At 41.7% G+C, this 144,179-nt stretch overlaps 1 long non-coding RNA gene across 3 annotated transcripts; it reads left to right on the top strand.

The window, feature by feature from the left end:
* The first annotated feature begins 39,641 nt into the window (after positions 1-39,641).
* LOC141141588 (uncharacterized) lies at positions 39,642-128,872 on the top strand. Of its 3 annotated transcripts, XR_012244146.1 has the most exons (5): positions 39,642-39,728; positions 44,011-44,148; positions 108,597-108,661; positions 127,156-127,240; positions 128,399-128,872. It is a non-coding gene; the product is annotated as an uncharacterized lncRNA (long non-coding RNA). The 3 variants fall into 3 exon arrangements; XR_012244145.1 differs by lacking the exons at positions 39,642-39,728; positions 44,011-44,148 and adding an exon at positions 49,845-50,323; XR_012244144.1 differs by lacking the exons at positions 127,156-127,240; positions 128,399-128,872 and having other exon boundaries at positions 108,597-109,591.
* The last annotated feature ends 15,307 nt before the right edge of the window (positions 128,873-144,179 follow it).

Genomic DNA, 144,179 nt, shown 5'->3' with positions numbered 1-144,179 from the left:
GCTTAGTGCAGCTACAGGCCATTAGTATGTCTGGAAGGCCAAGAAGGAGAGGCAGACAGTCACAAGCCAATAAGAGAGGGCAAGCAGGCTCTGTGTCTAGTGCTGGTCGTGGAGACGGTGCATCCTCATCAGCACGTGGCCATGGGACACGCTTGGCCTTTTTTTCGGCAGCTGGCCATGTTGAGCCGCAACATGCGGAAGACTTGGTCGAGTGGATGACCAAGCCATCCTCATCCTCCTCATCCTCTCTCACCCATGCCCAGGGTACTTTGTCTGGCAAAGCAGCGGCCTCTTCCCTCGGCTCAATGTCATCAGTGACTCCTTCCCTAGCCCCACCATGTCCTCCTGAGGAGTCCCTCGAACTGTTTGACCACAGTGTTGGGTACATGCTCCAGGAGGATGCCCAGCGTTTGGAAGGCTCTGATGATGATACTGAGCTCGATGAAGGCAGTAACACGAGCACGGACAGAGGGGGTGCCCAAGAAGGACAGCAATCTGGCAGTCATGCTCCCCCTGCTGCAGCATACTGCCAGGTTTGCTCCAGTGATGAGGAGGGAGGGGATGATGAGGTCACTGACTCAACGTGGGTGCCTGATAGGGGAGAGGAGGAGGAGGAGGAGGAGGAGGCGGCACATCACCAACGAGGCAGGATGCCCTCCAGGGGCCAGCCTAAGGGCAGCACATTGACTGCATCACACCCCAAAGCTCCACATGTGCAGGGCGCTGCAGTCTCTGCGCGTTATTCAAAAAGTTCTTTGGTGTGGGCCTTTTTTGAGACGAGTGCATCAGATCGCACCGCTGCTATTTGCAACATATGTCTCAAGCGTATCTCGCGTGGCCAAAACATCTCCCGCTTGGGTACCACATGCTTGACCAGACATATGTTGACCTGCCATGCAGTTCGTTGGCAAGCGTATCTAAAAGACCCACACCAAAGAACAAAGAGGACCTCTGCTTACTCCTCATCAGCTGAGATTTCCAACCCCACTAGACCTTCAGTCCTCTCTGAGACCTGCACTGAGAGGAATGAAGGTGTAGAATTAGGTGTGTCACAGCCACGTACTTGTGGGCAATCTGATTTTGGTACACCGACGTCAGATTGTACCAGGCAAATTTCCCTGCCCCAGCTGCTGCACCGTCGAAAGAAGTTTGCTCCCAGCCATCCACATGCCCAACGGTTGAATGCTAGCTTGGCAAAATTGCTAGCTCTTCAACTGCTGCCTTTTCAGTTGGTAGACTCTGCCCCCTTCCGTGAGTTTGTGGAATGTGCGGTTCCTCAGTGGCAGGTACCCAAACGCCACTTTTTCTCACGGAAGGCAATTCCGGCTCTCTACCAGCATGTGGAAGGCAATGTCCATGCCTCGCTGGACAGGGCGGTCAGCGGTAAGGTGCATATTACCGCTGACTTATGGTCCAGCAGGCATGGACAGGGACGTTACCTAAGTTTCACGGCGCATTGGGTGACTCTGCTGGCAGCTGGGAAGGATGCAGGACAAGGTGCAGTAGTGTTGGAGGTTGTTCCGCCACCACGCCTCCAAAATGCTAATGATTGTGACACACCTCTCTCCTCCACCCCCTCCTCTTCTTCTTCCTCCATGGCCTCTTCCTCGGAACCAGCGGTGCTCCGTAGTCGTTCAAGGGGCTACGCAAGTACGCAGGCCAAAAGATGCCATGCGGTGCTTGAGCTGGTGTGCTTGGGGGACAGGAGCCACACTGGGGCAGAGGTTCTGTCAGCTCTGCAGGGGCAGGTTCAGAGGTGGTTGACGCCACGCCAACTTAAGGCAGGAATGGTGGTTTGCGACAATGGCACCAACCTCCTCTCTGCCCTCCGACAGGGACAAATGACCCATGTGCCCTGTTTGGCTCACGTCCTTAACTTGGTGGTGCAGCGGTTCTTGGGCAGGTATCCGGGCTTACAGGATGTTCTAAGGCAGGCCAGGAAAGTCTGTGTGCATTTCCGAAGGTCATATAATGCCAGTGCTCGGCTGACGGACCTCCAAAAGGAGTTTAACCTGCCCAAGAACCGCCTAATCTGTGACATGCCCACCAGGTGGAACTCAACGTTGGCCATGCTGCAGCGGCTGCACACGCAGCAGAGGGCCATCAATGAGTACCTGTGCGACTATGGCACCAGGACAGGGTCAGGGGAGCTTGGTTTTTTTCCCCACGCCAGTGGGCCATGATCAGGGATGCATGCACTGTCCTGTCACCATTTGAGGAGGCCACGAGGATGGTGAGCAGTGACAGTGCATGCATCAGTGACACTGTCCCCCTTGTCCACCTGTTGGAGCACACGCTGCGTGGAATAATGGACAGGGCACTTGAGGCAGAACAGAGGCAGGAAGAGGAGGACTTCCTTAGCTCTCAAGGCCCCCTTTATCCAGACAGTGTTCCTGCGTGCCTGCCGATCACACAGGAAGAGGACGAGGAGGAAGAGGAGGAGGAGGAGGAGGAAGATTGTGTCAGTATGGAGGTGGAGCCTGGCACTCAGCATCAGCAGCAGTCTTTAAGGGATCAGTCCCAAGAAACACATGGACTTGTACGTGGCTGGGAGGAGGTGGCTGCGGACCATGTCGTCCTTAGTGACCCAGAGGACTCCGGACCGAATGCCTCAGCAAACCTACGCTGCATGGCCTCCCTGATCCTGCAAAGCCTGCGTAAGGATCCTCGTATTCGTGGTATCAAGGAGAAGGACCAATACTGGCTGGCAACCCTCCTTGATCCACGTTACAAGGGTAAGGTTGCGGACCTTATCTTGCCATCGCAGAGGGAGCAGAGGATGAAACATCTTCGGGAGGCCTTGCAGAAAGGTCTGTGCAACGCGTTCCCAGAGACTGGGAGGTTACAAACTCCTGTTTCTGGACAACGTGTTGCTGAGGCTTCGGTCAGTCAAAGAAGGAGCGGTGGAGAAGGTGGCCGTCTGACCGATGCGTTCAGACAATTTTTTGGTCCGCAGCCCCAAGGTATGATCGGTTCCAGCAACCATCGCCAGCGTCTGTTTTACATGGTGCAGGAATACCTAGGGGCAAGATCAGACTTGGACACCTTTCCCACCGAAAATCCTCTGAGTTACTGGGTCTTGAGGATGGATCACTGGCCAGAGCTTGCACAGTATACAATTGAGCTACTGGCCTGTCCTGCATCCAGCGTTCTTTCGGAACGCACATTCAGTGCTGCTGGAGGCGTGGTAACCGATCACAGGGTGCGTCTGTCCACTGACTCGGTCGATCGACTGACCTTCATAAAAATGAATGAGTCTTGGATCACCACCAGCTACCAAGCACCTGATGCTGATGTAACCGAATAATTTTTTTTGAAATCTCAGATCCCTTCAAAGACTGCCTATGCTGATGCTGAGTGACTATCCCTGAGTAATTATCCTCTTCCTCCTCAATCATCACGCTGATAGCTTGTAAGAACATTTTTGGTTCTGGGTGCCACCACCAGTGCCTAAGGCACAATTTTTCAGCCCCTGTTTAACAGGGGCGTGTAATTACGATTTTTGATGTAATACTTTGCAGCAGGGCTCGTTCCTGCATTCCAACTAGAGTGTCTGTGAGGGGTTGCAGTGTTGTGGCACCAGTGCCTAAGGCCCAATTTTTCAGCCCTTGTTTAACAGGGGCGTGTAATTACAATTTTTGATGCAATACTTTGCAGCAGGGCTCGTTCCTGCATTCCAACTAGAGTGTCTGTGAGGGGTTGCAGTTTTGTGGCACCAGCACCAGTGCCTAAGGCCTAATTTTTCAGCTCCTGTTCAACAGGGGCATGTAATTACAATTCTTGATCTAATATTTCACAGCAGAGCCCTGTGAGGGCTTACAGTGTTGTGGCCACAGCAACACCTAAGGCCCAAATTTCTGCTGAGTATATAGGGCAGGACCCTACTTTCAAACAACTAACTTACAAACGACTCCTACTTGCAAACGGAAGGAGACAACAGGAAGTGAGAATAAATCTACCCCTAGGAAGGGAAATTCTCTCCTGTAAGAGTTAATATGGGAAAAACATTTCTCCTTTCCACTGATGCTTTCCAATCCATTGGGACAAAAAGTGAGGTGAAATCTTCTGAAAAGGAGGAAAGACAGCAAAACAAATGTCACAGGGGTGATAACCCTTCCCTATGTTTTCCAAAAAGCTTAAAAAAGATTTTTTGGCTGGAGCTAAACACGTTAAAAATGTACCCGTTCAAAATTACAAAGAGATTCTACTTAACAACAAACCTACAGCCTGTATACTGCTGTTCAGAGTATATAGGGCCTGGTGGCCCCACACCTTTCCTTATTTTAATTTGGGTGCGGGGTTCCCCTTAATATCCATACAAGACCCAAAGGGCCTGGTAATGGACTGGGGGGTACCCATGCCGTTTGTCTCACTGATTTTCATCCATATTGCCAGGACCCGACATTACATTAAACCCGCAAGCAGTTTTAAATGAGATTTTTTCCTTTAAAAATGACATTTGGTGCAGGGACTGTTCTAAACACCGGAAACACGCGTCACTTTACAGGCATACTATAGACACCCCTCAGGTACGATATTTAAAGGAATATTTCACTTTTTTTTTTTTTTACTTTAAGCATCATTAAAATCACTGCTCCCGAAAAAACGGCCGTTTTTAAAAGTTTTTTTTGCATTGATACATGTCTCCTGGGGTAGGACCCGGGTCCCCAAACCCTTTTTAGGACAATACCATGCAAATTAGCCTTTAAAATGAGCACTTTTGATTTCGAACGTTCGAGTCCCATAGACGTCAATGGGGTTCTAACGTTCGTGCGAACTTTCGGTCCGTTCGCAGGTTCTGATGCGAACCGAACTGGGGGGTGTTCGGCTCATCCCTAGTAGCCAAGGTTAGACACTGAATTTCAAAAGAGCCAACTTCCCTAAACTACAAACCTTGCTAAAAGGCATAAATTGGGATAAAATATTAGGAACAAATAATACGGAGGAGAGATGGGTTTGCTTTAAGAGCATATTAAATAAGGGCATTAGCCAATGTATCCCATTGGGTAATAAATTTAAAAGAGCGAACAAACATCTTGGATGGCTTAACTCCAATGTAAAAATGCATATAAAAGCAAAGGAGAAGGCCTTCAAAAAATACAAGGTTGAGGGATCATCCACAGCATTCAGAATTTATAAAGAATGCAATAAGAAATGTAAGGGTGCAATTAGGATGGCTAAGATAGAACATGAAAGACACATAGCGGAGGAGAGCAAAAAAAATCCCAAGAAATTCTTTAAGTATGTAAACAGTAAAAAAGGGAGGACAGACCATATTGGCCCCATAAAGAATGAGGAAGGACATCTGGTTACAAAGGATGGGGAGATGGCGAAGGTACTGAATTTATTCTTCTCCTCAGTCTTCACGAGTGAATCGGGGGGCTTCGGTAACCAAAACTGCAGTGTTTATCCTCATGACACAACACAGGAAGCACCTACATGGTTAACAGAGGACGGAATTAAAATTAGACTTGAGAAACTTAACATTAATAAATCACCGGGACCAGATGGCTTGCATCCGAGGGTACTTAGGGAACTCAGTCAGGTGATTGCCAGACCGTTGTTCCTAATTTTTACAGACAGTCTATTGACTGGAATGGTGCCAGCTGATTGGAGAAAAGCCAATGTAGCACCAATATTTAAAAAGGGCCCAAAAAACATCCCTGGGAATTACAGACCAGTTAGCCTAACATCAATAGTATGTAAACTCTTGGAGGGGATGATAAGGGACTATATACAAGATTTTAGTAATAAGAATGATATCATTAGCAGTAATCAGCATGGATTCATGAAGAATCGTTCTTGCCAAACCAATCTATTAACCTTCTATGAGGAGGTGAGTTGCCATCTAGATAAAGGAAGGCCCGTAGACGTGGTGTATCTGGATTTTGCAAAAGCATTTGACACAGTTCCCCATAAACGTTTACTGTACAAAATAAGATGCGTTGGCATGGACCATAGGGTGAGTACATGGATTGAAAACTGGCTACAAGGGCGTGTTCAGAGGGTGGTGATAAATGGGGAGTACTCAGAATGGTCAGGGGTGGGTAGTGGGGTTCCCCAGGGTTCTGTGCTGGGACCAATCCTATTTAATTTGTTCATAAACGACCTTGAGGATGGGATAAACAGTTCAATCTCTGTATTTGCATATGATACTAAGCTAAGCAGGGCAATAACTTCTCCGTAGGATGTGGAAATCTTGCAAAAAGACCTGAACAAATTAATGGGGTGGGCGACTACATGGCAAATGAGGTTCAATGTAGAAAAATGTAAAATAATGCATTTGGGTGGCAAAAATATGAATGCAATCTATACACTGGGGGGAGAACCTCTGGGGGAATCTAGGATGGAAAAGGACTTGGGGGTCCTAGTGGATGATAGGCTCAGCAATGGCATGCAATGCCAAGCTGCTGCTAATAAAGCAAACAGAATATTGGCATGCATTAAAAGGGGGATCAACTGCAGAGATAAAATGATAATTCTCCCGCTCTACAAGACTCTGGTCCGCCCGCACCTGGAGTATGCTGTCCAGTTCTGGGCACCAGTCCTCAGGAGGGACGTACTGGAAATGGAGCGAGTACAAAGAAGGGCAACAAAGCTAATAAAGGGTCTGGAGGATCTTAGTTATGAGGAAAAGTTGCGAGCACTGAACTTATTCTCTCTGGAGAAGAGACACTTGAGAGGGGATATGATTTCAATTTACAAATACTGTACTGGTGACCCCACAATAGGGATAAAACTTTTTTGCAGAAGAGAATTTAATAAGACTCGTGGCCACTCATTACAATTAGAAGAAAAGAGGTTTAACCTTAAACTACGTAGAGGGTTCTTTACTGTAAGAGCGGCAAGGATGTGGAATTCCCTTCCACAGGCGGTGGTCTCAGCGGGGAGCATTGATAGCTTCAAGAAACTATTAGATAATCACCTGAATGACCGCAATATACAGGGATATGTAATGTAATACTGACACATAGTCACACACATAGGTTGGACTTGATGGACTTGTGTCTTTTTTCAACCTCACCTACTATGTAACTATGTAACTATGTAAGGTCCTGTGCACCTTTTCACTCTCCTCCATGCCAGGGGAGTACCGCAATTTTAGCGATGTGATGTCTTTGACAAAGGTCAAGCCAGTAGTTTGCCTCCACACTGGTCATATTATTGTGGAATTGACCTTCAACCTGGTGCCATACCCCTCTTGGCCAGGTTTACCAATTGTCGGTCTTGGAGGATAAGGCCATGGAGGAGTATATTGCAGACGCACTTTCTCAAGGTTTCATCCGCAAATCCTCATCTCTTGCTGGTTTCTTATTTCTGAAGAAAAAGAGTGGTGAACTGAGACCTTGTATTGTTTATACAAGGCCTCAAGGGTGCAACGGTTTTCACAAAGCTTGATTTGAGAGGGGCATACAATCTCGTGAGGATTAAGGAGGGGGGTGACGAGTGGAAAACTGCGTTTAATACCAGAACAGGCCATTATGAGTACCTCGTAATGCCTTTTGGCCTTTGTAATGCCCCGGCAGTTTTCCAGGAATTTATTAACGATGTCCTCCGAGATTTGTTGCAGTTATGTGTGGTGGTTTATCTCAACGATATTCTCATATTTTCCAATTCCCCAGAGAGCCACCACACAGATGTCTGTCATGTGCTTCACAAACTAAGAGAGAACTATCTCTATTGTAAATTGGAGAAGTGCGAATTCCATGGTGAACAGATTAAATTCCTGGGTTATGTCATTTCCACTGCTGATTTTTCGATGGACCCAGAGAAACTTTCAGCAGTCCTACAGTGGCCCTGACCCATGGGTTTACATCCTCTGTAGCATTTTCTTTGCTCTGCCAACTATTATCGGATGTTTATTCATAACTTCTCGTCTCTGGTCAAGCCCCTGACTGATATGACCAGAAAGGATGGTAACCCACAGGATTGGTCTCCGGAGTCCATTAAGGCCTTTGAGAGTCTCAAGGCTGCCTTTGTTTCTGCTCCTGTATTGGCACATCCTGATCTTACGTTACCTTTTATCCTTTAGGTTGATGCTTCTGAGACTTGAGTTGGCGCCCTTCTGTCTCAACGTCCTACCTCTGAAAGCGCTATGCATCCTTGTGGTTACTTTGCCAAGAAATTGTCACCTGCAGAGTCCAATTACGAGATTGGTGGCAGAGAGCTGTTAGGGATCATTTTAGCCCTGAAAGAATGGAGACATCTTCTCGAAGGTACCACTGTGCTGGTTCTCAATCTTACTGACCAAAAGAATCTCACATTCTTGTCTGAGGCTAAATGCCTCTCTCCCAGAAGGGAACAATGGGCTCTTTTCTTGTCTAGTTTCAACTACATTGTCTCCTTCTTACCTGGTACTAAGAATGTAAGGGCTGACGCTTTGTCACAACAATTTTCCTCCACTTCCAAGATCAAGTCAGTTCCAGTCCCTGTGATTCCTGCTGATCGTATTCTGCCTACGGTTCGCACCAGTCTCACATCTCCTTTGGGTGACAAAATTCTTGCTGCTCAGGTCCATGCTCCTCCTGAGAAACCTTGTGACTGCTGCTTTGTCCCAGAGAGTCTCCATACTGCTGTGCTCCAGACTCACCATTCTTCCAAGGCTGCTGGCCACCCTGGGAAGAATAAACTGTTTTGGGCCATTTCCCAACAATTCTAGTGGCCTAGTCTACATGCTGATGTAACCGCCTTTGTAGTTGCCTGTTCTGTATTTGCTCAGAGTAAGACTCAACAACACCTTCCAGTGGGCCTCCTACAACCTATACCCTATGGAGAAAGGTCATGGACCCACCTGCCTATAGATTTAATTGTGGAATTACCCAACTCCCAGGGCAACATAGTTATCCTTATGGTGGTTGCCCAGTTCTCAAAAATGTCCCATTGTATTCCACTTAAGAAGTTGCCCACTTCTAAGGAACTGGCTTCCATTTTTGCTCGGGAGATCTTTCGCTTACATGGGCTACCCAAGATGATTGTCTCGGACAGGGGTAGTCAGTTTGTGTCTCGGTTCTGGTGAGCCTTTTGTGCACAATTGGGAATTCAGCTTGCTTTCTCCTGTGTGTATCATCCGCAGTCTAATGGGGCCATAGAACAAGCCAGTCAGTCCTTGGAGCAGTTCCTATGTTGCTATATTTCTGACCATCATAACAACTGGTCAGACCTCTTACTGTGGGCAGAGTTTGCTCACAATATTGCCTTGAATTCTGCTTCCTGATTGTCCCTGTTTATGGGGAACTATGATTTCCAACCTTCCATGTTGCCTGACTCGTTTGTTCCGCAGAGTATTCCTGCATTAGAGTAGCATCTCCGTGGTCTTCGCTCCACTTGGGCACAAGTCCAGGAGGCTTTGCGACATGCTAATGATAGGTACAGACTCCATGCCTGTGCCTTCCTACCAGGTTTGGGACAGGGTCTGGCTGTTACCTCGCAACCTCCGGCTTCATGTTCCCTCTCTGAAGTTCGCACCTCGGTTTATTGGGCCTTTCCGTATTCTTCATAGGATTAACCCAGTGGCTTATGCATTAGACCTTCCTTCTAATATGCGTATCGTTGAAAGTATTTCATGTCTCCTTATTAAAACCTTTGGTCTGTAACCGCTTTACCATCTCGGTGCCTCGTCCTTACCCTGTACAGGTTGAGAACCATGAGGAGTATGAAGTACAGTCCATTGTTGACTCCCGTAGACGCATACAGTACCTAGTGCATCGGAAAGGGTATGGTCCGGAGGAACGCTCTTGGGTCTCATCCTCAGACGTACATGCCCCTGTAGAGAGTCTACACCCCATTCAAACTTTTAACCATTTTTGCCAAACTGCTCAAATCTCCTATTCACACCCCCAGAACAAATGGTCCACATTCTATACCCTCCCACACCCTTCCTTCAGACACAACTTGCTATCAACCAACCACTTCCTCTTTGAAACTCTCTCATCGGCAAATACCTATGCACAGCCGTGCCAAATCTTTCTACCAGTTCACCAATTCCTTATTACACACATTTCCCCACACATTCTTACTGTGCACATTGTTGACCCCACTCTCACCTTCTTTCCTTCCAACACACCCATCACTTTCTTACTTTCACACCATGCCTCCTTAGTCACATCCTGCAATTCATACCGCCTCATACACCTTTCAATCTTCATGTAAAACCACGTCACACAGAAGAATACAGTTTTAAGCAAATCCACTTCACACAACTTATACTTCCTTAGCACTCTCCTATATTTCAACATACATCCCTCCAAGTTCTCTTACCGATTTTCACGCACATACTTCACCACCAAAAAACATTCACCACACCTTTTCCTCTGTTCCCTCTTCCCTTCATCACATTCTCTCACCTAAGATTCTTCATCCTTGACAACCACAAAATGTAAAACACAATGTTCTTACATAACACTCAATCAGACCCTGTAAACACATAATACGCATACAACATAATAGGCAGAAGCACTTCTTTGATAACAAAGGCCTTCCCCTCCAGAGTCAGAGTCTGCAAGGAACAGAAGAAATTAATCTTTTTTTCAAACCGTCTCACATACCTCCCAACTCTCTCTACCATAGAATGAATTTTTAAATTTTATACCCAATATATTCAAACTCCTTCTACATACCATCCATCCACACTCATCAACATCCCTTCATTCACCAAAAACTTACATTAATTCTTATCCATATTTATCCCAAAACCACTTGCTGAACAAAAAATATCAACCAGCACTTCACCCTCCTTAACCGCTTGCCGACTGGCTCACACCAATATACGTTGGCAGAAGGGCACGTACAGGTAGATTAACGTACCTGTACGTTGCCCTTTAAGAAGCGGTTACGGGCGCGCGCCCGCTGTGACCTCCGTGAGCATGATTGCGAGGAGAAAGAACACGCAGGGTGCAGTTGGCTCTTTAGTACCCTCTCCAAATCCCCTTTAGTCTTGGACGAGGCCCACTTGAAATTCACACCCACAGACAAACTACTTCAAACCAACACGGCATAGGGCAAGATGGATGTCTATATAATTCGCTAGAGGTATCTATATCATTCGCTAGAGGTATCAACAGGGGATGGCTTGTATGTGATCAATCCAACCCCCACCTTTCACCTGAGGAAATGTCACTCCTGGGCTTGGGGCTCAATTACTGCCCTGAAACCAATACGAACCTTTTTGATACGGTCAAGGATTTAAATTTATTTACTCGGAAATTAAACCTCTATAGGCTCCCAATATGCGATGGACCTACCCCAGGATGAGTCATACATTTTCATACCACGCAAATTTACTTATGCTGAATACAGAGCATTAAATACACTTAATGAACTGGCAAAAGAAAGTAGGGAGTATCCAGATACAGTGACCCAATCCATCTCTCTACTCAAGCAATATAAAAATAAATATACTAAGTTACCTACTTCAACCAATCCACGGGTTAACCTTTTCCAGTATACCTCAGGATCTGGGTGTAACCATGATTAGTCAGTTCTTGAATGAGAGAAGTATAGATGACTATGAATACAATGCATTTGTATTAGATCTTCTTCTTTTTATTCTTACCCACAATGTTTTTATTTTCAACGGCTCCCACTACCTCCAGGTGCATGGGTGGCCATGGGGACCACATGCTCCCCCTCATATGCCAACCTGTGCCTGGGGGGTGTGATCTTTGGATCTGAGGACTTATCAATGTACTTCTGCCATGTGTGGTTGTGGCGGAGGTACATCAATGATATCCTCATTTTCTGGACAGGGCCCATGAAACTACTTACCCTCTTTATTCAAAAATTTAATGATAATTCATTCAACCAGTGTTTCACGTTGAACATAGACAGATCCACTATTCCTTTTCTGGATCTCACCATCAACAAATCTGCTGATGGGTCCATTACTACAAATCTTTTCAGAAAACCCACAGCTGTGAACTCTTTACTTCACGCTACAAGCGCCCATCCCAGACATTTAACCTCCCTGGTGGTATTCCCAAGTGTGGCTTGGGGTGAATTTTCATTGCCAAAAGTGGTAACCTCGAGCCACACTCGGGATTACATTGCAGGATCCAGGCAAAGTTACTTACCTTGTCCCCAGGATCCTGCGATGTCCTCCCGCTGTGTGTGCGAGCTGTGTACTCTGCTCAATCTATCACAGTGCCGACACTCACAGGGAACGGAGCCCAGCGCCAAATTCAAAAAATGAAAAACACATAACACATACAGTACACTGTAATCTTACAGATTACATTACTGTATCAAATTATTTCACATTCCTTTTGTACCTAGTGCTTTCTCCAGTGCCCTGCATGCAGTTTTATGTTATATACTGTTCTTTCTGCTTGGAAACTAGAGATTGTCCATGGCAACCAAAAAGTGTCCCTTTATGTCAAAAGCGGTTTTAGACCAGCTAGAAAACAGAATTAGAATCACTTACAGAATTAAGCAATAGTGATTTGTGGGGAAATTCATCATCAAACACTGAAAGTAATGACAGCTACAATTCTGCAACTGAGCAAATTTCAGTGTTTTTGATTTGATTACATTATTGAATAAATGTTATTACTGTTATATTATTATTTGTTATAATTATTTATAGTTGTTTATTATATTATAATTTATGATTTTGGGTTTCAAATTTTATGTCTACTAGACTCTTGTTTGGACAGATTGAAATGAGTTATTCGTAAGAATTACAGGCCTACAATATAAAACGCCAACTTTCCATGCAAAACATTGTACCGCTTTGAGCATAAAAAATCTGACATAATCATACCGCCAGGGAGGTTATTCAAGGCCATACCCGTTGGACAGTATTTGAGAGTCTAATGTAATTGTTCCAATGACCAGGACTTTAAAATACAGGCGGATGCCTTGAGTAATAGGTTTCTACAGAGAGGCTATAGCCACAAGGCTCTTAAACGAGCATACAAAAAGGCTCTTGAAAGTCCACTGGATTTATTACTATTTCAGGATGAGAAAGGACCGGAACGTATTAATACCAGACCCATCCTTAAATTTACTAAGCAAAGTGATGACGTAATGGGGATTTTCCAGCTGCCTGGGCATTCCCCTTGTATTTGAATGGGCGGTAGCTGGGGCTGGAATGCAGTGTCAGCCCCTAGACCCACTTGTGGCAGCATGTCGTCACTTCCGGTATGCAGTTGGGCGTCCGCGTGCATGTGGGCGGGTCTATTATGCCCAAACAATGGAGCTCTGGGCTGTTTTGTTTGGATAAGGTCCACCTCATTAAGATCTGGTGCCCTTTTTGCCCTCTTGCGATATTATTGGTCCTATGGAGAGAGGACCCACCTAGCAGGTAAGCCTGACTTTCTGTTATATAGGATTTGATCTGGCTTTAAACCTTATGTGCATTTTGCATTTTCCATTCCTTTTGGCTTAGTTTGCCCTTGTTTATGTGTGTCCTGTTCATGTTATAGGATTTGAACAAAAAAGAAAAAAGGTGGGTCTTTATATGAGGCCTGCACCCCAGGAGATAACACGATAACAAGGAATATGGCAGGTACCTAAAATAATAATAGAGCTAAAAACGTTGCATGAAAGCATTACATGACATCAATTGGCATTCAATGGTTTGATTGTATATAAAATATGACAGAAGTAAAAATAATAACATAATTAGTTCATACTGTAAATACTGTAAAAAACAAATTCATTTATGACATGTCTCTATAGTAAGTAACTGTATCCCTAATTGATTGGTAAAATCCAATAGATATATAAGGTAAGATAATAATGCAATTATAAAAATAATAAAAACTATTGTCTCATAATCGCATAATATAGCAACATAATTAGTTCATACTGTAAACATTGTAGATGACCAAATTCATTGAAGCGTGTCTCCATGACAAATAGCTGTAGCCGTGATTGGTTGATACAATCCAGTTGGTAAGTAGGGTAGTTAGTGGTAATAATGTAGTATAAGCGCAAGGGCATCTATTGGCTCAACGCATTTCATGGCGATTGCCACTCTTCAGGAGCAGGTATGAGGTAGGTGTCTATGAGTATTAAAACATATATGTTAAAAAAGATTATATAATAAATCTATTTTTTTTCTTTTTTGTTCAAATTATCAGGGATGGAGGCGCTTGGCTCTACATACCTTGCACCTCATACAAAGTCCCACTTTGCTGCTCTGTTTTTATCTTTATTTACATAATAGGCATGGAAGCATGCACCCTTACCCATATAGGTACTCTCCACTGTTAATACATACTTAGGTGTCTATTTTATTTTAACACTAATGCAGCGCACACACGAGCGGACTTTCCGGCCGGACTGGTCCGACGGACCGAATCCGGCGGACAATCCGACCGCGTGTGCGCTGCATCGGACTTCCGACGGACCATTCTGGTCGGAAATCTGACGGACTTTAGATTTGAAACCTGCTTCAAATCTTTACGTCGTAACTCCGCCGGACTCAGTTCCTGACAGAAAGCCCATTTGTCTGTATGCTGGTCTGACGGATCAGATACAACGCAGGGGCAGGGTACTACATCTCGCGCTCGCTGCAATAGGAAAAACTAATTTTCCTATTGCAGCGAGCGTGAGGCGACGATATCCCTTAGGTCTGGTATGGATTTTCAGGGGAACCCCTACGCCAAAAAAATGGCATGGGGTCCAACCCCAAAATCCATACCAGACCCCTATCTGAGCAGGCAGCCCGGCCGATCAGGAAAGGGGTGGGGACGAACGAGTGCCCCCCCTCCTGAACCGTACCAGGCTGCATGCCCTCAACATGGGGGGTGGGTGTTTTGGGGGAGGGGGCTCCCTGCGCCCCCCAAAGCACCTTTGTCCCCATGTTGATGAGGACAAGGGCCTCTTCCTGACAACTCTGGCCGTCGGTTGTCGGGGTCTGCGGGTGGGGGAGCTTATCGGAATCCAGGAGTCCCCTTTAATAAGGGGGGCCCCCAGATCCCGACCCTCCACCCTATGTGAATGAGTATGGGGTACATCGTACCCCAACCCATTCCCATAGGGAAAAAGTGTCAACAAAAAAACACACTACATAATTTTTTTAAGTAATTTATTAGACAGCTCCGAGGGTCTTCTTCCGATTTTGAGGAGTCTTCTTCCGACTTCGGGGGTCTCTCAGGCCTCTTCTCCCGATGTCCGGTTATTCTGCCGGCTCCTCTGCTATCTTCTGCTGCTCTTTTGCTAGCGGTGGCCTGGACCTCTGCGCCGGCTTCTTCCCTCTTCTCTTCTTCCGATGTTGACACAACGCTCTCTCCCACTGTAATGCTGTGTGAGAGCTCCACAGTCACTTATATAGGCAGTGACCCTGCCCCCTTCTGACGTCACAGTCCCTGGGCATGCTGGGACTGTGATGCCAATAGGGGGGCGGGGTCAACATCATCCGTAACCACCAGGAGAAAAGGTTGAATACCGGGAGAAGAGGCTGGAGAGAGTGGAGAAGAACCGGACACCGGGAGAAGAGGCCGGAGAGACCCCTGAAGTCAGAAGAAGACCCCCCGAAGTTGGAAGAAGACCCCCGGAGCTGTCTAATAAATTACTTTAAAAACCTGTGTAGTGTGTTTTTTTATTGACAATTTTTCCCTAGGTGAATGGGTAGGGGTACGATGTACCCCATACTCATTCACATAGGGTGGGGGGCCAGGATCTGGGAGCCCCCCTTATTAAAGGGGGCTCCCGGATTCCGATAAGCCCCCCACTCGCAGACCCCGACAACCAATGGCCAGGGTTGTCAGGAAGAGGCCCTTGTCCTCATCAACATGGGAACAAGGTGCTTTGGTGCCCCCCTCCCCCAAAGCACCCACCCCCCATGTTGAGGGCATGTGGCCTGGTATGGTTCAGCTCGGATCGGGGGCTGATATGGATTTTGGGGGGCTCGGAAGGTGTCAATCTTGCTGATAAAAGCAGTGAGATTGACTTCCTTTTCTAGTCCCGTCGTACCCAAGTCACGTTCAAAATGAACGGACTTGTCCATGTGTCAGCAAGTCCGTACATTTGGAAAGTCCACCGCAACTCCGTCGAAAGTCCGTCGGGAAGACTGGTGGACCTGGTCTGCTGGAAAGTCCGGTCGTGTGTAGGCAAGTCCGTCCATTCAGAAAGTCCGTCAGAAGTCTGCCGGAAGTCCATCAGGCAGACCGTCGGACCTAGTCTGCCGGAAAGTCCGGTCGTGTGTACGCTGCATAACAAACATTTATATTGCCAATCTAGATACTTATGTCAGTTTAGGTTCAGAGGAGCTTGGTTGTACAATAATACTGTTCTACACTTTTACCCACATTGTGTGTGCTTGGCTATGCTGCCTATTTGTACTGGGCTATGCTATGAGTTGGGTTGGTTGTTTCCGGCCATCATGCTCAGTCTCGGGAGCTGCGATGTGCTCCTGGGGTCCTCCCCTTCCCCACCTCCTCTTTCAAGTGACGCGGGGGTTTGGGCACACGTCCAGTTGCGCATCAACGTCATGCTTCCGGCGCCGGACATGCTGCATCACCATCTGTGATGTCAGCGCGCTGACGCTGTTGATTCAATCTGGCATCCTCCACGAGATGACTAGCGTCGGATGGCAAGCAGCTATTGCTGCTCAGCTGTTTTTGGTGCCGTCTCCTCCCATTGGCTGCCTAGCTTGTCGTTGGTGTACACCCATGAATGCATTGGAGTATTTATACTCCCTCCAGCTGATTCCTAGCTCCCACATGGTTGCTACCCTTATGGCCTCTGTGCACTTCTAGACCTCTATTGTCCACACCTTTTTCCAGGTAACCTTGCTGGTTCCCCCCAAACCTTTCTTTTTTCTTTCTTGTGCCACATTGTCATTTCTATACTCTGCACCTACCCTACATTCTGTTTCACCTCCATGTCACTGTTCGGTACCTGCACTAGTACACTTTTCCTACTAGTCACCTACTATCCCCTCCTTTATAGATGGCTACTACTTGGATCATACCAATTTTGAAACTCATGGGGATACATCCCTGGGGACTAGTGTTTCTTACTGGACTTCCATCGCTGTATATCTGGGTTAGTCCACCTCAGCTCCCGGGGACTGATGTCTCTTCGGTCGGCCTCCAGCCCTCCATAACTATGCCTAAACTCATAGGAATATTTGAAAGTGGTTTTGGAAATCGGGTTTATCCCCCTTTTTCCCCTCCCTCCTCTCCCTCCACATAGATTTATTATATAATCTTTTTTAATATATATGTTTTAATATTCACAGACACCTACCTCATACCTACTCCTGAAGAGTGGCAATCGCCATGAAATGCGTCGAGCCAATAGATGCCCCTGCACTTATACTACATTATTACCACTAACTACCCTACATACCAACTGGATTGTCCCAACCAATCATGGCTACAGCTATTAATCACGGAGACATGCTTCAATGAATTTGGTCATCTACTATGTTTACAGTATGAACTAATTATGTTGCTATATTATGGGATTATGAGCCAATAGTTGCCCCTTTATTTTTATAATTGCATTATTATCTTACCTTATATATCAATTGGATTTTACCAATCAATTAGGGATCCAGTTACTTACTATAGAGACATGTCATAAATGAATTTGTTTTTTTACAGTATTTACAGTATGAACTAATTATGTTATTATTTTTACTTCTGTCATATTTTATATACAATTAAACAACCATTGAATGCCAATTGATGTCATGTAATGCTTTCATGCAACGTTTTTAGTTCTATTACTATTTTAGGTAGCTGTTATATTCCTTGTTATCGTGTTATCTCCTGGGGTGCATGCCTCATATAAAGACCCACCTTTTTTTTTTTTTTCTTTTTGTTCAAATTTTCTGGGGTGGAAGCACTTGGCTCTACATACCCTGCGCCTCATACAAAGTCCCACCTTGCTGCTCTGTTTTTATCTTTATTCATGTTATAGGATTCACCTCTGTTTGGTGGCTGTTGGATCCTTGTGAATATTCTGTGGCATCACACTTCGTAATTTTTAGTAACGCAATATTGGACAACTACTGTCTTTCAAGTAGAAAAATAAAATGGGCTTTAGGGTAACCAACCCCGGGACTTTAATGGTGTTGGTATTTTTAAATATTTTTGAAATATCAATTCATCAGAGTTTTAGATAGAATAAAAAAACATTTTTATTTATATATACATTAAAAAATCACAAGACATGATTGTAATACAGAAAGAGAGAATTTTTTCCATAAAATTCAGTGACATATCACAAAAGATACCACTTTGCTCAACATGTTTCGCTCATTGGAGCTTCCTCAGGAGTCTTGTCATGTGGCATCAAGTTTAACTGCAAATTACAAAACATAAAGTAAGTACTATAATTAAAATATAAATCCATACTTCCAATATGTGTCAATGATGATAGAAAATATAAAGTAGTAATAAACAGATAAGCAAACAAACATTGTATAATAAATAAAATGAATAGGGCAACATCCATAATGATGAAATAAATACATAGTACAATGAAGATAGCCGTAAAGTTGCACAGATAAATCTTACCCAAACTGATGATCAAATATGTATATGAAGTCAAAATTGAGATCAATAAGATACATTTTTATGGTTGCTTTCCTTCAGAGGTGGGTCTTTAAAAAGTGTTTGCAGAGATATACAAAATGATCAGCAGAGGGAGTCCTTTCTGATAAAGAAAGGACAGATGTATGTAAATAATATTTAAAGAGAGGGAGAATATTTTGAATGACATTTAAATAAAAATATACATGATTTTGATTGTATAGGGAAACCAAATAATTTACCTAAAGGTGTTGGTTTAATGGAATCAATATTGTCCATAAATGACATCCTCCTTGAAGCTGGAGAAATTCACTCAGTGGCAGGATGAATAAAATAGAAAAATTTCAAAAGTGCTTAGTGCATATAAGGCTTGCATCCAAAACGAGACAGATTCTGGGATATATATCAGGTAAAAAACCTGCAACAACAAATAATAATATAACTAGTCTACTGGCTTAGACATTTGGCAGCCCAAAGGTAAAAAATATCCAAAGGGAGGCACTATATGCCACGGCACAGAAGGGAACATACCTGCTGATAAATAAGGAGCAGTGTGAAAAGTTGACGAGGGAGGGAGATGTACCTCCCGTCTAGCTCATTCAATAGCCGACAGCAAATGACGGGGAACGAAGGGTCCGTTCCCCGTATTTGTACATTCTCCGGCGCAGCGGCGTCTGACATCACTGCCGCGCTGTGGACGTAAGAGACGTGTCCTTCGTGCATGTGTCCCCAGCGTCGGTCAGCAACCGCAATGACGCAGCAAGTGCGTGATCGTGGGTGGCCATGGTGGAACATCCTCTGCCCTCAACTGGGTGGAATTAAGGGGCTGAGATGTGGAGGACGGAAGGCAAGAGTGGATGGATAGAAACACCAATCCACAATTGAATATCCCGATGGAAAAAGGAGGCTGGAAAGAAAAACGCTTAGGATTCTGCAGCTATGAAGGACACAGGAGGGCACACAGGGCATGGAACATTGATTAGGTACCAAAATACCGAATGTGCCCTCGGTGTCCGTGCAAACTAAAAGAAGGAAAGACCTAACCTAGAGGAAAAAGTATTGTTAAATAAATTGATATAGATATATATCAATTAGAAACAAAAAAATCAAAATAATCAAATCTTCTTTAATAAATTAAATGGGTAAAGCTATCAACCTCTTAAAGTTACAATGTATATAGATATGTAGATTGGGGGGGTTTTAATCTGCAACTAACGATTTTTGACAATAATATTTATATGCATTCTGTAGAATAGATTAATTTAGAGAAAAAAAAAAAACAAAAAACAAAAAAATATATATTTAAATATAAATTTGAGCTGGTTAATTTAAAGAAATGGCTTAAAGCTAAGAGCCTCATTGAGACCAGGATATTGTAGGGCATTTAAATTGGAGATCCATCTTGCCTCCCGTTGGAGCAGAATTTGATCATAATTGCCCCCTCTTTCATGGGGGGGACATATTCAAGGGCAACAAAATGCATCAATGAATCATTAAACTGATGGAAAAGACCCATATGTCTGCTTATGGGTGTCTCCATTTTCTTTCACCGTACATGGTCCCTGATACGGTGAAAGAAAGGACGCTTGGTTTTGCCCACATAGAAGGCATTACAGCCACATGTCATCAAATATACGACTCCTATGGATTGGCAAGTAACAGAAAATTTGGGAAAATAAATGCGCCCATTTGGGAGAGCGACACTGTGTGAGGCATGAATATATCTGCAAAATCCACACTTATGGCAGGGTCTGCTTCCCTTGTTTACTGGGGTGATTAAAGGGGCCGATGAGTGATGACTGTGTACAATCTGATCCCTGATCGATCGTGATCGTTTGTAGGTGATTTCAGGATGGCTATTTAAATGCTTTGAAACATTGGGGTCACCCATGAGGAGGTACCAGTGCCTCTGCATAAGATTACGTATCTGTTTATGCTGCCTTGAATATCTAGTAATCAACTTTACACCTGGGTTGGATCTGGGGGTGGGGGAACCATGAATCAGATCGAATCTATCCTGTCTCTTGGCCCTTGTATAGGCCTTTTTTAGGCATTTCTTGCTATAGTCATGTGATCTTAGGTGATTGTATAAGGCCCTGGCTTCTTGTTCAAAATGTGTGTTTGCACTACAATTTCTTCTGATGCGAAGGTACTGCCCATAGGGTATGTTTGCTATTAAAAATGTGAGATGAGAACTGCTGGCATGCAGGAGGGAATTGCCCGCCGAGGGTTTATGATATAATGTCGTTCCTATGGTTCTATCTGCATTGATGAAGATTTGAATGTCAAGGAAGGTCAATCTTTCTTGGCTAGCTTCCATAGTGAAGGAAAGGTTGAAACGGTTAAGTTTAAGGCTTTCAAAAAAGAGAGCCAGACTCTCACGGGTTCCAGTCCATATAAGGAAAATATTGTCTATAAATCTTCTCCATAGCGATATATGCTTGAAGAAGTTCTGCATGTCTTCTCTAAAGAGCAAATCACGCTCCCACCCCCCCAGATACAGGTTCATGTAGGAGGGAAAAAATGTGAAAAACACTGCGCTAACTATTAAAAAAGGGAGGGAGCAGCTACATACAGTGTGACAAAAACAATACAGAAAAAAGTAAAAAAATGTAGCGCATGATAAACAAATTAGAAATATTGTGTTAATGATAACAAAATATAATAAGGTCCAAATGGGCAAATCCTTTAGACTTAGTGCAAATAAAATCAATATGTGACCAACATAAAGTCTAATACCCCGTGGCAAAGTAATAAAGTGTCCAACTGTGCATAAACACAGATGCAACCACTCAGGGATGGTGGATATCCAAAGACTGGCAAAAATTATGTTGATCCATAGGTGAGACCAGCATCAGTGGGCAAGTGATGGATAAATGGATACTCTTACCAGATCTGATGGACTCCCCTGTCAGCGACATGGAGTCATGAAGGCAATGTGCCCAACAGGGTGGATAAGGGAATTTCCAGGCAAATGGAACTTCTGAGGTGGGCTCCGCAGGACCTCCAAGGATCATCGAGGTGGGTCGTCACCGTTAGAATCTTAGAGGCAAGATATACCACCTGTGGCAAGGGCTGGATACTCCCATCAAGGCAATATGTGGAGAAAAAAGGGTGCTTCCACATAGTGCAGGTAAAAAAGGTATTTTTATTTCTAAAAAAAACAAACATATAAAAGCGTGATCATGAATAAAATCAAAGGCAACATGAAGAGGTGTAGCAGTCCGACGCGTTTCAACCTAATGGTCTTCTAATGGGGCATAAACAGCCCACTCCACGTTGTCTATATTTATAAATAAAATACACTTGTTGTACAAGTGTTTATTCCTTGTACAAGTATTCTTCTTGTGACCTATTGATGTCACGTGGGTTTAGTTTTGACTTGTGTTTGGATGCACCGCATGGCGATCTTCCTCGCTGGGATCACGAGACTTCTTTCCCCTGCGGTCACGTGGCGCCTCTTCCGCATTCGTCACATGACTTGGGATTGACGTTTGGCTGGCTTTCCGGCGCGATGTCATATCCCTTTGTTTGACACGCGGGCGGACAGCCATGCAGACCGGATTCTCCGGCCTGTCATTTCATTGGCTGTTTGACCCACCTGTCACTCTCAGGTTTCATGCTATTTGCCTATTGGATCATGTGATACGCCTGTTAGTCAGGTGATCGCTTTGATCCAATAATATCCAGTTTTGTTCTTCCTTTCCAATTGGTCCTGTATTTTTTATTTTATTTATAAATATAGGCAACGTGGAGTGGGCTGTTTATGCCCCAGTAGAAGACCATTATTAGGTCGAAATGCGTCGGACTGCTACACCTCTTCATGTTGCCTTTGATTTTATTCGTGATCACGCTTTTATATGTTTGTTTTTTTTAGAAATAAAAATACCTTTTTTACCTGCACTATGTGGAAGCACCCTTTTTTTCTCCACATATTGCCTTGATGGGAGTGAGTATCTAGCCCTTGCCACAGGTGGTATATCTTGCCTCTAAGACTCTAATCCGGAGTTTCAACGGTGACGACCCACCTCGATGATCCCTGAAGGTCCTGCGGAGCCCACCTCGGAAGTTCCATTTGCCTGGATATTCCCTTATCTGCCCTGTTGGGCACATTGCCTTCATGACTCCATGTTGCTGACAGGGGAGTCCATCAGATCTGGTAAGAGTATCCATTTATCACTTGCCCACTGATGCTGTTTACATTTGATGCTGGTCTCACCTACGGATCAACATAATTTTTGCCAGTCTTTGGATATTCACCATCCCTGAGTGGTTGCATCTGTGTTTATGCACAGTTGGACACTTTATTACTTTGCCACAGGGTATTAGACTTTATGTTGGTCACATTTTGATTTTATTTGCACTAAGTCTAAAGGACTTGCCCATTTGGACCTTATTATATTTTGTTATCATTAACACAATATTTCTAGTTTGTTTATCATGCGCTACATTTTTTTACTTTTTTCGTGTAGGAGGGAGCACACTTGGTTCCCATGGTTACACCCTGTATCTGGAGGTAGTGGGAGCATCCAAACAGAAAAATATTATTGTAGAATATGGACTGTAGAAGGTCCAAGATGAATTTATTGTAAGCTGGGGATGTTTCACTATTGCATGAAATAAAATCCTCAACAACTCCAATCCCCAGATGATGGGGAATGGAGTTGTAGAGTGCCTCCACATCCAATGTGACCAACCAGGCTTCTGGAGGTAGTGCTAGGCCATCAAGAGCCTTGAGAAGGTCACTGGTATCTTGTAAATATGAGGCTAAATCCTCAACATAGGGTCTAAGGTGATCATCAACCATTTGACTAGCTTTTTCCGTCAAGCAACCGTTTTCTGATACTATTGGGCGGCCTGGGGGGTTAAGTGAATTCGTGTGAATTTTAGGAAGTGCGTACAATGTGGGAGTACGCGGAAAGGGAACATTAAGAAACTCCCAAGTGCGTTTGTTGATCAACCCCTGATGATAAGCAGATCCAATCAATTTTTGCTAGCGGACAGTGGTGTGCTGAACAACACTGTCTAATACTTTTTTGTACCAATCCCGATTTTATAATAGCTGCATCACCATGGATTCATACTGATGACGATCCATGGTGACAAGGTTTCCTCCCTTGTCTGAGGGTTTCACAATTAATGATTGATTGTTTTGTAGAGAAAGTAATGCCTCTTTTTGTCGAGGTGTTAAATTAGAATCCGATAGTCCCCTCCATTTTGTTTTTTTTATTTCATCAGGGTTGGTATGTAAGGCAGGAAAGGTATTGGTCTTAGGTTTATACTCTTTTGGTAAATGGGTCAGGGGAACAGGGGATGAGGAAGCCCCGGAGGTGGGTCCATCTAAAGAGAGGGACTCAGCCTCCATGATCTCCTCAGGAGAAATGTGGCCCTCGTCCCATAGTTCCATCAAATCTTCTAAGGCCCTGATGTCCTCAAGGCTCATGGTTTGGGAAGGGGGCGCAGGAATGGATTGCAAATTTGAGGATGATTTGGATTTATCAAACAAAATGCGGAGTAGTAATTTTCGTGCAAACAGATTGAGGTCTTTGATCAATTCAAATTGGTCAACTTTCTGTGTTGGACAAAAGGAAAGACCCAGCTCCAAAACAGAAATCTGATCAGGGGTTAAAGAAATAGATGAGAGATTAATCACTTCAAATTTTTGAGAGGTTTCTGTGATATTGGCTCCGTACCTATGATTTTCTTTAGGTCATGCACTGGCTGCGAGAAAATGGGAGCTGGACGAAAATCTGACTGTGTGATGATATCATTGACATTACTTACTTGCAAAGGTGATGGTTGAATTAGAGTTGGAATTACCAGGTTGGTATTAGTGAGGGGTTTGCGATAATTCAATGCGCTTGTGACAGCATTTGCTTTGGCCGTGGTGGCTCTGGTATTAATGGGAGCCCGGCTGGTGCTAGGGAAACGTTTAGATACACCAGAAGGTGTGTTAGAGTTAGCGTTAGTGCATTTATTAAATTCCGATTTCTTCTGATTGACAGTGCGATCAGGTGCCTGTGAAGAAAGAGAGGAAGCAGAGGATGTGTCAGAATCATTAGGTTCGAATTGTGCTTCTTTAAAAGTATGCATTTGAATATTTCATCTTTTGTTTTTAGTTGGAGCCCAGTTGTAAGCTTGGGCATTATCATATGATAATTTGTCTCTCATAAATTTCTTTTCATTAGTTTTTAAGATTTCTGAAACATAAGTCTCAAGATTTGTTCTTAACAAACTTTCACGACTAGAGAATTGATCATTGGAAATGATGGAGTCATTATCCTTATAGAGCTTTTCAATTTCTTTGTCCAGAGATACTAGCTCATGGCTAAAATGACCACATAGTAATTCCATCATTTTCATAGAGCAAAGCTGAAGATTTTCCTCCCATTTACTTTTAAATTCGGATTCTAGTTTGTTTATAGTGGGAAAAATTTGCATCCTCAAGCCCCATGGGGCAATCTTGTCATCTATGTATTTGGAAAAATACCATTTATTCCAATGGATTCTCACTTTGCGCTCCAGCATTCTTTGAAGTCTAAGAAAAAAACGATCCATGGTTAGGCCACCTCCCACCGCATTTTGAGACCTGTGAATCTGGTCCATAAATCCTCCAAAGGCATTGCCAACATAATTAGCCATGTTGAAAAAAAAATTGTTTTAAAGCTTCAAAGTATTAAATATTGTTTTATGTTAAAGAGAGTATATAATTAATTGCATTTAATCACATTGAAATCAATAGATTTGGTAATTCACCATTCCAAAAGGGTGATAGGTGGGTAACACCTCAAAGAGATAAATAAAGCTAGGAATGGAGGGACCAAATAGTAAAACACCACATCCCAAATTTTTAAATAGAAAAAGAAAATGGGCTTTGGGGTAACCAACCCCGGGACTTTAATGGTGTTGGTATTTTTAAATATTTTTGAAATATCAATTCATCAGAGTTTTAGATAGAATAAAAAATCATTTTTATTTAATTATACATTAAAAAATCACAAGACATGATTGTAATACAGAAAGAGAGAATTTTTTCCATAAATCTGTCCTTTCTTTATCAGAGAGGACTCCCTCTGCTGATCATTTTGTATATCTCTGCAAACACTTTTTGAAGACCCACCTCTGAAGGAAAGCAACCATAAAAATGTATCTTATTGATCTCAATTTTGACTTCATATACATGTTTGATCATCAGTTTGGGTAAGGTTTATCTGTGCAACTTTTCGGCTATCTTCATTGTACTATGTATTTATTTCATCATTATGGATGTTGCCCTATTCATTTTATTTATTATACAATGTTTGTTTGCTTATCTATTTATTACTACTATATATTTTCTATCATCATTGACACATATTGGAAGTATGGATTTATATTTTAGTTATAGTACTCACGTTATGTTTTGTAATTTGCAGTTAAACTTGATGCCACATGACAAGACTCCTGAGGAAGCTCCAATGAGCGAAACATGTTGAGCAAAGTGGTATCTTTTGTGATATGTCACTGAATTTTATGGAAAAAAATCTCTCTTTCTGTATTACAATCATGTCTTGTGATTTTTTAATGTATAAATGAATAAAACTGTTTTTTTATTCTATCTGAAACTCTGATGAATTGATATTTCAAAAATATTTAAAAATACCAACACCATTAAAGTCCTGGGGTTGGTTACCCCAAAGACCATTTTCTTTTTCTATTTAAAAATTTGGGATGTGGTGTTTTCCTATTTGGTCCCTCCATTCCTAGCTTTATTTACTGTCTTTCAAGGTTAGCATATTCCATTATTACTGGATACCTGCAATGTATACCTAAGTATTAATACTGTTAGTATCTTATGGCTCTTTGGATTTACCCCTTCAGGGATAACCGCAATAGCCTTATTACTTAGAGGCAGTGTCCACAGAGTGCAGACTCTGAGCGTGGCATGTATTGTGCGTTTTGGTCTCCCCTTAGTCCGGATGCTTCAGATGGCCATTAGGTAGATATTTATGCTTTTATGCTTTTTTGCTTCTCCCCTCTCTTTTCCCCATCCCCCTCACCCCCCTTTTTTTGTTTTGTGTATGGATTCTAATGTATACATATATGCACTTTGTATATCTGATATAGATGTTGACTAAACTATACAGCAATCAAGCCTTGATGAAGTGGCTATAGATTACAATCGCGAAACATGACGGCCATCATTTGCTTTTATGCAATACATACTGTATGTGTATCACTGTCTTGTATTTCTGGGGATTAGATCTCCCTTTTTTTATGTATGTGTATGATATATATCTTTCTTTGTATACCTGTTGTGGTTTATAATAAAATTTCATATTTTCAGATACATTTGTGTCTTTATACATATGTCTGGAGTTGACCATTTAACACCCACTTTACACCGCCCTCTTTTTTTACTACATAACTAGGGTTGGCACTCCAGTACATATCTTTTTGGTTTGATATGGGTGGGTCTTGACTACATGTCTATGATCCCAACTTACTTCACTATATACATTTCCCTTTTTACATACCCCTCAAACATGCCTCAATTTCACCCTATTCCACATCATCATCAAAAGCAATGTTTCTCAACCTTTTTTCAATCAACGCATCCTTTAAAATTCTGCACAATCTCAAGGTACCCCATTCTAAATTTAAAAAACAAATAGGTTTACACATTGCAGCAACATTCACACATGTAGGACCCCAACATTAGACGTGATTTATTCTTCCAAAGCAAACATACCTTAGCAAAATGATACTGACTAGTATGCTGTGCAGACACTCAACTTCGTTATCAACCGATGATGACATTGGTTGTTTGGATGCTGGTAGCTAGAATGCTGTACAAGGAAAACCAGTGGTTTTGTGTACCTAAAAGGCAGGTTTGGCTTTTATACCATTTTTGGGCAATTTTTAGGCATCTGAAGGCATCTTGAAGGGAAACCCGAAAGCATCCCAGGGTGCCTGGGCACCCTGGTTAAAAAAAAGGCTGACCAAATAAACACTTTTTCTCCTCCCTAAACACTTCTCAATCTGCTCCAAAGTTTCACATTCCACACTCTCATCCCTTACTTTCATAGCATACAATTTTGTATAAAATTCCCATACTTCCTCTCTTACCTTTTAATTTCCATGCACTTAATTCCCTTTCTCATTCAACACACTGAACATTTCTACCTTCCCTCCATACTCATTTTAAAGAAAAATTTCGAACACTACTCATCTTTCTCTCTCAATATAGCCCTTGCTTAAGACATAATACAATATCTCTCTCCCTTTCTGATTCAAAAACTCATTCAATCTCTCTCTTGTGTCCTCAGTTTCAGTACCTACACCCTGTTCCAAATTATTATGCCAATGATATTTTTCTCATTTACCTAAATAATTGATGTAAACAACAGTCAGCATAATTCTCATGTTATCAACTATTAAGAGTACAATTCAAATTTTATTGAACAAGCCTCCTAATGATAAAATTTTTTTTTCTAAATAAAAAACTTACAATGCACTGTTCCAAATTATTATGCACAGTAAGTTTCAAAACACTTTATAGGTTGTAAAGAACTGAAAACTGTCATTTGTTGTGTTTGCAGCATATTTACTGAAATCAAAAGCTATTTCAATCAAACTTTGAAGAACATTTTAACAGGTCACATTACATTTTAAGATAAGACCTCTTATTTGATAGCAACTTCACAAGTCTTGTATCCATTGAACTTGTGAGTTTTTGGACAGTTTCTGCTTGAATTTGTTTGCAAGATGTCAGTATAGCCTCCCAGAGCTGCTGTTTGGATGTAAACTGCCTCCCACCCTCATAGATCTTTTGCTTGAGGATGCTCCAAAGGTTCTCAATAGGATTGAGGTCAGGGGAGGATGGAGGCCACACCAAGACTTTCTCTCCTTTTATCCCCATAGTAGCCATTGATGCAGAGGTATTCTTTGCAGCATGAGATGATGCATTGTCATGCATGAAGATGATTTTATTACGGAAAGCATAGTTCTTCCTTCTGTACCAGCAAAGGAAGTGGTCAGTCAGGAACTCCACATACTTTGCAGAGGTCATCTTTACACCTCTGCGGACCCTAAAGGGGCCAACCAGCTCTCTTCCCATGATTCTGGCCCAAAACATGACTCCACCACCGCCTTGCTGACGTCGCAGCCTTGTTGGAACAGGGTGGTCATCCAGTAACCATCCACTACTCCAACAGGACTGTTTGAAAATTAGTATTAATGTATTTTTCTGCCCAATGCAGCCGTTTCTGCTTGTGAGCATTGGTTAGTGATGGCCGAATGGAAGGTTTATGCACAGTTGCAAGACTCTGGAGGACTCTACACCTTGATGTCCGTGGGACTCCAGAGGCACCAGCAGCTTCAAATATCTGTTTGCTGCTGTGTAATGGTGTTTTAGCAGCTGCTCTCTTGATCCGATGCATGGATCTTGCAGAAATCTTCCTCAATGTGGCTTTATCTGCACGAAACCCGTCAAACTCTGAATCAGCCACAAATCATTTAACAGTGCGATAATCACGCTTACGTTTTCGTGAAATATCTAATGTTTTCATACCTCGTCCAAGGCATTGAACTATTTCACTCTTTTTGGCAGCAGAGAGATCCTTTTTCTTCCCCATATTGCTTGAAAATGGTGCTCTGCTTATTAATGTGGAACACCCTCCTTTAGTAGTTTTTGCTTCAATTGGGCTCACCTGGCAATCTATTTATCACAGGTGTCCGAGATTGTTTTCAGTGATCAAAAGAGCCCTGAGACACAATGCTATCCATGAGTTAAACTGAAAACCAAAATATTTAATCTTTGTGACACTGAAATAGAATTTGCATAATAATTTGGAACAGGGTGTATATCCATACCTAGTACTCTCAACTCATTTAAATGCTCAAATCTCATCTACCAATTCCCATACTTTTCTCTCACACTCTTTGGCTTCTCACACCCATTTTTAATAAAGAAAAACTTTGTCCTTACCTTCACCCACTCCCACTATTCAACACTTTTGTTAAAATCATTCACCCTCCTCTTTAACTTATCAAACCAACACACAAATTCATTTTTAATATTTCTTCCTCAAACATACTTACATTTAACTTCCATATACCTTTACCATACAGTCTTCCTTCATTTTTAATTAAGGGACATTTAATCATCCCATGATCCATTAATTGCTCCATCCAGATAGAAAATGACTCCATATCCCAATTCCTAGAACAAAACAAAAATCAATCTGTGAGCACACATTTCCTTCATCACTAAAAAAGGTAAATCCACCATCCCTCACAGCATCCCTAAATGAAAAGTACTAATAAAATCCCCACCGCCCTCCCAGACATATCAATATCGCCTTCACCTCCACCACCACACCTATCACCCTTCTGCAACATACAACTGAAATCCTCAACCACCACCATAGGTTCCCTCCCTCCTAAAAAAAATCCTTAACTTATTATGTGTAAAAAAAAAATGCTGCAAAATACTATTCAATATTGAAACCAATGTGTTCAAAAACATGAACTAAATGTATTCCCATAACATAACACAACATAATATAATATATAAATGAACACCTCCTAAATCCGAGTAAAAAATAACATATGCTAAAATAACAGTAAGTAATAGAAAATTAAATAAAGTCTATTTAACATCAATAGTGACCATTCAACGTGAATAAATGTAAATAAAGGTGCAAATGTGTTCATTCCACCAACATCAATAATGCAGCCTTTGGATAACCTATACAGGAGGCGGCCACTGCTGTCACACATCCCGGGCCCTCCTGTGCCACCAGGGAGCTCAGGACTGATGTGACTGGCTGCATCTGATGCTGTAAACAGAGTGAAAAGAACTTATTTTGCTCCTCCCTCTCTGTGATTTCAGAGACTGGAAGCCATGAGTATTTATTCTTTTCCAGTTCCGGTTTCTTTGTTTACAGGCCGTTACTGGCTTGTAAAGCATCTATTCAAACCAATTGCAATATTACCATATGCTTTGAAGGCAAAAGGAGAGATATGTGGTCTAATAGATCCCTTGTCTCTCCATATAGAGGCCCTTACGGCCTATGCTATCACAAGGGATGGCGTTCAATAATATAAGCAATAAAGTTGATAAAAAAATTACGGTAGTGTCAAAAAATGTAAACAAAATAAATAAAAAATGTAAAAACAATTTAAAGCACCCCTGTCCCCTCATGCACAAAGATGGACGCACACGTAAGTCCCGCATGCATATGAAAAGGGTGATCTCACCAAACATGTGAGGTATCACCACGAATGTCAGATCGAGAGCAATAATTCTAGTACCAGACCTCTTGTGTAATGCTAATCTGGTAACTTGTAAAGGCTTTTAAAGCCTTGCCTAAAGAGATCTTTAGATACTGCACTTTGTTACCCTTCCACGGTCATATGCAATTTTAAAGTGTGACATGTTAGGTATCTATTTCCTCAGTATAACATCATCTTTTATATTTTAGCAAAACATTGGGTATTATATTTGTTTGCTTGCATTAAAATTCATTTAAATGTTTTTTTTTTTCCAAAACATTTGCATTTGATAAATCGCTTTGCAAATATTGTGTGACAAAAAATTGCAACAAACAACTATTTTAATCTCCAGGGCTTCTGCTTAAAAAATATATAATTTTTAGGGGTTCTAAGTAATTTTCTAGCAATAAAAATGCAGATTTTTACATGTATTAGAGAAATATCAGAATTAGCATGATTTAGAAGTAGTTAAAGTTATTATTATTTTCATTTGTTTTGTACATTCCTAGTGTTTTGGAAATGTTTTGCATACTTTCTAATTGTGTTACTTCTTATGCAAATGAAAACCCATCCTAGGTGCAGTGTTGTTAAATTTGAGTAGAAGTAATGTGCATCATTCTACTGTAGGACAAAAAATAAAAGAGGAAGTGGGGCGTGGCCAACCGGAGCTGAAGATGGACGCTTAATTGCATAGCTCAGCAGCCAGGGGACACAATCCAGCGCAATCGGCCCACACCACGACTCCATCCGCACCCATCCTCGCTCCAGGCACTCAGGAGACAAAGATGCAGCCATCCAGGAAAAGATTTACGGAGCACAAGCCCCAAAAACTAACTGAATTCGCTTACAAGCCGGCGGGCTGGGATTCCCAAGATGGCGCCGACCATGCCGCGCCGTCCGAATCATACACGGACCTCCCGGATGACATCCAGGACGCACAACACTCCACAGGTACGATCCCTGACAAGTACCAAGCCCCAGAGAGTGACCCTCTCCCCAGCAGCCCAGCAAAAGCTCGGATGAGGCTAGACACACTGACGCTGCACACACAGCGCCAGCTAACTGAGGCCCAGGCTCCCATCCCCTTCTCCATAGACCAGGCCCTGCACTCCTCCATGGCCTCCTTCCCCACATCAGGGCAGCCAGTCATGGACACAACTCTGAAGGACATGCTTCTGTCCCTCCAATCCTCCCTCATGAATGATCTTTCATCCATGTTTCACAGAGTCACCTCTGACATTCACAAGCTTGATGACAGAATGACTAATGCTGAGAGGGGAATACAGGCCTGTACTTCCACAGTAAATGAAATGATTGATTCTTATGACAATATAAAGGAGGAACAGGCATGGATGCGCGCCAAAATGGCGGATTTAGAAGACAGGTCACGCAGGAACAACATTAAGCTGAGGGGAGTCCCAGAGTCCATACTTCCAGTGGACTTACCACGCTACGCGAAAGAATTGATACATCTAGTGATACCTGAAGCTTCCCCACGAGACGCCATTATTGACAGAATACACAGAATTGCCAAACCGTCCCACCTGGCGGCCTCAGTCCCTAGAGATGTACTGATGAGGGTTCATTTCTATCAAACCAAAGAAAAGCTCCTTCTGGGCCTTAGAGCAAAATCTCCACTACCTGGCCCCTATACTGGGATACAACTTTTCCCTGACCTGTCCAAGTACACCCTCCAACTGCGACGGCAACTGAACCCGATAACCAAAAGTCTGCAGAACCACAAGGTACCATACAAATGGCGCCACCCAGCTACCATCCTTGTCGTCCGCAATGGTCAGACACACGCAATAGGAGACCTAGATAAAGGCCTAAAGCTCCTCCACTCCTGGAGCATAATCCCTGATATGGCTGCCCCTTCCGCACTAACCACCGGTGCCATTCCTCCTCGTAGACAACAAAATCATCCTCTCACCTGAGGATGCTCGCATCTCCTCAACAATGGCCGACAACTCATCCCACAGTTCCCCTGAGCTCTGACAGTCTGACACCTAAACTCTCTTCCTCCGGTGATACTGACTCTGTTACCCCCACGTAGAGGATTTAACGGTGTCAAACACCCCCTCTAATCTTCGCTCTAGCTGAAATATTCAGCAACATCATACCCAGCAACAGCAAACCAAAAATCCAAGTTCGTTTTCCACTAGTTTCCATACTTTATACCAGTGATCTGTCAATGCATTTCTCTATTGGTTACTGACATATTGCTCTATCCGCAGCACTCTAGTCCACTTCTATTTCAGACCCTTGGACTGCCACTGGAACATCTCTGCGCTCTACCTCCAGGACTCACCTACAGACAGAAGCATCAACACCCCTATACCGGTACCTCAACACATCTGCACTCGAACTTCCGCCTCAGGATCAAAGTAGCCGACCACATCTACCATCAGATTCATCCACCAGCAACGAACCGTAAGTGTTACACTCAACACCCCCACGGACACAAAATGCCATTCACTATACTGTCATTAAATACCAACGGCCTCAATCATCCTGCCAAGAGACACTCACTATGGAGATCCGCTACAGATCTCCACAGCGACATCCTTTGTGCCCAGGAAACACATCTGCTCACCACTGATACACCCCTATGCAAGAACAACCGCTTTCCCCAGGTGTTCCACGCCACCCATTCAACTAAAACCAGAGGGGTCATGATCGCAATCAGAGACTCACTGGACTTCCAGCTTTTAGATATTGAAAAAGACCCCGAAGGCCGTTACATCATACTTGCTTGCAAAGTCAACAAAGTGACCTATACCATAATCAACATCTATGCCCCGAATTCTTGCCAAACTAAATTCCTCCACAAAGTCCTGCGTCAAGCCAAACACATTCAAAAAGGTCACCTGATACTATGTGGAGACTTTAATCTCGTCCCTGAAATAGCCATCGACTCAACATCATCGGCAACTAGAAGAGTCTCACCTCTGAAAAGATTCATCTCCTCCCAAGACCTCTACGACGTTTGACGCTGCTACCACGGTTCCGAACGGGACTATACTTTTTTTTCCTCCAGGCATCGCTCATATTCAAGAATAGACCTGTTCTTGACCGATAAGTTTATTCTACAAAATGTATCTGCCTCCACAATCCACACCACGACATGGTCGGACCATGCCCCAATCTCTATCACGATCCAAGACTCTAACTTACAAAAAAATACATTTATATGGCGAGTAAACAACCACATCATTCAACACAATCAATATGCGCCATCTATAGCAGAACAAATAACTGATTTCTTCTCACTAAACAAAGGCTCGGTGCCCGACCCTGCCGTGGTGTGGAGTGCGCACAAAGCACACATGAGAGGAATGTTAATTAAATTAAGTTCCCACCATAAGAAAAAGAGGACGCAACGTATAAACGACCTAACGACCCAAATAGCAGCCCTAGAATCGAAACACAAATCTGACACCCGAGACCAACTGACAAATCACCTATTGTCCCTTAGACAGGAACTTAGAACACTACTCCTTCACTCTTATGAATTCCTCCAGAAAAAATTTAAGGCGACATCGTATTCTACCTCTAACAAAGCAGGGAAGAAACTAGCACAAAGACTAAAAGGTAGACGCACCAAAGCCAAAATCTCTCAACTTATCCACCCTCATACCAAAGCCCCGCTGAGCAACCCCCAAGACATAGCCAATGCCTTCAGTGCCTATTATGAAGACTTATATAATCTAAAACAAGACCCGCTCACACCTCAACCCACCCCAGACGACATTGACAACTTTCTTAGGAAAGTCAAGCTACCTACACTGACAATAGACCAACTGAATACCTTAAATGCCCCCTTCACAGAAATAGAAATAAAAAAGACTATTACCTCACTACCTAGCGGCAAAGCCCCAGGCCCTGACGGCTTAACTGGGGAATACTACAAGCAATTTTCACCCCACTTGACCCCGTACCTAACGGAATTATATAACCACGTTGCCTCCTCTTCTGCTTTCTCTAAAGAATACTTGAATGCGTTGGTGATCACATTGCCGAAACCAGGGAAACAGTCAAATGTACCTCAAAATTTCCGCCCAATCTCTCTACTTAATCTCGACCTTAAAATTTACGCAAAAACCATAGCAACAAGATTGATCAAAATTATGCCCACTCTTATTCACCATGACCAGACGGGGTTCACAAAAGGCAGACAATCGTCTGATGCCACCAGACGGATGATAAACTTAATCCACCATGCTGAATCCACCGGAACGCCTTCTCTGCTCCTATCCTTGGATGCAGAGAAGGCGTTCGACAGGGTACACTGGACCTATCTAGAAAAGGTACTCCAAAAGTTTGGATTCCAGGGTCAGATTCTTGGAGCCATCATGGCACTATACTCCAATCCCGAAGCTCAGGTTTACACAGAAGGCATGCTCTCCTGCCCATTCCCCATAACCAATGGTACCCGCCAAGGCTGCCCTCTATCTCCCCTTATATTTAACATGCTCATGGAGCCCCTAGCAGAAAGTATCCGTTCTCATCCCAACATCTCTGGCTTACACATTGGAACTACGCACCATAAGATCAGCTTATTTGCGGACGACATCATTCTTATCCTATCCAACCCGACTGTTTCCCTGGCTGAGGTACACCATATGCTCCAATGGTTTAGTTCGATTTCCTACTACAAGGTGAACACATCCAAATCCTTCATCCTAGACATAAACATAAACGCCACCATAAAAAATCTTCTACAACTCCAATATCCCTTTGTATGGGCAGACACTGACATTTCTTACCTGGGCATTAAACTCCCAAGAAACACTAAAAACCTCTATTCAAGTAATTTTCCCCCATTACTCCAGACTATACAGCAAACGACACAACAAATAGCAAAACAAGAACTATCTTGGGCAGGAAGGCTTGCGGCCTTTAAAATGATATGCCTACCCCAAATACTCTATTATTTCAGAACCCTACCAATCCCATTACCTGCTACGTTTTTTAGATCCCTACGCACAATGTACAACAAACTCCTGTGGAACGGTAAACGTCCCAGGTGTGCACATCACCAACTGACTAAACACAAGCAAGTGGGGGGCACGAGCTCTATAGATTTTGAAGACTACCATATAGCAGCCATTCTGGCCCAGCTACCCTGCTGGTTCCAACCATCTCCAACTACTCTATGGGGGCAAATTGAATGCTCCTCAATCACAAGATCAGACCTGAAAACCTGGTTACTAAGCACCCCACTGGGCTCATTGATCCCAAAGTCCTTATCTCCAACCATTAAAGCATCAGCGCAAGCCTGGAAAAAATTGTCCACCTCAATGAGTGACACCCCCCATGAACCACAAACACACATCCCTCTAGCCTCCTTGAAACATATATCACCTGAACTGCCAGTAACCTCATGGACACACAAAGGCATAGGGCCCCTACAACATCTACTGCAAGACAACTCCCTCAAACCATTCTCCCAATTGCAATCTGAATATACAATACCCACATCTGAACATTTCACCTACCTCCGTATACAACACTGCCTCAAAACGGTCCCCCTCCCTCTGTACAACATCCACCCCAAGACTTGGGATTATCTCACCAACCCTAACACAAGTCTCAGAGGAATCTCATACTTCTACAACTCCCTACACCAAAAACACACCTTCACCAAACTAAAGCCACACAAGAAATGGGAAAGAGATCTGAAACACGAATTCACAGACAACCAATGGCATCAAGCCTTCAAGTCCATATACAAGGCCACGAAATGCGCGGCCCTTTGGGAACTGGCGCAAAAAATTTCTCTGCGTTGGTATATGACCCCAGCCAGAATCGCGTCCATTAACCCTCAAATCCCCAATATCTGCTGGAGATGTAACTCATCCCCAGGGGATCTTCTCCATGTTTTCTGGTCATGCCACCTTTTTAAAACATACCGGGATAGTATTTTCCAGTTAATCTCAAGCATCACCCACATCAAAACTCCCCCCTCCCCAGCACTTGCGATCCTGAATCTTACTATTGAGGATCTTCCTCGCCCCTTTAGAATAGTGACCACCCACATCCTGATGGCAGCTAAACTTAACATAGCTAGACACTGGAAGTCGGACACATCTTTAACCCTAACCCAAGTCGTAGATTTGGTATCATTACACTACAGCTATGAGCACACATCTGCTTCTGACACAAACCATTATAAAAAAATACAATCCAGCTGGCAACCATGGACCACCTGGACTAGACACTGCGCAATTCACGTCTAGGTTACTGCATTACATTTCCTTCCTCTTGACCGAGCAATACTATGAATAAAGTAAGTTTACATGTATGTTTTCAACTGACAACCTTCCAGAAAACTTCTTTCTTCGCTCTTTGGAATGCATCAAAAATAGATGGTCCACTTCGCTCCTGTGACTCTAGAGATCCCACTTGGGGTGTCACACTAGTGAAGTGGTTCAGCAACGTCTACAATATTACCGATGCTAGCGTTACTGGTTACTATGTACTAAATGCATTAATTCATTGTGTATGGACAAAGTTTTACTCTACCCAATGTGGAGCTATTTTCAATGCATTGTCCACCTATACGTCGTTGCACGACGTACAATGTTCAATTGTACAATGTATAATCTGTAAAAATTAATAAAAATTATTGATTAAAAAAAAATAAAAGAGGAAGAGTGCTTGACCTTCTAAACGCATAGGCCATGACTATGAGGTCTTGCCTGTGGACCTGGAGTGAGTCTCATTTGCATTTTTGGATACCCTTGTGCATGTCATGCTTTTGTGAGTCTATCACTTGTTTATTTATTCAATAAAATTGTGTTATGGTAATTCCCTAGGTCAGTGCAGGCTTTCTTTGTTGTTGTTTTCCATCATTCTACTGTATACATATCAACTACAATATGGTTTGATTTCATAGAGAGGAAAATAGGTGATACAGTGATTTTGATCTATGACCAAGACCTAGGCATCTTTGTTCAATGTGTTTATTCTCCCTAATAAGGAAATAAACTACTATCCCAACCGTATTAGTTTGAAATAGTACTAAAGTGGTTCTTTCAGTCTTGGAACACATTGCTAGGTTAATAATGTTCTAGTGTAATATTTTAGTGCAATAGTGTAATATCTTTTGCAAGAAATAGCAACAAATAGAATTAAAGGTGTTCATTTGTAAAATGCATATGTTTTTTTTTTGGATATTTTTATTTTAAAAATTTACATTTTTTTCCCCTTTTTATTGGTTGAACTAGACTTTTCAACCAGACTAACTAGACTAACTATGTAACTATGTAACCCACCTCGCTTGTTTGTTTCCTTTGGCCAAACTCTACTAGTTTCTCCTCTGGTTTACTGTATGTACAGTGGGGAGACAAAGTATTTGATACACTGCAGATTTTGGCAGTTTTCCTACTTACAAAGTATGTAGAGATCTGTAATTTTTATCATAGGTACTCTTCAACTGTGAGCGATTGAATCTAAAACAAAAATCCAGAAAATCACATTGTATGATTTTTAAGTAATTCATTTGCATTTTGTTGCATGACATAAGTATTTGATACATCAGAAAAGCAGAACTTAATATTTGATACAGAAACCTTTGTTTGCAATTATAGAGATCATATGTTTCCTGTAGTTCTTGAATAGGTTTGCACACACTGCAGCAGAGATTTTGGCACACTCCTCCATAGAGACCTTCTCCAGATCCTTCAGGTTTTGGGGCTGTCGCTGGGCAATACGGACTTTCAGCTCCCTCCAAAGATTCTCTATTGGGTTCAGGTTTGGAGACTGGCTAGGTCACTCCAAGAACTTGAGATGCTTCTTATGGAGCCACTCCTTAGTTCCCCTGGCTGTGTGTTTGGGGTCATTGTCATGCTGGAAGACCCAGCCACAACCCATCTTCAATGCTCTTACTGAGGGAAGGAGATTGTTGGCCAAGATCTAGCGATACATGGCCCCATCCATCCTCCCCTTAATATGGTGCAGTCATTCTGTCCCCTTTGCAGAAAAGCAGCCCCAAAGAATGATGTTTCCACCTCCATGCTTCAAGGTTGGGATGATGTTTTTGGAGTTGTACTTATCCTTCTTCTTCCTCCAAACACTGCGAGTGGAGTTTAGACCAAAAAGCTCTATTTTTGTCTCATCAGACCACATGACCTTGTCCCTTTCCTCCTCTGGATCATCCAGATGGTCATTGGCAAACTTCAGACGGGCCTGGACATACACTGATTTGGTTTATGAAGACAGAATATTTATTTGCAAACAGAAACAAAGAATTTTTTTTTCAAAATTTTTGTCCTTTTTCCATTTATTTAGAAAAAAATAAAAAAAACTCCAGTGGTGATTAAATACCACCAAACGAAAGCTCTATTTGTGTGAAAAAAATGACAAAAATCTCATATGGGTACAGTGTTGCATAACCGCGCAATTGTCATTCGAAGTGTGACTGCACTGAAAGCTGAAAATCAGCCTGGGCAGGAAGGGGGTAAAAGTGCCTGGCATTGAAGTAGTTAAAGAAAGAAGGGAATCACCAAACTGAACTTTAATGAGCTAAAAAAAAAAATTTTTCCTTTTACAAATAATTTTTCAAAAAATACATGAAGGAATTTAAGATAAGTAACAGTGAAACGTGATCTTCAATTTACCAGCTAGAGTAAACAGGAACAATATCTTTTAATTGACTTGCCACCTGCGATCAGAGCAGAGGGAGTTATTTTTGTAGTCAGTTTATATCCAGTTTCTTGCATATTATTAACTGACTTCCCAAAGTTAAGAAGTCATGTTTTTACAACATCTTGGGACATTTTGTTAAACAAATGAAGACAATCAGTGCCAAAATGTTTTTCATCAACCAACAACATGCAGCTGATTTAACTCAAACTTTATTTCACTTATACTGCATGCAATTTGCTTATTTTTCCAAACATTCTTCTGACTAGACTATCATTTCCTATTACTTGATTAGTTGAAACAATATTGGATTTTCTTTCTGGAAACAAGTCTGTAAGTTTTTAGATTATCTATATCATTAGAAAAAATGTTTGCAGTACAAAACATTTAGATTGTATAGACATATAAAATATACTGTAAGCATTTTAATTATTTTGTAGATATACATGTAAAAAAGATAAGCTTGATGTAAATAATGTTATCAATGTTTGTTAATGTTTTAAAAAACATTGTTCTGTGTAAAGTTATATATGTACATGGGAGCAACCATATTTGCTCATTTCAAGTGCAGGCTCTACCTCTTGCTTTGTATTGCTACATGGTAGTGGTGCTGTACTGCTTATATCCTACATAGTTACATACGGTTGAAAAAAAAGGCACAAATCATATATAGCAATGTGTATATCAGTTTGTTTGATTGTCAGTCTGTTTTCTAACAGTATAGATATCCCTGTACGCTGTGCTCATCAAGGAATACATCTAGAAGTTTATTTTTTTTTACATTGGTAATATATTCAGCTGATACTACTACTTAGGGAAGGGAGTTCCACACTTTTGCTACTCTGACTGTAAAGAAATCCTTCTGCAGTATAAGTTTATATCTCCTTTCCTCCAATCCTAAATTGTGGCTATGGGGGTTACTTACTAATACAGCACGGTGCAAAATCTGGTGCAGCTCTGCATAGAAACCAATCAGCTTTCAGTTTTTTTTTTTTGTCAAAGCTTAGTTGAGCAGGCTGAAGTTAGAAACTTGAATAGAAATTAATTGAAAGAACCGGCACTCTGGAATCCATCCATATGCTTTATTCAGATAAAACCAAGTTACCAGGCAACTGCTGACATGTTTCCAGTGGATAGCCTTGCTCTCACAGCATAGTCACCAACTATGGGATGTAGATGTAGATTCTTCAGCCGTCGACCGAAAACCCGGGGAGGGGGGGGTATGTTATCACCTAGTCTGTTTTTATCCAAAGGTTTGGGGAGAACATGGTTAAACACCAATGGATTGTATGCCTGTGGTGTAAATATGTGTCGCTTTTGTAAAAAACATACCAAGAAATCTAAAACAGTACATTTTTGCTTAACAGGGAAAAAGCTTTCTTTGCAGGACTGCATTAATCGTTGTTCTTCCAATGTGGTGTATGCTGTAGAGTGCACTTAGTGCACTCTACAATATGTGGGCTGCACAAGGAGGCCTCTAAGGACAGGAGTAGGGGAATATTTTCATGGAGCATCGTATCAAAGTGATAAGGGACTGTCAAACATGGGGGGGGGGGTAATACCCACCGTAAGCTTATCATCGGGCTGCAGTCTGTGTCTCTTCCACCTATTTCCATCTCTTTGATATTCCTTGCCATGAGATCCTTGGTAGTTTTGAAATCTTAGTCTTGATCCACGCATGTAGAATGGTTTTATTTAATGACTTTTAAACTATAGTATTTGTGGTTATTAAATTGTAACATTTTCTTTCTTTCTTTAATGTATAATATTGTCCATGTATCATTATATATATCTTTATATATTTATGTGTCAAGTCTCCATTCCTAGGGAGACTTTTTTGCAGCTCTGATTCTCATTTACTGCTAATTATACCAATCAACTAATGGGAGTGATTACAGTCACTTTGTTTTATACATGTATGTGTGTTGTTCATGTTGGTCACTATGCTGTGAGCAAGGCTACCCGCTGGAACATGTCAGCAGCTACCTTGTAACTTGGTTTTATCTGAATAAAGCATATGGATGGATTCCAGAGTGACAGTTCTTCCAATTAATTTCTATTCAAGTGTTTGTGACAAGTGGGAGGACGTCTGAACATGAGCACTTGGAGTGGAGATACCAGTGATCAACTATTACAATTGGAGTTTCTCACAGTCAGAGCAGTGCTTTTCGTGTTTATATGACGTTAGAAACTGATTGGCTACTATGCACAGCTTCACCAGATTCTGAGTGCACCAAATTTAGTAAATCTCTCCCTATGTGTTCTCGTCAGGAACCTAAGATTTACCAAGTTTTTACTGCCTTTATAGTCACCATGTAGATAGCAATCATATTTCCTCATAAGCACCTCCTCTTTAAGGTTCAAAAGTTTAATCTACTTAATTGTTCCTCATGGGTGTGGTTTTTTCAGTGCTCTTATTAATCTTGTAGCCATTCGCTGGACGTTTTCTAAGACATCTTTTCTGATTAGTGAGAAAAACTGAATTGTATACTTAAGATGAGGCTGAATCGGTGTTTTGTAAAAGTATAAAAGTATTAGTGTATCCCTTGAATAAATCCATTTCTTAATGCATTAGAATGTTCTGCTTCCTTTTGTTAGCAGCAGCCTGGCATTGCTTGTTATTGCTAAGTCTGTCATTCACTGGGACAAACAAATCTTTTTTAATCACTGATTCTCCCAGTGCAACCCCTCCTAAAGGATATCTTGCTCCAAATTTTTTTTTAGGACCACAAAATATTTTTTCCATTACTAATTCTCCCTCTCCTAATGAGTATCTTTCCTGCAAATGTTTAGCACCCAAATATATAACGCTGCATTTTTCAACATTGAGCCTGATCAGCTAAGTTTCATCCCGCCCCCCCCCCCCCCTTTTTTTTCCATGTCTTCCTGTAATGTTCTTACATCCCCTGCCAAAGTTATTTCTCTGCATAATTTTGTATCATCAGTAAAATCAGAAGCTGAAGTCTTAATTTCAACTTTAAATCATATATAAATAGGGTAAACTTCATTGGCTCCAAGATCTGGGGCACATTACCTGTGACCAGGGATGACGTGAAGGCTCTGAACTTTAGCTACTCAGGGGTTTGGCTGAACTTTTGCCCATTTGGACCCCTGTTCATCGGAAGCTGAGCATCAAATACAGAAGCTGTCACCAGCTGCATTCCTAGAAACCGCCGCTGTCACTGGCACATTGGCTTACAAGACATTGACCAAGTATGTCCATGGCCATATTTGGTCAATGATGTCACTACCATCCCCACCCCTTCACTTATTTAGGTGATGAGAGCTTGGGAAGCTGTCATTTGTCTATGACTACCATTAGGATTGGTCATGTGTGCCAGGATCATTGAAATTTAAATTGCAACGAGTCAGTGGGCAATAGGCATTTTGATTGATAATGGATTTACAACAAGGGACTTTTATTTTTTATAAAGGACTTGTCAAAAGTTTGTGCGTCTTTATTTTTAGGTTACACCTTTTTTGTGAATGAGTAGGGAAACTATGTACCCCTTACTCATTTATGTGGGGAGGCAGTATCTGGGGACCCACTTATTTTTAACAGGGTTTACAGATTTTGATAAACTCCCCTTATGCACACCCCTGCAACTGTGGCCCTTGTTCTCATCAACATGAGAACAATGTGCTTTGCCAGGGGGATTCCCATGTTGAGGGCATGTGACCTATTATGTTTCAGGAAGGGTGGTGCAAGCTTATCCCCATTTCCTGGCCAGCAAGACTGCATGCTCAAATTAAGGGTCTGGTGTGGATTTTTCAGGGGTTACCTCATGCATTTTTCTTGGAAGGGGAACCCCACAAAACTCACTCATCCATGTGAACCTTGCTTTGTTCACTGGTCCAAATCATTTGGTGGAGGGGGGACTATTGTGTGGGGTTGTTTTTCAGGGGTTGGGCTTGGCCCCTTAGTTCCAGTGAAGAGCACTCTTAAGGCATCAGCATACCAAGACATTTTGGACAATTTCATGCTTCCAACTTTGTGGGAACAGTTTGGGGATGGCCCCTTCCTGTTCCAACATGACTGCACAAAGCAAGGTCCAAAAAGACATGGATAAGTGAGTTTGGGGTGAAGGAACTTGACTGGCCTGCACAGAGTCCTGACCTCAACCCGATAGAACACATTTTGGATGAATTAGAGCAGAGAATGTGAGCGAGGCCTTCTTGTCCAACATCAGTGCCTGATCTCACAAATGCGCTTCTGGAAGAATGGTCAAACATTCCCATAGACACCCTCCTAAACCTTGTGGACAGCCTTCCCAGAAGAGTTGAAGCTATTATAGATGCAAAGGGTTGGCCAACTCAATATTGAACCCTATGGACTAATATTGGGATACCATTAAAGTTCATGTGCGTGTAAGGTCAGGTGTCCCAATACTTTTGACAATGAATTGAACTGCAGCCAACCCTTTGCACTGATTACTGGGTACTAGATATGTGTACTAATAAAATGACCTAGTAAAATCAATTACACGCGAGGGATACTTTTGTTATTATTACCTACACTTTTGGACTCTGACTTTCTTCTTAAATCAACCTTCTTCATCACTTTAGCATTAGATCTTGCAAAGTTTTAGTAGTCAATTCAAGTTATTTATTACAGATCGGTGAGACATCACAGAGTGTTTTAACCAGCAGAAACAACAAAATGACATGACATGACATTTGAGGATCCAACATTATTCATGGCATTTGAGGATCCAGCTGACCATGTCCATCTATCTCTTTGCTGAAAAGAAAAGTAAGATTAAAAACCTGAATGCTGAAGAAAAGTATTTTTGTTAACTGAAGTTCAAGAAGTGATTGGGCCCATATATATGCAGTATAGAAAACCTTCTTCATTCAGCAAAATCGCCTTAAAGAGTTCAAACATTTATCTTGGTGCAATCTACACTTTTATTCTAGCATTTGAATGTTCTGAGTATTGATTCTTAAATAAACAAAGGTAATTAACAATGTCTGTCCCTTTAAATGAACTGTCTAAGGAACAGGCATAAGCTACATATCACTGAGTAATGTTTATGCTTGATAGTAAAGAGGATAAAGGCATATATAGTTCTAGTTCTCATTACAGATTAACATATCTGGGAGATGATGCAGAAATGTTTCTTGTTATCACAGCTTTATAGCCTGCTTTTGTACATCTGTTGTGGAATTCATAAAAAAATTATCAGACATTTAAATAATCCATTTTGGCTTGGAATTTTCATATTGTTTTGGTGCATTAAAATCTGGATGAAAAGCTGGTGTATTTTAAATTTACAATATCACAGATAGCATAACATCTGTGTTGTGTTTCTGTTTTTCTTTACTTGTTCCTTTAAATTTAGTTGGAAGTTATGATGTGCATGAAATGCAAAATATCTTGCAAGTGACAGGTGTTAGTCCAAGCTGACAAAATATCTAAGAATATGTTCATATTTATGCCTAAAATAGTTTCCAGGATGCCTTAAAGAAACAGCCCAGCGTTCTGGTGTGACAGATTGCCAGATTCGCATGTTAAAATCATTACACTATTATTTTTGTTCTTATAATGCACGTTCCCCTGCACATATGTATGTTACACATCTAGTTTAAAGGGACTTTCAGAAAAAGTTAAACATCAAATTTGATGTGGCAGCACTGAGTCTTTAACTCCTTGTATGTGATGGCAACACTACTGTCCTAATTTTGTTAACTTTTTTTGGTCAAATTAAACCTTTTCTAACAGCCTCAAAGTGATTTTAAAACATTAATGAAATGATAAACATGGTATACTTACCTGCTCTGTGTAATGGTTTTGCACAGAGTGGCCCTGAACCTCCTCTTCTGGGGTCCCCCACCAGCACTCTCAGCTCCTTCTCCCTTCTGAGTGCCTGCTCGTTCCTGAGCCAGTCTATGCGTGTCCATTGAGACACACAGAGTGCGGCTAAGCCTTGTCCCCCATGCTCTTCTGACCAGATTTGATTGACAGCAGCGGGAGTCAAAAACTCCCGCTGCTGTCTCTGAGCCTGTGAGGAGAGAGAGCAGTGCTGCAGCTCTCAGGCACAGAGCTGGATCCAGATTGGACTATTAATACCTTAAGTCAAACAGTAGATACATGCTATGAATATCCCAAAAGCATTCTACGTATATATATTATATATGCATATATGCTTATATCCAATATGTGCAATAATCCAATGTGTAAAAAGAAACAAAAATGCTAGTGAGGGGTTTCCACCACCCCTGCAATGCTGTAGTGTATAACACACAGTCTATAAACTCAAAACAATACCTTAATTATTGTATCCAGTACATGCAATATTTCATTGTAAATAAAAAATAAAAAACCCTAAATAAATAAAAATAGAACAATTATATTTAATGTGCAAGTGAGAGGGTTCTACCACCACTGCAATGTTGTATATATAACACATAAATTCAAAACCATTCCTTGGCTGTCAATACCTATGTTGCACGTGTATTCCTTGTGAGTCTACAACAACTAATATGACCACTCTTCAGTGAATACCACCACCAATCATTATCAGGCTTGCAAGAGGGCAGAGTTGTAAAGATAAGATCATAATATAATTAAGTGACATTGATGGTGGACCGCTGGCTTGGTTAATTATATACCATTGGAGATAGTTACATAGTTACATAGTAGGTGAGGTTGAAAAAAGACACAAGTCCATCAAGTCCAACCTGTGTGTGTGATTATATGTCAGTATTGCATTGTATATCCCTGTATGTTGTGGTCGTTTAGGTGCTTATATAATAGTTTCCTGAAACTATCAATGCCCCCCACTGAGACCACCGCCTGTGGAAGGGAATTCCAACATCCTTGCCGCTCTTACAGTAAAGAACCCTCTACGTAGTTTAAGGTTAAACCTCTTTTCTTCACATTTTAATGAGTGGCCATGAGTCTTGTTAAACTCCCTTCTGCAAAAAAGTTTTATCCCTATTGTGGGATCACCAGTATGGTATTTGTATATTGAAATAATATCTCCTCTCAAGCGTCTCTTTTCCAGAGAGAATAAGTTCAGTGTTCGCAACCTTTCCTCATAACTAATATCCTCCAGACCCTTTTTTAGCTTTGTTGCCCTTCTTTGTAGTTGAGGAAGAATCCAGAGGAAGTACCTAAATATCTGGAGTGGCCAATAAGATCCTTTAGGTTGAAAGCGTGTGGTTACCTATTTTAGGTCAAAGTATTAAGGTGCGTGCGCAGGGTGATTGCTGGGGGTATTCACTGAAGAGTGGTAACATTGGTTGATGTGGACATAGGACATAAGCCAGAAGGTCATCAATGGCCAGGCAGTGAGGCACAGGCGCAATAGGCATAGGCAGGGTAAGGATACAAGCCTGGATTGGTAAACAGCCGGGCAGCAAGGTACAGGAACACAGGAACGTAAGACAGGAACAGAGTCAGAGTACAAGCAAAGGTCACAAAAGACAGGTAAAGATCCAGAGGCAGATCCAGACCCAGTCGTGCAAGGAAAGGCAAATATAACAGGTCAGGGCATAGGTAAAGCAGGAACTAGCTGAAGACCGCTCAGCAATCTGTTCATTTCATAGCCCAGCTTAAATGCATCGCTTGGCACCAATGTCAGTGTTGGGCCTGCAAGTGGCTATGCGCATGGGAGTGCACGTCCCGTTTTGTGTGCACGTTTATACATTTGCGTGTGCGTGTCAATGCCCATTGTGCAGTGAGCCTTTGATCCAAATCATAAGCTTGCACATTTGCATGAACATGCAATCATATTCTAGTTCCAATACCTACTGAGCTTTTCTTACACCATTTTTACACTGTTGTGTCACCTGCAGTCTCTTTTAAAAGTTTTTTTTTTTTTTTAAATCATACTTTTTTAGTATGTGGCTACTATTTGATGAAAAATTATATATAATTTCTAAAGCTAAAAAGCCTACTAAAGCTGAAATGAATGAGCTGTTTGTGTGCCATATTTATCGTAAAAGACAAAAGTTAATTTCACAGCCATATAGGCACTCTCAGTGTAATTTGTTGCTGAGACTGCCTGTGAAAATCATACTGTTTCATGACACCATGTACAGTTTTAAGGCATTCCCTAAGCATTTCATTTAAAGGATTTGTGTATTCTCAAAGCCACATGAAAAGAACACCTTTATGCTATATTATTAATTTAAAAAAAATGTACATTAGCACATTTTCTCCATGGCAATGCCAGGTTTTCCTTGTATTTTTTTTTACAAGAGTTTGCCTATCAGCCCTAAAAGTTTAACAAGATTTGCGCCCATAGACTGCAATGATATTTACCTCTAAGTTCGGGTTCTCTGAATTTTTTATAAAATTTGCAGAACCAGATTCTTCACCCCTTTCATATAGAGGAGGTTTGGAGCAAGACTGGCTTCTTCTACAGCTTTAAAGATTGATTCCAGCCATTCCTTGGTTTGGATTAAAAAGAGAAGCATTAGAATCTGTGTCAGGTATTTAATGCTGTCTCTGTCACCATCAGCAGAATACTTTCGCTAGTCTGCTAAGAATCATTGCATTGCTATCTCTGTTCCTTTCTTCAGTTAATTTTTTTCACCTTCTGTTTTTTTTTTTTTTGGCACCTCTCAAATAAACAGGAAATCTTCCTTATAAGGACATGTAGAGCCATATAAAAGTAACAGAGCTGCACATCATTGTCCAAAACTAAACTTTTGCTGGCACCCACAGCTTGCTCTTGGAGAAAAATGCAGCATGTTCACTTTAACCACTTCAATACAAGGCCCTTTTACCCCTTCCTGCCCAGGACAATTTTCAGCTTCCAGTGCTGTCGCACTTTTTTTTGACTCTCGGTCTTTTGTTGTTAATGCAAAAACTAAGCAATTTCATGTAATTTACAAATTTGGGACACCAGCAACAGCTCTATTCTAGACGCTTAATATAATACTAAGCTAGCTGCTAATTCTGTTGTTCTCTAATAAGCAAGACTGTTGCTTTATGATTTTTATTCCTGGCCCTAATGCAATCCAAGATGAGAACCTAATATGAAGATTTTATATTAATCTAGAAATATAGAAGGTAAATATAAACCACTGGATAAACTCATATTTGAGTAGAGCTGTTGTTTTGCACATATGGGTAAAGCACATGTTCAATTTAAAGAGTCAGGCTGTGACTTTTAACGTAAATAGGAAAAAAATTTAAAACTGACAGTAAATATAAGGTTTTTAATTAAGGTGGCCGATCTAGTCATTCTTTTCTTCTATAGTAGTGACCTGTCTTAGACCTTAACCGCTAGCCGACCAGCTGCCGCAGTTACACTGTGCACTGTGGCAGGTTGGCACGGCTGCGCAAATCGCCGTAGCTGGACGTCGCTTCTTTGAGCTATGAGTAAGCACTTCATGTAAGTGTGAAATGCATCAGCTGCTGTTCTGTACCACCCACAGTGGTGCCCTATGTACCCCATGATCCTGCTTCACAAATAAAAGACGAATATAATTTATTCCGGTGTGCGGCTATCTAGATTTCTTCATCCATCCATACGTTGCTTCTTTATGACGTCACAGCAGGCATGCACGCACCGTCGGAGGCGTGCACGCACCCGCAGCATGTTCCTGGAGCCGATGTGCGTGCCCGGCGATGAACGCCAGGCACCTGTGATTGCTCGTGACAGAGCGAGAACTGGGATCTGTGTGTGTAAATACACAAATCCCGGTTCTCTCAGGTTCTCTCAGGGAAGAGGAGAGAGATTGCGTGTTCATACTAAGTATGAACACTGATCTCTCTCCTCCCCCAGTCAGTCCCAGCCCCCCTACAGTTAGAACACACCTAGGGAATACAGTTAACCCCTTGATCACCCCCTAGTGTTAACCCCTTCCCTGCCAGTGTCATTTATATAGTAATCAATGGCTATTTTTAGCTCTGATCGCTGTATAAATGTCAATGGTCCCAAAATAGTGTCAAAAGTGTCCGATCTGTCCGCCATGTCACAGTTCTGATAAAAATCGCAGATCACCGCCATTACTAGTAAAGAAAAAATAATAATAAAAATTACATAAATCTATCCCCTATTTTGTAGATGCTATAACTTTTGAGCAAACCAATCAATATACTCTTATTGCGATTTTTTTACCAAAAATATGTAGAAGAATACATCAGCCTAAACTGAAGAAATTATTTTTTTTTAAATTTTGGATATTTATTATAGCAAAAACTACAAAATATTGTGTTTTTTTCAGGTGATCAAATACCACCAAAAGTAAGCTCTATTTGTGGGGAAAAAAGGACATCAATTTTGTTTGGGTACAACGTCGCACGACCATGCAATTGTCAGTTAAAGTGACACAGTGCTGCATCGCAAAAAATGGCCTGTCAGGATGGGGGCAAATCCTTCCGGGGCTGAAGTCATCAAAGTGGTTGTAAAGGCTCAAGTTTTTTTACCTTCATGCATTCTATGCATTTATGCATCATCTTCATGCATTCTATGCATTCTATAAAGGTAAAAAACTTTCTGTGTGCAGCAGCCCCCAGCCCTCCCAAAACTTACCTGAGCCCCACCTTCATCCAGCGATGTGCACAACATCTTGGGCTCTCCCGGGCTCTTCATTTGCTAAGGCTCCATTCACACCAATGCATTTTTTCATGTATTTTGCAGAAAGGCAAGACATTATTTTTAACAAGGGTTCCTATGGAACATGTTCACATCAATGCATTTTTGTGCCCCTGTGTTTTTTGGAAAGGGCCAGGGACCCAGTAGTGTGAGCCATTGGCTCACACTACTGTCAATCACAGCCGGTGAGCCTCTGAGGAAAGAGCAGGGGTGGGGCCCAACCACACTTCGTGTGTGATAGCAGCTGCTCAGGAGTGAGTGCAAACTACTTGCTATGGGGGCACTAGGAAGGAGGGAGGAACCAGGAGCACCAGCAGAGAAACCTGAAAAGAGGAGGATTGGGGCTGCTCTGTGCAAAACCACTGCACAGAGCAGGTAAGCATAACATGTTTGTTACTTTTAAACAAAAAAAATCTGCCTTTAATATAATTTTGTACTTTTGGTAGCCTTTAGCTATTGAACCCTCTTTCAATACATAAAAGAGATTTATTGCTTACCCATGTATAAGTCAGAAAAGAGAGAATGACAATATCAGATTTTAGTATTTTTCAGAGGACCGTGCTCTAAACATCCTCAATACATGTACCGTAGCCTTACCCAGTCATGCATATTGCCAGAAATGCCCCAATTTATTAAGCTTCTATAGCACTGAAATCATGCCAAAATGGTGTCTCAAGCCATAATATAGCTGAAGAGATCACTGTAGTATGTGTAAAGAGTTAGCGCAGCTTGGTGAATTGGGTCAACTGGCTTTACTGTCTGAAAAAAAATGCAAATAGAGAAATAAAAAAAACCTAAAAAACCTAAAAAAAAGAAAGCTTGCCATTTAAAACAAGATTATTTAAGGAACAGTAAAAATGAAAGTGGAGTTAAAGAATTAAAAAATATGGTAAATGGAGACAAAGAAAAATCTTGCTGCTTAAAAAAAAAATACGCAAACAGATTCTTATGGTTTTGGAACAATTTACTGTCAGACTAGATACTACACAACTGGAAAAGAGAATCAGAGCACATTTGTAAAAAAAAAAAATATTTAGCAGCTTTCAACATATTTAGAAGATACAGTTGTAATAAATTAGTCCATGCGCTACACAGTAGGGTATCAGTATTCATTTTTTTGGGGCATCTCCCAACATGTGACATGTTCCATTAAAATTTAGTTTACTTGTTTCCTGTGCCATTTTATACAATATTTATATGTAGTTAGCTGTCTTTTCTGTTTATGAAAGAAATGTTGCTAAAGATAACCCATGTCCTAGAACCTTGTTACACTTTAAACTGCTATACAAGCTAAATCAATTGGAATTTTTGACTTGACCTCATACTAACCCCTAAACTTTCTTATAGTCCTTGAACAGCTGCTAAATCTTTACCTCAAACAGAAAAAATGTATATAATCCAAAAACCTAAAAAAAAGAAAGCTTGCCATTTAAAACAAGATTATTTAAGGAACAGTAAAAATGAAAGTGGAGATAAAGAATTAAAAGATATGGTAAATGGAGACAAAGAAAAATCTTGCTGCTTAAAAAAAAAAATAAAATGTCTTAACTGTAATTACCTAGTCAGTGAAGAAATAAAAGCTTGGAAAATCAATTTCATAAGAAAATCAATGGTTTAAACAATTTAAGGAGCACTCATAATTTTAAATCTTCCTACAAAGGAACAGATGCAGAGTCTGATCACCTTCAGAATGAAGTGCTTTAATAATTTTAAATTGTACTGAAATAAGAAGACTCAAAATCCACATTTTCTTCTAAATGGAAACAATTTTGAATATTTGAAGCTTTCCAATAATCTCTTTTCTTTCAATTTCTGCCAATTTTTCTAATTACCCTGTTATACCTTGCAGTGGATGCCTACTTCGATTTTAATGCTTCCTTTTATTTCAGCTCAAATAATTATTGAGGGAATTTTTGGTGTAAAAATTTGCTTAATAGGTATTACCGTGTAGGTATAATTCAACCCTATGAAAGAAGTAATTTGGAAATCTTAAAAAAATAAAATATGATATAAAAACATTTAAGGACTATAGATGTTATCAATTTCAGAGCAACAGCTGAGCAACAAGATTCCTTCTGAATTGCAATTCTGCCCAGGAACACTGCACAAATTATACAATTAAAATAGCAAGATCCTCTTCAAATTAGAAAAGCAAATTGTTACATATCATAAGTACGTGCTTTTCTCCTTAATGGCAGTCACTAGGATGAATCATGGTGTACATTATTTTATATCAAAGTACAATGAAACACACATTACCAAAGATAATATGCATAATGTCTGAAAAGGGATCTGAGGCCTCAGTGCAACAATGAATGCAGTATTTAAAATGCAAAACCCAAAGACATTATTATGTTTTTGATTTCTTGTGCCACAGCTTCTCCTGATCTGTTTTATGGCTGCCTCTGTACAATAGAATACATTCTGCATGTGTGCTGTGATGATAAAGGAGCAAGGGAGGACATAAAAAGTCCTTTTATACATAAATTGTTAGCAAAGGGACTGTAATATAAAATGTTATGACAGTAAGAAAGATCTAGCAAAAAAAATATTCTTTATTGATAAATGAGTGTTCTTTATAGTGTAACTTACAAACACTATCAATTTTATAAGGGACAATTCGAGATTCTTTTGAAATATATTGATATTAAAAAGCATTATACTGAAACACATTATTCATTATTTAACATATAATGTAGTTTCTGAAAAAAACATTAAGCCTTTGTTACATTTTTTTTAACACATTCAATACCATAGACATTTAGGAGTCGATTTAAATAGACTGTTCAATTTGCAGGGAAATGATGCATGTTCGGATTGCGTTTCAGAGGCTACTGACAGGTAGTGTGGAAGTGATGCCTGTTTTAACCTCATTTTTGAAAAATAAATATGCCGCAATCAAGTGCATTGCATGAGGCTGTGGGGCTTTTGCAGCACTTCCCCGTTTACTAGATTGTGTAGCATTTGGCGGGTTTGCCACCCATCTGCTTACTTTGTAAATACTTTGTGCTTTCTCCATCCAATATCTTGCTCATGTCACTCCTGCTGCCATTTGTATCTTCGCTACCACTCGTTACCAACCTTTAGTTTGTTCTTTGACTACACTTCTGCTTAATCCCAGCCGACGACCACTTATTACAGACACTTGGCTTGTTACTGACTATGCTTCTGCTTGACCTATACTTGCTATATTTGCTCTTGGACCCCATCTTGCTCAGCTTCTAGTGCGGCAATCCTGAGGACTGTGACCTAGTACTAACATGCAGCAAAACCCATCTCCACCAACAGGAGCTTTGGTAAACACCAACTTCTGTAGTTATCCAGCTAAATGGTGGGAGCCTCTCTACTGCTATAGCTACTGGTCTCTGAGCCTGACCCCTGACCATGATATAGTTATAACATGACATTTTTAACCAAATATGGCCACATGGCCATATTTGGGCAATAACATTGACCAAATCAATGCTGTGGAATCCCACACATTTTTGTGCGGGAGGTTTCTTACAAGCAAAAGTAAAATGGCCAAAGCTGTCATTTTCTGGTGATTTAAACAGCATTTTTCTTTGTAAATGTCAGTTTTGCTGTATTATATTGTATACATCATACAGATGCAGCACTGTAGGTTAACAGCAAGTGCCTAAACTTACTTTAGTCATGTTATGCAAACGTGTCTCAAACCAAACCCAGGTACTTTTAGCTCATCCCTAATTACCACCAACTGTCTATGCCTTCCTGTATTACTCTGACATCAACAGCTGTCACCTCTGGTGGGAGTGTAATATTGATCTTGGCAACTTTACTATGCCTGCAATACACAATTTAAATATTAATAATATAAAATATATATTTGTACAAGACTGAAAAAAGAAAACAGAACGTGTCATGCATGAATTAATTAGGTAAAGAAAGAAAAAAAGATGGCCCACATAAAATTGAATATCAACATTTATAGGTAAAGTTGATCCAGGGAATATCTATTTGCCTCTTGGGGGATAAGGAAGAATTTTGTTCCCCTGCTGGAGCTAATTGGATCATGCTTTTGCTTTCCGGATCTAATTTGGGTACAGGATTGTGTAATATAAGATTGTATGATTTTTTTTCCCTGTTATTGGTTGAACTAAACGGACTTGTGTCTTTTTTCAACCAGACTAACTATGTAACTATGTAAATCCAGTATGTTTCAAAATATTATAGTACAAAAAATTATATACTGGATCAGGTGACCATTTCAAATCTAAGACAGCCTTGACTGACACTTCTAAGAAAGATGCAAATAAACCAGGTTTTTAAAACCTTGTCAAATTGCTATTTTTCCCACCAGTTCTGGAGCTATGTGCTTGCACCTTCATCCTTTATTTTGCTTACAAATTGCTTATTCAAAGCAGTATTAACCCCCCCCCCCCCCAGATTTTTTGTAGTGGCTGCTTTAGTTTTCTTTTTTTAGGCCTTTTTTTTTCCTTTACTTTCACCTGATGATCTGGCCAGTAACACATTTCAGAGGAGATTTAGCAAAACTGCAGAGTGCAGAATCTGGTGCAGCTGTGCATGGTAGCCCATCAGCTTCTAACTTCAGCTTGTTTAATTTAGCTTTGACAATAAAACCTTGAAGTTGATTGGTTTTGCTGCAGAACTGCAACAGATTTTGCATTCTCCAGTTTTAGTAAATCAACCTCTTTCTGTCTTAGGGTGGTTCCACTCTGGATGGAAGAGTAACAGTATCACCCTAGGACAGAAGCATTGGCAATCTCGGGAGAGGGCAGTGTTAGCATCTGCACTAGCAGAATTATATCGGCTTGACTAATAAATTAACCACTTCAGCCCCGCAAGGATTTACCCCCTTAATGACCAGGCCATTTTTTGCTAAATGGCACTGCAACTCTTTAACTGACAATTGCTCAAACAAAATGTCCTTTTTTTCCCACAAATGGAGCTTTCTTTTGGTGGTATTTGATCATCTCTGCAGTTTTTATTTTTTTGCCATATAAACAAAAAAGCGATAATTTAAAAAAAAAACAATAGTTTTTACTTTCTGCTATAATATATATCCAAAAAAAGTTTTTTCATCAATTTCGACCAATGTGTATTCTTCTACACATTTAAAAATAGCGTCTACAAAATAGGAAATAAATTTAGGGACTTTTTTTTTCATTGTTTTTACTAGTAATGGCAGCAATCTGCGATTTTTAGTGGGACTGCGACATTGCGGCGGACAAATTTGACCACAAGTGACACTTTTTGGGGACCGGTGACATTATTACAGTGATTAGTGCTAAAAAAATGCACTAATCAATGTATAAATGACACTGGCGGGCAAGGGGTTAACACTGGGGGGGGCGATCAAGGGGTTAACTGTGTTTCCTGGGTGTGTTCTAACTGTGGGGGATGGGCTTGCTGGTACAACACAGAGATCGCTGTTCCTGATCACTAGGAACAGCAGATCTCTGAGTTGTCCCCTTTCAGAACGGGGATCCACCTTGTTTACATAGACAGATCCCCGTTCTGCCCCTCTATACCGTGATCGTGGGTGGCCGGCACCCACAATACCACATGTACAGACCAACGTACAGGTATGTCGGTTTGTGCAGCCAAGTCGCCTTGCCGCAATATATATGCGGAAGGCGGTCGGCAAGTGGTTGAAGCCAGATACCAGCTAACAATTTTTAAGCAGTTACCGCAAGTTTTTTTTATTTAGGGATAAAGGCTTTACATAAAAACTAACTATGATAAGTCAACTGTTAAATGGTTTGCCTCAACTCAACCCTCTAATTGCCTCTTTTGCTTGACAGTAGGGATGAGCTCGATGTTTGGGTAGAACATAAGTTCGACTCGAACATCGGGTGTTTGCCCGTTTGCCGAACAGTGAACATTATGGGGCGTTCGTGAAAAATTTGAGCGCCATGGAATGCCCCATAATGCACTGCAATGTTGCAGTGCATTATGGGGCATTCCATGGCGCTCAAATTTTGCGCTCAAATTTTGCTGTATGATGATTGGCCAAAGCATGCACCTGACCTGCATGCTTTGGCCAATCACAGCGCGCTCTGCTAAGAGAGACATAATTGGCCAAAGGCAGGGTGCCTTTGACCAATCATGGCTCAGAGGGACTAAGTTCACGCTCCACACTATATAAGGCTGCTTACATGGTGGCCGTGTGTAGTGTTGTTGGCGTGGACAGAGAGATAGCTTGATTTAGATTAAGCAGGCAGGTTATTCCATTAGTGGCAGTGTATTTGATATATATATATACAGTCAGTCTAATATATATATATATATATATATATATATATATATATATATATATATACTCTGCATTTAGCATAGACTATATATTCAGTCTTTACTCGATGTCCAGTCAGTGCAGGCAGTGTATTACTATATATATATATATATATATATATATATATATATATATATATATATATATATATATATACAGTCTTATATATATATATATATATATATATATATATATATATATATATATATATATATATATATACTCTGCATCCAGTGTAGCCTATATCTACAGTGCATTCGGAGGTGTACTGTTTCTAATACACTTCAGGCGGTGTACACAGTATCTAATACACTGTGTACAGTTTCTACTACACTTCTGGTGGTGTACACAGTATAAAATACAGTGCAGACATTGTACATTTGCTAATACAGTGCAGGTGGTGTACACAGTATCTAATACAGTGTGTACAGTTTCTACTACACTTCTGTTGGTGTACACAGTACACAATACAGTGCAGCTGTAGTACAGTTTCTAATATAGTGCAGGTGGTGTACACAGTATCTAATACAGTGTGTACAGTTTCTACTACACTTCTGGTGGTGTACACAGTATAAAATACAGTGCAGACATTGTACAGTTTCTAATACAGTGCAGGCGGTGTACACATTATCTAATACAGTGTGTACAGTTTCTACTACACTTCCGGTGGTGTACACAGTACACAATACAGTGCAGCCATAGTACAGTTTCTACTACTTTTCTGGTGGTGTACACAGTATCTAATACAGTGTGTACAGTTTCTACTAAACTTCTGGTGATGTACACAGTACACAATACAATGCAGCTATAGTACAGTTTCTAATACAGTGCAGGTTGTGTACACAGTATCTAATACAGTGTGTACAGTTTCTACTACACTTCTGGTGGTGTGCACAGTATAAAATACAGTACAGCCATTGTACATTTGCTAATACAGTGCAGGCGGTGTACTCAGTATCTAATACAGTGCAGGCGGTGTACACAGTATCTAATACAGTGTGTACAGTTTCTACTACACTGCTGGTGGTGTATACAATACAGCGCGACCGTTATACAGTTGCCAATACAGTGCAGGCGATGTACACAGTATCTAACACAGTCAGGGTGCCTTTAACCAATCATGGCTCAGAGGGACTAAGTTCACACTCCACACTATATAAGGCTGCTTACATGGTGGCCATGTGTAGTGTTGTTGTCGTGGGCAGAGAGATAGCTTGATTTAGATTAAGCAGGCAGGTTATTCCGTTAGTGGCAGTGTATTTGATATATATATATATATATATATATATATATATATATATATATATACAGTCAGAGAGGTTACCTGGTTGGGCGTCGGTGCGTGCCAGGGCGCGTTGGTGCGCGCGTCCCTGTGCATGCTGGGGCGCGTGCTTCTGGGGGCACTGGCGTGTCTAATCCAGCTGGCCATGCTGTGCATGGTGCTGCCCAGGCACGCACGTGCATACGCGTTAGCGCGCGTCCGCCTACGGGCATTGCCGTACGTGTGCCTGGTGGTGCTGGTGTGCGCGCCGGTGTCCAGGGGCGCGCTCGGGTGCGTGCGGGTGCGCGGGCATCTGTGCGTATCGGCGCATGCACGAGTGCAGCGTTTGGTGCCAATCAACCTATTTAGGTCTGCTGCTATCTCTGATCGGTGCTGCCTGATCAACAGCTCTTGTGCCAAGTTCCGTGATCCTCTCTGTGTTCCGAAGTTCTGATCTGTTGTGACCCAGCTTGCCTATTGGACCTCCTTGACTGCTGCCTGAACCTGACCCCGGCTTGTTTGACCCCGCTTTTGCCTGCTCCTCTTGTACTTCTGCTGCCAGCCCATTGCTGACCTCTGCCTGTGTGTGACCAGCCTTACAGCTCCTGCTCAGCATCAGTTCCCAGTGTTCCTGAGTTCTACTTGCTGCTTAGAAGACCACCTCTCTTCCGGATCCTTACACCAGGCCCTCATACCACTCCGCACTCGTGGGCTTCCTGTCTGCTCTATCAGGGGCCCCGAGTCAGATACATAAGGGAGCCTACCCTCTGCCCAAGCGGACTCACCGGTCTAGTAAGTGAGAGACCTGACAGTATCAGGCAGCCATGACCGAGTCCGGGCAGGGGGCCTCCCCCATGGATGAACTCTGTAAGCACCTAGCAGGCCTCACCCAGGCAGTCAAAAGCCTACAAGAAGGCTATACCAGATTAGAGGGACAGGTCCAGGCCCTCTCAGCATCTCCTCAAGGAGCAGCATCTGCCGGCCCTTCTGCAGCACCCTCTGTAGTAATGCTCCCCCCGGAGCCCAGGGTACCCACACCCAAAAAGTTCTCTGAAGAACGTTGCAAGTACCAGGCATTCCGCAAGGCATGTGAGCTTTATTTTGCCTTACAACCCCGCATGTTTTCTCTGGAAGCCACAAAGGTGGGGTTCGTCATATCACTACTGACCGCCGAGCCTCAAACTTGGACTCACCGTTTACTGGAGCAAAAATCCAGATCTCTGGATTCCTTGGATGACCTCTTCCTAGCAATGTCTCAGCTATACGAGGACCCCCAACTAACGGCTACTTCTGAAGCCGCCTTGCACTCCCTGCTCCGAATCAAGTTCCTCCCGCCTCTTCTGCTCCGGCCACAGAAGCTCCAGAGCCCATGCAGCTTGGTCTGCTCCGTCCATCCCTGACCCCAGAAGAAAAGATGCGCAGACGTACGCTCAATTTGTGCCTGTATTGCGGAGAACAAGGACATTTTGTGAGGGCCTGCCCCAACAAGAGACGTAAGTGCCTGCTGTCCTCTTCTTTATGTGCACCTGTCTTACCCAGATCTGGTAACCATTTGACACTTTCTGTTATGTTACAGCTTCCTGGAAGGAACATTCCGGTACCGGGCATTATTGACTGCATGCAGCGGCTTCATTGACCGAACCTTCGTTGATAACCATAGTATTCCTCTCCAACCCAAGGCCCAGGGACTTGCAGTATTCTTAGCAGACGGTTCCACCCTCAGCTCCGGACCAGTTACCCAGGAGACCATTCCCTTACTGGCCACTATTGGCCCGGAACATCAGGAACTCTTACACCTGGATGTCATCTCCTCTCCCCTCTTTCCAATTATCCTAGGAATGCCTTGGCTGCAAGCTCACAATCCCAGCATCGACTGGTCCACAGGAAAGATTCAGTTTCTCTCCAATTACTGCAAACAACACTGTCTACTGGGAACACCCATAACACCATCTCAGTGTCTTTGCTTAGACTCTGATACCAAGCTTTACCAACCCCTTCCCGAGCCCTACCGGGATTTCCTGGATGTGTTCAGCAGAAGGGGGCAGAGACTGTCCCGGTACACAGGCCCTACGACTGCCCAATAGAACTCTTACCCGGAACTGAAGTTCCCTTCGGAAGGATTTTTCCTTTAACTGAGCAGGAGCTGGGCACCCTGAAAACCTATATTGATGAAAACCTAAAGAAGGGATTCATTCGCCCCTCCACATCTCCAGCAGGTGCGGGCATCTTCTTCGTTGAGAAGAAGGATCACTCCCTACGTCCCTGCATCGACTACCGGGAATTAAATAAAATTATCATAAAAAACAGATATCCGCTACCCTTAGTACCTGAACTGTTTCAAAGATTGGGGTCCGCTACAGTTTTCACCAAGTTGGATCTCCGCGGAGCCTACAATTTGATCCGCATAAGAGAGGGGGACGAGTGGAAGACGGCTTTTTGTACTCGATTCAGGCACTTCGAGTACCTCGTCATGCCCTTTGGCCTGTGTAACGCGTCAGCCACCTTCCAACACTTCGTTAATGATGTCTTCCGTGACTTTCTGGACCTGTACGTTATAGTCTATCTGGACGATATTCTGTTTTATTCCACTTCCCTGATCGACCACCGCAGACATGTACGAAACGTACTTACCCGACTCAGGCAACATGAGCTTTATGCCAAACTCGAAAAATGTGAGTTCGAGCTCCAATCTATTCAGTTTCTAGGCCTGGTCATCTCTCCCAAGGGTATCAAGATGGACTCTCAAAAAGTATCCGCTATCCTGGATTGGCCAGCACCTGTAGATAAGAAAGGAGTACGGCGCTTTATTGGCTTCGCCAACTTCTATAGGAAGTTCATCAAAGGATTTTCTTCAATAATAACCCCCATCACTGAACTCATCAGACAAGGGACCCAGTTTTGCTGGACTCCTAAGGCGCAGCTGGCCTTTGAAGAACTCAAGGCTTTGTTTACCTCAGCCACCATTCTTAAACATCCCAATCCAGCCCTACCCTTCGTATTGGAAGTTGATGCATCCGAAATTGCGGTAGGAGCTGTGCTCTCGCAAAGACAAGGCGCCAAAGCCCTCCTGTACCCTGTGGGGTTTTCTCACGTAAACTTTCATCTTCAGAAAGGAATTACGACGTGGGAGATCGGGAACTTCTAGCCATCAAAGCAGCTTTAGAAGAATGGTGATATCTTCTGGAGGGTGCTGCTCACCCCATTTTGGTCTACACAGACCATAAAAATCTAGAATACCTGAGAACGGCTAAGAGACTAAAACCTCGGCAGGCCAGATGGGCACTTTTTTTTCCCAATTCCAATTCCACATTACCTACAGACCCGGACCCAAGAATGTCAAGTCTGATGCACTCTCTCGCTTGTTCCACGACTCAGAAAAAGCCTTACCTCCAGACACCATCTTCCCTTCTGGGAATTTCCTGCTGCTTCAAGAAGATCTTGTCTCTCAAATTAGACGGGCCTCTATGGGAATGACACCACCTGCTGAAGCTCATGCCAAAGATTGGCTGTTTTGGTATGAAAACAAAATTGTGGTCCCTGAGGAGCTAAAAGTACAGGTGTTAGAACTTTGCCATGATCACAAGTTGGCTGGACACTGGCTCACGAAAAACAATCAACCTAGTACAAAGTACCTTCTGGTGGCCTCATCTTGTTAAAGATTGCAAGGAGTATGTTGATTCTTGTAATACCTGTGCCAGAAGCAAGAATAGCCGGACAAGGGCGTGGGGTCTGTTAAAACCTTTACCAGTCACAGAGAGGCCGTGGACCATGATTTCAATGGACTTCATCGTTGAACTCCCCCCATCAGAAGGTTTTTCTTCCATCTTTGTTGTGGTAGATAGGCTGTCCAAGATGGCCCACTTCCTTCCCATGAAGTGTACCTCCTCGGCTATGGAAACAGCTACTATCTTTATCAGAGAAATTATCAGATTACATGGAGTGCCAACGAACATAGTTTCTGACCGTGGTGTCCAGTTCACCTCCAGATTCTGGAATGCCCTCTGCGGCTCCTTGGAAATTGAATTAGCATTCTCCTCAGCCTATCATCCCCAGTCAAATGGGCAAACTGAAAGGACGAATAAAACCTTGGAGCAATATCTCCGCTGTTTTTCTGCATTCTCCCAGGACGATTGGGCCTCCCTGCTCCCTATTGCAGAGTTCTCTTACAATAATTCATTGCACTCAGCTACCAATCAAACACCATTCTATGCTAATTACGGCTTCCATCCGTTCTTTTTGCCTGGGTCAATACCCAAGTGCTCCGTCCCTGCAGTGTCTGAAACTTTGGATTTCTTTTCAACAAACAATAAACTACTACAGGACACCATGGCCAAAGCTCAGGAATACTACAAGAGGATGTTCGACAGGAAGAGGCGTGGAGAGCTTGTCTTGGAACCCGGCAACCCAGTTTGGTTATCCACCGCTAACCTGAAGTTGGCCTGTCCGTCCAGAAAACTAGGCCCTAAGTACTTGGGTCCTTTCTTGGTTAAGAGGAAGATTAACAATGTGGCCTATGAACTTGACCTGCCTAACTCCCTGAAGATACATCGAGTCTTCCACGTGTCTCTTTTGAAACCGGTTACCCCCAATTCCTTTGTTAGCCGTAGTATCGGTCCACCCAAGCCTATCCTAGTTGACGGCGAAGAGGAGTTTGAGGTGGAGGCAATTTTAGATTGCAGAAGAAGACGCAACCAAACCCAATACCTCGTAAAGTGGAAGGGCTATGGGCCTGAAGATAACTCATGGGAGCCAGAAAGCAACTTGCACGCCAGAGAGCTCTTGCAGTCATTCAAAGCTTCTCATGCCTCAAAGTTGGCCCAGCTGGGCATCCAGGGTCTGCCCTTGAGGAGGGGGCACTGTCAGAGAGGTTACCTGGTTGGGCGTCGGAGCGCGCCAGGGCACGTTGGTGCGCGCGTTCCTGTGCATGCTGGGGCGCATGCTTCTGGGGGCACTGGTGTGTCTAATCCGGCTGGCCGTGCTGTGCGTGGTGGTGCCCGGGCGCGCGTCCGCGTTAGAGCGCGTCCGTCTATGGGCGTTGCCGTATGTGTGCCTGGTGGTGCTGGTGTTCGCGCCAGTGTCCGGGTGCGCGGGCATCTGTGCGTATCGTTGCGCACACGAGTGCGGCATTTGGCATCAATCAGCCTATTTAGGTCTGCTGCTATCGCTGATCGGTGCTGCCTGATCAACAGCTCTTGTGCCAAGTTCCGTGATCCTCTCTGTGTTCCTGTGTTTCCTAACTTCTGATCTGTTGTGACCCGGCTTGCCTATTGGACCTCCTTGACTGCTGCCTGAACCTGACCCCGCTTTTGCCTGCTCCTCTTGTACTTCTGCTGCCAGCCCGTTGCCGACCTGTGCCTGTGTGTGACCAGCCTTACAGCTCCTGCTCAGCATCAGTTCCCAGTGTTCCTTAGTTCTACCTGCTGCTTGGAAGACCACCTCTCTTCCGGATCCTTACACCAGGCTGTCATACCACTCCGCAATCATGGGCTTCCTGTCTGTTCTATCAGGGGCCCTGAGTCGGATACGTAAGGGAGCCTACCCTCTGCCCAAGCGGACTCACCGGTCTGGTAAGTGAGGGACCTGACAATATATATATATATATATATATATATATATATATATATATATATATATATATATATATACTCTGCATCCAGTGTAGCCTATATCTACAGTGCATTCGAAGGTGTACTGTTTCTAATACACTTCAGGCGGTGTATACAGTATCTAATACACTGTGTACAGTTTCTACTACACTTCTGGTGGTGTACACAGTATAAAATACAGTGCAGACATTGTACATTTGCTAATACAGTGCAGGTGGTGTACACAGTATCTAATACAGTGTGTACAGTTTCTACTACACTTCTGGTGGTGTACACAGTACACAATACAGTGCAGCCATAGTACAGTTTCTACTACACTTCTGGTGGTATACACAGTATCTAATACAGTGTGTACAGTTTCTACTACACTTCTGGTGGTGTACACAGTATAAAATACAGTACAGCCATTGTACATTTGCTAATACAGTGCAAGCGGTGTACACAGTATCTAATACAGTGTGTACAGTTTCTACTACACTGCTGGTGGTGTATACAATACAGCACAACCGTTATACAGTTGCCAATACAGTACAGGTGATGTACACAGTATCTAACACAGTGTGTACAGTTTCTACTACACTTCTGGTGGTGTACACAGTATACAATACAGTGCAGCCGTTGTACATTTGCTAATACAGTGCAGACGGTGTACACAATATCTAATACAGTGTGTACAGTTTCCACTACACTTCTGGTGGTGTACACAGTACACAATACAGTGCAGCTGTAGTACAGTTTCTAATAAAGTGCAGACGGTGTACACAGTATCTAAGGCAGTGTGTACAGTTTCTACTACACTTCTGGTGGTGTACACAGTATACAATACAGTGCAGCCATTGTACATTTGCTAATACAATGCAGGCGGTGTACACAGTGTCTAATACAGTGTGTACAGTTTCTACTACATTTCTGGTGGTGTACACAGTACACAATACAGTGCAGCTGTAGTACAGTTTCTAATAAAGTGCAGGCGGTGTACACAGTATCTAATACAGTGTGTACAGTTTCTACTACACTTCTGGTGGTGTACACATTATACAATACAGTGCAGCCGTTGTACATTTGCTAATACAGTGCAGGCAGTGTACACAGTATCTAATACAGTGTGTACAGTTTCTACTACACTTCTGGTGGTGTACACAGTACACAATACAGTGCAGCCATAGTACAGTTTCTAATACACTTCAGGTGGTGTACACAGCATCTAACACAGTGTAGTGTGGTGTTGCAAAACAAAAAATACATAATGTTCGGAAGGCCACCAAGGAGAGGCAGATGCGCACAGGCCACTAAAAGAGAGCAAGCAGACTCTGTGTCTACAGTTAACAGTGGTGGTCGTGGACATGGCGCATCCTCTGCAGGTAGCTGTGGGGCATGCTTGTCCTTTTTTCTGATGCTGGCCATGTTATTGAGCTAGAACATGCAGAAGAATTGGTGGAGTGGATAACAAAGCCGTCCTCATCCTCCTCATCCTCTGTCACCCAGGCTCAGAGTAGTTTGCCTTCCAATGCAGCTGCCAAAGCAGCCTATTCCACTGGCTCCTTGTCCACAGTCACTCCTTCCATAGCCCCACCATCATATACGGAGGAGTCCCCAGGATTATTCAACCACAGTGTCTGGTACATACTTCTGGAGGATGCGCAGCGATTTGAAGGCTCTGATGTTGGTTCCCAGGTTGAAGAAGGGAGTAACATGAGCCTAGAGAGAGGGGATGCCACAGAAGGACAAGAAACTGACAGTCATGTTCCCCCAGCTGCAGCATACTGCCAAGTTTGCTCCAGTGACAAGGAGGGAGGGGATGATGAGGTCACTGACTGAACTTGGGTGCCTGAGAGAAGAGAGGAAGAGGCACAACTCCAACGAGGCAGGATGTCCTCTAGGGGGCAGCTTAAGGGCAGTCACCCTATTGCATCACACCACAGAGCTCCACAGGGGCAGGGCACTGCTGACTCCCTACTGACTTTTAAAAGTTGCTTGGTGTGGGTCTTTTTCAACACGTGTGCAGCAGATTGCACCGCTGCTGTTTGCAACCCTGCTCTGAAGCGGATCAAGCATGGCGAGAACAGCAGCCGCTTGGGCACCACATGCTTGACCAGACATATGACGAACTGCCATGCAGTCCATTGGCAACAGCACTTAATAGACCCATATCAAAGAAGAAGGCAGACTTCTCCTTGCTCCTCATCTGGGATCTCCAACACTACTATACCTCCAGTCGTCTCAAAAACCTGCACTGAGAGGAATGAAGGTATAGAAATAGGTGTCCCAAGTACTTGTAGCCAATCTGCTAGCAGTACACCATGATCTGATTTTAGCAGGCAAATTTCCCTACCCCAGTTGCTGAACCATAAAAAAGAAATTTTGTCCCAGCCATTCACATGCTCAGCGTCTAAATTCTAGCTTGGCCAAATTGCTAGCACTTCAACTGTTTCCTTTTCAGCTGGTAGACTCTGCCCCTTTTGTGAATTTGTGTGTGCTGTACCTCAGTGGCAGGTTTCAAAATGCCATTTATTTTCACGGACGGCCATTCTAGCTCTCTACCGGTATGTGGAAGGCAATGTTTTGGCCTCATTGGACAGGGCGGTCAGCAGTAAGGTTCAAATTACCGCTGACACATGGTCCAGCAGGCATGGGCAGGGACATTACCTTTCCTTAACAGGGTTCAGTGTTGTATGGAGCTTGTTCCGTCACCACGCCTCCAAAATGCTAGTGGTGATTCTGCCACAGCTCTCTTCTCCATCCCCTCCTCTTCTTCTTCCTCTATGGCCTCTTCTGCAGATTTGTCCTCTGAACCAGCAGTGCTCCGTAAGTGTTCAAGGGGCTACACAAGCAGTCAGGCAAAAAAATACAGTGCAGTGCTTGAGTTAGTCTGCCTAGGGGACAGGAGCCACACTGGAGAAGAGATTATGTCAGCTCTGCAGGGACAGGCTCAGAGGTGGTTGATGCCACACCAGCTTCAGCCAGGAATGGTTGTATGTGACGATGGCACTAACCTTCTCTCTGCCCTCCGACAGGGACAATTGACCCATTTTCCACGTTTGTCACATGTCCTGAATTTGGTGGGGCAGCGGTTCTTGAGCAGGTACCCAAGCTTACAGGATCTCCTGAGGCAGGCCAGAGACAGTCTGTGGTCATTTCTGCCAGTCATACAATGCCAGTGTTTGGCTGGCTGACATTCATAGGGAATACAACCTGCCCACCAGCTGCCTCATTTGTGACATGCCCACCAGGTGGAACTCAACGTTGTCAATGCTGCAGCGGCTGCACACACAGCAAAGGGCCATCAATGAGTACCTGTGCAAGTATGACACCAGGACAGGGTCATGGGAGCTTGGCTTCTTTTCGCCACTCCAATGGCTGAGTACTGATCAAGGATGCATGCGCTGTCCTGTTACCATTTGAGGAGGCCATAAAGATGGTGAGCAGCGACAATGTATCCATCAGTGACACTGTTTCTTTAGTCTTCCTGTTGGAGCACACGCTTTGTGGAATCATGGACAGGGCACTTGAGGCAGAACAGTGGGAGGAAGAGGAGGACTTCCTTACCACTCAAGGCCCCCTTTATACAGATAGCATTCTTGCAGGCCCTCCAAACACACAGGAAGAAGAGGAGGAGGATTGTGTCAGCATGGATGTAGAGGATAACACTCAGCAGCAGTCTTCAAGGGATGGTTTTCAGTCCCAAGAAACCCAAGGAGTTGTACCTGGCTGGGAGGAGGTAGTTGAGGATCATGTGATCTTTAGTGACCCAATGGACTCAGAATTGAATGCCTCTGCAAACTTACACTGCATGGCCTTCCTGATTCTGCAAAGCCTGCGAAAGGACCCTAGGATTAAAGTATCAAGGAGAGGGATCATTACTGGCTAGCAACCCTTCTTGATCCACATTACAAGGGTACGTTTGCAGAACTCATCCTGCCTTCGCAGAGGGAGCAGAAGATGAAACATCTTCAGGAGGCCTTGAAGAAAGGTTTGTGCAACGCATTTCCAGTCCCTGGGAGGTTACCACTTCCTGGTGCTGGACAACGTGTTGCTGAGGCTTCGTTTAGTCAGAGGAAGAGCGGTGGAGAAGGTGGTCGACTGAACGATGCCTTTAAACAATTTTTCAGTCTTCAGTGCTGGTAGGTTCAAGTAACCATCGCCAGCATCTGCATTACATGGTGCAGGAATATCTAGGAGCAAGAGCAGACTTGGAGACTTTAACGGTGTTCGCGTGTTCAAACTAATTTTTTGCTTGTTCACATGTTCTGCTGCTAACCAAACTGGGGGGGTGTTTGGCCCATCCCTACTTGACAGCTTGGTCTGTTAAAGGAAGTTGAAAAATAATAGATGTGCTGGATGGATCATCAGGTGAATAAAAAGGAAAACAGCATAAACAAGTTAACCAATGCATCCACCACATCTAAGAACTGTTAAGGTACAATATATTATATATTTTTCTTAATGTTTTTGTGTTTATTACCACTTTAAGCTGGCCATAAATTGGTGAACCATCCGAAATTTGCTTCATGAATGACCCCTTTTGCACCCTTTTGCCCAACATCCTTCAGTTGAAAAACTAGAGTCTGGCAGAACATTGTTGGCTGGCTTCTTCTGACAGTGCCAACTGTCAGAATACATAAAAAATGGGCTTCCAAAGATTGATGCGAAAAATTGCAAGCATCCCTAAACAACTGAAAACAAAGAAAGCCTCAGACAATGGGATTTTAAGGGCAATTATAGAGATAGATTGAAAATTGTGTAAAATTCTTTTTCCTCCACTCTCTTTCCCCCTTTGTTTCTTTCACTGTGTTTCTCTGCTAGCAGACTGGTCAGAATGACACTATCTATTTGGGGTGCTATATATTTTTGTTATTTAAATTTAATTATTAAATGATATTCTTTGTTTTTGGTTGCTCCACCTATCTGGTGGCTATTGTACCCATTATGTTTTTCGTTATGTATATTTTTTCATGTTTTATGTATGTGTGATGAGCTTGCATTCCTGTGTCCCATTCGACATCCCTCATTTAGGCTTGTGGCTACCAGCATGCACCCGGCACACATAGGCTCCCACTGGGTTTGGGGGCCACTTTTCCTCCCTAGCTGTGGTCTCGGTTGCTATTGGCACCATTCCAACAGTTTTGTGTGGCTATTTCCTGTGTCGGGGGCGATTGGTACCTCCTTTATTGAGAAAAAGCCTTCCCGCAAGGGTTCCCCCTTTCTTTCTCATGCCCCAGCCTCTTTCGGTTCCCTTTTTTTATATTCATTTCTATTCTCAAAGATGAATGTATTGGAAGTGTCTTTAAATGTTATTTTACACCATTAGGCTGTTACATAGTTATTTCTGGCAATTCTACCCCTTGGATCACAGAGCTGTTTTCAGTCTTTGTTATCCTCGGGTTGGTCTGTTTCAGCAATACGTGACATGTGGCGGCATTTACTGTCAGCAGTGGTGTCTATGCTCTTGCATGTCTGTTTCAAGTTCACTGGACATATGGCGGCATTCACTGTCAGCAGTGACGTCTCCGTTCTTACGTCCGGGATTGGTCGGCTTGACCTAGATGGGCGGGGCTGCTTTGTCTAGCCGTGCTCCCCCTGGATCATTACCGTCAGCTGTTTGAATGCCTCTTGTTTTGTTTTGCTAATCAACTTCTCACTACAGCGGTGCTTAGGGGATAATGTCATTACCTACACGTTGTGTGGCGTCACTCCCCGACGCTCTATGAGGCTTTTGCATTGTTTAGCTTGGCCCATATAAGGAGGATGCCGGGAACTCTAGAACTGCCATCCCTAGCTTCTGATAGCCTATTTAGATGTCTAACTAGTTCAAGATTGTGTCTAGGAATCAAGCCAGCCCTCCCCTCCTTATATACAGACCAGTCATTCATATTGTTTAATAAGTCATATAACGAATATCAGAGCAATAATATCCTTAACTATCAAAGATAAATTTAGAGAGGTGGTTCTGTACCTTGACATTTCTGCTTAGATGTGTGTAAGTCATGATAGTGGTAGGAGTATCAAAGATTTGTTATTGAGCCATGTCGTCCATGGGTACCACAATTGGGAGATGTGTTCCCTATTTTTATTTTCAAGTGCCAGGGTCTGTTCGTATATGAAATGTAAGTGGGTGGTCTGCACGACTTCCCCTAGAATGGGTGGTATAGGATTCTTCCACTTTCTGGTGATGCTCAGTCTAGCTGAGAGTAGTATGTGAGAAATGGTATGTCTCAATTGTTTCGAGTATTGATTCTAGAGATAGAAGTGTTAGGCTGAGTTGCGGAGTTATTGTCATGTGGGAAACGTCAGATAGTAATTGGAACGTTGATTCCCAAAAGAATGTCAATTTGGAACAGTTCCAGAATGTATGGAGCATATCTCTTTGTATTCCGCATTGTCTCCAGCATTTATCGTCTATGTTTTTAAAAAATTTTGACACTCTATCGGGGGTCAAGTACCATCTTTGTGATATTTTGATGGATAGTTCCCACAAAGTGGAACAGCTAGTAACTTTGTAGGTAGAGTTGCATGCTTTAGCCCATTGGTCAGTTGTGTATGTGTTTCCCAGGTGATTTCCATTTGAGCAAAAGAGTAGACTTAGAGAATATACCGTATTTATCGGCATATAACACGCACTTTTTTCCCCTTAAAATTAGGGGAAAATCGTGGGTGCGTGTTATCCCCGCCGATCTCCGCTGATTGTGAGTGGAGCGAGCGCCAGCGATATACACATAGCCAAGTGTACTCAGCTATTCTCGGCTCTACTCACAGTCAGGGGCGGGACTGTGAGAGGAGCCGAAACTAGCCGATTACACTCGGCTATGTGTTTGTCAGCGCCGCTCGTTCCTCTGCTCTCGCAATCAGTGGAGATGGGCCGGACTGCAAGAGGAGCCGAAACTAGCCCAGTACACTCGACCTTGTGTATCTCGTCGGCGCTCACTTCTCTCCGCTCACAGTCAGCGGAGATCGGCGCCAATTTTATATAATAAGCGGCTGCAAAGAGACTGGCAAGGCTGCAGAGGCACTGGGCAAGGATGCAGAGACACTGGGTAAGGATACAGAGACACTGGGCAAGGCTGCAGAGACACTGGGCAAGGCTTCAGAGGCACTGGGCAAGGCTGCAAAGGCACTGGGCAAGGCTGCAGATGGACACTGGGCAAGGCTGCAATGATGGACAAGGCTGCAGATGGACACTGATACGGCTGCATTGATGGGCATTTAAATGTACATTTTTTCCTTAAACTTCCCTCCTAAAAGTTTTTTTCCTTAAAATTCCCTCATAAACTTGGGGTGCGTGTTATACGCCGGCGCGTGTTATACGCCGATAAATACGGTACTTTTTTGTTGAAGAATATTATAAGTGAGATACCTTTTCTGCTATCTGAAGGGTTCCTAAGGAATATCCATGCAGGTTGGGGGATAGTGCATGTCCACGATGGTGATGTTTGCAGTTAATGTTTCGCTTGAAGGTACAGATAAAGATCTGAGTTGGGCAACCGATATTCTCTTTTTAGTTATGAAATTTTCTAGCCACTTTTTGAAGGATATTAGATCCATTTTGTTTTGCAAAACTAGCAACGGGATTTTTATTGTGGCCTTGGTAGGGTAATTTTGGGCGAGTTGTACAAATTTATTCCAAACCTGGAGGGTAGCCAACATTGTGGGAGGAAAGTGTGAGGGTGTTCTAGAAGGGGGTGGGTTAGTGAGTAGCCATGAGGAAAGATCCTTCCCTGGAATTAAGAAAGCTTCCATTTGTCCCCATATAGTGCACGTGGAGGGTAAAAACCAGTCCCTCGCCTGTGTTAGCACAGAGGCCATGTAATAATCCTGAAAGACCACATAGCCGGTACAACCAGCTGAGTGGAGTTTAATTAGTTTAGTATGTGCGCTCCTGGCTTTTTTGCCTTGCCATGTGAAGGAAGAAAGTATGGTTTGTAGCAATTTAAAGTAACTATTAGGAATAGTGATTGGGAGCGTCCTAAAAAGGTATAGAATTTAGAGGAGGTGAAGCATTTTAAAGGCCGCTAGGCATTCCATCCACGACAGCTCAAAAGATGCCAGCCTGCATAGGACTTCTTCGAGTCTGCTACGAAAAGGTATGTAATTGTGGTGATATAACTCTTTAGTAGTTTTAGACAGTTGAACTCCAAGGTAGGTTATGCTTTTGTCAAAGTATATGGGAATTGTTGTTGTAGCAACATGCTAGTTATGGCGTCAACCCCTAAGTTTAGGATGTAAGATTTGGATTTGTTGGCTTTGTAATAGGATATATCACTAAACCAGGCTAGCGTCTTCTGGACTGCCGGGAGGGAGGTAGTAGGGTTTGTTATCATAAGTATCATGGCGTCTGTGAATAAACTGATTTTATGTTCTTGATCACCTATGGGGATGCCTGTTATTTGTATGTTTGTGGGGATTGTTTGTGCAAGAGGTTCCATTATTTGATTAAATATGAGAGGGGATAGGGGGCATCCCTGCCTAGTACCGTTTGAGATACAAAACGGGGCTGATAAGGTTTCTGCTGAGTACACTTGGGCGAAAGGGGCGGAGTACAAGGCCATGATAGCGTTATGTATTTGTCCCGTGAACCCAAATTTTGTTAAAGCTAAGGAAAGTTACCCCCACCAATGTACCCTATCAAATGCTTTTTCAGCATCCAGGAACAGGATTACAGAGGGGGTACCAGAATTTCCCACTTGGTGAACGATGTCAATCATCCTTCTTGTGGCATCTGGAGAGTGGCGGCCTTGCTCTTTGTGGATGAGATTTGGAAGGATGTCAATTAGTCTGTTGGCTATCAGTTTCACATATATTTTAATATCTACATTGAGTAGAGATATGGGGCGAAAAATCTGGGGAGAGGTCGGATCTTTTCCAGGTTTTGGGAGGGTTGCTACTATTGCGTTTAGCATTTCTAAAGGGAAAGAAGAGGAGGTTGCGGCAGAGTTACATACTTTGCATAGTGTGGGAGGTAGAAGTTGTTGGAATTTTTTGTAGTATTCCCCATTGAACCCGTCTGGTCCAGGAGACTTGGAGTTTGGAAGGTTGTTGATTGTTCGCAATAATTCAGGGACTGTGAAAGGGGTGTTAAGGGAAGACAGTTGTGTTGGCGAGATGGAAGGGAGGCTAACTTGAGCTAGGAATTTTATTATTTCGTCTTGGGAATGTTGGATAGTGTATTTATCTTCCTTTATGTTATATAGGTCTCTATAGTATGTGCTAAAAGCATTTGCGATCTCGTTAGGTTTAAGTAATTTTTCTTTTGTATGGGGATGATACAGATACGGAATTTTTGATTTGGTCCTATGTCCCTTAATTCTTAAAGCCAGCAATTTACCTGCTTTATTTCCCGTAGAGTAGGTGTTTGCCCTAACTTTGGTGCAGGCTTTTTCAAATGATTCTAGTAGCAGTGAGCATTGTTCATGGCGTAATTTAAATATTTTTGTTTGGAGTAGAGGGGAGGGGTGGGATTTATTTTGGGATTCAGTAATTTCTATGTCGGCTGTAAGTTGATCAAGTTTTTGTGATCTCTTTTTCTTTGCCCTAGCCCCAAGTTGAATAAATACACCTCTAATGACAGCTTTGTGAGTGTTCCACAATACCACCGGGTCAGACACTAAGTGAGAATTTATAGAGGAGAATTCTTCTAAGTGTTGTTGGAGAGTGTTTGCTAGAGAGGGGTCGCGGAGAAGGTAGTTATTAGTTCTCCACAGGTATGTATTGGCTTGTGATGTTTTAGCTTTGAAAATAATACTAATAGGGGCGTGGTCTGACAAGGTGGTAGTGTGGCTCATCGAGTCCGATACCAGTTGAAGCAAGCATTTGTCAGAGAGAAATAAATCTATACGTGAGTAGGTGTTGTATCGCGGTGATAGATAGGTATAATCATGCTCACTCGCGTGACAACATCTCCAAACATCAAATAAGTTATTGAAAAAAATGAATTTGTTCAAAGGTGATAAGCGCCTCTTATTATCTGCTGTACAGTCCATGTGGGAATCAGGAACAAGGTTAAAGTCCCCACACAGTAACAATTGACCTTGTTGGACATTTTTTACATTTTTCAATAGACTTTTGAAGAAGGACATCTGTCATTGATTCAGTGCATAAAGGGATACTAAAGTGTATTGGGTGTTGTTGATCGTACATAATAAGATAATGTAGCGGCCTTCGGTATCCGTAATGCAATTCTGAAGTTGGAATGATACCGGGTTTCGAATGGCGATTAAGACTCCTCTTTGTTTCCTCGTATAACAGGATTTGAATATATGGGGAAACATTTTATGTTGACATGAGGGAGTCGAATCCTGGGCAAAATGTGTCTCTTGGATGCAGAGAACGTTGCTTTTGAGTGATAAGGCTGTTTTCCACAGGGACGAGCGTTTGGCTGGGTGGTTCAAGCCTTTCGCATTTAAGGACACTATAGTGAGTGACATGGTTGTGACCACTGGTGTGATGGATGTGGTGCTGTAACTTACAGTTCGAAGGGGTGATGCAGGGGTTTCTCAAGAAGAAGGTGCAGTCCTCTGAAGAGAAGTTTCTCTAAGGTAATCCTGGTTAGGTGGAGCAGACGTGAAAATGTTGAGGTTTCCAACGTACGATGAATGACACGGGAGGTTCTAGCGCCGATTGTGTAACCGTTATATACTAAAATAAGGAAAAAATAAGAAAGTAAAATATCAGCAACAAATAAACAAGTCAGCAATATACAACCTTAACTGGGTGCTGACTAAACTCAGGGGGAAAGTTCTGGCTCTGTATTGGAGTGATCGGTAGGCCGGACCGGTCTTAGTGTGGTAGCTCAGTGAATGTACAGGCAAGTACAGTCATTTCATTTTGGATTGATGTTGCCCTCGGTGGATTCCTTGGGCAGAGGAGTTGGTACTTCCTAACAAAGCAAAATCGTTGCGTGATAGCTCCGGGATAATGCCCCAAGAGTGTAATGCAGCGTACACACGAGCGGACTTTACGGCAGACTTGGTCCGACGATCTTTCTGACGGACTTTGTAGCGTAGGTGCGCCAGACTTACAAACGGACGGACTTGGACACACATAATCACTCCAAAAGTCCGATGGTTTTGAACGCGGTGATGTACCGCACATACGACGGGACTAGAAAAAGGAAGTTCAAGCCCGATTACACCACCCTTTGGGTTCCTTCTGCTAATATCATGTTTACCGCTTGTTAGTAGAAGTTTGGTTAGAGACGATTCACGCTTTTCAGACTTCAGGTTATTTTGATCATTTTCTGCGGTTCAGTTTGTGCTTGTGAGGTTTGTATCTGGTTTTCAGTGCGTGTTGGTTAGTTCGTAACCTGTATAGCAGGCCGTTCTGGTCCGCTTGTTCCTGATCTTCAGGTTGCTCTTCATAGGCCTTGCTGTTCTTCGGTGCATTTGTTCTAAGTTTGTTTGTTTGACCAGCTGACCGTTTTGAAGCCATGGTGCGTGGATGTACTCATTCTCGAGTTCGTGCTGCATGGGGGATTGGTGTTGGGGTTCATACTTTGACCTGAGCCCAGTCCATGAACAGGGCGAGGAGGAGTTCATGGACGAAGAATTGGCGTGACCAATTCTCGCACGTGCCTTTGCTCCGTGAGATCCGTGAGAATAATCCTGAGCATTTCAGGAATTATCTCAGGATGACGGACCCCGTTTTTCAATGTCTGGTGGCTATGCTAACCCTTATATCAGCAGGCAGGATACCTGCATGAGGCAAGCCATCACTGGAGCAGAGGCTAGTTGCCACATTACGTTACTTGGCGACTGGGAGAAGCCTTCAGGACCTGAAGTTCTCGACAGGCATTTCCCCCCAGGCTCTGAGGATCATAATCCCAGAGACCTGTTCTGCCATAATTCAGGTCCTGCAGAAGGACTATATGAAGGTAAGTTTTTTATCCTTTAACATTACATGATATGTATTTAATGTTTGCTAATGTATTGTATTAATTTAATCGTTACCTAATTACCATGCTTGAAATATACTGTGAATGTTCCCTTTATCTTCATGCATGTATGTTTTTTTTATCGTAAATCCTTTTTTGCCCTACATGCATATTTGCCTTCACTAACCTCCCCACCATGCAATCCTGGGCCCATATACACCTATAGCCTATAGTCCCTTTAACAATGTATATTGTCAGCTCCATTGTACTGCTTTACCCTCCCCCACCCCCTCAAATGTCTCCAAATGTCATGTGTGGTCTTCTACTAAATTAGAACCCCACCCCCACCCCCACCCCCTCAAATGTCTCCAAATGTCATGTGTGGTCTTTTACTAAATTAGAACCTCCCCACCCCCTCAAATGTCTCCAAATGTCATGTGTGGTCTTTTACTAAATTAGAACCCCCCACCCCCTCAAATGTCTCCAAATGTCATGTGTGGTTTTTTACAAAATTAGATCCCCCACCCCCTCAAATGTCTCCAAATGTCATGTGTGGTCTTTTACTAAATTAGAACCCCCCCACCCCCTCAAATATCTCCAAATGTTATGTGTGGTCTTTTACTAAATTAGAACCCCCCACCCCCTCAAATGTCTCCAAATGTCATGTGTGGTCTTTTACTAAATTAGAACCTCCTCACCCTTTCAAATGTCTCCAAATGTCATGGGTGGTCTTTTACTAAATTAGAACCCCCCCACCCCCTCAAATGTCTCCAAATGTCATGTGTGGTCTTTTACTAAATTAGAACCCCCCCACCCCCTCAAATGTCTCCAAATGTTATGTGTGGTCTTTTACTAAATTATAACCCCCCCACCCCCTCAAATGTCTCCAAATGTCATGTGTGGTCTTTTACTAAATTAGAATCCCCCCTCAAATGTCTCCAAATGTCATGTGTGGTATTTTACTAAATTAGAACCCCCCACCCCCTCAAATGTCTCCAAATGTCATGTGTGGTCTTTTACTAAATTAGAACCTCCTCACCCTTTCAAATGTCTCCAAATGTCATGGGTGGTCTTTTACTAAATTAGAACCCCCCCACCCCCTCAAATGTCTCCAAATGTTATGTGTGGTCTTTTACTAAATTAGAACCCCCCACCCCCTCAAATGTCTCCAAATGTCATGTGTGGTCTTTTACTAAATTAGAACCTCCTCACCCTTTCAAATGTCTCCAAATGTCATGGGTGGTCTTTTACTAAATTAGAACCCCCCACCCCCTCAAATGTCTCCAAATGTCATATGTGGTCTTTTACTAAATTATAACCCCCCCACCCCCTCAAATGTCTCCAAATGTCATGTGTGGTCTTTTACTAAATTAGAATCCCCCCTCAAATGTCTCCAAATGTCATGTGTGGTATTTTACTAAATTAGAACCCCCCACCCCCTCAAATGTCTCCAAATGTCATGTGTGGTCTTTTACTAAATTAGAACCCCCCACCCCCTCAAATGTCTCCAAATGTCATGTGTGGTCTTCTACTAAATTAGAACCCCCCACCCCCACCACATACAAATTGATCAATGGGCCTTCAGAGGGGGTGAGTAATCTTATAAGTGGGTCTTATGTTTTAGATTTTTATAAATAATACATTTAAAAAATGTTAGACTGCTGTTGTTCAAGAATGTTTTTGTGTAATCTGCTAGCAAAGTAATTTTTAAAGTACTTATATTTTTTTTTTCTTGTTTAACTCCACAGTTTCCTTCCAACCCACAGGAATGGCAGACTGTGGCCTCCCAATTCGCTGACCGTTGGGACTTTCCCAACTGTGTCGGGAAGTATGTCCGCATTGTGCCACCACACCATTCGGGGTCTTACTACTTTAATTATAAGGGGTTTAAAAGTGTAGTATTGATGGCGGTGGTCTCAGCACAATTGGATTTTATGTTCGTGGACGTGGGGAAGAACGGGCGGATGCCAGACGAAGGAGTCTTCGCACAGACCGAGTTGTGCCAGCATCTCCAGACTGGTGGCCTGGGATTGCCACCTGATGACGAGAACGTTGATGGACTCCACTCTGTTTTCATCGCAGATGAATCGTTTGCTCTTGGCGAGCACCTGATGAGGCCGTTCCCCCAAAGGTCCCTCACCCCGGAGAGGAGGGTATTTAATTACCGGCTGGCCAGAGCAAGAAGAGTTGTGGAGAATGCCTTCGGGATTATGGCCAGCCGGTTCCATTTGTTCCTCTCGGCCATCAGTATGGCGGACTATAAAATCAATTATGTCATCATGGCTTATTGCATTCTCCATAATTTTTTAAGATGACATTCTACAACATATCTCACTTCTGTTGGGCCTGAGGCCGGACTTAGTGCTGAATCTGCACTCACAGGCCTGGATACTGGCCGTACTGGCTTGGCCCCCCAAACCGCCCGTCAAGTGCGGGACAGATATGTCAATAATTTTAATGGTAGGAGGGCCATTGCAATGCCAGAACATCTTTAGAATTTTACAAAATAAAAAAAATATATTTTGGATCAAATCTCTTGTTATTATTCTTGTTTGCATTTATTTTTGACTGTCTCCTATTGCACTTGTAGTGGCAAGTGCATTTCCCTTTAGTCAATAAGGCCCCTTGTCACTGTAAACACCAAAAAATAAAAAATAAACTGGTATTGAGAAATAATAAGCCACACACATTGTAGTAGTAAAAACATTTTACTGTTCGCACATTCAAAGGTGCATTTTTTTTAAAACGTGTTATTTTTATTTATTTTGTTTTTTTACACTTTTTTTGTTTTTAACAATATCATTTTTTGGGGGTTATTTTAGGCATAATTCTCCAAAAATATTTTTCAAGACAAATTTTGGCTTGACAACAGGGTTTGTTCACACATAATAATAAAAAAAAACAGGAACTTACAAACTGTTCAACATGTCAAAAACTGTGCTGGTGATGTCACCCATGTAAAAGCAAAATTTAGCAGATGCACACAAATTGTGAGTCCAAATGGGTAAAGTAAACATGTGCTATCTCCCATCGTGGGGGATCAATGGACGTGTTTTGTGTGTGCAATCCCTTTTTTCCTCTCACAAACTAACATTATTATGAGGAAGGGGTTGCAAACACAAAACAAGTACATTAAGATCCCCTGATGGCAGATAGCACATGATGACACACCATGTGCATCTGCTAAATTTTGCTATTACTATTTCACAACTTTTTAATTTTAAAAAATAGAATATATTACAATAAATTGAAGAACATGATTGATGTTTTTTGGCAAAAACTGATTAGATTCTGCCCAAAACATCAATCATGTTCTTCATTTCCTGTTGCATGCTGTTCAGCCGATTTCTCATGCTGTCAATCCGTTCTTGCATTTGATCAATTTGGCCTTTCCACACCATTACCTGCCCAATCAGTCTTTGTGCACTGTCTGTACTAAATGGCTCTGCCGCTTGGCCTTCCACAACCAGAACATCACCTAAAATTTGTGGAGAAAAATGTATTTAGAAATATGCACGCCTAAATAGATTACCTTAAGCTGGGGTGTCAGTCACTCACTTGCTGGGGTGCAAATCTTGCCCACTTCCTCCACCTCTCCTTCCTCAAGATCGTCGGGTGGGCATGGTCTTGGACTGGGGCTTGGGGTAATTCCAGAATCAGGCTGGTGACTTGGGGGGGTCCTGGGATCCTCTGACTGTTGTCTGAGTCTTTTCTCCCCTATGAGAATGAAACAAAAGGTATACTTAACACAGTGATATTTCTGGCCAGAAATAGGAATATGAAACCTTGCTTTGAAGTAGTGGACAATTGTCTTTTAAAAAAAAAAAAAAAATTAAGACAGGATTCAAATGCACTTTTAACAAAACTGCAATATTTAACATTTTTATTCAAGTTTCACAGGGGGAGACACCTCAAGTATCCCCTGGAGCCCCTGTGTGGATTACCCTCAAAAATGTTCTCTGGTGTCACACAGTACACTAGTGCTCGTTTCAGATGTGGAAACAGCTGCTGTGTCCTGTCCTTACATTACACTGAATCATTTTTTAATAAGCATTCTAGTTTCAAACACATCTACACAACACCCAAAACTTATTTTAATACGACAAATATTCAAGACCTAAATGTATGTACAACCCTGTACCATCGTATTTCTTGCAAAACAAACGCCATTTTATTATAATCATATGTAGTTTAAAAAGAACAATGCTGTCTAAACGAAAAGCATATGGATCAGCATGCAAGTTAAGTATCACAATAGGAAAACACAAGAAGTACTTACTTTTTTTAAGCACCTTCTTGATTCGCCAATATTGTTCCGGCTCCCTAGTTTTTAGGTCAGACCAGCGCTTCCTCAATTGTTCTTTAGCCCGTTTAATGCCAAATTTTTCCTCAATAGTGGTCACAACTGAGGACATTATTTTGTCCTTCCGCATATTGGATCTGGTGTACGGTCCTTTTTTGCCATCATAGTCCTCCCTCCTCAGTATGGCCACCATCTCCACCATCTCTTCAAAGGCCATGTTGGTGGCCTTATATCTCCACCTGGATCTGGATGTTTGTGGCTCCGGGCTTTCCTCCGCACTAATTCCAGATGATCTCTCCGCCATCTTTCTCTATATTCTCCCACTGCGCAACGAAGAGTGAAGGGGCGGGGAAAAATCATCCTAAAGAACATCAGGGGCGGGCTTCAGGTGGAGCATGACACATGTGCAGTGTATATAAAGCTAGTACGCTGGCCTACGTATGTTCGAACGGAGGTAGCGAGCGTCATAAATGAAGGTAAAGATTGAACGTGGGTGTGTGTTTTGTGTATGTGTTTGGTGTGTTTGTGTGTATGTGTGTGTGTGCACCCGATATTCTGTAAAAAATAATACTGGGAGTTTGGACTGACATTACAGTTTTGATCTTGTGTCTTGTCTTTCACAAAAAATAAATCCCTTTAAGGAGGAGAATTTTTTCACTCAGTTTATTGACCTCTATCAAGAGAACCGAAACCTGTGGGAAGTCAAGCACCCCTTGTATTTTAATAAGCAAGCAAGGCAGGCAACACTGGGGAGACTTCTGGAATTTGTAAAGACTTGAGTCCCCCAGGCAGACATTAAGTTAGTGAAAAATAAAATTGGGATCTTGCGGAATATGTACAGGCAGGAACACAAGAAGATACAGGAATCCCTCAAATCAGGAGCAGCAGCCAACAAGGTTTATGTCCCCAAGCTGTGGTACTACCCCAAACTGAGATTTCTGGATGACCAGACAGAAGCAAGGCAATCGCTTTCGACCTTTCCCTCCACCCTTCCCTCCACCCCAGCCGAGGCATCCCAGGAAGAACTGGGCCCTTTTATCCTTGATGAAGTGGATGCGCCCAGCTGTAGCCAGGTATACTTTTTTTGGTAATTTTGGATTGTGTAAATATTAATGATGTAAACTAAAATGTTTGAATTGTTTAAAATCAATGATTTACTCACAATTATTATTATGTATACATATCACAAGACAGTAGTGGCCAAAAATGTACTTTAAAGATTGATGAACAGCTAGAATAATGTTGGGGTCAAAATGATAGCCTTTTCTATTTGTTTCTAAATATTTGAAAGTCATGAGCTGAAAATTGTGTGTGATTGAGGAAGCAAAAATTACAACTATGTCCCTTTTTTATACACAGCATGAGCTCAGCCAGGAGGAGGCTGTGCCAAGTGGTAGAGAGGAGGAGGCCTTGCCCAGTGGTAGAGAGGAGGAAGCCATGCCCAGTGGCAGGCAGGAGGTGGCTGGGCCCAGTAGAAGCCTCACCGAATTCCAGGTGCCTCCCCTCAGCATTACCACCAATAGGCCCAGGAAGATGACCCGAACAGAGGAGGAATCACTTGCCCTCCTTCGGGAAGCCAGCCAAATGCTCAGTAACCCCCCTAATGCTGAAGAGGCCTATGGTACTTATTTGGCCCCCAGGTTAATGGAACTTGAGAAGGGGCAACGCCTCCCCTGTGAGGGGATTTTTTATGAGGCCCTTCAGAAGTGTTGAGGGGCCAGCTTACTTAAACAAGCCATATTTCGGATGAAGCCCCTCCTCCTCCTCCTGCCACAAGTACACCACCAGAGGCACAGTCTCCAAGGAAGGCTGCAGAGAAAGTGGAGGGAAGGCTGCAGGGCAGCGTGCAGGGAAGGCTCCACGGAAGAGTTGAAAGTAATTGCCTGGCTTCATTCTGGTCTGACAGAAGACAAAGGTTGTGCTCCCTATTTTATGGACTCCGCAAGATCCCAATTTTGATTTCCACTGACTTGATGTGTGCCCTGGGGGACAAAAGGCTTCACACATCCCAAAAGCGTCTCCAGTGTTGCCTTCCTCATTTATGTTTTTCCCAGAATAAAATACATTTTATTTACCATAAATTATTTACTATGTGTTTTTATTCAAAAAGGAAATTTTGTTTGTGAGTAGGCAGGTACATGTCAAAAAGACTATGGGAGTTATTTACAAAAGGCAACATCTTTTTTCAATTAAAGTGCAAAGTACAAGTGCAAAGTACACTTTATAAATTGCACTGCAAGTGCACTTGTTGGAAGTGCAGTTTGCTGTAAATCTGAGGGGAAGATCTGAAATGAGGGGAAGCTCTGCTGATTTTATCATCCAATCATGTGCAAGATAAAATTATTTATTTTTGGTTTCCTTGCATGTGCCCCTCGAATCCACAGTGACTGCACTTCCAAGTGCTCTTTCTGTGCAATTTCAAGTGCACTTTGCACTTGTAGTGCTAAATGAATTTGCCTTTTGAAAATAACCCACCTATGTCAAATTAACAAGGGACACCAACCTCATTTAGGTTCATTAAAGCAATAGAAAATAATAAGGTTATGGTGGTAACTTTAAATCAATAGATTTTTGAGAATTTATCACAAATTGTAAAATAGATATTGATGAAATATAAAAGTTAAAAAGATGAGTAAAAAAAATATTTTGCTACATTATTCATGGAGATCTGACTTTTAAAAACTATAATATTAGTCATGACATGAGGATAAATAATGAAGAAAGTAGTTTGTGAGAACTCTGTATGAATATAAGCAGCAAAACAACTTAATTCTTCTCGCATTATAAAGAAGACAAGAATACGCTGTATTAAAAGATCACAGAATTAGCAGCATGAGGAATGTGCTAGCTTCAATACGAAGGCTAGTTTTACCAGACCGAGTGCTTTCGTCTTGTACTTGCTTCAGAGCATGCGTCAGTTTTGGTCCGTCAGACTTGCACACAGACAAACGATTTGTACGCTAGAAAGCCGAGACCGTCGGAAAGATTTGAAATATGTTTCATTTCTAGGTCCGTCGAACTTTTGGGGAAAAAAAGTCCACTGGACCCCACACAGGATCGAATTATGCGACGGGGTCGGTGCGCTGAACCAAGTCTGCCGTAAAGTCCGCTCTTGTGTACGCGGCATAAGAGCCTCATTCCCCCCTCACACGTGGAGATGGTATGAGGGATGCTGTTATTTGTGACCAAGATGGTGGCTGGGTGGCGCCATTTATAGATCATCTTGTGGTTTGTGAGAACTTTTGTAACTGATTTCAGTTGTCTCCTTATCTGTAGGGTATATTGTGAGAGATCGGCAAATAATTGGATATCTGCATATGGTGCAGGGAGAGTGGTGAGTGACCGTACTTTGTGGAGGATTTGCTCCTTGGCTTGGTAGAAGTGTATCCACAGAAGCACATCCCTAGGGACCGCCTCATCCAAATGGTGTGGTTTAGGGAGCCTGCGTATATGGATCTATAGTGAGCTCAATAGGGGTTAGTTCAGATAGCATGGCAGAAAACATGGTGCTGGCATATTTGTGTAATTCTGCAGGAGGGGCTGTTTCCGGTATACCGCATATTTTGATGTTATTGCGGCAGGAGCGGTCTTCGAGGTCCGCTAACTTTGCCTTTATCCAGTCAGTGTCCTCTTTTTGGGCCATACAGGTATCTACCAGATCATTCACCGTGTCCGTGCATTCCTCCATCTTGTTTTCCATATATTGTACTCTATCTCCGCCTCATGTCAGTGGTCAGCGGTGTATCAGGGAAGGTTGGTCATGAGTAGGGATGAGCTTCGAGTTTGAGTCGAACTCATGTTCGACTCGAACTTCGGCTGTTCACCAGTTCGCCGGACAGCGAACAATTTGGGGTGTTTGTGGCAAATTCGAAAACCGCGGAACACCCTTTAAAAGTTTATGGGAGAAATCAAAAGTGCTAATTTTAAAGGCTTATATGCATGGTATTATCATAAAAAGTGTTTGGGGACCTGGGTCCTGCCCCAGGGGACAAGGATCAATGCAAAAAAAAGTTTTAAAAACGGCCGTTTTTTCAGGAGCAGTGATTTTAATAATGCTTAAAGTGAAACAGTAAAAGTGTAATATTCCTTTAAATTTCGTACCTGGGGGGTGTCTATAGTATGCCTGTAAAGGGGCGCATGTTTCCCGTGTTTAAAACAGTCTGACAGCAAAATGACGTTTCAAAGTAAAAAAAGTCATTTAAAACTATAATGAATTGCGGTCCGACAATACACATAAAAGTTCATTGATAAAAAAAGGCATGGGAATTCCCCACAGGGGAACCCCGAACCAAATTTAAAAAAAAAAAATGACGTGGGGGGTCCCCCTAAATTCCATACCATGCCCTTCAGGTCTGGTATGGATATTAAGGGGAACCCCGGCCAAAATTTAAAAAAAAATGACGTGGGGTCCCTCTCAAAATCTATACCAGACCCTTCAGGTCTGGTATGGATCTTAAGGGGAACTCCACACCAAAATGAAAAAAAAGGCATGGGGTCCCCCCAAAAATCCATACCAGACCCTTATCCGAGCAGGCAACCTGGCAGGCCGCAGGAAAAGAGGGGGGAGGAGAGAGCGCCCCCCCTCCTGAACCGTACCAGACCACATGCCCTCAACATTGGGAGGGTGCTTTGGGGTAGCCCCCCAAAACACCTTGTCCCCATGTTGATGGGGACAAGGGCCTCATCCCCACAACCCTTGCCCGTTGGTTGTGGGGGTCTGTGGGCGGGGGGCTTATCGAAATCTGGAAGCCCCCTTTACCAAGGGGACCTCCAGATCCCGGCCCTCCCCCCTGTGTGAAATGGTAAGGGGGTACAAATGTACCCCTACCTTTTTCACAAAAAAAACTGTCAAAAATGTTAAAAATGACAAGAGACAGTTTTTGACAATTCCTTTATTTAAATGCTTCTTCTTTCTTCTATCTTCTATCTTCCTTCAGTTTCTTCCTCCATCTTCTTCTTCTTCTGGTTTTTCTGGTTCTTCCTCCGGTGTTCTCGTCTGGCATCTTCCTCCGCTGCGTCTTCTTCCCTTCTTCTCCTCGGGCCGCTCTCCATCCATGATGTGACGCTGTGTGATGCTTCTCCTCTTCCGACGGTTCTTAAATAATGGGGGCGGGGTCTCTGGGGGGGTCTGATGCATGGGGACTTGACGGGGACTTCCCTGTGGCATTCCCCGTGACGTGAGAGGGGGGCGGGGGGACACCCGTTACGTAACCCGCCCTCCCAAAGCACCCCAAAGCACCCTCCTAATGTTGAGGGCATGTGGCCTGGTACGGTTCAGGAGGGGGGGCGCTCTCTCGTCCCCCCTCTTTTCCTGTGGCCTGCCAGGTTGCGTGCTCAGATAAGGGTCTGGTATGGATTTTTGGGGAGACCCCACGCCATTTTTTTTTTCATTTTGGCGCGGGGTTCCCCTTAATATCCATACCAGACCTGAAGGGCCTGGTATGGAATTTAGGGGGACCCCCCACGTCATTTTTTTTTTTTTAATTTTGGTTCCCCTGTAGGGAATTCCCATGCCATTTTTATCAATGAACTTTTATGTGTATTGTCGGACCAGCAATTCGTTAATAGCCGCGAGAAGTTTTAAATGACTTTTTTTCCTTTGAAATGTCATTTTGCTGTCAGACTGTTCTACACACGGGAAACATACGCCCCTTTACAGGCATACTATAGACACCCCCCAGGTACGGTATTTATTGTTTCACTTTATTAAAATCACTGCTCCCGAAAAAACGGCCATTTTTAAAACTTTTTTTTGCATTGATCCATGTCCCCAGGGCCAGGACCCAGGTCCCCAAACACTTTTTATGACAATAACTTGCATATAAGCCTTTAAAATGAGCACTTTTGATTATTCATGTTCGTGTCCCATAGACTTTAACGGTGTTCGCGTGTTCGAACAAATTTTTTGCCTGTTCGTAAGTTCTGGTGCTAACCGAACAGGGGGGTGTTCGGCTCATCCCTAGTCATGAGAGAGGACTGCAATGATAGAAGCAAATCTTTCATTGTGGTATCAAGTACAGGCTGCCCTGATGTAGGAAAGGCCGCTATAGATGACTGCAAAGAAGATATGACGTGTGCATTATGTAAGTCTGTACACACTGTGGTCCCGGCCTGGTAAGCAGAATCCAAGTGCATCCGCGCTTTAGAAGGACTCTGGGAGATTTGGGATAGCAGAGGAGAGTTGGTAAGGGGGGGAGATGAAATTCCACCTTCTATTTCCCCCGGATCGCTGCTAGGTAGGTCTGTGTATGGCAGCGCCATCTTGCCTGTCTCCCCTCTGTTCGGGCTGAAAGGACAGGGCTGTCAACTTTTGGAGGTTCCTCTCCTCCTTTCTCTTGCAGGACATCGTGGCAGCAGGTTCCGCTGGACCTTCTAAGGTGGGTTGGAGCCTCGATGGGGCAGATGGCTTGCCCGTTTTGCGATGGATGTCCGGCCGGCTGAGGAGAGCTCCAGGCTTAAGCTGCCATTCCGTGTCCGCGCAAGCCACGCCCCCCGATTTTCTATCTCTGTCCTCCCTGGTGGCTTGGATCACTTCAGTTGGAGCACCCCCCGTTTAAGGTTGTGGCTTGGATGTATTCATTTGTAAGTGTCACCTATGTCAATATCACATCTTGTGGATCACTTTGCTATGGTTGCTGTAGCCGCCCCCACATTTATGGCATCAGGGGTTTCTATCCTCCCTAACCCCTTTTTTTGAGGGGTTAATGGGGGTTTGCCCCAGGTTTTGCTCAAATTTGGAGTGCAGACCTTCTTGTTCAACCAGTATTTTTTCTATTTTTAGCTGAATTGGGAGCCTTAATTTTTCTTTTAGATTCCCCCTGCCTCGCTGCCTCTGGCCATTGTTTTTAAAGGTGCTACCACGCCTCCATCATTTTGGTGCCTCTATTGGATTATAATATCCTGGGGTTCTTTTGCATGTTGAAAAGTCAATATAAGCTTTGTGGATGTCGAATGGTGTACAGGAATTCTTTGCTCAAATCACTACCTCTTTGACATGTAAGTTTCTGCATATTCTGACGGGGGTTGTATACAACATGTCAGTCTTGTATTATACGACTTGTTTTTCTTTCTCTCTCATGTATTTATATTGTATTTTACACTTTCAGAAATGGCAAACCGTTATACATTTTGAAACGCATCGGACTCTCACTCATGGATGACGATCATTTGCGTAGTGGGATTTCTTTGCCATCACTGTCAATAATGGTATACAATATTCTTGTTACCAATGTGTTTGCCTTTTGCTCTAAGTCTGTTTTTTAAGTTTTGTATATCAATAAATTCAATTTAACTTTTTACACAATTTTCAATCTATCTCTATAATTGCCATTAAAATCCCATTGTCTGAGGCTTTCTTTGTTTTCAATGTTTAGGGATGCTGGCAATTCTTCACATCAATATTTGGGAGCCCATTTTTTATCTATATTTCTAGGGGTGGACAACTCACCCATATCCTCACATTGACTCCCTGTTTGACCGGAACCCCCAGTGTAGATATACTATCTAACTTTTTTCAAATTCCACAGATGATCCTCCATTAAGGGGAATACCACCTTTTACTGGTCTTTCTATTTTGGTCCTATTGTTTATTTGTTTGGGTCCATATTGTTGCACGTTCATTTTGCTATCTCTGTAGCTATTCAGGATGGGGGATCTCTTGGGTGAAAATTGGGAGGAACTCATGTCTAATATTCAGACTAACTACCAAGCTAACATCACTTTTTCACAGTCTCACCAAAGTACAAGAGAGAAAATGTGCATTGCATTGGCACATGCAATCCCTGGGAAAGTATGTTCAAGAAAATATCAATCCGATTGGATTGAGAATCCATATTTTTCCCATCTTAGACCATATTTCCAATGACTTAAAGAAAAACTGGGAAACCAAATTCAATAATTCAATGATTGTTCTAGAAATTTGATGCTATTATTACAGGAAAAATACAAATTACAACTTAATACCTTGGATACAGAAATTAGTGCTCTCTATGCTCGACTGATCCCATTAAAAGTACACAAGGACTATACGGGCCTCAAAGAAAAACTGAGAGAACATTTAAGGACATTTAGCATGGCTATTCTTCAGAAGAAAGAAAAGAAATTCTGGAGAGACAAAAATGCCTTTGGTGAAAACAGAGCTTATAGATGGCACCAGAATAGGACTTCTAAAAACAAGGATAAAAAACCCACTAGGAACCAGGATAAAAATGGTTACAACTCTGATACACTTTCTAACACCTCTTTCTCAGCCTCTTCCAACATAGATCGTACCCTCAGAAAGAGAAAGGGTCCCTTTGCCAGACAACAAGAGATGGAGGGAGAACTCCAACAGATCAACAAGAAACCAACCGCAGACGCACCACATACACTACGTGGAGGCAAAGCAGATAGTTCCTCCAGGAATCCTCAAGCTAACAATGAAGGTACTAAAGGATCAAACGTAGGCCAAAGCAAAATAATTAAGGCTACCAAGGATTTGGGGGCCATTCCAAAAAATCTAACTCAACTTGATGATTTTTTAGACAAGATGACTCTGACACAAGCACTATCAACATGGAAAGAACAGGAACCTACACCAATCCAAAACACTCAATAGGCAAGTTAAACATTATTAATTTGTCATCTCACATACTCACGGAGGCGGAGGAACAAGTTCTTTCTTTGGGGCTATCCTTTTGCCCTAATAGAAGTCTTGATAATTTCGAAACAGTGAAGGACATTTTCCTTTTTGCCAGAAAATTGCTTTTGAAAAGCTTATACAAGAAAACAACAAAACAACAAGACGGGAGGAGACAGTTGCTCCCAACCCTACAACAGCAGATTTCAAGGCCCTTCGGGACCTGAATTTGCTCTTACAGGAAAGTGAGGGATTGTGTGTGGGAGGATGCTTTAGAAAGTGAAGCTAGTGAGGATGAGGAAGCAAGTGACAGTCAACAAAAAAGGCAATTTAAAAGGAAATCACACAGATTTCCTCCACTAAGCCAAAACCCAGCCCTGGCCCTGGTTTCCTGCACTGTGTTCCAGTGTGAGCCTAGCTTTAGGCACCTTTAGGTATTGGTACTCTGCAGTAGATATGGGACAACTTGGCAAAATGGAAACATGGAAATGTTTTTTTCTTCATTTTTTTTCAAAGCCGTTTTTTTGTTTTTTGTTTTCTAGAAAAATTGAAAAAAAGTTTAGAATATGTTCTTTTACAATGATAAGTGATACATCTATGACATGATATTCAAACTATATAACATGAAGACCTTAATGAAAGATTTCTGAGACTTAATTAAAGTCTTAATTTATTGCAAGTTCTCTAAGCTAAGACAAAGCAAATCCTGGATTTGCTACAATTCAAGTAACACTGTACTTCTCAATGTAGTTCTAAAACAGGGGCACTGCAGGGGAAATGCTTCACTTAAGTTTGCTTGTGGGGGGAGCAGTAGATGATAGTTTTTGTCCTCTCAGGGCTTAAGGGACAGGTAAGAGGGTAAAATTGACAGGTAAGATGGTAAATTTGTCTGAAAAGTTAGTTTATCTTATTTAACCTTTAAATTATTTCTATTAATGTTCTCCACCACAGCACAATGTTTACCTACAGTATAGTCTGCTGAATTAATAGGTGTTTCTTTTCTTCCTGTCAGTAAAATGGTGAGACCAACATCTAAAGTTTGGAAACAATTCCACAATGCAATTTTAGCTGAGAGCAAAGCTGTAATTTGCAAATATTGTGAGAAGAAATATTATTTTAAAAATGCTACAAGAATGACAAAACATCCTTACATACCAAAGGTGCCCCAGAGACATTAAAACATACTTTATCTAATTAAATGATGAGGACCATTATAAAAGTGGGATTAGCTTTACCCTCCAGAATTCTCATTCCAGAAATACTCTTTCTGCTGCTTCTGGACCATCACAATGGGGTAGATTTACTAAAGGCAAATAGACTGTGCACTTTGCAAAGTGCAGTTGCACCCTGCAACTGTGCACTTTGCAAAGAATACCCAATCACATGCAAGAAAATTAAAAAACAAATATGATTTGGATGAAGTCAGCAGAGCTTCTGCTCATTTACTAAGCCCTGGAGCAACTGCTCTTGCAGAGTGCAACTGCAATTTGCAAAGTGTACAGTCTATTTGCCTTTAGTAAATTAACCCCAAAGTGTTTCTTCACCAGCAGCATCTTCAGGTAAAGAAACCACTGCCTGACAAAAAAACACAATACCTTAATTTATAGAGCTGGTGCCACTGAGCGGAGGGGGGGACGAGTGGGGCTTCGATCCCCCACATCGCTGGACCCTGGGACAGCTAAGTGTCCGCTTTCACATATACAGTCCTTGTTATTTCATTTGTAATAAAATTCATCTCAAACCTTCTCTTCTCTACTCTGCTAGCAACAACCTCTACGACAAAATCTCACCCCTATCCTGCACCAACCTAGCCACTTCTGTGTACAACGCCTCACTTTTAGCCTCACTGAATTCACTTCCCCCCCTCACTACACACAGAATCAAGCCCAGACCCCTTCAACCTTGGCAAACAGATGATACTAGAAGTCTGAATAAACGTAGTCGTGTTCTGGAGCACCTGTGGCGTAAGACTAAGTCCCAGAGAGATTTCTACCAATATAAATCTGCCCTCCAAAAATACAACTCCAGCCTCCTCTCTGCCAAGCAGACCTATTTTACCACTCTCATTAGCAACTTATCATCCTGTCCCTGTCAACTCTTCTCCACCTTCAACTCTCTACTTCGTCCTCCACCGCCTCCACCCGCCAACTCACTCACTGCACAGGAGATCGCCAATCACTTCAAACAGAAGATTGATACTATTCGCGCTGAGATCTCTACTGTGCCGACACCCTCCACGCTTTACACTTCATGCCCACAGGCACAATCATTATTTCCCTCTTTCAACCCCACCACTACAGACGAAGTTGCTAAACTACTTGCTAATGTCCACCTTACCACCTGCCCTCTGGATCCTCACAAATGCTACGTTCACCCTCTGGCCCTATACTACACTCTCTAACCCACATCTTCAATCTCTCCCTCTCTTCTGGCATCTTCCCTAACTCTCTAAAACATGCACTTGTCAGACCCATACTTAAAAAGCCCTCACTGGACCCATCCAATCTTAACAACCTACGCCCCATCTCCTTGCTCCCCTTCTTATCCAAACTCCTCGAACGTCTGGTCTACAACCGACTGAGCGTCCAGCTTGCTGATAATGGCCTTCTTGATCCCCCTCAGTCTGGATTTCATCCTCAACACTCCACAGAAACTGCTCTCCTAAAACTAACAAACGATCTACTAATGGCCAAAACCAATTGACACTATTCTGTACTCCTACTCCTGGACCTCTCTGCTGCCTTTGATACGGTTGACCACCCCCTCCTCCTCAAAAAACTACACGCCTTTGGTCTCTGTGACTGTACACTTCGCTGGTTCTCTTCCTACTTATCCAACCGCACCTTTAGCATTTCTTATAACTCTACTTCCTCCTCTCCTCTTCCTTTCTCTGTTGGGGTCCCTCAGGGTTCTGTTCTTGGACCTCTACTATTTTCAATCTACACTGCCTCCCTGGGTCAACTGATAGCCTCCCATGGATTCCAATACCACCTCTACGCTGATGACACCCAAATCTATTTCTCTACCCCTCAGCTCACTCCCTCTGTCTCCTCACGTATCAGTAATTTACTCTCAGATATATCAATCTGGATGTCTCACCACTTCCTTAAACTCAATCTAGCCAAAACCGAACTTATAATTTTTCCTCCCCCATATGCCTCTTCCCCTGATCTCTCTTTCAAAATCGATGGCACCACTATAAGCCCATCCCCACATGCCAAGGTTCATCCAATCGCTGTCCAAATCCTGCCACCTCAACCTCCGCAACATCTCCAAAATACGCCCCTTTCTAACCAATGACACAACAAAGCTCTTAATTCACTCATTGGTCATCTCTCGCCTCGACTACTGCAACTCCCTTCTCATTGACTTACCTCTACATAGTCTATCACCTCTTCAATCCATTATGAATGCCGCTGCCAGACTTATCCACCTTACCAATCACTCTGTGTCTGCCACTCCTCTCTGTCAATCCCTCAACTGGCTTCCGCTCGGCCAAAGAATTAAACTCAAAATTCTAACAACTACGTACAAAGCCATCCACAATTTTGCCCCCAGCTACATCACTAGTTTAGTCTCTAAATACCAACCTACTCGCTCTCTTTGTTCCTTTCAAGACCTCCTGCTCTCTAGATCCCTTGTCACCTCCTCCCATGCTCACCTCCAGGCCTTTTCCAAAGCCTCTCCAATCCTATGGAACTCCTTACCCCAATCTATCCGCTTATCTCCTACTTTATTAGCTTTCAGAAGATCCCTGAAAACCCTTCTCTTCAGAGAAGCCTATCCTACCCACACCTAACAACTGTATTTTCATTTTTTCCATCAGCTCATCCCCCACAGTTATTACCAGTTATTACCTTTTTTTTCCACTTGACCCTCCCTTCTAGATTGTAATCTCTAACGAGCAGGGCCCTCTGATCCCTCCTGTATTGATTTGTATTGTAAGTGTACTGTCTGCCCCATGTTGTAAAGTGCTGCGCAAACTGTTGGCGCTATATAAATCCTGTATAATAATAATAGTTTGGGGGGTTATCTGGGTTTAGGTCTGCTTTAAAGCCCAGATCTACTCAAAAGCCTCTCCAATGAGGACACAGACAAAAACAAATGTCAAGTAAGGTGAGAAAGGGTTAAAAATGACTGGGGCTAGGCTTTATGTGTCTATTAAAGCAACATTTGCAAAAAAAAGGAGGGAGATACAGCATTATGAACATCAAATAATTTCAAATGGCAAAGCATTTACCTCTTGTGGACTGGGAAACCTCCATGGCCTCAAGTTCAGTGGTTTTCAACCTCAGTCCTCAAGTACCCCCAACAGGCCATGTTTTCAGATTTTCCTTTATCTTGCACAGGTGCTTTAAATCAGAGTCAATGGCTTTTGGACAGCTGTTTTATCTAGGAGAACTTCTAAAAAAATGGCCTGTTGGGGGTACTTGAGGACTGAGTTTGAGAACCACAGCTCTAGTTATTGCCTTTTTGTATTAGTAAATTTGTAAATTTATGAAGTGTTTCTTGTTCAGGGTATAATATATTAAAGTATGTCAGGTATAGTTAGAAATATATCTACATACTTAATTTGGCTTATATTTATTTATTTCCTTCCCTTAATAAATTTGATCTAGAACTGGTCATGCAGAAATGACAATGTAGAAAAAAAATAAGTAGAGGCAAGTAGCAAGAGATAAATAGCTTTTAGATTTGGCCAAATGTATTTCAGAAAATCAACAGCTGAGTACTATATGTGAAACTTTTTAACATTTGCACTAGCAATTAAGTTTTTAGGGGACTACACCTTACTTCTAGAGTCCAAGCAACACTGATACACAAAGACCTTCAAGACAACAGTCTTTACTGTGTGGTTGCAAGTGCACTAATATGAGTACAATCACCTTTAGCTTGCAGAAAGTATGAAATGCATGCAGGTAAGTATATATGATTTTTTTTTTTTTAAACTGTAACAGGATATGTTGAATTTTTTTATGCACATAACTGTGTTAGGAAAACATGTAAGCCTTGAAAAATTACTCTCAGTCTAACGAGTTCTTTTCCACTGACTACAGACATCATTAGGGGATGGCTATAGCCTGAGGCTGTGCATGAACTTTTTCCTCTAACTGTACACTTTATGTATAATTTAGCTTTCGTGCCTAAATTATTCAAGCAAATAGTGAATGAAAATAATGGTGTTCGCTGAGTCCTAACCATGTACTAAAGAAATACTTTTTATAATATTGATTTACATTTTTAAACCCCTTTTATCATAAAAAATCAAATGTACTAGAATATGTATGTCTCTGGATCTCCTTAATGTGCATTTCTTCCAAAAGAAAAGGCAGGAGAGTGAGAAGTCAGGGTAAAGTCTGTGGAAAATAGATTAGCTACAAATTATATCTCTGAATGGCATTCTATCAAGGGGCAGCTTTGTTAAAGGATCTTTTACCACTTTCCTAAGATAACGGTCTGGACTCATACACAGCCCCCCTTCCCTGCAGTACTGCAGTACACTGGGATGCCGTGATGTGGCCTCTGCAGCTTATGCATGTATTTGCAAATGTGTGCAAACTAAACTCATTTTTAATGTGAACTGTTAGACAAGGACAGGGTAAATTCGATTTGTTGCAGGCTGAGAATTTTTGTTTGTTTTTTTTACATGCTCTGCCCTGCCATATGCTCCTTGCTATAAAGGCCAGTTATAGGTTGGGGTGGTTGCCATTTGTTTGCACTGTTGGTAATTTGGTGCAATGGCACACTGGATATCTTTGCTGCCATTGTGCTATTGCTAGGTGTCCAGTGCATCCCTGTACCTTTAAGAAGGGTTGGGCTCCCTCCAGGCATACTTGCCCTTAATATATCCATTAATATATACTATATGTGCTCCAACTTTGGAGACTCTTAAATTATAGAGTTAGGACTGCAATACAATGGGGTGCCGTGATGTGGCCTTTGCAGCTTACACATGTATTAGCAAGTGTGTGCAAACTAAATAACTTGTTTTTAGGTCCAGTTCACACCAGATGCAGTTCCATTCAGTTCTGTGAGCTCATTTCTGCACTAAAAATGCATGCACAGTGTTTTCAATGTATTCCACTGGCTCTAGTTCACACCATGCAGTCAGTTTCCGGTGCAGAATACATTGAAAACACTGTGCATGCATTTTGTGCAGATAAAAAGCACACAGAACTGAACGGAACTGCATCTGGTGTGAACTAGCACTTAAGGTGAACTGTTAGACGGGGTCAATTTGGTGTGTTGCAGGCTTGCTGGTAAGTGAGCTGGGAATTTTTGTTTGTTTTTTGACAGAAGTCGGGGTATAGTGTATGGAAAATGATTTAACTATAAATTATATGTCTGAATGGCATTCTATGAAGGGGCAGCTTTGTTAAAGGATTTTTTACCACTTTCCTAAGATAATTCTTCTGACCATGGTCTGCCTACCTTCCCCAACGTATCGCACAATCTATAGCTCCCTGTTTTTTTGTGTGGGGGGGCGCGTTAATAATTATTTCAGAGTACAACTCCAGTATGACCTGCTTGCTGTTAATATGATAACTATAGCCCTTCCACTCAACTCTTGCATACTATGGAAGCCATTATTGCTCTTAAGACGATCTTCAATACATGCAATGTCAGGTTATGGGCCTTACTGTTATTTATAAGATAAAGCTGAACTCCAGGCAAACAGATAAATACACAGGTAAAATACATATATGGTACCTGACAAAGAACTAGGTCTTTGTCCATCCAGTTCTAAGTAGGGATGAGATTCAGGTTTGGGACTAGTGATGAGCCAAACAACCTGGGTTCAGTTCGGCAGGGGTTCACTAAACTTCAAATTGAAATCTGTCAAATTAAAAATGTTCTTTTTCTGGGCTATTAGGCAAGGGAGTGTCAAAAAAATAACATGGGGATGGACAGTACCTGAGGGGAACATGTACCAATGCAAAGAAATGCTTTTAAAAATTCCATGTGGCCAGGAGCAACAATTATTATCACTGACCTTTACAAAGGAAAAAAGCATTTTAAGATGCTGAGATGTCATTTCCAGCAAATGACATCTCAGCCTTGCTTGTTTTTTTAAAAGAAAAAAACAGCACACTGGACTCTTATAGTCTGTTATGTATTATGGAGGAACTTTCGAGGGATCTGTGTGCTTTTTTTTTTTTTAAGAAGACAGCAATGCAGTTTTCTTTGCTAGGAATTTAAACTGTCATTTTTTTTGTAAAAAGCAGCCACTGCATCCTTACCAACCACTGATGTCACTTGTCCCTTAACTTATAAAATGGTTGGGGAATGGAGCGGGTTATATCATTGCCTAAATATGGTCACATGGCCATATTTGAACATGGATGTCAACGCTATCCCCCTCCCTTCCCTCTTAGAGCCGATGAGAGCTTGGGTAGCATTCATTCAAAGAGTGTTGCCTTCATGATCAGTCACATGCACCGCATCATCATTTTTTATTTTTTTTTGGTGACATGTATTGTAATTGATGATGGGCTTTCAGACACCTGTGACTTTCCTAAGGAACCAGTGATTGTGTCGTATATAGAAGCAGTAGAAATATTGCTTCTGTACATGATGCACCCACCCCCACCAAAGATGGGGCCAAACGGGCTAAAGTTTGGGCATTCATCTGAACACCCGAACAGCCAAAGTTCGGTCCAAACCTTTTGGACCAAACCTTCGGCTCATCCATAACCACATGCTGTCAGGGTTTGTGAGTAGTTGAGGCCCTGCCCTGTGCTTGCCTTATCTAGTTGCTTACTGCCATGTGGCACACCATGTCTTTTTAAAGAGACAGAGAACAATCCAACTGCTATGTGTTACATTCATCCACACTCCCCTAATGGCTCTAGTAGAAGTTTTGGTATTTCCAGATGGAACTGATGCTGGTAATTTGAAACCTAGGATTCCAGTCATTATTGGGTCTACCCTCCATAGCCTATTTAGACTCTGTTTGGAGGGTTGGAGGCCTTCCCATTTCCAGAGGAACTTTTATGTCCACTAGAGACTTCCTAGCTACTGGATCATTCTGTTCATAGGGTGTCTAAGCATGCTCCAGTGCCGCCCCCAACAGAGCCTGTCTCTAACCCTCCTGAGACCACAGGTAAAACCAGATCTGCAGTCCATTTAATAAGTTATCATTCAGATTCAAAATCCCAATGGTTGGGAGAGGCTATTTTTGGGTGACTGCAGTCTCCTGCAATTGACTCTGGTATACAAGTGATTGTTTCAAGCCTTATTAACACAGTGCAGATGACCCTATATATGAAAGATCAGCTTGCTGTTATAGGTCTTTGGTCTTTTAGAGCTCCTACAGCTGTAAAGACTTTTCTTCTACACCTGCGCTGTGTAAGGCATTCCTCTATGCTGACTGGAAACACCCACAAAATTCCTGAGCTCCACCTGAGATTGTAGTAGAGTATTTCCTCTATCAGAAGGGAACCATTAATAAGTGGGTTGTGCCCAAGGTGGATTCTCCAGGGCCCCATTCAACAGAGATACCACTGGAAAGATTAAAGTCTTACTGATGCCGCGTACACACGACCGGTCTTTCTGGGAAACTAGGTCCGACGTTCTTCCTGACGGACTTTCGTCGGAGTTACGGTGGACTTTCTGAATGAACGGATTGCCCACACACAGACAAGTCCGTTCATTTTGAACGTGACTCGGGTATGACGGGACTAGAAAAGGAAGTCAATCTCGCTGCTTTTATCGGGGAGATTGGCACCTTGCAAGCCCCGTCGCGGGGCATACCAGGCCCTTAGGTCTGGTATGCATTTTAAGGGGAACCCCCTGTGCCGAAAAATCGACGTGGGGTCCCCCCAAAATCCATACCAGACCCCGATCTGAGCACACAGCCCGGCCGGTCAGGAAAGGGGGTGGGGACGAGCAAGCGCCCCCCTCCTGAACGGTACCAGGCCGCATGCCCTCAACATGGGGGGGTGGGTGCTTTGGGGGAGGGGGTGTCCTGCTTCCCCCCACCCCAAAGCACCTTGTCCCCATGTTGATGAGGACAAGGGTCTCATCCCGACAACCCTGGCCGTTGGTTGTTGGGGTCTGCGGGTGGGGGGCTTACGGAATATGGGAGCCCCCTTTAAAAAGAGGGCCCCCAGATCCCAGCCCCCCACCCTATGTGAATGAGTATGGGGTACATGGTACCCCTACCCATTCACCTGGGCAAAAAATGTCAATAAAAAAACACACTACACAGGTTTTTAAAGTAATTTATTAGAGAGGTCCGGGGGTCTTCTTCCGGCTTCGGGGGTCTTCTTCCGACTTGGAGGGTCTTCTTCCGACTTCGGGGGGTCTCTCCAGTTCTTCTCCGCTGTCTCCGGCCTCTTCTCCCATTGTTTGACCTCTTCTCCGCGGGTCTTCTGCCGGGCTCCTTCGCTATCTTCTGTTCTTTTGCCGCTCTTTTGCTAGCCTTCTGCTTTCTGCCTTCTTGTCTTCCTCCCTCTTCTCTTCTTGCGATATTGACACGGCGCTCTCTCTGGCTGGAATGCTCTCTGAGCGCTCCGATGTGACTTATATATGTGGTTACCCCGCCCCTTATGCCGTCACAGTCCCTGGGCATGCTGGGACTGTGACAGCATAAGGGGGCGGGGTCACCGGGTGATGTTGACCACGCCCCCCTAAAACATCACAGACCCAGCATGCCCAGAGACTGTGATGGCATAAGGGGGTGGGGTCACCGCCTATATAAGTGTGTACGCGGCATTACAGTACCTTTGGGGATTTCACTGATATATATATAAATAAATAAATAAATATATATATATATATATATATATATATATATATATATATATATATATACAAAAATAATAAAATGCAGCGCTAGGTGAAATATAACAGGTTTTTTGTGTCTGGAGGGGTGAGTGACCACCCTACATATATTTGTAATGTGTGTATTCATCAAACATGTGTATAGTGGTATTTAAAAATTGCAATAATCACATAAAACATAAATTCCAATTATTATAAACAGTGTCCATAGTGTGATGCAAACTCATTGCCAGCAGCACTGTGATGTACATAACGAGAGGAAACCATATGTGAATTCTTAGATCAAGTGGGTAATCCTCATGCATCCGGACTCCATATGGAAATGAAAGGGGTAAATGCGCTTACCAGAAGGGATGGACACTCTCACTGTACGGCAGGGTGTCATACAGGCTTACGGATCTATAGATCCCAGGGATGTTTGCTGGAAGCTTGCTGGAGGGTGCTGGTAATGGATACCAGTAAACACATCCGAGGCGACCTTGGGAGCAGGATGGTCTGTAAATCCTTAGGTGGATGGATGGGTTCCCCTCTTGTAGCACACAGGTGACTGAAAAATGCAGTTCTCACCACGTCAGATGGAATCCATGTAAGGAAAGAAAGGGAATCTCCACATGGTGCATGAACCAGTAAAAAAAGGGTTATTCAAAACCATCAGAAACAAAACGGATGTTTCACAAACTTCAGATAAAATGGTTAAAATAGTGATCACAAATCAAGTAGAAAAATGGTTTGCGTGGTAACATGGTAACGGCTTCAGCTTCACTGAAAGAACTGCATACCACTATACACATGTTTGATGAATACACACATTACAAATATATGTAGGGTGGTCACTCACCCCTCCAGACACAAAAAACCTGTTATATTTCACCTAGCGCTGCATTTTATTATTTCTATTTATATTTCTACACAGTTACTACACTGGTGATGCTGGCTGCCATTACACCTTAAAATTTTTTTTTTTTCTAGTAGCGCAACAATATCCCCCTCTTTTTTTGTTTCTATTTACAATATATATATATATATATATATATATATTTTTTTTTATCAGAGACCCTAGAGAATAAAATGGTGGTCATTGCAATATTTTATGTCACACTGTATTTGCGCAGCAGTTTTTCAAATGCAATTTTTTTGGGAAAAAATATATTTTAATGGATTTTAAAAAAACAGTAAAGTTAACCCAATTTTTTGTATAATGTGAAGAATGAGGTTATGTCCAGTAAATAGATACTTAACATGTCATGCTTTAAAATTGCTCACACGGTCATGGAATGGCAACAAACTGCAGTACTTAAAAATCTCCATAGGCGACGCTTTAGAATTTTTTACAGGTTACCTGTTTAGAGGAGGTCCTGCACTAGAATTATTGCTCTCACTCTAACAATTGCGGCGATACCTCACATGTGTGGTTTGAACACCATTTACATATGCAGGCACGACGTAAGTATGTGTTCGCTTCTGCGCATGAGCACGGAGGGATGGGGCACTTTACATTTTTTTTGTTTTCTTATTTATTTTAGTTTTTTCGTTTTATATGTACACTGATGAAATGATGAGAAAGCTCCCGTAGAGGTGCTTTCTAATCATTTCTGTTCCTGGCAGCAGAGACTGTCACCCTTTCTTGCTCTACCCCCCCCCCCAACAAAAAAAAGTTGAATTATTAAAAAAAAAACGGGAATGGGAATTAAAGTGGGGACTGAAAATGAAAAAAAGAAAAGAGGATGCTGACAGTAGCGACAGAAAATACTCTGTTAGTGCAACAATGTTTAGTGCAGTGATGGCAAACCTTGGCACCCCAGATGTTTTTGAACTACATTTTCCATGATGCTTAACTGCACTTCAGAGTGCATGAGCATCATGGGAAATGTAGTTCCAAAACATCTGGGGTGCCACGGTTCGCCATCACTGGTTTAATGTGTGCAATAGCTCTACATGCAAATATCCTACTCCTAAGTTTTTTCCTAATCTCTCCCCCATCCACAGTGCCTTACTCCCTTCTATGACTGTTTTTGCCACTGAAATCATAGCTCACACAAAAATCCCACTAGTTGTAGCTAGCTTGTATATTTGTGATTTACTGTTTTTATGTGAATAACAATTATAAAATCCTTTTTTCTTTTAGCTTCTCTAATTTTTTCATTTTCTTGTAGCTCATCTGTTTTTAGCTATCCACACGTAAAATAGAATAGAAAGCTATTGTCATGTTTTGAAGTCATACTGGTTACTTAATTAGTGATTCTGATGATTTTGACAGTTTGATGAAGGTGTATAGGGATATTTTGCCAAAATAATTGGGGCTTCTGTAATCATAACAAGGTTAAGAAGGTATGTGCTAAACACTGTATACAGTAAAGCCATTTGGACCTTTTCAATTCTGGAAAATGTTGTCAAAGTACCTGTTTTGGGTATTACCTTTTGCTCCTGTGTACCGGCTCAAATATAATCTTACTTTTTAATGCAAACCAATATTGCAGGAATGCTTCATAGACTGGTAATTGATAGCCACTACCCCTGCATGCTAGAATATAGGACTATTTGACTTGGCAAAGGTTCATCTTCAAGATTTGTAGCTACTAGGGCTCTTGATCAGTAACATCCGCTGCATTGTATACAGAATGGAACATACAAAACTATAATAAATGAGCTCTGGCAGCTCTGAAAACAAACCATGCAAAGTCTTTCCTAACCAGTTTTACAGACAATGAGTTCATTTTACCAGAATTTTTAATTTCTGTTCACACAGCTACACAATGCTACATATTGTGATAAATGTACTTTTGAGACTGTTAATCAAAGTTATTCATTGTATTGTGGGTGTATTAGTTTCTACATATGTAAAATTACAGAGATGTTTTGCCAACAGAATGGATATGTTCATTCAAGGGCTCATGCACACTACAGCTCAAAGAAGCTCCTACAGGCTTTTGAGCTTTTTTGAGCTCTCATCTTTTATACCTGGAAACTCCCCTCTGTGTTAGCCAATGTGTCCATGCATGCTATGGCTTTTTCGGGTTATTATAGACAGAAAAACCTCCCACCAAACTTGCGTTTTTGAGGGGAGCTTTTGAGCAGAAAAGACGACTAAGGGCCCAAAAACATGCAAATACGCAGGAAAAAGCATTAAAAAGCATGAAAAAGCTCAAAGCAGCTCGAAAACACACAAAAAATAGGAAAAATTAGCTGAGGGTAAGGTTTCTGAAAAAAATGCTTATGTTCAAAAGCTTCTTCAAACTGAAAGCAGCTTTTTTTTTGAGTTGCAGTGTGCGTAAGCCCTAAAAGCACAATTCAGTGATGTAAAGTTACCCAAGGTAACCAATAAGATTTTATCCTTTATCTGTTAAGAATGCCAAAACAAAGAAAGGTGGCTTCTTTTATTTTTTTTGTGAAAAAAATTTATTAGGTTTCATAGTACAAAAATATAAATCATCAAAGCTTATATAGCTGTAGAGCTCGAAAACACAAGGCTCAGTGTATTATGCATACATATGAGTAGGGATGAGCCTACACGGCGGCCCTGTGTAGTGTGTTTCAGTGTTCGGAGATAGAGAAAGAGAGAGACAGACAGTGTAATTTGATTTAAGTTAGATAGAGTAGGCAGGTCGAGTCAGTTAGCTGCAGATACAGTGTATTGTGTATATATATGCATCCCAGGAGTTGTATATATATATATATATATATATATATACACTGTATTCAGTTTAGCTAGAACCTGTTCTTCTCTTCCTAATGTACTGACAGGCAGGCAGGTGTTTTTACAGTATTTCCAGCTACTGTACTATGTACCCTGCACAGTCTGACCTACAGTATAGCAACCTGCAGCTAGGTGCTTGTGTAGGCTCATTGAAGTATTTCCAGCTACTGTACTGTGTACCCTGCACAGTCTGACCTACAGTATAGCAACCTGCAGCCAGGTGCTTGTGTAGGCTCATTGAAGTATTTCCAGCTACTGTACTGTGTACCCTGCACAGTCTGACCTACAGTATAGCAACCTGCAGCCAGGTGCTTGTGTAGGCTCATTGAAGTATTTCCAGCTACTGTACTGTGTACACTGCACAGTCTGACCTACAGTATAGCAACCTGGAGCCAGGTGCTTGTGTAGGCTCATTGAAGTATTTCCAGCTACTGTACTGTGTACCCTGCACAGTCTGACCTACAGTATAGCAACCTGCAGCCAGGTGCTTGTGTAGGCTGATTGAAGTATTTCCAGCTACTTTACTGTGTACCCTGCACAGTCTGAACTACAGTATAGCAGCCTGGAGCCAGGTGCTTGTGTAGGCTCATTGAAGTATTTCCAGCTACTGTACTGTGTACCCTGCACAGTCTGACCTACAGTATAGCAACCTGCAGCCAGGTGCTTGTGTAGGCTCATTGAAGTTATTCCAGCTACTTTACTGTGTACCCTGCACAGTCTGACCTACAGTATAGCAACCTGCAGCCAGGTGCTTGTGTAGGCTCATTGAAGTATTTCAAAATACTGTACTGTGTACCCCGCAAGTCTCACCTACAGCATAGCAACCTGCAGCCAGGTGCTTGTGTAGGCTCATTGAAGTATTTCCAGCTACTTTACTGTGTACCCTGCACAGTCTGACCTACAGTATAGCAACCTGCAGCCAGGTGCTTGTGTAGGCTCATTGAAGTATTTCCAGCTACTTTACTGTGTACCCTGCACAGTCTGACCTACAGTATAGCAACCTGCAGCCAGGTGCTTGTGTAGGCTCATTGAAGTATTTCCAGCTACTTTACTGTGTACCCTGCACAGTCTGACCTACAGTATAGCAACCTGCAGCCAGGTGCTTGTGTAGGCTCATTGAAGTTATTCCAGCTACTTTACTGTGTACCCTGCACAGTCTGACCTACAGTATAGCAACCTGCAGCCAGGTGCTTGTGTAGGCTCATTGAAGTATTTCAAAATACTGTACTGTGTACCCCGCAAGTCTCACCTACAGCATAGCAACCTGCAGCCAGGTGCTTGTGTAGGCTCATTGAAGTATTTCCAGCTACTTTACTGTGTACCCTGCACAGTCTGACCTACAGTATAGCAACCTGCAGCCAGGTGCTTGTGTAGGCTCATTGAAGTATTTCCAGCTACTTTACTGTGTACCCTGCACAGTCTGACCTACAGTATAGCAACCTGCAGCCAGGTGCTTGTGTAGGCTGATTGAAGTATTTCCAGCTACTTTACTGTGTACCCTGCACAGTCTGAACTACAGTATAGCAGCCTGGAGCCAGGTGCTTGTGTAGGCTCATTGAAGTATTTCCAGCTACTGTACTGTGTACCCTGCACAGTCTGACCTACAGTATAGCAACCTGCAGCCAGGTGCTTGTGTAGGCTCATTGAAGTTATTCCAGCTACTTTACTGTGTACCCTGCACAGTCTCACCTACAGTATAGGAACCTGCAGCCAGGTGCTTGTGTAGGCTCTTGACGTATTTCCAGTTACTGTACTGTGTGCCCTGCACAGTTGCACCTACAGTATAGCTACCCGAAGACAAGTGCAGGGGTTATCATACTAATAATACTACAGGCAGGCAGTTGATTCTGCTAGCTGCAGTATAATTGGTATATATATATATATATATATATATATATATATATATATATATATATATATATATATATATATATATATATATATATATATATATATATATATATATATATATATATATATATATATATATATATATATATATATATATATATATATATATATATATATATATATATATATATATATATATATATATATATATATATATATATATATATATATATATATATATATATATATATATATATATATATATATATATATATATATATATATATATGGGTGGCACAGTGGTCTAGTGGGTAGCACTCTCACCTAGCAGTAAGAAAGGTCGCTGGTTCGAATCCCAACCATGACACTACCTGCCTGGAGTTTGCATGTTCTCCCTGTGCCTGCGTGGGTTTCCTCCGGGTACTCCGGTTTCCTCCCACACTCCAAAGACATGCTGGTAGGTTAATTGGATCCTGTCTAAATTGTCCCTAGTATGTATGAATGTGAGTTAGGGACCTTAGATTGTAAGCTCCTTGAGGGTAGGGACTGATGTGAATGTACAATGAATATGTAAAGCGCTGTGTAAATTGACGGTGCTATATAAGTACCTGAAATAAATAAATAAACAAAATATATATATATGTATATATATATATATATATATACATACCAGTTTTGTGCAGCTCACTGCAGGCCAATAGTATGTCTGGAAAGCCAACAAGGAGAGGCAGACAGTCACAAGCCAATAAAAGAGGGCAAGCAGGCTCTGTGTCTAGAGGCAACAGTGCTGGTCATGGACACCGTGCATCCTCATCAGCACGTGGCCGTGGGATACGCTTGGCCTTTTTTTCAGCAGCTGGCCATGTGCTCAGCTGGCAGACCTCCAAAAGGAATTTAACCTGCCCAAGAACCGCCTAAACTGTGACATGCCCACCAGGTGGAACTCAACGTTGGCCATGCTGCAGTGGCTGCACACGCAGCAGAGGGCCATCAATGAGTACCTGTGTGACTATGGCACCAGGACAGGGTCAGGGGAGCTTGTTTTTTTCCCCATGCCAGTGGGCCATGATCAGGGATGCATGCACTGTCCTGTCACCATTTGAGGAGGCCACGAGGATGGTGAGCAGTGACAGTGCATGCATCAGTGACACTGTCCCTCTTTTCCACCTGTTGGCACACGCTGCGTGGAATAATGGACAGGGCACTTGAGGCAGAACAGAGGCAGGAAGAGGAGGACTTCCTTAGCTCTCAAGGCCCCCTTTATCCAGACAGTGTTTCTGCGAGCCCGCCGATCACACAGGAAGAGAAGGAGGAGGAGGAGGGTTGTGTCAGCATGGAGGTGGAGCCTGGCACTCAGCATCAGCAGCAGTCTTTAAGGGATCATTTACAGTCCCAAGAAACCCATGGACTTGTACGTGGCTGGGAGGAGGTGGCTGCGGATCATATCGTCCTTAGTGACCCAGAGGACTCCGGGCCGAATGCCTCAGCAAACCTACGCTGCATGGCCTCCCTGATCCTGCAAAGCCTGCGGAATTATCCTAATATTCATGGTATCAAGGAGAAGGATCAATACTGGCTGGCAACCCTCCTTAATCCACGTTACAAGGGTAAGGTTGACCTTATCTTGCCATGGAAGAGGGAGCAGAGGATGAAACATCTTCAGGAGGCCTTGCAGAAAGGTCTGTGCAACGTGTTCCCAGAGACTGGGAGGTTACAAACTCCTGTTCCTGGACAACGTGTTGCTGAGGCTTCGGTCAGTCAAAGAAGGAGTGGTGGAGAAGGTGGCCATCTGACCGATGCGTTCAGACAATTTTTTAGTCCGCAGCCCCAAGGTATGATCGATTCCAGCAACCATCGCCTGTGTCTGTTTTACATGGTGCAGGAATACCTAGGGGCAAGATCTGACTTGGACACCTTTCCCACCGAAAATCCTCTGGGTTACTGGGTCTTGAGGATGGATCACTGGCCAGAGCTTGCACAATATGCAATTAGGCTACTGGCCTGTCCTGCATCCAGCGTTCTTTCGGATGCACATTCAGTGCTGCTGGAGGCTTTGTAACCAATCACAGGGTGCGTTTGTCCACCGACTCGGTCGATTGACTGACCTTCATAAAAATTAATCAGTCTTGGATCACCACCAGCTACCAAGCACCAGATACTGATGTAATGGAATAATTTTTTTTGAAATGTCAGACCTCTTCAAAGACTGCCTATGCTGATGCTGAGTGACTATCCTGTTATGCTGAGTAATTATCCTCTTCCTCCTTAATGATCATGCTGATAGCTTGTAAGAACATTTTTGGTTCTGGGCGCCGCTACCAGTGCCTTAGGCCCAATTTTTCAGCCCCTGTTTAACAGGGGCGTGTAATTACAATTTTTGATGCAATTCTTTGCAGCAGGGCTAGTTCCTGCGCTCCAACTACAGTATCTGTGAGGGGTTGCAGTGTTGTGGCACCAGCACCAGTGCCTAAGGCCCAATTTTTCAGCCCCTGTTTAACAGGGGCGTGTAATTACAATTTTTGATGCAATTCTTTGCAGCAGGGCTAGTTCCTGCGCTCCAACTAGAGTATCTGTGAGGGGTTGCAGTGTTGTGGCACCAGCACCAGTGTCTAAGGCCCACTTTTTCAGCCCCTGTTTAACAGGGACATGTAATTACAATTCTTGATCTAATATTTCACAGCAGGGCCCATTCCAGCGCTCACCAAGAGTAACTGTGAGGACTTACAGTGTTGTGGCACCAGCACCACCACCATCACCAAAGACCCAATTTTTATGCCCCTGTTCAACAGGGGCATGTAATTACAATTCTTGATCTAATATTTCACAGCAGGGCCCTGTGAGGGCTTACAGTGTTGTAGCAACACCAACACCTAAGGCCCAAATTTCTGCAGAGTATATAGAACAGGACTCTACTTTCAAACATCCAACTTACAAACGACTCCTACTTGCAAACGGAAGGAGACAGCAGGAAGTGAGATGAAATCTACCCCTAGGAAGGGAAATTCTCTCCTGTAAGAGTTAATATGGGAAAAACGTTTCTCCTTTCCACTGATGCTTTATCACCAATCCTTGTTTCACTAAAAACCCCAAATTTTCAAAAAACATTTGTCAGTGGGACAAAAAGTGAGATGAAATCTTCTGAAGAGGAGCACAGACAGCAAAACAAATGTCACAGGGGTGATAACTCTTCCCTATGTTTTCCAAAAAGCTTAAAATAGATTGTTTGGCTGGAGCTAAACACATTAAAAATGTACCAGTTCAAAATTACAAACAGATTCTACTTAACAACAAACCTACAGTCCCTGTCTTGTTTGCACCGCCTGTATACTGCTGTTCAGAGTATATAGGGCCTGGTAATTTGGGTGCGGGGCTCCCCTTAATATCCATACAAGACCCAAAGGATCTGGTAATGGACTGGGGGGTACCCATGCCGTTTGTCTCACTGACTTTCATCCATCTTGCCAGGACCCGACATTACATTAAAGGCGCAAGCAGTTTTAAATGACTTTTATTCCTTTAAAAATATAATTTTGTGCAGGGACTGTTCTAAGAACGGGAAGCATGCAACACTTTACAGGCATACTATAGACACCCCCCAGGTATGATATTTAAAGCAATATTCACTTTTTTTTTTTTTTACTTTAAGCATCATTAAAATCACTGCTCCCGAAAAAACGGACATTTTTAAAACCTTTTTTTGCATTGATATTTGTCCCCTGGGGCAGGACCCGGGTCCCCAAACCCTTTTTAGGACAATACCATGCAAATTAGGCTTTAAAATTAGCACTTTTGATTTTGAACGTTCGAGTCCCATAGACGTCAATGGGGTTCTAACGCTCGTGCAAATTTTCAGTCCGTTCGCAGGTTCTGGTGCGAACCGAACCGGGGGGGTGTTCGGCTCATCCCTACATATGAGAGAGAAAGGTGGTTTCTAAGGACTAACATGCTTTCTACAGTGCTATTATTGACCTATTGAAATACTGCAATTGATATCTTATTGCAACAGTTGTTAAGCTAGGTATAAACTAGTGGTTTTTTTTTAATGTTTTTTATTGTAAGAATATTTGTTTACTCTTCTAATAATTAGTAGGGTCAAATTGACGTACGTTTTCAGCCACAGTGACAAGAAAATTAGAATGATTAGTATGGACAATTCTTCTCCTACATATTTCTAATACCATGTACACACGATCGCACATTCCGACAACAAAATCCATGTTTTTTTTCTGACGAATGTTGGCCCAAACTTGTCTTGCATACACATGGTCACACAAATCTTGTCGAAAATTCCAAACGTCAAAAACGCGGTGACGTACAACACGTATGACGAGCCGAGAAAAATGAAGTTCAACAGCCAGTGCAGCTCTTCTGCTTGATTCCGAGAATGCATGGAATTTTGTGCATCGGAATTGTGTACACAGGAATGGAATTTCCAACAACGGATTTTGTTGTCGGAAAATTTGAGATCCAGATCAGATGTTTGTCAGGAATTCCGACGGAAAGTGTCCGATGGAGCCTACACACGGTCGGAATATCCGACAACAAGCTCTCATCGAACATTTCCCGTCGGAAAATCCGACCGTGTATATGTGGCATAACAGTGTATGTGCTTTTTGTTTGGTAAAGTCCACTCGTTGCAAAATTGAATGTTAAAAGCAGACAAAATCTTGAACTACTTTGAAATAAAATTAAAATATTCAGAGAATTTTCATACTCTAGTAGTGTATACCCAGTTTTTACCCAGACAGTTAGCAAATCATTGCATTGGGTAAACTTCTCTGCCTCTAGTGACCAGTCTATACATTTTACATTTAATACAATAACAAAACTATGAAAGTGCAGATATGTAAAATGCAAACATGCAAACATTATAATAAAAAATACAACATTGTGATTACAACCCAAATATCAGCTTAGTAAAAACATGTTCTGTTTATAGTGAACCTGGCAGCAGTAAAAATAAAAACCTGAATACTACACAACCTTGCACTGTAAAACATTTGTAAAATATCTTACAGTGCAAGGTTGTGTAATATTCAGGTTTTTAAAATGTCAAATATTTGTAATTGACACCTATATAAAAGTGTATATAAACCAAACAATTACATTCTCTTATTGACTCTTTTTTTGTCTACTAAATATACCACTGAAAGTGTTTTGTTATTGATGTTTAATAAGTGCAAAAAAAAAGATTGATCCTGCCAGAATTCCAAAGCTGTCCTGTGTACACTAAAGTGTTATTGCTGTTAGCAATGTTATCAGCCCTACCCAGTTCACTTCTGTGAACTGCATAACACCCCCCCCCCCCCACACACACACACACACACACACATGGTAGATGAGGAGAGCAGGAAATGTACTATGGTTATAATAAACTTTCTCTTCCATAGATACAGTACAGTGAGTGAGCATTGTCATCAAAGGTTGGAAAATCTTTTACTGGCACAATTACCAGGTAAAAATAAGAGGAAAAAAGTCAGAAAAATAAAGCCAAAGCAGTTATACCATCTAAGTACCGGTAAGCTGAAATATTATAAATTTTGTACCTGGGTCAGCATACCAGTAAGTATAACACCACCTTTTTTATTATTTTGTTGCACAAAGAAGTGAATCAAATGTTTGGTAGATGTTTTGGAAGTTTTACTATTCATCATAAAAAATATTCATTTATTTTTTGTTTACAAACTATTTTATTCAGGGAAAAATGGTGATACATGTAAATACAGATCAACAAACAAAAATGTATTGTAAAAAAAAAAAAAAAGGAATGAAAATGTGCAGCATTACATTACACTAAAATATATGCCGGACCCTCAAGGTGGGGCCTACCTAATTAATATGTCAAAAAGGGTGAAACAATACTAAAATATGGGGATCGGTTACCCTCAAAAACGTTAGAGTGAAAATGACAAAATGAAAAAAGGAGAAGAAGGAGAGGATAGAAGCTTACGGTATAGAGATTGAATGACAAACTTGATATAAAAACCTGTAATAGCTCAAACAAACCCCGTGGTAGCACATATCTATGGAACTTCACTCATCATAGAAACATGATTAGCAAAAAAGATTTATTGGTGTCAAAGAAAAGAAAAAGACATTAAAAAACACAATACATTTTTTAGCATTGTTTAACAGGAAGCAGGAAGTGACACACGTGGACACATATGTGAGCATCCATTTAAAGCCTGGATGATCCACATGGTGAGGGGACAGCATTGGCAATGGCAACCAGCCTCTGATGCAGCTGACAGGGATCAGTTAAACCAGTGAGGCCAGTACGGCCCATCTCTGGACTACATGCCTTTGACCCATATATAGTTCTACATACTTTTGAACTATGTTGAACTATGGCTGCGGTTTTCGAAGACAAGGGAGGAGCTTATCCCGGGATCCTGGACCTGTGGACTTGATTACAAGTTCATAAGTATTAATATATTTACCATTCTGTGGAAAGGACTATTATTTTCTGCAAAGGAACTTCTTCATTTTGCTAAAAAATATATTTAAATTTATTATTAGGGGTTGGAGACTTCACTATATGCACCACCTCCCTTAAATGAGTTAAAAAAAGTACCAAAAGGAGCAGAATTGGAGTTTTAACCACTTAAAGACCGACCCTCTTTCTGAGATTTGTTGTTTACAAGGTAAAAACTGTTTTTTTTGCTAGAAAATTACTTAGATCCAAACATTATACATTTTTTTTCTAACACCCTATAGAATAAAATGGCGGTCGTTGCAATACTTTCTGTTACACCGTATTTGTGCAGCGGTCTTACAAGCGCACTTTTTTTGGAAAAAATACACTTTTTTAAAATAAAAAATAAGACAACAGTAAAGTTAGCCCAATTTTTTTATATATTGTGAAAGATAATGTTACGCTGAGTAAATTGATACCCAACGTGTCACGCTTCAAAATTGTGCCTGCTCGTGGAATGGCGACAAACTTTTACCCTTAAAAATCTCCATAGGCGACGTTTAAAAAATTCTACAGGTTACATGTTTAAGTTACAGAGGTGGTCTAGGGCTAGAATTATTGCTCTCGCTCTTCCAATTGCGGCGATATGTGTGGTTTGAACAGCGTTTTCATATGCGGGCGCTAGTCACGTATGCGTTCGCTTCTGAACGCAAGCTCATCTTTCTTATTTATTTTACTTTTTTTTTACATTTTTACACTTTTTTTTTTTAAATTGTGTCACTTTTATTCCTATTACAAGGAATTTAAACATCCCTTGTAATAGAAAAAAGCATGACAGGACCTCTTAAATATGAGATCTGGGGTCAAAAGAACCTCAGATCTTATATTTACATCAAAATGCAATAAAAAAAATTGTCATTATTTCAAAATGAAATAAAAATGGCCCTTTAAGAGCTATGTGCGGAAGTGACGTTTTGACGTTGGTTCTGCCCTGCAGTGATATGGAGATGGGTGGCCATCTTCCCCTCACTCGTCTCCATACTCAGCAAGGGGACAGACGCGATCGCCTCCACTGCTGCAGACGGCTCTGGTAAGCGGCGAAGGGCACCGGATCGCGGCGGGAGGGGGGCCCCTCTCCTGCCATGGATAAAAGTGATCTTGCGGCAAATCCACCACAGAGACCACTTTTATCTTGTAACAGACTACCCACTGAAAAGGAGGATACCGGGGTTATGGCAGCTAGCTGCTGCCATAACAACGATAACCTCCTTCAAAGTCATTATGTAAAATGACGGTGGGTGGTCCGGAAGTGGTTAAGGTGCAAAAAGAAAAAAAATCTATGAAAATTGATATAAAAAAAAATATACATTTTATTACATAAACATAATTAAAAAAAGGGAAGAAAATAGTTAAAAAAGGGGGCAAATAGAGCCCTATGGTCACAATACAAAAGAATGGTTGACTCTACATGTTTCACCACAATCGTGGCTTCTTCTGGAGCTTTTGTAGGACCTTAATACAGTACCACCCTTCAGAATGATCACGGTTCCGAAGAATCCTCAGGACCCGCCAAGAGGTCCAATGAGGTGTCTGTGTGCCACAAAATAGGAGGGAACAATAACCCTGCAACCACACCCTGTTATAATGCGAAGTTAACAAATTGATCAACTGATACTTATATCCTTTTCCTTGTCAAAAGAAGTTTATTGAGTATACAATGTTATAAAGATACATAAAGTAAGTTTACAAGGATCTATAAAGTAAGCTCATTGTTTTACAGTAGGGTTTATATAGGTAAATATCATGAAATTTCAAATATTAAACATTGGGTTCACGTAAACCTAAATTAAAGATATATATCATTTCCTTAGTTACTTTTGTAGGTATTTAAATGATTTATACCTACTATACATATTGTTTACAAGTAGAGTGTATATAGGTCAAATAAATTCTGATAATGAGCTTTAATCGTAAGGTGGAGAAAAGGAAAGAGAAAGAAGAAAAAGGGTTGAAAGGTAGAGGTATGGTCCACAAGGTTGTCCAGCTCGTCAGTTTATTATTCTTTTTAGTTCTCTTTGAAGCCTTAGAATGGGTGTCTCTGTAAGTCATTTAATCTGTTACCATGGCAACAGGACAGAGTCATTGAAGTTTGACAGGAACTGTTGTTTTATCCAGGGATGCCAAAGTTTTTCAAATTTTGGAATTTGATTTTGATCGATGGCTACCATCTTAGCATGGGACATTGTATTATTCATTCTGTGAATTGTTTCTGCTAGTACCAATGTAGGAGATTTCCATGCCTTGGCCACTGTTTGTTTTGCAGCCGTTATTAGTTGGATCATAAGTTTGAATTGAGAGAGTGTTAACCATTCCGGTTTTAGATTAAGTAAAGTTAAATATGGATCTGGTTGTATTATTTTTTAAAATATTTTAGATGCAATCACGAAGACTTCCTTCCAGAAGGTTTGGATTACTGGGCACGTCCACCATATGTGTAAATATGTGCCTATTTCTGGGCATCCTCGAAAACAAAGAGCTGAGGTATTAGGTGAATATTTTGCCACTCTAGCGGGTACAAGGTACCAGCGAGTTAGGACTTTATAATTTGTCTCCAGTGCTAAGATGTTGGGTGAAGATGACTTAGATGTGAGCCATATGTTAGACCAGTCCGTGTCTTCTAAAGTTCGTCCCAGGTCCTCCTCCCACCTCTGAACGTAAGAGGGTCTATTAAGATTTGCTACTCCATATAATTGATTATAAAGTGATGAAATTGTACCTTTAGCAAATGGATCTTTTGTACAGATTGATTCAAAAATGGATAATTGGGATAATGGTGTATCCCCCTTTAGGAATGGTGTATAGAAATTTTTGATTTGGAGATATCTAAATATCTCAGAGTTTGGTAGATCATATTTTTCTCTAAGCGATGGGAATGAAAGGAATGATTTAGATGCTATGAAGTCATTTAGTGTCTGAATGCCTGATGTTGTCCAAGCTTTAAAAGAATTTGGGTAGATCCATGCCGGATAAAAGGCCGGATTTCTGATAAAAGAAAGGAGAGGATTGTGTGGAGATTGTAACTGATATTTGGTTTTTAGTTTACCCCAGAGAGATAAGAAGTGTTTAGTTATGGGATTATGAATTTTAAAGCGGTCTTTAGGATCAAGCCATAATAAATTTGATATTAATAGAGGGTCATTTTCTGAAGCCTCTATAAATACCCATAATGGGATTTCCTGTTTTGCATGGTATTTGGACAGACTGGCCAAATGTGCTGCTCTGTAGTAGTTAGTAAAATTAGGGTATCCCAGGCCTCCTTTATTTTTGGGAAGATGTAGTGTGTGTATAGGTATACGTGGTTTAGAAGAGCCCCATATAAACGAAGTTGCTCTTTTTTGTACTATTCTCAAAAAATAGGAAGGAATTGGAATAGGGAGGACTCTGAATAGATAAAGCAATTTGGGTAGAATAGTCATTTTGATTGCATTAATCTTCCCTATCCAGGATAAAGGAAGTTGCGACCATTTTTTTATTAGATTTGTCATCTGTCTTAATACAGGAGGATAATTGGTTGAGAATAAGTCAGAATGAGATGCTGTTAAATGAATTCCAAGATATGGGATTGATTTTTCTGCCCATGTGAATGGGAGTGCAGCCCTAGCCGGGATCAATTCCATGTTTGTGAGTGAAATATTAAGCACTAGGCATTTCTTAGGATTAATCATAAGGCCGGATAGGGCTGCAAATCCATCAAGAGCTGGTATTAAGTTAGGACCAGAGACCTGTGGTGATGATAGAAAAAGTAATATATCGTCTGCAAATATACATAATTTGTGTGTAATACCTCCTATTTCAATGCCAGTTATAGTTTGGTTTGTTCTGATGTATTGGGCCATGGGTTCGAGTATAAGGGCAAATAATAAGGGAGATAATGGGCAACCCTGTCGGGTACCTCTTTCGATATTAAAGGCTTCAGATTTGTATCCAGCATATTTTATATAGGCTTTGGGTTTATTATATAATGCTTTGATCCATGTTAAAAAGTGGGGTCCAAAACCCCATTTTTGTAATGAATATTGCATATATTGCCAGGATACTGTGTCAAATGCCCTCTTAATATCGAGAGATAGAAAACATAAAGGGATTTTCCGTTTTTTAGCAATATGTGCCAATAACACTGCCCTGCGTATATTATCGCCTGCCTGTCTATTTGGCATGAAGCCTACTTGATCTCTATGTATTAATTTTCCTATAATGCTATTGAGGCGTTTTGCTATTATTTTTGCTAATAATTTAATATCGAGGTTTAACAGAGAGATAGGCCGATAATTCACACAGGAAGTATCATCAGAAAGGGGTTTTGGGATCATACAAACAATTGCCATTAGTGTTTCTTGCCGAAAAGAATGTCCATCTAGAAGTTTGTTAAAAGTTTCAGTGAGAATGGGAGAGAGTATTTCTGAGAATGTTTTATAGTATAAAGCCGAGTAGCCATCTGGGCCTGGTCTTTTGTTAAGTTTTAGGTCTTTTATGGTGTTAGCAACTTCATCTATAGTTATAGGCTCATCCAAACTGCTTTTTTGATTCTGAGATAACTCAGGTAAGGTTATTTTTGAGAAGAAGGATTCAGCCTCTGTAGGATTAAATTCATTGTTTGTCTTGTATAAAGTTGAGAGATGTGAGTGAAATTTATGGACTATTTTAACTGGATTACAAGTGTAAATATTTTTTGATAATTTCAAACGTATTGGTTTGAAAGATTTGTTAGTTGAATTTAATGCCCGAGCCAAATATGTACCTGGTTTGTTTGTATTCATGTAGAAATTGTGTTTGGAGCATTTGAGGGATTTATCAACTGACTCAGTGAGAAATAGATCGTATTCCAATCTAGATTTTTCCAGATGAGATTTTGTACTCTGAGATGGATTATCTTGAAATGATATGTAGGCTGCCTTAAAATTAAAATTGAGTTCTAGTTTTTTTGCTAGATTTTTGCGTTCCCATTTAAATAGTGCCATTTGTCTTTGTATTGTACCACGCAAGACAGGCTTATGAGCTTCCCACAGTGTTATTGGGGAGATGTCTGTTGTATTATTAATTGATATGTATTCCTTTAAAGCTTGTTCAATGGCCATCTGATGTAGTGGGTGTTTGAGCATTATGTCCGGTAAGTACCACGTTGGGTCATGCGCTTTTGGTATGGCTGAGGCTATAGTAGTGTATACTGCATTATGGTCAGACCATGGAATCGGAATTATATCTGATGCAATAATTTCTGGTATCATTCCTATTGTTAGAAAAATATGATCTATTCTGGTGAAGGTTTGATGAGGGTGCGAGAAATAAGTGAATTTCTTTTTCATTGGGTTACTTTCTCTCCACGAATCTACCAGATTGTATTTGGAAAGAAGTTGAGAAAAAGGTAATCTAGAGGTTATTTTGGATGGTGTAAAAGGTGATTTATCTAGAAATGGGAGGAGGACCTGGTTCGAATCCCCACACATTATCACTGTTCCTATTTTGTGTGTATTAATCACTTGTAATATATGTGAGAGGAATGGTGTATGTTGTTTTTTAGGAGCGTAGTAGGAAATCACCGTGATTGCTGTATCCATTATACAACCCATGAGTATCAGGTATCTACCTTCTGGGTCTTTAATTTCTGATGATAAGGTGAATGGTGTGGATCGGTGAAATGCAATTAGAGTTCCCCTTTGCTTGGTACAGAAGCCGTGTAAATTTGTTGATAAAAAGGAGAGATATATTTTGGAGTAGAATCTTTGGTGAAGTGTGTTTCTTGGAGGCATACTATGTGAGCCTCCTTGTTATGGAAAGTACGGAAGGCTTTGGTCCTTTTTGAGGGACATTTATTCCCTGAACATTCAGGGAAAGTATATTCAGTGGTGCCATGGCAATAGATCAAATAGTTTTGACTTACTTTTTGTTATGCAGAGCTGACTGCGCAGATCAACCTGTGTGGACTGAAGAGATGAATAGATAGAAAAGAAACCAGTGAATTCTGGAGTAAAGAGTAAACAAAAAACATATGAGATTAGATGATACATTGTATAAATTATTTTTTGCAAGTAATCACAATTTACCCGTGAAAGAGAATAAATATCTCTCTCAGGGGAATAAGTGCCTTCGTCACACTCCCACATAATATGGTTGGGAGAATGAGGAGGGCTAATGGGGGTACACGGATCTTCCGCTTACAGGATAGAAGTGCTATGTCAAAAGACATCAAAATAATGTTTCATTAATTGGAGTGCAGAATATAGTTTTTGTTGAAATTATTTATTCCAGGGTGGTTGTATATGGTTAATCTTGCCCTAGGCTAAATAATTCAGTTAGAAAGGTACTGTTAATAACTTTGGCATTGATGAAGATAGTTTGAATTATTTTGGGATTTTAACCCTTTTAGAGTAAACAATTACATATTTTATTCATATGTAACTGTTTAGATATGTTAACTCATAAAATTGAGGTTGTATTGCTTCAGATTAGAATAAACAAAAACATAATTCTAGGAACTAGTTAGGTAATAATATATTTGTTTTAAGAAAAGAAAGAAAAAGCTTCCATTACTTCTGGATTATTGAACATATTTGTCCTAAAAAGTAGTAAATCTATTGTTATTACCTGATAATATATAACTGAACAAGAATTTCCTTATTTCACTTATATATTCTAAGGCTATATGAATCAGAAGTAATAAGAAATATAACTGGAATGTAACATGATCCCACACAGTGTGTGACTATCAGAATGCAGTTACATTCAGTTATAAATATAGGTTTTTTATAGAGAACCATCTCTTAGTATAATAATTGAAGAGATATCAGGAATTAGGATGTCAGTCCATTGAATCTTCTTGGTCCATGGATGATGTGGCATAACGGCCTCTTTTGTGAGAATGATGATTCCCATTTTGTTCTGAAATTTTCTGAGTGCTGCCTGAAGGTGAAGATGATGCCATTCTTCTGCGTGTGGGAGTGTTGCTGCTTGTGGGTTCTGTCAGATTTAATTTTAAAAGGGTTGTAGTTCATCTGCTGATCTGCTTCTGTAAATTATACCTTGGTAGTTAAATCTGACTGAAAAGGGGAAGCCCCATTGATACATAATGTTGTGGCGTTGCCGTTCCATTAGTTGGGGTTTCATGGATCGTCTTTTAGTAATAGTAATTTGGGATAGGTCAGCAAAAATATGACAATTGTGTCCTTGAAAATTAAGTTCCTTTTTTTCTCTTGCAGCAATTAGTATTTGTTCTTTCATTCTGTAATAATGAAATTTTGTGATTATATCACGTGGGGGTCCATCTTTCTTTTTGGCTGTGAGGGCTCTGTGTACTCTGTCCAGTTCTAAACGTTCAATAGGGATATCTGGCTTTAGTTCTTGTAATAGAGCAGTAATAGTAGATTGCAGGTCTGTCACAGTTTCAGGTATTCCCCTTATGCGCAAGTTTGAACGTCTGGCTCTATTTTCGTAATCTTCGAGCTTAGTTTGAAGTATTAAATTCTCTTTTTTTAATTGTTCCAATTCTGTTATATTTTCTTGGGTTGTAATTTCAATTTCATCCATTTTTATTTCTAAGGCTGCGGTGCGGTTTCCCAGCTCTCTTATTTCTTTGGTTAGGCTTTTTGTTATTTGGTCTGAGGTTTGTTTTAAAGCCTTATGAAGCATCTTTTCAAATTGTAATAATATTACTGGGGATGCTGAGGAGGCTTGTGGAGAAGTTTGTGAGAGGATTTGTTCTGTATCTGACTCAAATGGAGAGTCTTTCTGTGACATTTTCTGTCTGTGAGAGCGCCCTGATGCTGTATATTGTAAGGTGACTGGAGCTGCTTCAGCTGCAGTGAGTGCCTGTGAGCTCTTTGTGAGGTGATTTTTATTTCTGCCACGGTTTCCTCCCAGTACCATATTTCCTGCCCAAACTTTCACAGTTTGTTCCCTGGGGTAAAAAGGTTCAAATGGATACCTTTTGAGCCTGCAGGCTCCGCTTTGTCCTTCTCTTCTCTCCTCAGCGGTGTGGAGCTCTAACAATGCATGTCTGCTCCGCTAGGCTCCGCCTCCTGCCCCCACTTATATCCTTTTCAAGACGCAAACTTCATATGCTGATGGTAAATTTCAAGGGGACTGTGCCATCTGAGCACTTCCTTCTCTTAGTTTACCAATGTTCCTTAACTTGGTATCAGTGTGATACCTTTAACCTCCCTGGCGGGATGATTATTTCAGATTTTTGATGCTCAAAGCGGTACAATTCTTTTGCATAGAAATTTAGCGTTCTATATTGTAGGCCTGTAATTCTTAGGAATAACACACTTAAATCTGTCCAAACAGGGGGGGCGTGGCTACCGCACAACTAAATGGACGTGTGACCACTCCGCTCCGCTCCAGCTAAAGGAACCGATAGCTTTTGGGAAGACACCACTAGCCAAAATCACATCCTGTCTAAAGGTGGCACCGAACCCGCCAGATGACCCGCAAAAGGAAAGAAATGGCACAGCTGAATAAATTACAAGATTTCTTCATGATGAGGGACCGTGATCCCTTCCAAGATGGCGCTGCCTCTGGGAACAGCTCCCTTTCCCCCTCAGGAAGCTTGCATTCTGCAGCATCAAGCCCAGGATTACAGGCAAGCCTTGCTCACAACTCCCCAGACGCCTTAACTCCTCTCTCTCATAGCCCTGCAAAGTCAAAACCCAGGATGGCAGATGATGCCCAGCAGATGAGCACGAGCCAGGAATATATGGAGGACACAAGGGAACTAGTGGACCCATTCACTGCATTTCCCACAACGGGTAAGCCTGTATCTGACACCACCCTTAAAGACATGCTTGTCTCCCTCCGCAGCTCCATGCACACAGACATGCTACAATGTGTGAATAACTTTAAAACAGTAATGAGTGCATTGAGAGGGTGAATCATATAGAGGAGAAAATGGGGGGCTTTGCATCATCCCACAACCCCTAATTGATGCCCATAATGACCACTCAGAGGAGCTCACATGGCTCAGGTCAAAAGTCGCTGAACTTGAAGCTAGGTCAAGGAGGAATAACGTAAAGATCCAGGGGGTTCCTAAAACTGTACTCCCCGCACAACTTCAGCAATATGCCCACGATCTTATAAAGACCCTCCTGCCCTCCATTTCTGAGTCTGAAATACATGTCAACCGCATCCGCAGACTGCCAAAGCCGCCCCATCTCCCAGATAATATCCCCTGAGATGTCCTAATGCGGGTGCATTTCTACCAAGTTAAATAACAACTTATGTCCGCATTTCGCAAAAACCAACATCCCTCAGAAAAATTTGCACATATTCAAATGTTTGTGGATCTTTCACACTTTACAATGCAAAAACGCAAATCCTTACCATTAGGGATACCCTGTTAAACTAACAGTCACACGTGAAGGCAATACCACTGTCATCACAGACATGGAGGAGGGGCTCATGCTGCTACAGTCCTTAGACATACTGCCTGAGCAACCATCTGCAGGCCCCTCTCCCCCTACGAAGCTAAACACCCAATATGAGTCGCAAACGATGTTGAGAAAGAAAAGCAACAAACAGCACAACTCAAGAACACCCAATTATAAGAATTAAACCCATTTTCATGCACTAAGGTTCCAGACATACCCTGGAGTACTCAGTTGCGAATTCTCCCCCTCCAAGTTATGGGCAGATGTTATGCCCTCAGGTTCAAGTTTGATTACGATTTTTTACCAAAATACTTGTTTTTTTATGGTTTGACTCTGTTTCTTTTCCCCACTACAACTTTTCCCCCTTTCTATCTGTCTGATCTACATGTGAACTACCTCACCTCCACCAAACTGGAAACGATCACTCTATACCAACTCGCCTTCCATGGAGAATCTACCGCAAGATGGCCCGCATCACCAAGACTAAGGTACTGTCAGCACTCATACTCACCCTATACACATGGCTCTTAAAATAGTCTCTTTCAATGTGAATGGCCTAAACCACACGGCCAAAAGAGCCTCGGTCTGGAGAGAAGCACTTAAACTCCAGGCTGATGTCCTATGCATTCAAGAGACCCACTTTTCAGCCTGCAACACTCCCTATTTCCAACATAAAAAATTCCCCCACAGTTTTTTTGTCTTCAGCTCCCTCGAAACAGAAGGGTGTCCTCATCACTATTAGAGGCTCTGTGGCTTTCAGCCTAACAGAAACCCACATTGATCCAGCAGGTAGATACTGTACCTTATTCTTGTGGGAGAACTCAACAATAAGCCTTTCACCATTGCTAACCTGTACGCACCAAGTTCTCACCAAATTCACTTCCTGAAAAGACTCTACCGCAAAATCATCACTATCCAAAAAGACTCACTGGTGATATGTGGGGATCACAACATAACAGCAGATTACACAATGGACACCACATCCAAAGCCAAACGACCTCCCCTTTCGCTTCAACCTCTGCTGCATACAGAAGACATCTATGATACATGGAGGTGCCAACTCGCGAACGAAAAAGACTATACTTACCCTTCTGCTAGACATAACTCTTACTCCAGAATAGATCTGATACTTGTAGATAAAGTGCTTCTTCAGGTAGTGTCCTCCTCCACCATACACGATATTACATGGTCAGACCATGCACCTATATCTATCACGGTGGTGGAGGGGCACACTTCGAGTCCCACCTATATCTGGAGAGCTAACTCACATATTTTTCAAAAGTCTCCACATGCCACCAATATAGCAAACAGCTTTTCCGAGTTTTTTTATATGAACACCAACTCTGTATCTGACCCTGCAATGCTATGGTGTGCTTATAAGGCTTTTATCAGAGGGATAATTCTACAGATATGTGCACGGGAGAAGAGGCGGAGGACACAAAAGCTGAACCTACTCATTAATGATATTAAAACATTAGAGGCCTTAAATAAAACCAACTCAAACGTGCACGCATCCCAAAAACTCTATCAACTTCGCTCTGATCTCAGACTCCTGCTCATTGAGCAATATGACAAACACATACAATCACTGAAATTGTCCCACTATTCTTCGGGCAATCGGGCGGGCAAACTTCTAGCCCAGAGGCTCAAATCAGCTAAGACTAAATGTGAAATTTCATACTTATTACATCCAGCAGACAAACACAAAATATTCAACCCTAAAGAAATAGCAAACTCCTTTGCTGAATATTACTCATCATTATACAACCTTGATAAAGACCCTAATACCCCACAACCAAGAGAGGAGAGCATAAAAACCTTTTTGGCAAAAATTAAACTCTCCTCTCTTTCACAAACACAACTTATGTCCCTCAACTCTCCCATAACGGGGACTGAGATCAAGAAGGCGATACGAACACTTTCATTAGGCAAATCCCCAGGTCCTGATGGACTATCTAATGATTATTATAAAGAATTTCAATCCAAATTAGCTCCGACCCTACAGGCGGTCTACTCAGCTGCGGTGTCCTCTGTCTCTTTTCCCCCTGAGATGCTTAAAGCTTATGTGATAACTATTCCAAAACCGGGCAAAGAGCCTACATCTCCGCCCAACTTTAGACCGATATCTTTACTCAATACTGATGTCAAGCTATATGCAAAAATCCTTTCCCATGGATCACTCCCTATCCTCCTCTCCTTTATAAAATCTGATCAATCTGGCTTCACCACAGGAAGACAGGCCTCTGACGCCACAAGAAGGGTCATTAATGTCATGCAATACACTAGATCCCGTCGGATGTCTTCTCTGCTCTTCTCTTTGGATGCGGAGAAGGCATTCGACAGGATACACTGGGGCTATATGAGACAAATGCTGCAAAAGTTTGGTTTCACTGAGCCCATCCTATCTGCTATACTGGCCCTATACTCTTCCCCCTGTGCACAAGTTTATACCACTAACCTGCTATCAGACACCTTTACCATATCCAATGGCAAGGTTGTCCTCTCTCCCCCTCAATCTTCAATCTCCTTATAGAGCCCCTCGCAGAATGAATCAGAACCCACCCTAATATCCTAGGCTTCCCCATACAAAGACAATCTCACAATATAAACTTATTTGCATATGATATTATTCTATTCTTATCACCAAAAACATCACTACAATATGCACATGATACCCTCAACGAATTCAGCAGAATTTTACAGAACTTTACAAGATCAACTATCCTAGAATTAGGAATATCTCCCTCTCTAAAATCCCAGCTACAAACAACCTTCCCCTATGTATGGAGTAAGTCTAGCATTACATATCTGGGTATAAAACTGACGAAGAACCTTCAAAACCTAGCGGAAGCTAACTACACACCTCTGATTGACAAACTCTCCAAGGAAACAAAAAGATTAGCCAATATAAAACTGTCTTGGACTGGACGCCTAGCCTCCTTTAAAACATTGATCCTGCCCCAAATATTATATGTATTTTGAACTCTAGCAGTCCCAATACACAATACACATCTCAAAGCCTTAAATGCTCTGCTCTCTAAGTATATTTGGGGTTCCAAGAGACCAAGGTGCTCTAAAGCCCTTCTGGTCAAACATAGATTAGCAGGAGGTATGAGCCTAGTTGACATTAGAGATTATTTTCGAGCAGCCATCCTTACACAATTTAAAGACTGGTTTGACCCGTCACCTGACACTTTATGGTGCGGCATCGAACAAGCTCTGATTCCTACTAAAAATCTAAAATATCTCCTACTCCTAGATGTTTGGAGACCGTTTCTTATACATGGCCTACCACTCACTACTCAAGCCTCATTGATGGCGTGGAGAGATCTCTGTAAGATTCCAACCCCAATCTCCAACCAAATAGACACCCCTATATCTATAACAATTCTTGTTCTTGCTATCCCAAATCTCGCCATCACGGATTGGCAGGACAAAGGAATTAAACTAATTGCTGACCTATATCTCGACAACTCTCTCATACCCTTTGCTTCACTTAAGAAACAAATCAACCTCCTACCCACCGACCAATACAAATACATCCAAATAGCTCACCTTCTGGTATCCACTAAATCACATCACATATATCTCCCAAAAGAGGTGTGGCGGTATTACACCACTAGACCACCCCCCCCAACTTATTTTGTTGTTTTATAATCTTTTCCAAAAAAAAAATAGACTTCATAAAATCCCATCCTTATAGGAAATGGGAATCTGAGCTAGGTATAAATATTACAAACTCACAGTGGCAATACACGCTTTGATCGCTTTACAAAGCCTCCAAATGTGTTAACCATAGTCCCAGAAAATGGCCCTTAGGTGGTATTTGATGTCCTATAGAATCTCCAAATTTGGGAATCATTATTCCCCGCTGTGCTGGAGAAACTGTGGAGCAACCTGAAATTTGCTCCACATGTTCTTGACCTGCAAACACTTAACTAGTTTTTGGAACTCTATCTTTCACTCAGTATCAAGCATCACTGGGGTTCTGACTCACCCAAGCCTGGCAATATTGAATGTATGTATTGAAACCTTCCCCCCTGATTTTAGAACAGTGCTTACTCACATCTTTCTAGCAGCCAGAACATTATTAGCAAAACATTGGAAGGCAGACAAAGCACCAAATGTATCTGAAATTCTTATAAATACCCCAAACTCATTATGTCTATGAATCCCCACTGGCTAGTAGGTGTGGTAACAAAAAAAGGTTTGATAACCAATGGAAAATATGGACAACTTGGTTTAAAAGTAATAAATGAATCATTCTTTAAGGTACTCTACTTCACCCTAATTGAAGTTTCTATGTTCATGTGATGGTCGAACCATAGATAAGTACTTTCCCTGTACCTCCCCCTTCTTCCTTCCTCCCCTCACTTTATAACTTTATACCTTTATACTTTTACCCTGTTCTATATGCGGTATTACTCAGTTAATTTAATATCAAAAAAGTGAATACCTTCACTCTGGGATTACGTGTCCCTACCATACTTAGCTGAATAATTGTACATGCAATATCCGTGTACGGTAATATCTTTGTACTATTGTAACTCTAATGCCCCGTACACACGGTCGGACTTTGTTCGGACATTCCGACAACAAAATCCTAGGATTTTTTCCGACGGATGTTGGCTCAAACTTGTCTTGCATACACACGGTCACACAAAGTTGTCGGAAAATCCGATCGTTCTAAACGCGGTGACGTAAAACACGTACATCGGGACTATAAACGGGGCAGTGGCCAATAGCTTTCATCTCTTTATTTATTCTGAGCATGCGTGGCACTTTGTCCGTCGGATTTGTGTACACACGATCGGAATTTTCGACAACGGATTTTGTTGTCGGAAAATTTTATCTCCTGCTCTCCAACTTTGTGTGTCGGAAAATCGGATGAAAAATGTCCGATGGAGCCCACACACGGTCGGAATTTCCGACAACATGCTCCGATCGGACATTTTCCATCGGAAAATCCGACCGTGTGTACGGGGCATTACTGTTGTAATGCTTGCTTTTCACTTATATACTTTGAAAATTTAATAAAAACCATTTAAAAAAAAAAATCTGTCCAAACAACAGTCTAGTAGAGATCCCGGGTATGATAAAGTTTGGAACGCAAAATCATAAATTATAATATCATAAATAACTATAAATAATTATAACAAATACTAATATAATAATAATAATAATACAATTTTTTCAATAATGTAATCAGATCAAAAACACTGAAATTTGCTCACTTGCAGAATTGTCGCTGTCATTACTTTCCATGTTTGATGACGAATTTCCCCACAAATCACTATCGCTTAATTCTGCAAGTGATTCTAATTTATTATCGCTGTTTTCTAGCTGGTCTAAAACTGCTTTTGATGTAAAGGGATGGTTTTGGTTGCTATGGACAATCTCCAGTTTCCAGGCAGAAAGAACAGTATTTATAATATAAAACTTCATGAAGGGCACTGGAGAAACCACTAGGGACAAAAGGGATGTGAAATTAATTCATACAGTAATGTAATCTGTAAGATTACAGTGTACTGTATGTATAGTGTGTGTTTCACTTTTTGAATTTGGCGCCATGCTCCGTCCCCGTGTGTTGCAACGATCGCAGGGAATGGAGCTCAGCTCTGGGATGAATCGAGCGGAGATACAGCCGCCACACACTGCGGGGGGACATCACAGGATCCTGAGAACAAGGTAATGAAGCTGTACCTGGATCCTGTGGCTCGGGGTTACCACTTTTGGTACTTAAAAACCACCCGAGCCACGCTCAGGAATACCGTCAGGGAGGTTAAATCAGGGAAGATCAAAGATAGTTGGTCTATCCCAAGGGATTAACCCTTCTAAACTTGGTTTGGAACCTTGCAGGTAAGAGGATGTGGGGTGTGGCCACCTGTCCCTTCTGTATTGAACTGTACTGTAATTGTGCTGTCACCCCTCTACATTTAAAGCGATGCGTAAACTGTTGGTGCTATATAAATCGTGTATAATAATAATAATGCAATAAAATGTATATATTTTTGTAATATCAATTTTCATTGATTTTTTTGCACCTTAAAACTCCAATTCTGCTCTTTTGGTACTTTTTTGAACTCTTCATTTTGCTGTTTCATTTGGGGTTTGAGAGTGAGTCTTCATAGGGACTGGTACAGTGAAAGGGAGGTTAAGGAGGACTTACAGTATGTTCTTATGGTTCTTATGTTCTTATGGTTATGTGAGCCATATATCACTTTATTGATCACTTGTATTCACTACTACACCACTTGCACACCTCCTCTTGACCACTGTTACCTAGCAAAGCTCCCCCATTTCTTTACAGCTACCTTCTACCTCAATACAATCATCTACTTGTCCACAGTTTTCCAATGTAGATCGGGAGAACCATTCATATCATCTCATAGCTTCCACTTTGTGGTGTGACTTTATTCACCCTCACTTTTTGAGTATCAGTTTAACCTTGATTTAACACTTGGGTTACTCTTCATAGATCGTTTAGACCTGGGGATATTATCCCAGCTGTAGTACAGCATTTTTACAACTCCTGCAACTTGGGTAGAAATACACCACCTGTCCAGAGATGGTCCTTTTGTTTTTATAGCTTTAATGCTAATATATGTATGATGTTTTTTAATGTCTTTTTCTTATCTTTGACACCAATAAATCTTTTTTGCTAATCATGTTTGTATGGCAAGTGAAGTTCCATTGATATGTCCTACCACAGGGTTGGTTGAGCTATTACAGGTTTTATTTGTCTGTCAGCATTACATTACAATTGTATGTACAGAGAGTTAAACATGGAGTATATTAACATCATCTTCATGTATATATATAGATAATATGCTATACATATTACACAGAGATTGGAGCAGTCTTAATATAACTTAAAAGGAATGAAATTAATTGCATCTGTTATTGTGTAAGCTGTTTGTAATAGACACTATGGATATTTTATCTTTTTGTAATTAAAGGAGTGATAAGAATGGACTATTTAGTTATTTTCATGGTTGAAAAAAAATTTCTGAATGTTTGAACCAAGGATTCCATTTTTGATTATAGAAGTGAGTAGAAGTGAGTAGAATTATATTTTGTATGAAATATTTTTTTCCATGAGGTTGATTGTGTGTATTCTGGATTTTAATTCAGAAATAGGGAATGCAGGGGACTTCCAATGATATGCAATGAGCCACTGCATGTCTACACTTAAAGTATGGATGAATCTCATTTGTGGGATAGACAATGCCAGAATGGGTGTAAATAATAGACAGTTAGATATAGTGAGATGGATATGGTTGTCTGAGATGATGGAGGCCAAATTTTGAAGTTGATGCCAAATGTGAGATATTTTTTTGCATTCCCAAAAAACATAGGAAAATGAGTCTGTCTGGGGAAGGGCAACCTCTGAAGCAAACTAAGAGAACTGTTGGGAAGATGACATGTAATTTGGTGGGTGTGAGATACCATCTAGTGAAAAGTTTGATTGCAGTCTCGCGGACTGTAAGGGATCTTGTGCATTCATGGAGATTAATTACTGTATACTATCTCTCCAGTCTTCAGAGGAGAGGGAAAGATTACATTCCGTTTCCCATTTCTGCATGTATGGGAGCTTTTCTTGGAGGTCCAAATTCACTATATTATTGTAAATTTCTGATATGAAACCCATTCCCTAGGAGTTTTTAAACATATGTTTTCATAAAAGGTGGGGGGTTCAATATTAGCTATTTTATAGTGTCTATTGTAGAAATGTCTTATTTGAACAAATCAACAGTGTTTGTTGTTTGGGACATGATATGTTGTTTGAAGAGATGAGAATGTGTCGAATGTGGAGTTTTTAATAAATTTATCAAGGATAATAATTTAATTAGACATTCACCAGGAGAAATCTTCCTTTCTATGGAAACCTGATGGAAATTTTGGATCTCCTAGGAATATTGCCTGGGGAGATGTTTTAGATATTAGACCAAATTTCTGTTTATATATTCTCCAGAGTTGTAATGATTGTAGAACAAGTTGGTTAAATAGGCAATATTGTTTTGTGGAGCACCTGTAGACCATACTAGGCCAAAGACTGCATAAGGTTTAATGGAATCTTTTTGAAATTTAACCCATGGAATCCTTGGTTTACAGACATGCCATTAATCGATCTGTGACAAGGATAAAGCTGAACAATATAGCCAGAAATCAGGAAGGCTGAGACCTCCTTTGTGTTGTGGTGAGTATAAGACTGTTTTAGAGAAATGAGGATGAGAGTTTGTACAAACAAATTTATTAACTTTCATTTGAAATTTAGTTACTTGAATTTTATTTAACCTAATAGGGAGAGCTCTAAACAAGTACAGCAGTTTTGGGAGTATTGTCATCTTAATTGCCGTTATCCTTCCCAAGAAATAAATATGATAAGACTTCCATAGTTTCAGCATCATTCTAAGTTTTGACATCAATGGGAGGTAGTTTTTGGAGAACAGGAATTTTATATCGGGGTAAGTTGGATTCCTAAGTATGAAAGATGGACCATGCAAAAGTGAACAAATTTCTTAAGGTACTAAATCCTGATGGTAGTATATTTATAGGCATACCAATTGATTTCAAGATGTTAACTGATAAACCAGAGAGAGATGAAAGAGATGAAAATTGTTGTAAAGTTTTCAGTAGGTTCGGTAATGATATAACTGGTTGGGTGAGGAATAATAACATGTCATCAGCATACATGCTTAATTTGTATGTAGTATTCAAAGTGATATATCCCTTAATGTCTGGATGTGACAGAACTGCTGTCACTAACAGTTCTATAGTGAGTGCGAACAGGAGGGGAGACAGGGGGCACCCCTGCCTCGTCCCCCTATCCACTTTAAAGAACTCAGAGTTGCAACCTGGTAATCTAATTCTCGTGTGAGGGTTATTGTAAGGTGCTCGAAATCCATGCAAGATTCTTCATTAAACCCATATTTTTGAAGAATGACATTGAGATAATTCCAGGAGACACTATTAAATGCTTTATTAATATCTAGGCTCAGAAGAAGGACTGCTTGAGATCTGAAGTTTGCGACTTGGATTACATTCATCACTAAACTAATCTTATCTGTAATTTGGAGGCCGGGGATAAATCCTGTTTGATAGGGAGATATCAGTGAGGGTAGTCTATTTGCTAACAGTCTATTGAATATTTTGAGATCATTGTTTATTACTGATATTGGCCTATAGTTTTGAGGCAGTGTATGGTCTTTATCAGGTTTGGGTATTAAGGACATATTAGCGAGTAACATTTCTTCTGGGAATAAGCCTTCTTTGAGGATATTATTATATAATCTTGTTACATTTTCAGAGATTTGATTATTTGTTATAATTCATCTTCTGTGTTTAATTTTTCTAGTTGAGTGGGTGATATTAGCCAACCACGAGGGATCTGGTGATGAGGTGGAGGAATCAGGACCGGAAAGAAGGTCTGAACAGAATTTGTGAAAAATCAATAAGACTTCTTGTGGACGGGTGGCTAATTGATTTGCGGTGTTCTTAAGTTGTATATATGAGGGGGTCTAATGGATTGATTGAGTATCCTAGTGAACATTGATGAGTAAGAGTTGCTTGATAAAAAAATGTTGGCCTTGGACCATCTAAGTGCCTTTTCTGTTTTATGTTTTAGGAGTGCATCCAGTTCTGAGCGTTTTTGGGATATTAAGTTGTCAATTAAAGGGTCATGAGTGTTAGTATGTATTTTATAGATCCCTTGTAGATCCTCTTTACTGGCTAATATTTGTTTCCATTTTTCTTTATTGCGGTCTGCTGCTATTTGAATAAGGTGACCTCGAAGGACTGCCTTGTGTGCAAGCCAGAGGGTTGCCGATGAAGTGTCAGGGGTAGAGTTTAATTGAAAGTATTCTCCTATTGCTGTCGCCAACTCCTGTTGACATGTAGGGTCTGTTGAAAGGGATTCATTGAGTCTCCAGGAGTAGGAAGTAGGTGAGAGACCAATAAATTGAGTGCTAATTGCATTTATCTGGTGATCAGACCATGGATTGGGGTGAATGGTGGCATCAAGAGAATTCGATAAAATAATGGGTGTGCAAAAAATGTAATCTAGATGTGAATAAGATTCATATGGATATGAATAAAATGTATATTCACGAGCACTAACATTTAAGGCCCTCCATGAACCAATAGGTTGCATGGTGTTTAAATGTGTGCATGTAGATTTGGAAAAGGTTTTAGGTGTTTGTTTAATACGGTCTAAACATGGTTGTAAGACTGAGTTAAAATCTCCACCAAGTATGATATGTGATGAATGATACCAATGTAAGGTATCAAAAAAACTGGAAAAGAGAGTAGATTGGCAATCATTAGGTACATACACATTAGCTATGATTAACTCTTTGCCCAATAAGTAACCTTTAATAATGATATAACAAATCTCTGCATCCCTGTATACCTGCTGCACCTCCATCGGGAAGGAGTGATGAAGAAAGATTGCAACACCTTTTGTTAAAAATATTAATTTATTATAGTTATTCACTATTATAAACAATTAATTGATTAAAAATCAATCTGATGTTATTTAGTGGGGGATTGGATTATCCTTAATAATTTATTATAAAGAACTTTATAAGTTTCTTTTGAGATCTATAGAGATGCATAGTTGGTAAACACCCAATCACTGAAAATAAATACATAAAGACGAAAAAAAGCAGCACATATTAGCTTTGCAAATATTTTTGCCTGTCCTCCTTAGGCCAATGCGGAAAAACAACCATCCTTCTCCTCTAATATAAAACATGCACAATGCCCCCAGAGTAGCTAAATTTAAATATGAAAGAAAACAGATTGCATTTTCAAATAAGATGTATACAAATAAAAATGTTATATTTACAACATATCCCATTGACAACGTACACATGTAGGTATTCAGCTTTAAATACGGTATCTCACAAAAGTGAGTACACACCTCATATTTTTGTAAATATTTTATCTTATCTTTTCATGTGACAGCACTGAAGAAATGACACTTTGCTACAATGTAAAGTAGTGAACGTACAGCTTGTATAACAGTGTAAATTTGCTGTCCCCTCAAAATCACTCAACACATAGCCATTAATGTCTAAACCGCTGGCAACAAAAGCGAGTACACCACTAAGTGAAAATGTCCAAATTGGGCCCAATTAGCCATTTTCCCTCCCTGATGTCATGTGACTTGTTAGTGTTACAAGGTCTCAGGTGTGAATGGGGAGCAGGTGTGTTAAATTTGGTGTTCGCTCTCACTCTCTCATACTGGTCACTGCAAGTTCCACGTGGCACCTCATGGCAAAGAACTCTCTGAGGATCTGAAAAAAAGAATTGCTGCTCTACATAAAGATGGCCTAGGCTATAAGAAGATTGCCAAGACCCTGAAAATGAGCTGCAGCATGGTGGCCAAGACCATACAGCGGTTTAACAGGACAGGTTCCACTCAGAACAGGGCTCACCATAGTCGACCAAAGAAGTTGAGTGCACATGCTCAGCATCATATCCAGAGGTTGTCTTTGGGAAATAGACGTATGAGTGCTGCCAGCATTGCTGCAGAGGTTGAAGGGGTGAGGGGTCAGCATGTCAGTGCTCAGACCATACGCTCCACGTTGCATCAAATTGGTCTGCATGGCTGTCGTCCCTGAAGGAAGCCTCCTCTAAAGATAATGCACAAGAAAGCCAGCAAGCCAGCAGTTTGAAGACAAGCAGGCTAAGGACATGGATTACTGGAACCATGTCTTGTGGTCTGATGAGACCAAGATAAACCTATTTGGTTCAGATGGTGTCAAGCGTGTGGGGCAGCAACCAGGTGAGGAGTACAAAGACAAGTGTTTCTTGCCTATAGTCAAGAATAATTACCAGATCCAAGATTACCACTGCCTTGCTGAAGAAGCTGAGGGTAAAGGTGATGGACTGGCCAAGCATGTCTCCAGACCTAAATCCTATTGAGCATCTGTGGGGCATCCTCAAATGGAAGGTGGAGGAGCACAAGGTCTCTAACATCAACCAGCTCTGTGATGTCATCATGGAGGAGTGGAAGAGGACTCCTGTGGCAACCTGTGAAGCTCTGGTGAACTCCATGCCCAAGAGGGTTAAGGCAGTGCTGAAAAATAATGGTGGCCACACAAAATATTGACACTTTGGGCCCAATTTGGACATTTTCACTTAGGGTGTACTCCCTTTTGTTGCCAGTGGTTTAGACATTAATGGCTGTTTTTTGAGTTATTTTGAGGGGACAGCAAATTTACACTGTACACTCACTACTTTACATTGTAACAACAACATTTCTTCAGTGTTGTCACATGAAGATATAATAAAATATTTACAAAAATGTGAGGGGTGTACTCACTTTTGTGAGATACTGTATATTAAAACTAAAATGGGCTGTCCCTTCCCACCTGCTTACTAATTACTGCAAAAAAAGGAAACCTACCTAAATGCCCCTTTTACTCAATAAAATCTGCAGTCATGGGATTTTATACTCCCAAATCTTCTCTCTTCATTTTGTGTACAAGAGGCAGCATCCTTCTTTGAATCTCCATGTCACTGCCTATTTGTGGACACTTCCTAATAACTGTCCAGGGATGTCCTGTCAGGATACAGAAGAGGAATCTCTGTAATGATAGCAGGAAAAGGGGGCTGTCAGGGACTGGCTGGTGCAGATGCATATACAGTGGGGACGGAAAGTATTCAGACCCTTTTACATTTTTCACTCTTTGTTATATTGCAGCCATTTGCTAAAATCACTTAAGTTCATTTTTTTCCTCATTAATGTACACACAGCACCCCATATTGACAGAAAAACGCAGAATTGTTGACATTTTTGCAGATTTATTAAAAAAGGAAAACTGAAATATCACATGGTCCTAAGACCCTTTGCTCTGTATTTAGTAGAAGCACCCTTTGATCTAATACAGCCATGAGTCTTTTTGGGAAAGATGCAACAAGTTTTTCACACCTGGATTTGGGCATCCTCTGCCATTCCTTCTTGAAGATCCTCTCCAGTTCTGTCAGGTTGGGTGGTAAACGTTGGTGGACAGCCATTTTTAGGTCTGTCCAGAGATGCTCAATTGGGATTAAGTCAGGGCTATGGCTGGGCCACTCAAGAACAGTCACAGAGTTGTTGTGAAGCCACTCCTTTGTTATTTTAGCTGTGTGCTTAGGGTCATTGTCTTGTTGGAAGGTAAACCTTCGGCCCAGTCTGAAGTCCTGAGCACTCTGGAGAAGGTTTTCGTCCAGGATATCCCTGTACTTGGCCGCATTCATCTTTCCCTTGATTGCAACCAGTCGTCCTGTCCCTGCAGCTGAAAAACACCTACAACAGCATGATGCTGCCACCACCATGCGTCACTGTTGGGACTGTATTGGACAGGTCATGAGCAGTGCCTGTTTTTCTCCACACATACCGCTTAGAATTAAGGCCAAAAAGTTCTATCTTGGTCTTGTTTCGGAAATATTTATACCTCACTTAAACGATTAACGATACAAATATAAGTGATTAAACCTTTGTCTATATAAGAATAAAAACAAGCGATAACAGGGAAAAAAAGATAAACAATTACATTTATTTACACAGAAAAAGAAAGTTAGAGAATTAGAATTTATCATACATCTCTAGTGATGGCATAAGTACAGTGTTTGCTCTAGGCTGCAAAGTTAATTTAGGCCGAACTCATAAATGTTGGCAATGGACATATACAAGATATACAAAGTCATAAGACAAATCCTAGGATACAAAAAGGTTAGAAAGAAAGATAGACATAGATTCCAGCATACATTATGCAGACAGCATATCCCTTAGATGTTCTCGGGCTGGACAGTTTTTAAAACCATTTAGCCATCTCTCTTTTATATGCATTCTCCACCAATCAACAGATGCAACATATTGATTGGGTCAGAGATGTCTCAAAGTCTGGTTGGCTACATTTTGAAGCCTCTTTGCTAATTGGTTTACAGATGCCTTAAATTCTGATTGGTCAAATCTGAAGCTGTCTGAAAGTTCATGCTCGGACATTGCTGTTACATTGCGACCCCCTCGGTGCCTAACAGTCTATGAATTAATGAACAACCTCCTTTGATCTCCCAGCCCAAACAGTCACGACAGTAGTATGTTAATGGACCCCTGGTGAGTTGATTACCCCCTGGGGACCTTTCCTGGTTTCCACCCGTGTATTGGAAGCATGTTAATGGCCCCCTGAAGAATGAATGCCTTAAGATCTGCCAATACCCTTTGATCCAATCAACACCTGTAGGGCTTCTCGGGTTCACATCAATGTAACTACATTCCTTAAGCTGAGCTATATTCTATTATGATATTAAGAAACATATTCCCATATATAAAATATATATATACCCACACATAGATACACACATATACACGTAGATATATATATATATATATATATATATATATATATATATATATATATATATATATATATACATATATACACATACATACATCCTATGGGGCAAGGCAGTTTAAATTGGAGTCCTTGCAATGGTCCACTTGAATCTCATTGATATAAATATGATATCCAATATCTCCATCACATTTCCCCCTGAAGTTCATTCTTGAACTTATGTCCTCCTTCAATGATCTTGCACCCACCCACAACAGCCCAGAAGCCCCGACCCTTCCCCACCACCACTGCAGCCTCCTCTTCCTTTCTTGAACACGCCGGAACTCCTCAAGGTAGGCTTAAGATAGCAAAGAACTCCTGGTGCCTTTGAGACTTCACATCCAAACCATGACTGTCTGTACTGCAATTCATCGCCCCTCTGCCTTGGAAGAGCGGAATTCCAACATTGATGGCAGGATCCTGGCATATCTAGTCCTGTATCTTTGTAAGACCATGTAATGGTTGCATCGATTGGATCGGACCGCGAGACAGCACTTTTCAGCATGGTGAAGGAAAGTCCAGGAAAGTCTTATTCGTGACACATTTATCTCAAGAAATATCTTGGTGGTCGCTGCTTCTTCAGGTGGGGTCGGGCGGGCCTCCAGACAGTCATGCATGAATACAAAAAGAGAGAGGAGAACATTAGTGTACAGATATTGGAGAAATGCTGGACAGGAGCAGAGTGTTGGCCATTAAGACTAAAAACTCATAAAGGGTGTAATGTGGACGAGTGGAGTGGGTTCCCCACAGGGTACAGAGTCTGACCAACAACCAGTATCATCCATGGCCCTTGATGGTAGGGATAGACAATACTGTCTGTTATTGCCAGGTCCCTGGGTTCACCACACCTGCTCACGGGGCTCAGGTTAAAGCAGTAGGTAGACTAGGGGAGGTGGAATTACATTAAGACATAAAAGCTGGATGTCCAAGGATACTTTAGGCAAAGTCTTTTTTAAACAAAAATGATCTGACATTATCTTGAGAAGGTAGATGATAGAAAGAAGGAAAAGGAACGGAAGAGAAGTGAGTAATGAAAATGAACAGGAAAAATAGTGGGAATAATAATGAAAAACACAAAAAAACGAAAAAACTACAGATTGAACGCTGCTCCAACCAAGACTGTTAAAGAGCCTTGAATCTGTATTAAAAAAACGAATACATTGGTTGAAAAAAAATAATAATAACACAAAAAAAACAAATAAATAAATAAATAAAAAACAAAAAAAAAACCAAAAACAAATGTTTTTCTTTAAAAAAAACTCCTTTCCCATTAACAGTATTTTTGCAGGTCAGGTACACAGATATTAACAAAAGGGAGAAGAAAAAAAAATAATAAAAAATGATTACAACTTTTAGAATTTAGGTAAACCTGACTGCACTTTATTACTAAAAATTGAAGAGGCTTATCCCTGGAACAAGAAAAATATAGTTCTAGGGTCCTCTCTTAACTTCTGTGTACTGGTCTGGATTGGATATGGCTTCCTCAGAGATTTGTTTCTGAGTTAGTGGCCTTTCTGTTCCTTGAGAGAAGATACCTTGTTGAGGTATACATTCTCATAGCTTTGGCATTCATTCTCCTGATAGTAACGCACATTATTACCTGCATCAGGAAAAGCAATAAGGCTACCCAGGTTAGGACAACAACAGGGTGGAGCAAAATGTTTAGGAAAGCTGTAGCGTTCGGACTATACCCAAATAAACTTTCCCACCAGGAAATCTTAGCGTCTGCGTCTAAAGCGTGGGATACTTGGATCAGTCTATTTTGATCATGGATGAGTCGTATGGTGGCTTGTTTTTCAGCATCTCTTGGTACATTTAACATTTCATCCTGTTGTCCGAAATCCATCAGCCAAGCTTTTAACTCAGCCCCAAATCCTAGAGGAAGTTTCTGTAGGTGTAAGGGGATGTCAGGTTTGCTATAAAACCTCTCTTCAGGGGTGATCGGGGTACCACCCGGTGTTCCTGTTATATCCATGCCACGGGCCAGAGGAGGTGTACCATAGACTCCCTGAGGTAGTGTACCCTGCTGAGTACCATTTAACCTGATGCTGAAAACAGTGCATCATTAGACATGTGATATTAGCACCAGTACCCTGGTCTCCAGTCTCAAGTAGTTTTAACTTTGTTTAGGACCAGTTGGGACACTACCCTGGCATCTATTAGACATGACCCCCTCCTGTGCCAGCATTGTTGCCTTTTCCAATAGCACAACCCCTACCTTCCTCTAACACTCATCAGTACCAGTCATCTGAGGCTGTCCAGACTCCAACCATCAGAACAAGATGGACTCCAGGGTGTAATCCAGTAGAGTCTGATAGGATAGTACCCAGATTGACCGTGATATCTGCACAATGTTCCATCCCTGCCATTAGGGATGAGAACAGTGCAAGTAAGATTTTTGACGATCCTGGAACTGAGTCATCCACCAACCTATTATGACTCATAGGCAACCTGGATACTACCCCCACCTGTCTGTCCCTGCAAAGTGATGCTGGACAGAGCAAGTTGGCTTTCCTAACCCCTTCCCTGATATGTAGCACAAGACCCCCCCAATGTGATCCTGAATATCTCCAGCTCCATAGTGTTTTAAGGTACCCAGCGCCCCACCTCCAGCTCCAAAGACAGTCTCCATTAAGCCTCTCTTTCCTAAGGATGGGAAATAGTCAGAATACCCAGGTTAGAAATCACCTGCCACCAGGTACACTAGTTTCTTTATAGAGGCTGCACACCTTATGGGGCACTGGTCTTCCTGTCATGCCTGCCACAGACCACTAGTTAAGGTACGCAAGGAGTCTAGGACAGGAGGGACAACTATGGGTATCCACTGAGGAGAATACAGCGTGCCCACACAAATCCATCCCTGTGCCTGGATTTCAGAGACCATGCCCAGGGTATACAATGCACCTCTACCTATGGTTAGGTTCAAGGAACCCTCTAGTTCCCTGATTAACGTTACATTGGTATTCCTTAGGACACAGAAACAAACTCGTCTATGTCCCAAATAATACCCAGGTGCTTCCTTCCCAGCAATGACCTCTCCATCCAGAACACAGAGTGAAATATCTTCCCAACATTTTTCGCTCACCACTATGTATTGACCTGGCCTATAAAGGACACCATGGTCATGCTTTCGGCAGAGGGAAGCGTCACCCTGCCTCCAGCTTCCATCTTCTCTGATCCCATGTGGGTAATTTAGCCTCAAATGCAACAAGATAGAATAATCAGTCAGTAAGCCCATTGATGCCACCAAATATACAGACCGAGTCTGCACTTCTGTATACGGGATCATACAGCATAACACCTTTCACAATCCAAACTAGTACAGCCCTTCCAGGCATTCGACCACCACTTTGGATTAGTGTAAGCAACGTGTTTTGGCAAAGTCTTACTGAGCGGTGATGCTAACTCATCAGGCCACTGCCCCTCATACAGAGACTATACAATCAGCTTAATGCTGGTTGATAATTCCACCTTCCGCTGCGTGCGCACCAGAGCCAATGACAGATTTCTGTCCTATTCCATCACACTCTCTACCAAACTCTCAACACGGTTGAGAAAATCTGGAGCCACTTTACCCTGGGTATTTATGTGACTTTGTTGAATGTTATCAAGGATGCCACCAATCTCTCTGAGTAACAAAGCCCCGCTTACTGTCTGAAGCTATGGCTGCGAGTTTGTTCCTCAAGAGGCCGATGTCCACTCCATTAACAACACCCATCCCAGCTTCTATTCCCCCAATATAGTGCTGAATACATCCCTCCTCTTCCAGTTACTCCTCAGACATACGCGTCCTGCATGAACCTCATTCTGTGTCTGCACATCTCTGGGAGTAAGTCACTGGTACAATGACCGCATTTGATTCAGTGTATACTCAGCACATATATGGTAATAGGTTTTTATCAACCACTGTGAGATTTTGCAGCACCATGTGGTGAAGAACAGCCATGAGCTGGTAACACCCCACACCATCTTCCTGCACAACTCTTCTCCAGGCTCTCCCAAAACTATACACTCTCAACTTGTGTGCCATCAGGCAGGCCCTCATGCTACACATCTGAAGGTGAATCTGAAGGAAATTGGAAAACAAAAATTGCATAATGTGTATCCAGCTCGAGGAACTTCTGCTACCAAACACAACTGGCCAAAGGGCAAAGAAAAATCCCTTGCAGGCGCCGGGATCACTGAACAGTAGTGGGTACACGAGCCGAATTATCGAATCTGAGGAATAAAACACCAATAAAATTTAGTAATAAATATTCCATTTTCCTCCTAGAAACAAAATAATCCAATGGTTATATACTTGTAACAAGACATTAGCATATGAAACACAAATATACATTACATTATATTACATAAACAGTGCACCTTTTTTTTTTTTTTTAAGATACAAAAAATTGTTGAGCTCAACTTATCATTAATATGTATTACTTAATACACATTAATACCACGTGGATTTTGTTTTATGGTATACCAATAATTCCCCAAAAAAAAAAAAAATGTATTCACCATGGTTGAAAAAAAATTAGCAATCCATAAAAAACCTTTTAGCAGTACCATTTATGAACAGATCATAATACCTCACCACAAAGAACCTCTCCAGTACTGTTTTCCTGAAAAACAAAGTCATTTTAGTATATGTATCTTTCAATTCACTAGTACAGATAATTATCTTGGTTCAGGTCATTTGCATGTCAATACAGTTGCTGTACCTTTTCACAGACCTGGTGACAAAGAAGGGGGGTCATTTGGGTGGGCTGTCAGCAGCTGAGAACAAACGTCACACAACACAACATATATTGCATACTCCACACACACACACACACACAATTGGCTAGGTTAAAAGATGACCTCTAGACAGCACACATATCAGCATGTTTTCTATAATAACCTGTACTTCTTCTTAAACCCATAACATCTGTTTGGTAAGGTTGAAATTCTTTCAGAGATCCATCCCATTTCATTAGCCTCTTCTCAGGAGTTTGGAATGGGACCCCTGACCCAGGTGGTTCATACTTCCTACACCTAGGCCATGTGGCGAAGCGTGCAGAGTACACTTCAAAATCACGTCTTGTGGTCCTATATGGATTATGCTTACCGACTTTTTGACTGGAACTGGATAGACAGAATCTCGCAATATGGCCCACTAGGCCACATAAGTGACATTTTATCTTAGTTAAAGTGGTACAACATCTCTTAACAAAAGGCTTTGTTTTAGACGACTGAGAATATGGGATGGCCTCTTCTGGATTAGTAGTTTTTACCTGCGGCTTACAAAATATAGGGGCAATTTTTAAACAGCTCTTACCTTCCTGGGATTTATTCTTGTTGATACATACCTTAGGTGTGGAGGACGTCCCCCTGAATTCAGACCTACCCAAATTAGTTACTTGGTTATCTTCTCTATCTGAAAACTGAGCCAACGGCTCCTGGCAGCTGACAGATAATGGTTTCACCCCACCTTCTGCATCCTTCAGTCTTTTTCCCAAATGATGAATGTCCTCCTGTAATCTTTTGTTTTCTAGTACTAATTGCTGGTGGATAGCCTCAGAATTTAACATAGAAGCTTCTAAAGTACTGATGTTACCTTTGGTTATTTCTAGCGCTTCTTTTAGAGATGTGTTTTGCACTTTCAAATGTTCATACTGTTTCGCTAACCACCTGGCCGCAAAGATTAGCGGCGGTTTTCCTGTGCGCTTAATACAGCTTCTTTCAGTGACATTTAATTTCACATCCTCTGCCGTCAGCGGGACAGAAAGTGTCCCTTCTGCCTGGAGATCTTCCTTCCTTAATGCCAGCATTGCCATTTCGTCTCCTTGTCCTGCTACTCTGCCTTCTTCTTCCTGTACCTCCCCATCCCCCTGTAATCCACATTTTACTGAGGTATCAGACTTGTGTTGTGGCTCTACCTTTTTGTCCACCACTGAAAGGTGACAATTCATGTCAGCCCGTGAGCATTCAGCTGACAAGGACTGGGCAACTGCATAAGGCCCAAGTCCTGACAACTGCTCCTTGTCTCCCTGACAATCACTGTCACCCCTTGTTGGGGGTTGTGATGGTTTTCGCTTGTCCCTACGTTCAAGCATTGTTTGGAATGGTTTCTCCTTAAATCCCATAGTAATAACATTCACTTCCTCTGTTTTATTTGCTGACTCCAGCATCCATATAAATAAGGTATCTTTTTCATATGGTCGTGTCATCTTTCTGTGATGAGCACGGTACAGATCTTCCCAAGCTTTTGGCTTAAAAGTACCTCTTTTAAAATACTTCTTCCCAGTCCAGCGATCCCAATCTTGCAAATATTTCACAACCCAAGGTCCATATTTATCTATCATCTCTTCCCTCTGGGTCAAGTGGTAGGGTTCCCCATGGTTAGACGACCTCTTTGAAGTGATTTGATTACCCATCCTTTACGGACTCCGGACCTTGAACTGATTCCCCCAACCTTTCTATAGGTTGCCTTTACCTCAGAGGTAGCTACTCTCTGACCAAGAATTGGGTTGACAGGTACCGCCCCTGTCACCCTTGCCGATTTTTTTTCACTACTTGCCAGGCCAATTCCCTGTCCTGGCTATAGTCCTTCAAAAAATTAGCCTGGAGATTTCCCAAACTAAATAATAGTTTAATCCCCCCGTGGACTTTTCTGAAGTACTCTAAAAGAAATGCTTAACGAAAGGTTATTACTAATGATTAGCACGAACTTAGATAATCAGGACCCTATGCGTGCTTGTAGTACAGGAGGTAGTTAACTGATGCACACCTAATTGCAATACGATTTGTAGGAGTTACAACATTACAGATCTAATCACAAAGCTTACGATCCCCAGTTAGTAGTTTACACAGAAAGATAGATATATACATCGAAGATCATTCAGTGTGTACTAGGCCCACAGGTGCAATTCGATCTGAAAGACCGGGAAGCGTCTTGACATAGACTCATGCAAGGGTCAACCAGAAGTGCTTGTTGGCAGAAAGGCCCAGATCCTACTTCTTTCCACTGCCTTCAAACGTCCAATCAGAACCCCTTATCATTCATGCAGACACCCTGCTGCAGTTTTGGCCCAACCGAGCAGGATGCCTTCTCATACACTCTCAGTACAATTTTATTTCACTTATACTGTTCATATCAGTCTCATCAAAGTATTAGTACAGAAAAAAGGTTATATTTATAAACAATGATCAAAGAAGCTTGCTAGTTTGGGTGTTCATACAGGGGAGACAGACATACAAACAAAGACATAAAAATGCTTACCGTTTTTGGAGTTAGACTTGTCCTCCACCCTCAAAATCACTCAAACGTGAAGCTTCCTCACACGTTGGGGCACCATATGTTTCGGAAATATATATATATATATATATATATATATATATATATATATATATATATACCTCACTTAAACAATTAACGATACAAATATAAGTGATTAAACCTTTGTCTATATAAGAATAAAAACAAGCGATAACAGGGAAAAAAAGATAAACAATTACATTTATTTACACAGAAAAAGAAAGTTAGAATAATTAGAATTTATCATACATCTCTAGTGATGGCATAAGTACAGTGTTTGCTCTAGGCTGCAAAGTTAATTTAGGCCGAACTCATAAATGTTGGCAATGGACATATACAAGATTTACAAAGTCATAAGACAAATCCTAGGATACAAAAAGGTTAGAAAGAAAGATAGACATAGATTCCAGTATACATTACGCAGACAGCATATCCCTTAGATGTTCTCGGGCTGGACAGTTTTTAAAACCATTTAGCCATCTCTCTTTTATATGCATTCTCCACCAATCAACAGATGCAACATATTGATTGGGTCAGAGATGTCTCAAAGTCTGGTTGGCTACATTTTGAAGCCTCTTTGCTAATTGGTTTACAGATGCCTTAAATTCTGATTGGTCAAATCTGAAGCTGTCTGAAAGTTCATGCTCGGACATTGCTGTTACATTGCGACCCCCTCGGTGCCTAACAGTCTATGAATTAATGAACAACCTCCTTTGATCTCCCAGCCCAAACAGTCCCAACAGTAGTATGTTAATGGCCCCCTGGTGAGTTGATTACCCCCTGGGGACCTTTCCTGGTTTCCACCCGTGTATTGGAAGCATGTTAATGGCCCCCTGAAGAATGAATGCCTTAAGGTCTGCCAATACCCTTTGATCCAATCAACACCTGTAGGGCTTCTCGGGTTCACATCAATGTAACTACATTCCTTAAGTTGAGCTATATTCTATCATGATATTAAGAAACATATTCCCATATATAAAATATATATATACCCACACATAGATACACACATATACACGTAGATATATATATATATATATATATATATATATATATATATATATATATATAATATATACACATACATACATCCTATGGGGCAAGGCAGTTTAAATTGGAATCCTTGCAATGGTCCACTTGAATCTCATTGATATAAATATGATATCCAATATCTCCATCACAGTCTCATCAGACCAAAAATCTTATTTCTCACCATCTTGGAGTCCTTCTGGTGTTTTTTTAGCAAACTCCATGCAGGCTTTCATGTGTCTTGCACAGAGGAGAGGTTTCCATCGGGCCACCCTGCCATAAAGCCCCTGGTGGAGGGCTGCAGTGATGGTTGACTTTCTACAACTTTCTCCCGACTGCATCTCTGGAGTGCAGCCACAGTGATCTTTGGGTTCTTCTTTACCTCTCTCACCAAGGCTCTTCTCCCCCGATAGCTCAGTTTGGCCGGACGGCCAGCTCTAGGAAGGGTTCTGGTCGTCCCAAACGTCTTCCATTTAGGGATTATGGAGGCTACTGTGCTCTTAGGAACCTTAAGTGCAGCAGAAATTTTTTGTAACCTTGGCCAGATCTGTGCCTTGCCACAATTCTGTCTCTGAGCTCTTCAGGCAGTTCCTTTGACCTCATGATTCTCATTTGCTCTGACATGCACTATGACATATATAGACAGGTGTGTGGCTTTCCTAATCAAGTCCAATCAGTATAATCAAACACAGCTGGACTCAAATGAAGGTGTAGAACCATCTCAAGGATGATCAGAAGAAATTAACAGCACCTGAGTTAAATATACGAGTGTCACAGCAAAGGGTCTGAATACTTAGGACCATGTGATATTTCAGTTTTTTTAATCATGTTAATCCGTATTGTTAGTCTAAGAAAAGTTCATTGAGAGGGATTCCAGTTATGGAGTCACCTGCAGGTCAGCAGGTAATGCTTACAGCATTGTGTGTTTATGAATTGATTTTTTTTTCTTAAGTTTAAGTCCTAAACTAGATATATAAGAGAAAGCCTTCAAGAAATAGTTTTGAAGGCTCATGTTTAGCTGATAAGTGAGAATTTTTCCACTATGGATTTCCTAGTGCAAATACTGCTGGCCAGTGACGTCTTGAAAAGACAATTCACACAAAACAGAGTGCAAGGACCTTGAAAGTTTATACGGTGTCCTAATATACAACCCAGATGATGGTGCTGATGGCTGTGAGTGCCAATTGTGAACTAATTCCAATGCAAAACATAATCAACTACATGCTCAAGCAATAAACACTATTGCAGTGGTGTAGAGTTAATGTAAAATTAAAAATCCAATTGGCAGCATTGGACACCGAGGTCCTTGCACTGTGCTGTGTGTTACCTTTTCACTTCTACCCTCGAGTTGATTTCTACAGCAGCAGGACTATTGGGACTACTTCAGTCACTACTGACCAATAAGATTTAGGGCCTTGGTATATTGTTTGTGTTGTTAACAAAATATAACCTACCAGAGTTTTACAGACAGAATAATTTTAAGGCCAACATAGTCCAAGGCCAAAACCTGTATTTATTGGATATACTTTTTTAATTGAAAGAAGATATTGCAGCATCCAAAGGAAACCCATGAACACGCTGATGAACAGAGAAACGTTACAGATATTGACCTAGTGAGAATACTGTTAAGCACCACTTGTGGATGGATCAGGACTATTTCTTTAAGGTCAGGTTTCCAATATTCAGGTATCACTTTTACAGAGGGGAATATTTTTTTATTACATTACACTCATTAACATATATCTAGAATTTTTTATGTAGGCTAAATACATTTATGCATGATTTGTGTGCTTTTCTAACACTTTCATTGCTATAAAGGGTGAAGAAAGAGATTCAAAGGAATTCAATAAACCATTAGTGCCACTTTTCTGATGGTATGGCCCTTTAAAATGGCCTACACCAAATTCAAAAAGCCCTGCTTCCAGTTTTGGTAGCTTTACTGAAATGTTCATCAGATTCAGGTAGTTCCTAATAGTGGCAGTTTTACTGCACCAAATAAAAAAAAAACAATTACCTCCAATTCATAGATAATGAAACTGGAGGTAATTAAGACCAGCGGTAAGCTGGCATACAGAGACACAGAGTGCCTATTTCTGTACGCTGTGCTACTTGCTGCAGCATGCTTGTTGCCGCTACCCCCTCTCCTCCCTACCTATCAACAGTTGTTATGTTTGTTGCAGGCAGCCTCCTAGTAACCAGTGACAGTGGATGGCACCTGATGGAGAAGCTGAGGTACCAGTTCCCTATCAGGTCCACTCTCTCTTTGTGATTGACATCTATGCACTGCATGCTCACAAGGAGAGCTGACATGATAGGCTGGCTTTGGTTGACATCACTGGGAGCCAAATGCTCCTGGTGCCCTAGCAAAGCTAGTGAGGCATGAAAGTGAGGGGAGAAAAGAGTTGCAGATGTGCACAGTGCTGGAATGAATGAGGGCTCAG

The sequence above is a fragment of the Aquarana catesbeiana genome, linkage group LG04 (genome assembly GCF_042186555.1).
Source record: "Aquarana catesbeiana isolate 2022-GZ linkage group LG04, ASM4218655v1, whole genome shotgun sequence".
Lineage (NCBI taxonomy): Eukaryota > Metazoa > Chordata > Amphibia > Anura > Ranidae > Aquarana > Aquarana catesbeiana.
This window is presented reverse-complemented; position numbering and strand designations above follow the sequence as displayed.